This window comes from Mesoplodon mirus (genome assembly GCF_964341445.2).
Source record: "Mesoplodon mirus genome assembly, chromosome: 16".
Taxonomy (NCBI): domain Eukaryota; kingdom Metazoa; phylum Chordata; class Mammalia; order Artiodactyla; family Ziphiidae; genus Mesoplodon; species Mesoplodon mirus.
In genome coordinates, this window is record NC_138992.1 from 34,968,387 (window position 1) to 35,112,565 (window position 144,179).

Below are 144,179 nucleotides of genomic sequence, written 5' to 3' on the forward strand. Positions count from 1 at the left end.
TAGATAATAGGGTGATCTATTAGCTTTGTGAATTTGGATGTCCAAGTCTCCCCAGATTTGGGAAGTTTTCAGCTATTATTTCTTTAAGTAAACTTTCTGTCCCCTTCTCCCTCTGGATCCCCAATTCTTCTAGTATTGATATTTGCTCTCTGTCTCAAGTCCCATAGAGTGTGCATGCTTTCTTTGCTCTTTTTTATTCTGATTTATTTCAAAATTCTCATCCCCTAAGTCATTTATTCTGTCTTCCATCTGCTCTGCGCTACTGCAGAGGCTCTCCAGTGCATTCTTCATCTCATTCATTGAATTCTTCAGCTCCAGAATTTCTGTTTAGTTCTTTTTTGTGATTTTTTGGTAAGGAGTTAATTTTGTTCATGTATTTTCCTGCCTATTGTCATTAAGCTGTCTTTCTGAGTTTTCTTGTAGCTTACTTCAGAACAGCTTCTTCAGAAGACTTTCTTCAGAACAGCTATTCTGAACTCTTTATCAGCTACATCAGAGTATTCTGTCGCTTTGAGCTCGATTGTTGGAGAATTATTGGTATCTTTTGGAGGTGACATATTTTCTTGATTTTTCATGTTCCTTGTATTTTTGTGTTGCTGTGTTTGCATTTGAAGTAGCAGACACCTCCTTAAATCTTTACTGGTTGCCTTCAGTTGGGATACTAATCATTGGTGTTGCTCTATGAGGGGTTTCCTCGGTTTCTGAATGGGTAGACCTGCTCCACTCTTCTTGTTCTGCCTTGTGGCAGAATTCTTAACCTTTTATGTTTCTCCTTATTCTTAGAACTCACCAGACTGGCTGCTGGAAACCTCTCTTTTGTCTTCCAGAAGGTAGTGTTATAGCTCCAGTTGCAATTTCTCCCTTACCCACAGACTGTGGTCCATCCTTCTTAGATACTCCAACTACTGCGCCTGCTCTCACTGCTGTAGCACTCAGGAGCATGCAGAAGGATCTGGCCACAGAATGGCAGGAGGTGTGGGTTTAGCACTTGGGGTGTTGGGGATGCCCACGGACCCAGTGGGGAGATCCCTAAGTGGGGTACTCCCAGAGGCTTGGGGGAAGACTTCCTGCTGAAGTCCTGAAGCTGTCTGCAGGAACTGTGCTCCTTTAATGCCCTTGATATTCTTATCTGCTTCCTTCACTTTCTCTTCCCTTCCTTCAGTCATGGAGGTCCCCCCTCAGGACTCTGGCTGGGGAGAAACAAGTTTCTCCAGGTGTGACCGAACAGTTGGGACAGCCCAGCACTTGCTCACTGCTTCCCACCTCCTCCACGGGAGAGGCTGCCCCGTGCAGCTAGTACTGGGTATGTAACTGTCAACAAAAGAGAACGTTCCCTTTTTATGTTTCTACTGTAAAGTTACTAACACTCTCCATCATGTACTTGCACAGAAATTTAGTATCATTCAAAAGGAGAAGACTGTTTTGTTCATTTGCTTGAAGACTAGAGTTAAATAACCATCACAGCAGATTTTCATTTATGAGCTTAGGAAAGAATAGTTTTTTAAAAAAATGGCATAGTTTGAAACCATTTACCCACAATACTTTAAATATTCTTTAATTATTAAATATTAGATAACAATGGATATGGTAATAATGAATGTGAGAGTCATCTTTCCTCTGCTCTTCTAAAGAGCAAGAAAATGCTTCAGAAGAAGAAACTTGACCAAAGACTACAGGAATAAATGACAGCACACTGATTGATAGAGACCTGAAGGTTTTATCGTAAGAAACACCTTTACTCTGACCCAGTTAACAAGGGAGCTCTCAATATAGAGTTCTTCACTTTCCCTTTTGCACGAAGGGAATAAATATGATCATGCTTAAAGGAGGGGGGAGAAAAAGAAAAAAAGTGGGAGAAGTCATTTAAAATGGGGGAAGTGTGGGAGTGACAATTCAAATAGAAATGCAGGCTTAGTTGCTTTTATATAGTGGTTGTTTCATTACTGCTTATATAAGCAACACATAAGGGAAACTTGCCTTTAAAAATCTAGTAAAAAGTAGTAGAATTTCGGGCAATTTTTGTTCTTAATTATTAGGCAATGCTTCCATATTAGAAAAAAATAAGTTCCTCTTATAGCTCTAAATTAATAATCACTATTTAATAATCATTTAATATTATAGACTTAAGTGTTGCATTTTGTCTTAGAGGCCTGTAATCCACAAGTAGTAGAAAATGGGATTTATATATATCTTAGCAGGAAATAAAAGTGATGTAATAATCAGTTAATGATTTTCACTTTTAAAAATGAACTGTAAAGAAATACATTTCTATCAAACTTAACAGGACTCCTTCATAGCCCAAAGAAGTGTAATTTAACTCAAAATTTTAACAAGTAAGTTATTAAAAGAAAATGTATAATATAAATTAAAATGCATCTTAAGTTCCAGATATACTTATTATTAAATATAAAGATGTTAGCTCTGGTACATAAGAAAATATTTACAACTAATAAAAAGCAGATTGTAGAATATATGTGTTCTATGTATAAAAATAAGTAAAATATTTTATAGCCCAGACCAAGGAATCTTTTCTAAGCCAGGTTTTATCCATGCAACTCTATTACAATACCATCTCATTAGCATTACTGGAACACATACATGCATGGAAGAAATCTAACAATAATCTTTATTTAAAGCTCATACTGCCTTTTGAGGGCCTGCACGTCTTCTAAAGTAAAATGTTTGTTTGGTGTGTCTGAGAGGTCATCAAAGAGCTGTTTAATCTGCTCCTTTTGGCCCTTGCTAATCAGTGTCAACATCATCTGAAAGAAGGAGAAAAATTATATTAGCATACAAACTGGCATTTTAAAGTTGTTATAAAAACCCTAAAAAAAATCAATCTCCATGAATAACATAGTTTGCCATTTACCTTAAACCTTTCTGCTTTACTCAGATATAAAAGATGCTGATATACCAAAGAAGGATCTTTATCAATAAGATTATTTTTCAGAGACTGGATGAGAAGCAGGAATGTATCCCCTTCAAGTTTGTTACTCAACAACACTGGCAAGTCTTTCGGTTCAGTGATGGCTAACAGGTGTGCACAGGCTTCTTTATCTTTCCTAGTACTGAATGCGTTTATAACCTGGCCAAATTCGTAGGCATTGTTAGGCTTGAGGATTGGTACTTTCTCGTAGAATTCTCGTGGCCCGTTGCTTGTGTCCCCCTTCTCAGAAGAACGGGAGTCAGTGGAGACGTCCTCTGAGGTCCTTTCAGGCTCCTCTTTCTGGCCTTCATTCACCTTCAGGGGGAGACAGATTACACTGTGACACAATGGCCATTGCATACACCCCAAGTTACCTTTATTAAAACGGGAAGGGGGCTTCCCTGGTGGCGCAGTGGTTGAGAGTCCGCCTGCCGATGCAGGGGACACGGGTTTGTGAGGTCCGGGAGGATCCCACATGCTGCGGAGCGGCTAGGCCCATGAGCCATGGCCGCTGAGCCTGCACGTCCGGAGCCTGTGCTCCGCAGTGGAAGAGGCCACAACAGTGAGAGGCCCGTGTACCGCAAAACAAAAAAACAAAAAACGGAAAGGAACTGAAAAACACAAGTGGACGGTAGTTTAGTCAAGTTCTAAGTGAAAATATATAACTTGTAATAATCATAAAATCTACTTTTTTTTAGGAAGAGAACTTTTAAAGTATAAGTATCCATTCATAAAAGCATTCATTTTTAAAGTTAAAAAAATGTTGACACTGAGAATATGACAGTGAAATTTTATAATTTTCCACAAGTAAAAGCTGCTGCATAAAAGAAGACCTGTAACAACTTTATATCTCTTCTTCATGATAAATTTTACATTTACTTGTTTTGTTACATTTGATAGAGAAGTCAACTTACATTTTTCAATTCTCTTAAAACAGCTTTTTCCTTCCCTCCGTAGAGGGAAAAACTCCCTAGCTTCTTTCACATATTAGCCTCTAACTCTTAGTAGAAATGTAAGATGATAGGTAGCTGATATAGTATTCAGGAATACACAGGAATCCAAGAGCTGACATTCTTCACTAAAGGCAAAACAAAAGGCTACAGCACAAGGCATCAAGTTGTCTGAAATCACAGAGGTAGGTTTGATTCTAGGGTAGTGCAGGACCCCTGATGAGGCCAGTCTTGTTTACAAGTTTACTAAAAAAGTCTAAATCAATCATGAACCCTCTATGGGGTGTGGCGTGCAGGACCACTGAAATTGAATCAGTCCTGTAGGGTTCTCTGGGTCGACCAGGAAGCAAAGCTCAGTGGCCAGAGGCTCGCAGGGCAACCTGGAGTGGAAGCAATAAAACCACAGGCCAGGTGGTACTGGGGGAGGGGCACACAGAAAGGAAGAATGCAGACACCCAAGGGTCCTTGGACCCAAGTTGAGAAATGCAGTGGCTAATTATCACAACAAAAGAAAAATCTTATTATAATTTGTTAAAATGTCTTCATTGATCATCAGAATAAAAACACGAAAAATTTTAAAGTCATAAGAATATGACCTCAGAAATCCCATATGAGTATAGGATCTCCAAAAGAGTACTTTCAGAGATAATCAAATATACATACCTCTTGAATCTCAATTTTCCTTCTCTCCTTTTCTTTGTTGAATGATGCTGCATTATCCTGAACATTCAGGATTCTGGTTACCTCTTCCAGTTCCATTTTTGCCTCAATAATATTTGGGTCTAGTAGGAGAACTTTATGGAGATCGTTTAAACTTTTCTGATAATTCTGAAAGCAGGAACGCAGAGAAAATAATTTTCATGCATAAAATGAGAAGGGGCACAGATGAGCCCGGGTGGGAGTGAAATTGGTGAGACGAGTACACAGAGTTTGTGCAGTGGGTTCCATTAGTACCGCAGTAGTAACGTTAGGCCTATGAGATAAGTCTTGGGCTCAAATATTGTAGCCCACAACACAGTGGCCATCCTCTACAGAAGAGTGAGCACAGAATCTGGGGCTAGAAGGCAAGTTAAGTTCTGTACCGCCACAGCTTTCATAGTCCCTGGCGCACACAGGCATTTCTGGTCAGCTGAATGAATAGATGAAAGAGCGAACGGCCTACTAACATGAAAGCTTGAGCAAGATCCCACTTAACCTTCCTGAGCTCCAGTTCGCTCATCTTTAAAGTAAGGATGAGAAGAGATTCTCTAGTTGTCACGAGGTTGTGCCGAGGAATCAGCGCATTAATAAAAGAACATGGGAGTGGCTTAGCCTTAGAAAGAGCTGGGCCAGTGTTAGCTGTTACCGTGATGCCCTGTTCTGTAACACCCTTCGAGTTGCCTACTGCTCAGACAGCCTAGAGTCAACCTTTATTCCTCCATAAAGAGTCAGGCAATACACTGGAGAGGTTGAGGGGAAGGAGAAAGGATCTACGCTTAACCAGACACTGCACAGAATCTGCTGGCAGAGACGGACACCACAGAATCACAGTCTGCTGTGACAAGCCACATTCTAGAACTACAGACTAGACCCATGTTTTGATTAAGCCAAAATTAATTCTGTGAGGAGGCCAGGAATTCCAGTGACGTGTAACCTCTCAAGTATTCACGACGTATAATAACAGCACGCACTGGACGCTGAAGCAGAGGTAAAATAAGCTGGTGGTTATGTGACACTCCTGGGGGACGAGCTGTAATGCCGCGGCCCTTGCCACTCCACCCAGCAACATACTAGAGCAAGAGTGATGTGTTTAAAAGGGATAACCTTACACCTGCTCTAACTTATTTTTAAAAAGGTAAATTATTTACAAACTGTAGTACATCAGCGCTATCTATTAACAACAATCTCCACACAGCACTTTGTCACAACAGCGCAGTTGGAAAACCTGCTACAAAAAACAAATGACACTGTGTTTCCATCCTAGGTGTTCCAGGCACCGAATCATACTGAAAGGCAAGAAGGGTGGGGGGGGGCAGCGGGGCAAGTTGAGGGAGTAATAATAGCTCTTACCCGTCTCAACATTTTGCAAGTATTCTTATTTTAGTCCCACAATAGCCCTATAAATACTGTTATTGTCCCCATTTAAAGGTGAGGAAACAGGCATAGAAAGATAATCTTTGAGATGATGAAAGCAGCAATGAGCAGAAGGTGAATGATAAGACAGTTGTGGAGCTCAAGTGAGAGGCCTGAAAATGGAGACTTGTGAGCTGCAGCCTTGGAAATAGAAGGCCACCAGCAAGGAGTTGACATGACTATTTTTTCAACCATTCAAGGAAAGTCTGTGCCTAAAGACCAATCTGTCTGGTTGGAAGAAACCTAAGAAAGCAAGAAATACACTTTGATAAATGTTAAACAGGCAGGCAAGTGTGAAGAGAGGGCCCGACAGCAGAAGGTGCGGCACGGCCATGGAGCAGGGAGGCGGTGGCAGAGGAGGGGCCGGGGTGCCGGGTCAACACAGCGTCAGACCTGATCCGGCCCGTCCGTGGGCCGGGTGCTAGGACACCATGGGGGAAAGGACAGCCAGGGCCCCGGCTCTCGTGGAAGCTTACATCTTATGAGGGGAAACAATAAGAAAACAAGTGAACAAATGAATAAATAAAGTAAGCGTGCACTGCCATTTATGCAATTAAGAGAAGCAAGGATGGAGATGGATGCTAACTAGGGGAAGGAGTCTCCTTTGACACGGGTGTCAGAGAACACAAGACCTGAAAGGAAGCCAGCCACGCAGAGTGGGGGGCAGAGGAGAGCTCACACAGAGAGAAAAGTGCGGCTCCAGCAAAAAGGAGGACGTTAAAAGTTGCTAATGACCTTATTAGGCCTCAAAAAAAAAAAAAAAAGGTAAAGTATAATCACATGTGTTTGTGATAACATTTACTATTAATAAATGTGCTTAAACTACAATAACAGCAATTATTTTAGACGATATTACTCTTTTTGATACTTTTGGCCTGATAGCATCCCCAGTTGGCTGTGAATTCCCTAAGGCAGGCACTATGTCTTACCACCTCTATGCTCCCAAAGCCTAGCACGTGAGTGGCACTCAATAGAAGATATAAATTGTAAGTAAAAGCAAAATGTTCAATGATCTTTTCTTATGAAGAACAGCTGAACATTAAGGAAAGCCCTATATTTTTCAAACCTGGCACACAGAAAAAAAAAAGTAAAATAAAGCAAGCTAGAAAACAAACAAAATATCTGAGAAAGCACAGGCAGGGCCCCAGCTCCCTGTGAGCCCCTGTGCCACTTCCTCACCAGTCACACAGAGGAAGCCGATCCAGGTGTGAGTTCTGATGCATTTTATAAGCAGTGTTAGCCTTTGAAGATCCTGAAATTAAATTCACTTGGCACATAACTCAAACTACAGGGTATACAGATCAAGTTATAAGAAATCAAACCAGGAAAGCTGCCAGCCTCATTCTCTAGTGGGATAGCATTACTAAAAATTGGGATTATCTTTCTGCATCATAATACAATTTCTAGGATTCATTCCAAGGAAGTATAAAATTCTGGTCTTTCATTAGGTACAACTTCTGACTTTGAATCAAGTAAACAAGTTCAAAGAGTCAGGCAGCCAGTATGGGATAAACCTGTTCTAAGGGTCTGGACATATATAAACTCATGACTCATGCAGATCATGAGTACCTCACGGACCCAAATCCATTAAGTTCAAAAACAGTTGAGTAAATTTTCAAGAAGCCTCTTTTAATTCATGGTGCCACACACCACCTAGGAAATCTTTACGTGAGGTTTACAAATGAGTATGTTGCTAACAAAAAAAAGGGGAGGGGACTGGTCAGGTTGCCTGGGCCCTGGGAATACAGTGAACACACTGAATACAGGACACAGTGCAGCAGCTGTGGAGCTGCTGGGCTGGTGAGTGGGGCATCCACATGCTGGGAGGGTGACACACCCCAGTTCCATGGGGACAGAAGCTCCTGCGCTCAGGACATTTCTGGACCTCGCCCTACACACCTCTTCACTTGCCTGTTCATCTGTGTGCTATATAACAAACTTAGGAGGGTGGGAGAGGGGAGGAAAGGGAGGGCAGCTGCATGGCCCTGCTGGTAAGGGGTAGAGGTGTGGCTCCACTGCAGCCTGAGGGACTCTAGGATCTAGAAAAGCCTGAGCACTCAGTGCACACAGGTCGTACTCATTTGATACAGGACACAAAAACATGACCACCCTCTCTCAACAAAACCTAGGTTTTATGGAATATATTTTTAGATATTTCCCTGTCAGTGATGGGCAGGGAATTACAAGAACTCTCTCAAACTCAATAAAGTCAACACTTCTCCCTCAAATCTCTCCCTCCTGCTGTACACCCTCCCTTATCACACTGTACTGCTCAGCCACCTGAGACAGAAACCTGTATTTATCCAAAGCAAACGAAAACACTAACTTGAAAAGATACTCCCATGCTCACGGCAGCATTATTTACAATAGCAACCTAAGTGTCCATCAGTGAATGAAGAGATAAAGAAAATGTGGTATATCTACACAATGGAATATTATTCAGCCATAAAAAAGAAGGAAGTTCTGCCATTTGTGATAACATGATAGACTTTGAAGGCATCATGCTAAGTAAAGTTAGTCATACAGAGAAAGAATTACCTTATGATCTCACTTACATGGGGAATCCAAAAAAAAAAAAACCACTACCAACAAAAAAACAACCACCTGAACTTACAGAAACAGAGAACAGATTGGTGGTTGCCAGAGGCAAGGTGGGAGTTGGGGTGTGGAGGATGGGTGGGAAAGGTTGAAGACCCTCAAAAGGTACAAAATTCCAGTTATGTCTCTAAGAGAATAAATCTTAAAAGTTCTCGTCACGAAAAAAAAATTAACTGTGTGGTGAACTACACATATTGTGATCATTTCACAGTATATACAAATACCAAATCACTATGTTGTACACCTGATACGGATATAAAATGTCAATTATATCTCAATTAAAAAAAAGTCAATGACCTGTACACTGACAATGTGTGAATTTCGTTGTATTAAACCTTAATCAACTTGATTCTTTAAAAATACCATTTCAGGAAATGCCATTTCCCAGTATGTTCTGATTTTTCCTTGTCATGTTATTTTCTACAAATATGAACATTCACTCAAGTTTTCCACACAGAAGAATCATCATAAAGAAAAATGTAATTATACAATAGTTTCCTTGAAAATAATGGTGTGGTTTTCTTGGAAAAGAATGCCATCCTATAGCCTCACACTGACCACCGGCCAGTTTAAGGCCCAAATCACAACGAACTTCCCAGCCTCTGCCATGTCTCTACCAACGTCCATGGGGTGAACACACCTTCCGTTCTGATACCTCCCTCCCACCCTACAGACAACCCCAGTCCCCTGCTAGAGGAATCCAGTGGCATTGATGGTGGCCTTCAGTAATTCAGTAACAAACCTTCCTGTCCTTTAAAGTGGACCTATTATAACTAACAACACTCCTTAGAAAATCAGGAAATAAATCATCGTTTTTGAGCTGGAAGGAATCTTAGAAATTATCTAGCTCCACATTATAGTTCGGGGAAATCTGAGGCATCTGCCAAGGTTTTGGGACTGCTGAGTACAGAACTGGGATTAAATCCCAGGATAATGTCACTGCCATTCCTTGAGCCCACAATTTATGTTCATGAAAACCACATGATCTGTTCAGAGCTGACATTTATATATTAAAACGAAGATTTCCTCACCTTGAGTCCTTTGTGAGCAAGGGCTCGTCTATAGCATGCTTTCACATTCCCGAGATCTATCTGAAGCGCCTGGTCACAGTCCTGCTTTGCCTCTTCAAACTGGCCCAGCTTCAAGTAACAGAGGGCTCTGGTATGTAATGGAACTCAGCATTATGAAAGTAAAAACAACATATCTATAAACTTGGGCAACTAACAGAAATCAGAAAATAGCTAAATAAGTCCGTTTCTATACCACAGCTGCTGCAATTGAAACCTAACATTGTCCTCCAATTATGGAATTTTCTTGCAATACTTGCAATCAGGGCCCTGGGGATACAACCGCAATCAAAACAGTCCCGGCCCTCAAGGAGGCTGCAGTCTAGGGGAAGAGACAGTCAAAAGAAGCAAACACAATAAAATCCGTAGAGGATGCTCTGGTAGCACAGAGCTGAGACACTCATCACATTTGGTGGAGCTGAAGCAAGGGGAGGAATAGTCAGGGAAGACTTCCCAGAAGAAGTGACGTTTAAGTTGAAGCCGAGTATAAGGTGAGAATTATCCAATGCGAAGGCACTGGGCTGAGATTTAATGTGTAGGGAGGACACAGCACGTGCAAAGTCCTACGGTGACAGAGAACACAGTGCTCTTGATGGACTAAGAAAAGAGCGCTATGGTGGTGATGAGGCTGGGAGAGTGGGAGGCCAGATCAGAAAGGTCCCGGCAGGAGGCTGAGCTTTATCCCAGGGTTAATGGTAGTCCAGTGATGGGTTTTTAAGCAGAGGCTGATCCGTTCACCATGTTTTAGGAAGATTGCTCCAGCTGCAGCATGGAGAATCAGAGGGAACAAGACTGTGCAGGGATACCGGGGAGGGCACTGCAGACGTCTAGGGAGAGCCGGTGTCAGCCGGAGGAGGGGCTGACGGTGAGGGTGGACAGAAAGGCTCACGCCCAGAGGAATTCAGAAGGTAGGACATCTGAGCTGCTGACAGACTGGAGAGGGAGGCGTGGGTCAGGGATGATAACCCACCGTGAGTGCAGAAGTGAGGGAGGTGCTCAGGTCCGGGGCTCAGAGACAGAGATTTGGGGGACATAATTGGAAGGTGGTAAATGGAGCTGGGGAGAGGATTAAATGGCCCAGAGAACATTAGAGCAGACAAGGGATCTATGCCTTTAGAAGCCTGAGAACACCAGGGAAAGAGAAAAGAAAAGTGAGAAGGGGAGAGCCAGGTTAGTGAGCTGTCTGCACCACAGCCAAGAGGGGAGGTGGTCTCCAGGAAAAACTGAGTGGCCATTGATGCCCAAGGCCACCGAGGCTGAACAGGAGAAGGGTAGAAAAATACCTGTTGGGTTCAGTGACAGAATTTTTCACAAAAAAGGTTGCCAAAAGAGGAAAACATGTACAAAAACAAAGCAGTGCGAGATTAAGTTTAAAAGTTTTTTCTGAAATGGCTAAGAGAACCCATGCTGAGCCCCTATTCTTTAGGAACCATACCTTATTCTTCCTTGTCACTGAAGACCCTACCTACGCCCTAAAAATCCCCAAATCACCATATTCTAGGTAACTATCTTTTTTACCATAATGTGTTAAACATGGCACCTGAGCAGCATTCTGGAAAAATCTGCCCATTCCTACTACACATTAGAAGATGCTGGGCCCTTCCCTTAGCACTTCGAGAAAAGGGGCACTGAAGACACTAGTTTGAAAGGCAGCTGATTGCTGCTCCCACTCTGGAAGACCACGCCGAGGCCTCCTCACGAGCCGCGGTGAGGCCACGCACCACGGAGAGTCAAAGCAGCACCAGCCAAGGTAGCCATGGCCATGCGGGAACCTAACGCAGCCCACGTCAGACCTCCCAGCTCCAAGACACATCATGTTTTCAATCTCTCCGATAGCCCCACCTCTTGAAAAAACACTCACTTAAAACAATTTGCTATATAGAGTCTCAGAATCATGGGAATAAACTTTGGCAATTAATTTATCTATAATTTTTTCATCAAAACTATTAACATAAGAAATATAGAAAGTTACAAAGAACTTGCCTGTTTGTATAAATGGCACATTCCTTGTTGTTAATCTTTAAGCATTCACTGTATTTACTGAGGGCATCTTTATAGTTTTTGTCCTTTACACATTGATTTCCTTCTTCTTTAAGGGTTTTAAACATTTTTTCATCTATGGGACACACACAAAAAAGAGCAAGTATTCATATAAGCACCTTTACAAAACTTTAAGTATACTGTAAATTAAGTGACCACAAACCATACAGAGCTAAAGTCTAAATGGAACAAAACGTTGTATACAAATTAAGATAAATTGGCTATAAGTAAAAATGATTATACAATTATGACACTATTTTTTCAAATTAGAAAATAAAATACAAGTGATTCTATCCTTTTATCCATATTGGCACGCCTTCTTTTCTCTGCTGGAGATAGAAATATCTAGTGTTTGGTGTAGTAACTATTTCATGAAAAGTGAACAGACAAACCCATTAAAGCCTGAATTAGACATCTTCCAACAGTCCAAGTTTCCTTGGAATCACACCTCCTCCACTCTCTGCTCCTAAGATTTAAGTAAAGCAAATCCCACCCTAGCCCTACCTTTTGGAGTAATCTTTGTTTTACTAACCAGCACACTATGTTCCCTTGGCCACAATAATCTAATTGGTCAGGAATGGACCTATGAGAGCCAATGAGCTACAATAAGATTTTAGTGGCAGCTTCTGGTAAGGTAATTCTTGCTCTTTCCCATGGAACATGAGGATAAAAGGAGGAGCTATTCTGCCATCGTGCGATGCAAGGGGAGAATCTGTCTGAGAATGGGGCCAACAGAGCAAGAGAGAGGCCAAGACAGACAGCTAACGAATAACCTCTGAGTGCCCAATCCAGCCATCCCCGCAGCTCTCCTACTTGTGGCCTTTTCCACAAGGGGTGCCGATAAACAACCTCTTTTGCTTAAGACATTCATTAATGGCTGGGTTTTCTGTTATCTGCAATCAGTCCCAACTCTTACTATTGCCTATTATGTTGCAGTGAGCATGGCTGACTCCTCAACTCAGGACCCATTTCCTTCTTCCTAAGGGTACCTCAACATTCATTCAGCTATCACTCCTCTCCTACTCAGCCCATGTGTCCAGGGGAAGCTGACCCCACTGATCAGGAACTCATGGCATGGCATTTCTTCATTACAGGGAGTGGTTCAGCAATGGGCACATGACCCATTAGAATAAATACCGACAGAGCTCAGCCAACAGAATATAACAGGCTAAAAAAGCTGGGTCTTTGGGGCAACATATCTCCTCATTCTTAAATTAATGCCACCAAAAGCAATGGTGTCTCTCTCCCTTTGGACATTGATATGTGCAGACATGAAGTCTAAAACTGCTACAGTTCTGTTATTTCTGGCCAGAGCCTGAGCCCTGACAAGTTGTGCCTGATTTTAGAGCCTGTCTGGGCCCCCTTTCAGTTACTTGAGCCAAAACTATTCCTTACAGTTATAAGTCAACAGATTTTCTGTTACTTGCAACTAGAGTTTTCTAACATACATAAAATGTTAAAATTTAAAGTTTTAAATCTATGTAATAACTTTAATCTATGGAGTATCTTGATATAAAATAAAATTGCATAACAAATTTTAAAATATGCCTTTAAATTCTGTGATCTAAAAATCTTTATAGATGTACTGAATTTATAGTATAAACTTGGAATGTAAAAAAAAATCTTATTTGTGCCTCTGCACAAATGGCATGACATATTAACTTTTCATCCTTTATTTCAAATTACAGAATATTTCTGCCTAATGTTTCATGTTTCAAAAGAACTCACACTATGTGGCCGAATGACAGTCCCCATAAATCTTGGTATATCTAAGCTCTAAAGCACAATATTACAGAGGATATTTTTTCTTCCAATTTGCTGAAAAACTTTCCTCAAGCTTTTCTTCCTACATTGTTTTTAAGTCTTTGGTATCCAGTCTCACTAATAATTAGTACACAAATATGAACAGAAAGAGCTGATTATTCTTGTGCTTATGATTCACTATCACATGTCTATAGTATGGTTAGTATATGCACGTTATTAGTAATGAACAGCTACCCTTTATTGAGCAAATGCTTTGTGCCAGGCCCCATTATTAATGGATTCTAGAAGCTAGAGATCTCCATGTTTTTCCCAGGACTGCTGAACCATCTAAAAGCCTTGGCAGAAGTTCCCTGCATCTTCTTTCTAGGCAATGAAAAGGGTGAGCCATTGGGACATCACGGCTCAGCGTGTCTGCAAGATGAAGCTCGACACAGATACACATGGGGTTCCTAAGCAGGCAGGAGAAATGGAGCCTCAGCCAGCTTTCAAGCAGGAGGCAAGCGTGAAGCCACATTAAACACTCGGCACAAAGTTCTGAGGTAAGCACTGTGGGGATGTAGGTACGGATGTGAACAACTACGATACAGGCAGGAGGAGGTACTGCTAGATATATGTTGTAGGGCTTTTTTTTTTTTTTTTTTGAAAACTATAGTTTATTTTATAAGAAAATTGGGATTAAATTACAAGGATCCATGTGACCCCAACTTTTGTCAGTCATTTCATGATTTGTGAGGCTCTGGCCCCTTCCCTCGGCATGGTGGCACAGCCTGAAAAAAATGTATACTTTCTTGTTATTACTTAATAGAGATCTTCCTGGGCATGTTCCCCAAAACAAACTCCACAGGATGGGAGAAAGGTGCTACTACAGAGTAACAATCCTTGTTCCTACTCCCTCTTGGCTTTGTAAAACCAAAGTCAGATGTTATATAGCCCCATCCCCAACCTTAAATGTAAACAACCAAACGATGTTTTAAATTAAAGGCTTGCATCTTTGACATTCTAGAATTTCTGTATGGTGAGATTTATAAAATTCATATGGAAGTACATAGAAGTTCTTATAATAAATGATGGCATTCCCTAAGACTTAATCTTTAGATCTCTCCATTACACTCTGTACAACCTTGGTGATCTCATCTAACCTCACAACTTGAAATATCATTTATAACCTGCCTGCTTCCAAGTTTATATGTCAATACAACCTCCCTCCCCTCTCAAACGCTAAGTTCTTTTGAATGTCTAGTAGGTTTTCTGAACTTGATGTGTCCAAAACTGAGTTCTTGATTGTTCCAAATCTAATTTTTCTGCCGTTTTCCCATCTAATAAATGGCACTTCCATCCTTCTACTTTCTCAAGATAAAAACCCTGAAATTATCTGTAGCTCTTCTCCCACATCCAACTAGTCAGCTCTACCTTTAAATTGTAACTAGAATCTAATAATTCTCACTACCTCTTCTACTACCCTCTTTATTCAAGCCACCCTTATCTCTTGACTGGATTATTATGGTAGTTTCTTAATGCCCCTATCTCTTCCTTCCTTGGCTTTCTATAACTGCATCTCATCACAGTAGCCAGGGTGATTCTGCTCAGCTGTCAGTAGCTTTCTATTTGTTGTAGGGCTTTATTTTGCTTTATTATTTCAAAAACATCAATCTCATTAAACTAGCCTTGCCACATACATGGTGTGTAGAGAACTATATGCTACTCAATTCTTTTTTCTTATTTTTAATAATAATGCTGACTTAACGTTTGTTAAGAGACTGCTATAAGCTTACACAGTCAGCACATGTGCTAAGTATTTCATATGCATCTCTCCATTTATTCCTGAGAATAACTCCATGAGACAGTTACTCATATCTCCCCCTTTCATATACACTCAAACACTGGAGGTATGCGACAACTTCTTAAGACTCTGCAGTTAGAAAGAGGGAGAACAGGGTCTTAACTTAAACCCATAGCAGACGCCTGAGTTCACGCACTTATCCTTCTGCTTTACTGTGAAAATATATGCACAGCTCACGATAACCCTCAGAAGAAATAAGTGTAGACTTCCCCTACCTGTGATGCCCGGTTGGTGATGGCTGCAGGAATCTCCCACTTGGTCTGGGGGCGTCTCTGCCACAGGCCGCCAAGCTCTCAATTGTGCGGAAGTGGGCACAGCAGGAATGGGTGACAGCTTCTCCCGCCAGCTTGGTCCATCCAGGGCCATTAAAACTTTTGTTATCCTGAAAAGAAAAAGAAAAAAGTTTTCTCTGTTGATCATGCAATTTGCTTTCTACATTACTGGAGGTCATATCAAGAGTAAAATTTACAAATGCTATGCACTTCTGTACTTCCCTGTAGAAACCACACAATCAAGCTATTTGCTGTCCATATAAACAGTCTTAAAAAGGACTCTTAAAAATTGCCCCAAACTATGTAACTTTAGATCCTTTTTGCATCACAAGAAAAAATTAAGACATTTCTAATTAGTTTAAAAAAATTTTTAATGTATATGCAATAAAATTTTAATTTTAAAAAAAGTGAAGTATAAAACTAAAATTTAGGAGGCCTAGAAGAAATATCCCCTGCATAACCTTTCATATAATTACTAAATTGATAATGTATTACTCTTGAGAATAATCAGAAGTACTTTAGAATTTCTGTGCCCAAAGTGTATATGAAAGACAGGTGTATAACACTGGCTGCTAAAACTGATGAGGAGTAGTAGTTACATGGAATAGTGCTTCTTTTTGAAACATTTACCGATGGTTAAGATATTCTTTACCTTGTGCTTTTTTCCATCTCTAAAATTATCTACTCTTCTTGTTTTCATATGCATAAAGATGAAAGAATAGGATATTGGAGCCTACTACAAGGGCCCTTGTATTAATGACATTTGCTAATGGCTATCATAATATTGAGATAACATCCCTGATTATCACTTTCTCATCACTTTAAACTTACAAAATATCATACTTAGATTTTAAAACAAAACTGAATTATGTCAAGTATCTTTTCCAACCACAATGCTATGAGACTAGATACTAATTACAGGAAAAAATCTGTAAAAAATACAAACACATGGAGGCTAAACAATACACTTAATGACCAAGAGGGCACTGAAGAAATCAAAGAGGAAATCAAAAAATACCTAGAAACAAGTGACAATGAAAACATGATGACCCAAAACCTATGGGACGCAGCAAAAGCAGTTCTAAGAGGGAAGTTTATAGCAATACAATCCTACCTCAAGAAACAAGAAACATCTCGAGTAAACAACCTAACCTTACACCTAAAGCAATTAGAGAAAGAAGAACATAAAAACCCGCCAAGTTAGCAAAAGGAAAGAAATCATAAATATCAGATCAGAAATAAATGAAAAAGAAATGAAGGAAACAATAGCAAAGATCAATAAAACTAAAAGCTGGTTCTTTGAGAAGATAAGCAAAATTGTTAAAACCATTAGACAGACTCATCAAGAAAAAAAGGGAGAAGACTCAAATCAACAGAATTAGAAATGAAAAAGGAGAAGTAACAACTGACACTGCAGAAATACAAAGGATCATGAGAGATTACTACAAGCAACTCTATGCCAGTAAAATGGACAAACTGGAAGAAATGGACAATCTCTTAGAAAAGCACAACCTTCTGAGACTGAACCAGGAATAAACAGAAGATATAAACAGACCAATCACATGCACTGAAACTGAAACTGTGATTAAAACTCTTCCAACAAACAAAAGCGCAGGATCGGATGGCTTCATGGGCGAATTCTATCAAACATTTAGAGAAGAGCTAACACCTATCCTTCTCAAACTCTTCCAAAATATAGCAGAGGGAGGAACACTCCCAAACTCATTCTACGAGGCCACCATCACCTTGATACCAAAACCAGACAAGGATGTCACAAAGAAAGAAAACTACAGGCCAATATCACTGATGAACATAGATGCAAAAATCGTCAACAAAATACTAGCAAACAGAATCCAACAGCACATTAAAAGTATCATACACCATGATCAAGTGGGGTTTATCCCAGGAATGCAAGGATTCTTCAATATACACAAATCAAACAATGTGATAAAACATATTAACAAACTGAAGAATAAAAACCATATGATCATCTCAATAGATGCAGAGAAAGCTTTCAAGAAAATTCAACACCCATTTATGATAAAAACTCTCCGGAAAGTAGGCATAGAGGGAACTTTCCTCAACATAATAAAGGCCATATATGACAAACCCACAGCCAACATCGTCCTCAGTAGTGAAAAACTGAAACCATTTCCACTAAGATCAGGAACAAGACAAGGTTGCCCACTCTCACCACTATTATTCAACATAGTTTTGGAAGTTTTAGCCACAGCGATCAGAGAAGAACAAGAAATAAAAGGAATCCAAACCAGAAAAGAAGTAGATCTGTCACTGTTTGCAGATGACATGATACTATACATAGAGAATCCTAAAGATGCTACCAGAAAACTACTAGAGCTAATCAATGAATTTGGTAAAGTAGCAGGATACAAAATTAATGCACAGAAATCTCTTGCATTGCTATACACTAATGATGAAAATTCTGAAAGAGAAATTAAGGAAACACTCCCATTTACCACTGCAACAAAAAGAATAAAATATCTAGGAATAAACCTACCTAAGGAGACAAAAGACTTGTATGCAGAAGACTGTAAGACACTGATGAAAGAAATTAATGATACAGACGGAGAGATATACCATGTCCTTGGATTGGAAGAATCAACATTGTGAAAATGACTATACTACCCAAAGCAATCTACAGATGCAATGCAATCCCTATCAAACTACCAATGTTATTTTTCACAGAACTAGAGCAAAAAATTGCACAATTTGTATGGAAACACAGAAGACCCTGAATAGCCAAAGGAATCTTGAGAAAGAAAAACGGAGCTGGAGGAATCAGGCTCCCTGACTTCAGACTATACTACAAAGCTACAGTAATCAAAGACAGCATGGTACTGGCACAAAAACAGAAATACAGATCAATGAAACAGGATAGAAAACCCAGAGATAAAACCATGCACCTATGTGTCCTTATTTTTGATAAAGGAGGCAAGAATATACAATGGAGAAAAGACAGCCTCTTTAATAAGTGGTTCTGGGAAAACTGGACAGCTACATGTAAAAGAATGAAATTAGAACACTCCCTAACACCATACACAAAAATAAACTCAAAATGGATTAAAGAACTAAATGTAAGGCCAGGCACTATAAAACTCTTAGAGGAAAACATAGGCAGAACACTCTATGACATAAATCACAGAAAGATCCTTTTTGACCCACCTCCTAGAGAATTGGAAAAAAAAAAACAAAAATAAAAATAAAAAAACCCCAGACATTTCTCCAAAGAAGATATACAGATTGCCAACAAACACATGAAAGGATGCTCAATATCACTAATCATCAGAGAAATGCAAATCAAAACTACAATGAGGTATCACCTCACACCAGTCGGAATGGCCATCATAAAAAAATCTACAAACAATAAATGCTGGAGAGGGTTTGGAGAAAAGGGAACCCTCTTGCACTGTTGGTGGGAATGTAAATTGATAAAGCCACTATGGAGAACAGTATGGAGGTTCCTTAAAAAACTACAAATAGAGCTACCATATGACCCAGCAATCCCACTACTGGGCATATATCCTGAGAAAACCATAATTCAAAAAGAGACATGTACCACAATGTTCACTGCAGCTCTATTTACAATAGCCAGGACATGGAAGCAACCTAGGTGTCCATCGACAGATGAATGGATAAAGATGATGTGGCACGTATATACAGTGGAATATTACTCAGCCATAAAAAGAAATGAAATTGAGTTATTTGTAGTGAGGTGGATGGACCTAGAGTCTGTCATACAGAGTGAAGTAAGTCAGAAAGAGGAAAACAAATACCGTATGCTAACACACATATATGGAATCTAAATTAAAAAAAAAAAAGAAAAGGTTCTGAAGAACCTGGGGGCAGGACAGGAATAAAGACACAGACATAGAGAATGGACTTGAGGACACGGGGAGGGAGAAGGGTAAGCTGGGATGAAGTGAGAGTGTGGCATGGACATATATACACTACCATATGTAAAATAGCTAGCTAGTGGGAAGCAGCCGTATAGCACAGGGAGATCATCTCGGTGCTTTGTGACCACCTAGAGGGGTGGGATAGGAAGGGTGGTGGGAGGGAGACGCAAGAGGGAGGAGATATGGGGATATATGTATATGTATAGCTGATTCACTTTGTTACAAAGCAGAAACTAACACCATTGTAAAGCAATTATACTCCAATAAAGATGTTAAAAATAAATAAATAATTTTAAAAAGGTGGTCCCCAAGACTGAGAAAGTTACTGGTAATTAGTAGAATGCATTCAAATTAGTTAGCTCAGTAGTACTTTTTGTGTGAAAAAAATTTTATATTTATATAGAGGCAAATGTAATACATACACTTTTCCTGCAATTTCATAAACCGAAATTTCAATAGTGATCTTTGGTTATGATAACCACATCTCATATATTTTAGTGTAAAAAATAAATTTGAAAAAATAAATGTATAACCACCCACAATAGCAGAAGAAAAAGAAAGAACATTTTAGAAAAGAAGAATTTACAAGCAAAACTTGTATTACCAGCAGAGAGGTAAGGAAGAAGCAGCTGAAAAGAGATGATGTGTTGCCTGGGAATAAATAAGTATAGGCAGGGAAATGTAACACATAATATTCCTGGGCAGGGATATGGTTAATGGAAGACACGTACAAAATAAGCACAGATGTTTAAATTTAAGGGAAAAAAAGCTGCTGTGGCTTAGGTGGCAAAGCAAGCATAAATATGGGAATCATGAAAAGGAATAGTGAAATTTTCTAAATGGATATTTTATAGAAGATATATATGGCAAAACCAGACAAAGCCTCCTCATCTTCTTATAAAACGATGTATCAGCAAGAGCCATTCAATTAAAAAAAATGAATGAGTCTTAAAAGTCAATTTGTGTAAAAGAATGTTCCTGAGTACATATAAAAATTACAATACAATCCTCAAAAAGCTAAACAGAATTACCATATGACCCAGCAATTCCATGCCTAGGTGTATGCCAAAAGGAACTGAAAACAGGTATGCAAATAAAACCTTGCACGTGAATGTTCACAGCAGCACTATTCACAGCAGCCAAATGGTGGAAACAGCTGAAAGGTCCATCAACGGATGAATGGATAAACACAATGTGATACATCCATACAACAGAATATTATTCAGTCACAAAAAGAAGTGACGTCAACACACATGCCACACCGCGGACCAACCTTGAAAACATTATGCTAAGTGAAATAAGCCAGACACCAAAGGTACATATTGTATGATTCTATTTATATGAACTATCCAGAAAGGGTAAATCCATAGAGACAGCAGATCGGGTGCTTGGAAAGGGAGAATGAGGAGTGGATGCTTAAGGGGGACAGAGTTTCCCTTTGGGGATGAAATATTTTGGAACTAGTTAAAGGTGGTGGCTGCACAACACTGTGAGTGTACTAAAGGCCACTAAATTGTACACCTTAAAATAGTTAATTTAGCTGTTATGCGAATTTTACTTCAATTTTTTAACAAAGTATAATGCAGAAGGCTCAGAAATGTGAATGACCACAGTCTCTCCGACATAAATTCCTCCCTTCAGACCATTCAGCCTATCATTATGAACCAGATTTCCTAAAACACCTCCTCAACAGGCCCCTTGTCTCTCTGTCAGATACTTCTTTGTTTCACGAGAACCCCTAACCCTGGGAGAAGATCCTACTTTCCCCAACCATCTCGGAGACTCCCAGACAGAGGATGGGCAAATTAAGAGCAGAATTCCACAGTATGGGGTGAGCCACGCTCTGTCTGTTGGAGAATGCATTCATTCCACACAATTTTACTGAGGATGCCTACTGTACAAAGTACCGCAACTACAGAGACAGAGAAAACACAACCCCGACCTCCAGGAACTCCTAGAAGAATGAGAGAAAAAGAACTTTACAAAAAGAGAAGGCAGAGAATTTACAAACAATACAGAAAGAAGGCACAGGTGGTAGGAGAGGAGGCTGAAGGGCACGTGTGCTGGGGAGATGGTGGATCAGGGAAAGTCCTCTTCTTCGGGACAAGAAGGAATTAACCAGACAAAAAGGGGGAAGAAGAGCCTTCAGACACATATGAGGAGGCAGCAGGTGACGTGCAGCAAGGCAGCTGTGCAGCGGGAGAAAAGGCCTGGAGAGCTCTCAGTGACACGCCTGATTTTACAGGATGGAGACCAAGCCGTGAATGCCCACGGTTCCATCTGGTCCCACTCAGATCCAATAACCAACGTCTACCCTTTACTTCTGGACAGGCTGGGACCAGACAGGTCCTGAGCGACCACAGAGTAGAAGCACCAAGGAATGGCTACTCACTCTCCACACAGATCTTTCCAAGAGTTTTTCTCCAAAGTGCAGTGGGACCAGGTGGGGAGGTAAGGCAGTATCTGAAAAAAAGAATTAATCCAAAACCTGCCATTCTCATTTTCCATAGCTTTGTTCAAGGTCCCCTCGTGGTCTCTCAACGCCCTTCACCTCTCAAACAACTGTGGCCCACACAGACAGAGGCAGCCTGACCTCTCTGTGATCCCCACCTCACTAATGTTCACACTTGGGGAGAATCTGTCTTATGTTGAGTTGTTCCCCCTAGCTATGTTCTAGTTTGCTTAAAGACAGAGGCTATGCCATTTTTTTTTTCCCTTTCTGTCTTTTTGTGGGGAGTGGGGCATGGTACACTAGACCAACACAAGGCTCAGTGTAATATACACATACTTGGAAGAAATTATACTTTGGACAAATGGAATCAGAAAATATTCTACATAACTAGAAATGTTACCCAAGTAGTAATTTTCAAAGTTCACCTGAAAGCAATTTATGAAGTCTGGAAATTCTTACCTTCCCATTCTCACCCAGGGTGTAAATAGGTCACAATATAAATTAGAACCAAATTCTGTGCTATTTTACCATTTTAAGTTAATACTCATCCTAGATGAGTGTCTATTTAAAGGGCACATAACCCAAATATCTAGCAGGCCCATGAAGACATCCATCAAAACCATTTGGTTTTGGGCTTCCCTGGTGGCGCAGTCGTTGAGAATCTGCCTGCTAACGCAGGGGACACGGGTTCGAGCCCTGGTCTAGGAAGATCCCACATGCCGCAGAGCAACCAAGCCCGTGAGCCACAACTACTAAGCCTGCACGTCTGGAGCCTGTGCTCCGCAACAGGAGAGGCCGCAATAGTGAGAGGCCCGTGCACCACGATGAAGAGTGGCCCCCGCTTGCCACAACTAGAGAAAGCCCTCGCACAGAAACGAAGACCCAACACAGCCAAAAATAAATAAATTTTTAAAAAAACCATTTGGTTTTGAAGGAATGAAAGAAGACAATCATTCATGTAATGCCAATAACGAAGAACACGTCTACACTTTGACATCATTCTTGAAGGAGGGGAGGAAAATAAAATCTCATTCATTAGAAAACAACTAGACCTCAGGCGGCTGCCTCTGATTAGGTTACCTGTTAACACTGTCATTTGCTATCTGGATTCCGCAGTCTATTTGCAACACTGTTTTATAATCCACATAAGCTTTCTGATACTGCTCCAAAGTTTCATAGGCCTTTGCTCGTCGAAGAAGAGGCTTGATTGAGAATGGATGAAGTTCCAGAGCCCTAAAGGAGACAGAAATATTACACTGTCATTTGTTTTGAAAATTACTCCCTAACTTACACTTACTGAATGTATCCGATAGGACTGGACTCTCACATACATTCATATCTGATATTTTACCTTGGGGATCCAGCAACATACCAGAAAGGCAAACCCAGAGTAGCAGAGCAATCAAATCTGTGGTTACTTCCTTTCTTTTAAACCAGTATCGAAGCCCTTTGGCATTTACCCTTTCCCCCAGTGAGACTGAACCTGACAGCAGGCGGTGCCCTCCCTCCCACTCCCCTGTGTACTAGCAGAGCCCATCATGGCACCAAGCACAGAGTAGGCTTTCAACAGGTTCTTGTTACTGACAGATTAAAAGGAAAATTTTTATTTGCACTTAGCACAGAACCACAAAACCTACACTGCATTTTGAAAATAAGCTCTCCAAAACTTAATACAGTTGGATTATGATTTACTTGCTGCCAAAGGGCTTCAAACATAGACCCGAGGAAATCAAGGGAGTAAGTATCCAATGATTTCTTGTAAGTCATGAATTTTCACCTTGCACTTTTTAGTCTATGAAGCATTTCCAATATCACTAGAGATGTATTTCAAGGTTATGTTCCTTGGTTTTGTCTGAAGTAACTGCTTAAAGTACCTCACTACTTAAGGCACTTCATTATATTCTGAAATAAAGCATACAATCAAAAGATTGTATTTATGAATGCAAACCATTGTACTCTTAGTTTTAACAAAATCAACTGAAACTGTAAAGAAGTACTCCGTGCAGAGATCCTATGAAGAGCTAATAATCCACTAACAAATCTCTGTGCCAGACTGTCCACAGTGGGGATAAAGGTTTGCTCTTCTGGTAATTCTTATGCATGAGCAGTTTATATATCAGACATTTAACTTGCTTCAGGAAAAGCACGAGTGAGGGCTTCTTGACTTTTTCCCCAACAGTCCTGGAGATCTGCTGTCTATTCCTGTCTACAGTGATCTGGAAGGAGGAAGCTCCGACAACATCTGCCGGTGCTATTCTCTGCAGACGTTCTCATCTAATGTCACAACAAGCCTGCAAGGTAAATAGTAATATGTTCATGTTGCAGGTGAGGAAACAGAGACACACAGGGAGCAGTCTGCCCACGTGCCCGTTCTTCTGAATTTAAGCTACAGGAAAGCAAGGGCGTTGCGGGAGCTGATCACCACTGTATCCCAGTGCCTAGATCACTGCCAGGCCACTGGAGGGGCTCGGCAAACCCCTCCCAAATGAACCTGAGGGCCTACACTCTTTCTACCACGAACAGAAACAAGAGCACCACAGATAAAGGAACTCGGAGTCACCTGCCATTCAGGGGTCCCCAAGCCCTGGGCCACGGACCGGTACCAGTCCACGGCCTGTTAGGAGCCGGGCTGCACAGCAGGAGGTGAGCGAGCGAAGTTTCATCTGCCGCTCCCCATCTTCCCAGTCCCTTGCATTACCTCCTGAACCATCCCCCCAATCCGAGGAAAAATTGTCTTCTGCAAAACTGGTCCCTGGTGCCAAAAAGGTTGGGGACCGCTGCTCTACATTGTACAGATACTCAACTGCACGTGCGGGTGTGTTCCTCAGCTACATACCATAGAATTTGTTCTAGAAATGTCATTAAACCTAATTAGTTTCATTTCTTTGAAAAATAACCAATTTTGCTCTGCCTAGGTGTTAGGATTGGGGATGATTTTAATGATCTCCTTTGCATTGTACTGGGTTTTAAGATTTTTTTCTATAATAGGTATGTATTACTCTTGTAACCAGTAGAAGTTATTTTAAAAATAAAATTAAAGTCTATTAAAAACACGCAAACACTAGAAAACAGGTTTCTGGGCATCTGTACCACTGCCTTAAATCTACCTTAGTTAAATGCTTAGGGGATATTAGCTACACAGTGATTATAAATATAGGTCACAACACAAGACTACCCCCATTTTACAAAGACTTCCAACACCCAAGGTGCTATTTATCCACAAGAGAGACCTGAGGTAGGCGTGGAATCTAAAACTGAATGAGATGATGCATTTGATTTTTAGCATTGCCCAGCCAAGTAAATGCAAGGCTTTTTCTCTTTAACCGCAATCCTGAAAATGAATGCGAGCTTTTTTTTTTTTTTTTTGAATGTGAGCTTTTAAGTGGGAATTCCACTAGAAGAAAAAAAGAAAAAAAAAAGCACATCCATTCATAAAAACAAACACAGAGAACTTTTAAACCAGAGTTTACAAAAGCTTAACTATTCAAGTTAACACAGTTAAGATTCTTAAATCGTCTTCTAATTTCAAGTCCGTCTGTGAGCAACAAAGATGAGAAAAAGCAGAGAATTACTAGGCAACATTCATTCGTCTTGATTCTGTCAGAATACCATCAATGGAAAATCAGTGAAAGATTTTTGATATGGTTTAGATAACCCAAAAAGATTATCTGACAGATGGGAACAGTGTAGATTTTTCTTTTAGCTGATAAGCAATTATGAGAATGACAAGTAATTTCTAGAAATAATTCTAGAAATTCTAGAATTATTTCTAGAAATTGTTTTATTGTTTAAAATCATTTGGTTTTAAACTTTTCTTAGGTGTCATAACCCTGTTTCATGCTTCACCTGGAAGCCTAACCTAGAAACCTGGAGATGCTGAGGCGAGGAGAGGGCAGGGCTTGCAGCCACTGAGCTCCTCAAACAGCCTCATGCTCCCAGCAGCTGCTCTCCATAAGCCCCTGGGAAAGAGCTCAAGGGAAGTGCTTCAGAGTAGGCCCCAGGAGTGTAGACACTTAAAATCAAAGACTTTTCCCCCAAAATGCATACAAAGTTATTTAATAGGTTCCCCCTCTCCCTTATTTTAAACTTTGCCCTGGGGAGTTTTTCTTTTTCGCTGTTTGAATCCTGCTACCACTTGTTTTGTAATAAGCGCTCCTGCAACGGGAAACAACTCTCCAAGGAGCAAAGATAATTAACTGAAAAACTAAAAACTAGGCTCCCTTTAAAATGTATGTAATCTTTTTGAGGTGAAGAGAAAACAGTCATCCTTCTGCTAATAACTGGTTCCTAGTTTATACAGATTTAAATACAGCCATATTTCAACATGTTCACATAAGTAAATCATGGTTTCCCTGGCACTGAAATGAGTTTGAGAATCGCTGCTTTGGAGTAAAATCACCCCATGCCCCTTATGCTAAGACTCATACATCAGGTATCAAAGAAAACATCTAAGTAGGTCAGCTTCTAGAAAGGTCAGTACTGACCAGCAGAGCCAGATTCCTCGGCCTAGAACACAGCTCTTAACTAAGGACACCTTACCTAAACCACCACCTCCCTCCCTCCCTCCCTCCCCTGCAGGCAATCTCCCGCTCTCCTCCAGGGCAAACCTCCATTCTAGCGCCCACCCCCACTCCGGACCCCAGAGTCTCCTCTGTGACTTCCTCCTGGGTCTACACTGAAACACAACACATCTTAGCAAGAAAATGTCTGCCACCTTACTCTCTCTCACTTAAGGATAAAGTGAGTCCACTGTTTTTAACTAGAGTCCTGAACTCACTCACTGAAGGAAGACCTAAGACAAGTCTGAAGGGTAATATATTACCATCACACACTTGAACTGAAAGGTCCTTAGCTGCAAATCACAAAATGCCTGATAATCTGCAAATACACGTGGTCTTGTTGTTAGTTATGGGCAGCGGTAAATGTTTAACAACCGGCTCTCCTGAGAAAAAAGGCCCAGATTTGGGGCATTTGCCAATTTTCATGGTATTAGTAGTACTCCAACCATGGCAGATTTCAACTACCAACTTGACTTCAACCAACTCACAAGATCCTGAAAACGTAACAATTAGCTAGTGTGAGATAGCACAGCAGTAGGTGGGGTTTAGAGTCAGACCAAAGTGAAGATAAATATTATTGATTTTAAATATGAATATGTAAAATCGGCAAAAAATCCAGGCAGCTCACGGCCTTCTTTTTAAACTGCAGGCACAGATACCAGCAAGATTTTATCCATATCAATAAACAGATCCTATCCACTGAAAACAAATTGTTTACCTTATAATCAAGGTGTCCACATATGCTACTGTCCAAACTAGGGCTTCTGAGAGTGAAAGGGGGTGATATTAACAATTATACCAGACTACAGGCGTCAACCAAACCTGTGAAGGTTAAACCAGGACATATGACTTCTTATGTTTTAGATGCGCTACTAGTGACTCATTTCCAAAGGGCTCCTGAAGCAGGCTTGTTGTTTAATGGTAAAATGATACTTTTTATTCACGTGAGTATATTCATCCATCTCAGCATGTAACTTGTTGAGAACCATGGGTGACTAATGTGCTTGAGGGATGCAACCCTATAATACACGATTCTTGACCTCAGGAGCTTAAAATCCAATGCAGTGGATGACATAAGTACCTACAGGTGTGAGAGTGACAGTGCAAGCATTACAGCCACGCAGATGACCAGGGAGCCTGAGGTGACCAGGAAAGCAGAGAGGATGGGCAAGCTGAAGAGGAAGGATTTCTGAAAAGCAAAGATGTGCAGAGGGCATTATAGATATGGACCAAATGGGAGCAGAAAGCTTTTTGGGGGGGCAGTGTGGTGACAGAGGAGGTTATAATTATCTAGAAGACCATACTGAGCCACTGAACACCCGCTGAAACAGTCTGCACAAAATAATGCTTCAGGAAAAGCTATTCTGATGCCACAGTGGATTGGAGGAAGCAGAGAGACTAGTTAGAAGGCTTGTCCAGTACTCTGGGGTTGATGTGAAAAAGAGTATGAATTAAGGTGACAGAAGTGGAAGTGAAAAAAGTTTGCACAATCTTCTATAATTGTCTTCATATATGTGAAAGGATTTACGAGTTTTATGTATTAACCAATTAACACATCTTAAATGTCTTAAGAAATTAGACTCTTATGCACAAAATTCAGTATATTAAATACTGCATTCATCACAGTGAAATGATAATCTCTTGACAAAGCTGAAAACGGGCAGTTTACCTGTTACAATCTTGAATGCAGCCACTGCAATTTCCGTCTTTTAGGTAACATGCTGCTCTATTTGAATATAAGATACTTAGATCATCTGCACTTCCACTTCCTAAAATCACATTTAATTAAATAGTTAAAATCCATTAGCGAAATCACAGTTCACCAGACGACTGAGGTCTCCCGCGGCACTGCAGTCCTACATACACCCCGCTGCTAATGCAGCTCCGAGGACCTCCCTGTGCCCGCAGTGGCCACAGAGGCCAAGCCCGTAAGGGACCGCTGCAACCCTGCCCCGCCCGGGCGGGCACACGCTGTTCCAAGGTACAGCTCCCGGAGGTGGAGTCGCTCCCGCCCGGCCCTCAGTCACTGGGAAGGAACCTACAGGGAGAGCGCCTGTCAATCGGGAGGTGGCCCGCGCCTCTCCCGCGGTGGCCCCTTTAGGTCCCGCGAGCCGCAGCCCGAGGGGCCAGGGGCCCCGCGGGCGCAGCTCACTCACCTGCAGGCTCCAGCTGCGCGATCGCCGCCGAGTACCTGAGAGCCGCCTCGGCGAACTGTCCGTTTTTAAAGAGCTCGTTGCCCTCGCTCTTCAGGCCGTTGGGGCCGACTGGGGTGGCGGGCGCCGGCGCCGGCGGCGCGCCAGGTCCGGGGGACGCGCCGGCCGCGGGGTCCCCGGCGCCCCGCCCGCCGCCCGGGTGCCCATTGGCGCCGCCCGCCGTCGCCGGGGCCCGCGGCCGGTTCCGCTTGTCCGCGCCGGCCTCCAGCGCCCGGCCCCGCCGCGGCGCGCCCCTCTCCGGCCGCTGGCCGCCCTCGCTCTTGCCAGTCAGTTTCTTCTGTATGTTGCCCATGGCGCGCGGCTCGGCGGCGCGCTCGGCAGGCGCCGGCTCCGCGGCCTCTGTGGGGAGTGGATGCGGGAAGTGAGTGTTTGCATCATCGCGAGCAACTACCAGGGAGGCCGCGGCTGTGCCGGCGCAGGGGCGGGGTCGCGGGAGAAGCCGGGCAGAGTGGGCCCGCCCCTCGGGCGGAATCCGGCGGTTCCGGCGCCTTTGGGGGGCCGCTCGGCCCAGACGGTTAACAGCGGAGGCCGCGCTCCGAGCCCTAGTGGCTTCCCGGGCTAGGGACGGAAGCCAACCCCGGATTTAACTCTTCAAACGCTGAAGAGCTTGGGACGTGAAAACCGGCATTTCAAAATCATTCCCTTCATCAAAGCATACTTACCGAGGTAGGTCTTACAAAATATGTACTTTTCTTCCATTTACAGTTTAGAAATGAATGAATGAAGCTACTAAAACTTGAATACAATAATTGAACCCAAAGTTAGGGCACCCTTTCCTTATATTAAGGGACTGGGAGAAGATAATTTGAAGAAAAAAAAAAAAGTCCAAGTGATTTTTAAGCCATTTAAAAATGATTTTAGCAAAGAACTCACATAAAACAGGCACCTAGTTTTTAAAGTGAACCTTAAAAAGACAGTAAAATTTCCAGTACAATACCTTATTCAAACTTTAAAATTCCTTTGATCTTGATTGAAATTTTCAGGTACTTATCAGAGCTTTAATAATTGATTATTGAATTGGTATTTAAATAGGCAAATGATGCATAAATATTTCATTGATGGGTGTCTTAATGTTTAAAACAAAGCAATTCATCATTTCAAAGCACTAAATGCAGAGACTTCCCAGCTTTCTCTTGTAACAAATTCTAATCTGATTTTTTTTTAAACTTATGTCCACAGAAACCTGCACACAGATGTTTATTGCAGCTTGATGTCTAATCTGATTTTTAATGAATCTATTTCCCATTCTGTTTCATGAATGGTAAAGCCAGAATTTGAAGCACAAAGACAGAGGAAGTAGAAAATCAGTAGTACTTAAATAAAAATCAGTGGATGGATGATCACCTTAAGGCAAGCAATGAGTATAAAAACACACTAATTAATAAATACAGTTTTCTATACAGCAGAATAACATCCAGTTTTGGATCACTAACCAAAAGGGGCTTAACAATAAAAAGATGATCTTATTATAGAGATAAATCCCCAAATTGGACCCAGAGCAAGGCTCCAGTACTCTTCATCTGGTTCTGCTGCTCAAGTCCCACCCACCATAAAAATGGATGGAAGCTTAAGTCAGTGTCAGTAGAAACGATGGACAGCTAGTATTATTTTCTATTCCCTTGTATGTCTGACCAATACTATTACTAAATAGCTGCCATTTATTTAGAACTTAACATGAGTCAAGACCTTTACATACGTTATCATTGTTCATTATCATTAATCTTCATACCAAGTATTGTCCCCACATTACAAATGAAGCAAGAGAAACACAAGGAAGAAGCTAAGGAATTCTCTCAAGCATGAAGAGCTAGAAACCAACATAACTGAGATTCAAATGAAATGAATGCTGTACCTCTTTCCTTAAGACTGAAATGACCCTTAACATTTTCCTGCAAAGGTAAACAGAGGTCTGAACATGAAAGACCTGTGAGTCCTGTTGGGTATTTAACTACCTGTGGGACATTCCAGAGGAGCTGTTCAGGAGGTAGCTCCAAATGTAGATCAGAGGCCTTATCTAGAGACATTGACTTGGGAGTTGCTGGCATAAAAAGGATCACTGAAGTTTGAGTGTGAATGGAGTCACCGAGATCTTCCAAAGGATCCCTAAGAAATAAACACTTAAAGGGGGGCTTCCCTGGTGGCACAGTGGTTGAGAATCCGCCTGCCGATGCAGGGGACACAGGTTCGTGTCCCGGTCCGGGAAGATCCCACATGCCGCAGAGCGGCTGGGCCCATGAGCCATGGCCACTGAGCCTGCGCGTCCGGAGCCTGTGCTCCGCAACGGGAGAGGCCACAACAGTGAGAGGCCCACGTACCGCAAAAAAACCCCCAGAAAAACACTTAAAGGATGATCAGAATCTCCCGTGGAGATGGAGGAGTACTTAGAAATGAGAGAGAAAACAGGAGGGTGTACTGCCTCAGAAACCAAGAAATAAGAGTATTTCAGGGAGAAAGGAGTCAACAGTGACAAATATCAAAGGAAGGAATGGCCAAGAGTTTTGACTGCATAAGAACTAAAGAAAATCATTAGATCTGAAGACCACAAAGACTTCAGTACCCTGGGGTGGGGTGGTTTGGGTAGCGGGTGGATACAAAAATCCTCAATGAAATACTAGCAAACTGTTAAAAGGATTATACATCATGACCAAGTGGGATTTATCTCAGGAATGGAAGAGTAGTTCAACAGTAGAAAATCAATCTATGCAACACATGACATTAAAGGACAAGGGGAAAAACTGACACCATCATAACTGACATTGAAAAGGAACTTGACAAAATCCAACACCCTTTCATGATAAAAACACTCAGAAAACTAAGAAGTAAAATTTCTCAACATGATAAAGTACTTTTATGAAAAATAGCTAACATCATACTCAATAGTGAAATCCTGAAAGCTTTCCCCTGAAGCTCAGGAACAAGACAAAGATGCTGTTTTCACTGCAGCTACTCAACATTGTACTGGAAGTTGTAGCCTGATCAATTAGACAGGAAAAAGAAATAAAAGACATACATATTGGAAAGGAAAAAGTAAAACTATCTCTATTCATAGATGACATGATTATCTACAGATTATCTATCTATATATACCTATATATATATAAAGGTACATATATTCCCAAAGAATACACACACACACAAACCACTACTAGAGCTAAAAAGCAAATTCAGCGATTTCAGGGTACAAGATCTACAAAAATCAGTTGTTTCTATAAATTAGCAATGAAAAATCCTGAAAGGAAATTACGAAAATAATTCCATTTACAATAGCATCCAAAGGAATAAAATACTTAGGAATAAATTTAACCAAGGCAGTGAAAGACTTGTATAATAAATATTGCTGAAAGAAATTAAATAAATGGAAAAACATCTCTTGATCATGGATAGGAAGAGTTAATGTTGTTAAAATATTAATACTATATAAAGCAGTCTACAGATTCAACATAATCCCTATCAAAACTCCACAGCTTTTTGGGCAGAAATGGAAAAGCTGATCCTCAAATTCATGTGGAATTTCAAGGGGCCTAGAATAGCCAAAACAATCTTGAAAAAGAGAACAAAATCAAAGGACTTACACTTCAGATTTCAAAACTTATGGAAAGCTACAGTACTCAAAACAGTGTGGTACGACATAAGGAGAGACATATAAACCAATGAAATAGAGAGTCCAGAAATAAACCCATGCATCTATAGCCACGTGATTGTTTTTTTAGGGTAAAATATGTTTGAATTTTTATCAAATGCAAATCAATGAAACATCTAAAAACCACAGCTTTGGACCATGTCAGTCAGTCAGGTGGCTTTTTTGTTTGTTTTTTTCAATACATCTTTATTATTATTTTTTTGAGGTATAGTTGATTTATAAGTTTTAGGTGTACAAGATAGTGATTCTCAATTTTTAAAGGTTATATTACATTTATAGTTATTATAAAATATTGGCTATATTCCCTGTGCTGTATAATATACCCTTGTAGCCTATTTATTTTATACATGGTAATTTGTACCACTTAATCCAATACCCCTACCTTGTCCCTCCCCGCTTTCCTCTCCCTTCTGGTTTGTTCTCTATGTCTGTAAGTCTGTTTCTTTTTTGTTATATCCACTATTTTATTTTAGTTTTTAAATTCCACATATAAGTTTTATCATATAGTATTTCTCTTGCTCTGACTTATTTCACTAAGCATAATACCCTCCAACTCCATCCATGTTGTTGCAAATGGCAAAATTTCACTCTTTTTTTAAGACTGAGTAGTAGTCCAGTGTGTGTGTGTGTGTGTGTGTGTGTTGTGTGTGTGTGTCACATTTTCTTTATCCATTCATCTGTTGATGGACACAAGTTACTTCCATATCCTAGCTATTGTAAATAATGCTGCTATGAACACTGGGGTGCATATATCTTTTCGAATTAGTGGGTTTTTTTTAACATCTTTATTGGAGTATAATTGCTTTAAAATAGTGTGTTAGTTTCTGCTTTATAACAAAGTGAATCAGCTATACATATACATATATCCCCATATCCCCTCCCTCTTGTGTCTCCCTCCCACCCTCCCTATCCCACCCCTCTAGGTGGTCACAAAGCACCGAGCTGATCTCCCTGTGCTATGCAGCTGCTTCCCACTAGCTATCTATTTTACATTTGGTAGTATATATATGTCCATGCCACTCTCTCACTTCATCCCAGCTTACCCTTCTCCCTCCCCGTGTCCTCAAGTCCATTCTCTACATCTGCATCTTTATTCCTGTCCTGCCCCTAGGTTCTTCATAACCATTATTTTTTTTAGATTCCATATATATGTGTTAGCATACGGTATTTGTTTTCATTTTATTTGAATATATACCCTGGAATGGAATTGCTGGATCATATGGTAGTTCTATTTTTAGTTTTTTTGAGAAACCCGCATACCGTTTTCCACAATGGCTATACCAATTTACATTCCCGCCAACAGTGCACAAGGGTTACATTTTCTCCACATCCTTGCTGACATTTGCTCTTTGCGGTCTTTTTGGTGATAGCCATTCTGACAGATGTGAGGTGATATCTCCTTGTGGTTTTGATTTGCATTTCTCTGATGATTAATGATGTTGGTTATCTTTTCATGTGCCTGTTGGCCATTTGTATATCTCCTTTGGAAAAATGTCTATTCAGGTCTTCTGCCCATTTTTTAATCGAGTCTTTTTTTGACATGGGTTGTTGGAGCTGTTTATATATGTTGGATATTAACCCCTTATTGATCTTATCATTTGCAAATATCTTCTCCCATTCAGTAGGTTGTCTTTTTGTTTTGTTGGTGGTTTCCTCTGCTGTGCAAAAGCTTTTTAGTTTAATTAGGTCCCATTTGTTTATTTTCGCTTTTGTTTCCTTTGCCTTAGGAGACAGATCCAAAAATATATTGCTACAACTTATGTCAAAGGATGTTTTGCCTATATTTTCTTCAGGAGTTTTATGGTTCCTGGTCTTACATTTAGGTCTTTAACCCATTTTGAGTTTATTTTTGTATATGGTGTTAAAAATGTTCTAATTTCATTCTTTTACATGGAGCTGTCCAGTTTTCCCAGTACCACTTATTGAAGAGACTGTCTTTTCTCCATTATATATTCTTGCCTCCTTTGTTGTAGATTAATTGACCATAAGTGTGTGGATATGGCCAACTGATTTTTGACAAACGTGCCAAGTCCATTCAATGAGGAAAGAATAGTTTCTTTAACAAATGGTGTTAGGACAACTAGATTTCTACATGTCAGAAGACAACAACAAGGGCTTCCCTGGTGTCGCAGTGGTTGAGAGTCCGCCTGCTGATGCAGGGGACACGGGTTTGTGCCCTGGTCCGGGAAGATCCCACATGCCATGGAGCGGCTGGGCCCGTGAGCCATGGCAGCTGAGCCTGCGCGTCCGGAGCCTGTGCTCCACAACGGGAGAGGCCACAACAGTGAGGGGCCCGCGTACCGCAAAAAAAAAAAACAACAAAAAAACCAAAAACAAAAAAATCAAAGCTAAGTTGGACTCCTTCCTACCTCAACTAATCAAAATAAATCAATGACCTAAATATAAGAGCCAAAACCATAGCACTCTTAGAAGAAGACATAGGAGTAAATCTACATGACCTTGGATTTAACAGTGGATTTTTTTTTTTTTTTTTTGGCCACACCACGTGGCATGCGGGATCTTAGTTCACTGACTAGGGATCAAACCCATGCCCCCTGCATTGGGAGCAGGGAGTCTTAACCACTGGACTGCCAGGGAAGTCCTAATAGTGGATTTTTACATATGACACCAAAGGTATAAGTAACAAAAGTAGATAAATGGGACTTCATCAAAATTAAAAACTTTTGTGCATCAGAGGATATTATCAAGAAAGTTAAAAAAACCCACAGAATGGGAGAAATTATGTGCAAATCAAGTATCTGATAAGGGTCTAATATCCAGAATACATAAATAACGGTTACAATGCAACAATAAAAAGACAACCTAATTTTAAAATGGGCAAAGGACTTGAATAAACATTTCTCCAAAGAAGATATACAAATGGCTAATAAGCACATGGAAAGCGGTCAACATAATAAGTCATTAGGGAAATCCAAATCAAAACCATAAGGAGTTACCACTTTATAACCATTAGGATGGTTATACTCAAAGAGGCAAACCATAACAAGTGTTTGCAAGCATGTGGAGGAACTGGAATCCTTATATATTGCTGGTAAGAATATAAAATGGTATAAACACTTTGGAAAACAGTCTTGCAGTTCTTCTGGAAGTTAAACATAGAGTTACCATATAACCCAGTATTCTGCTCTTAAGTATATACCCCCCAAAATTAAAAACATATGTACACGCATAAACACAAACCAAAAATACTTGTACTTGAATGTTCACAAAAGCATTATTCATAATAGCCAAAAAGTGGAAACAACCCAAATGTCCATCAACTGATTAATGAATAAAGAAAATGTGATATTATCAATGTAAGAAAATTATTTTTCCGTAAAAAGGAGTGAAGTACTAAGACATTGTTCTTAGTAATATTTTTTTGGATATGTCTCCTCAGACAAGGGAAACAAAAGTAAAAACAAACAAATGGGACTACATCAAACTAAAGAGCTTTTGCACAGCAAAGGAAACTATGAAAAAATGAAATGGCCACCTACTGAATGGGAGAAGATATTTGTAAACAATATATCTGATGAGTTAGTATTCAAAATATACAAACAACTCATATAACTCATAGCAAAAAACCCCAAACAACCCAGTTAAAAAATGGGCATAGGATCTGAATAAACATTTTTCCGAAGAAGACACACAGATGGCCAACAGGCACATGAAAAGATGCTCAAAATCGTTAATCATCAGAGATTAAAACGACAATGAGCTATCACCTCACACCTGTCAGAATGGCTGTTATCAAAAAGACAACAAATAGGGGGCTTCCCTGGTGGCGCAGTGGTTGAGAGTCTGCCTGCCGATGCAGGGGACACGGGTTCGTGCCCCGGTCCGGGAGGACCCCACGTGCCGCGGAGCGGCTGGGCCCGTGAGCCATGGCTGCTGAGCCTGCACGTCCGGAGCCTGTGCTCCGCAACGGGAGAGGCCACAGCAGTGAGAGGCCCGAGTACCGCAAAAAAAAAAGACAACAAATAATAAGTGTTAGTGAGGATGTGGAGAAAGTGTAACCCTTGTACACTCTTGGTGGGAATGTGAGTTGGTACAGCCAGTATGGAAAACAGTATGGAGATTCCTCAAAAAATTAAAAACAGAACTACCATACAATCCAACAATTCCACTCCTGGGTGTTTATCTGAAGAAAACAAAAACACTAATTAGAAAAGATATACAGACCTCTATGTTCATTGCAGCATTATTTACAATAGCCAAAATATGGAAGCAACCTAAGTGCCCACTAATAGATGAATGGATAAAGAAGATGTAGCATACATATATAAATAAATGTACATAAAATATATAATAGAATATTACTCAGCCATAAAAAAGAATGAAATCTTGCCATTTGTGACAACATGGATAGATGTAGAGGGTATTATGCTTAGTGAAATAAGTCAGACAGAGAATAACAAATACTGTATGATTTCACTTATATGTGGAATGTAAAAACAAAACAAATGAACAAACATAAAACAGAAACAGAGTCATAGATACAGAGAACAAACAAACAGATGGTTGCTGGAGGGGAAGGGGCTGAGGGAAAGAGAGAAGAGGTGAGGGACATTAAGAAGTAAAAACTTCCACTTGCAGAAATAAATGAGTCACAGGTATGAAATGTACAGTATGGAGAATATAGTCAGTAATTATGTAATATCTTCATATGGTGACAGATCATAGCTAGACTTACTGTGGTGATCATTTTGAAATGTATAGAAATACAAAATCACTAAGTTGTGTAGCAGGAACTAACATGTTATCAGTCAATTATACTTTGAAACCAAATAAACAAGCTCATAGAAAAAAAAGATCAGATTTGTGGTTACTAGAGGTGGGGAATGAGGGGAGGGGGAAATGGATGAAGGCAGTCAAAAGGTACAAATTTCCAGTTATAAGGTAAATAAGTACTAGGGATGTAGTGTACAACATGATAAACATAATTAACACTTTTATATATGAAAGTTGTTACAAGAATACATCCTGAGTTCTCATCATAAGGAAATTTTTTTTTTCTGTTTTAAAAATGTTGCATCTATATGAGATGATGGATGCTTTCTAAACTTACTGTGATAATCATTTCATGATGTATGTAAGGAAAATCACTATGCTGTATGCCTTAAACTTTATACAGTGCTAATGTCAATTATATATTAATAAAACTGGAAGAAGAAAAAAAAAAGGAACGAAGTACTGATACATACTTCAACACTTCAACATGGATAATCCTTGAAAACATTATGCTGAGTGAGAGAAGCCAGACACAAAAGGCCACATATTGTATGATTCCATGTACATGAGATATTCAGAATAAGCAAATCCGTAGAGACAGAAAGTGGATTAGTAGTTGCCAGGGGAAAGGGAGATAGGAGTGACTGCTAATGGGAATGGGATTTCTTTTTGTGATGATAAAAATGTTCTGGAATTAGACAGTTGTGATGATTGTACAACCTTGTAAGTATACTAAAATCTACTGAATTTGTAAAGGATGAATTTTATGATATATGAATTATATCTCAAGTTTTTAAAAAGAATGCTTATTTTACCTTACCCTTGACAACAAAGAATATTTTTTTTCCATCTCAGTCAATTTGATGGGAGAAAAAAAATCTATATTTAACTTTCATCTTTTTATTAGCAATACAAAAATGTATTGATCATTTAATTTCTTCATTAGTGATTTCTCTGTTCCTACGCTTTGTTCATTTTGGTACTAGGCTCTTTAACTTGGTCTTATTGTTTTGTAAAAGCTCTTCATATTTAAGGTCATAAACCCTTTGCCATTTTACTAACTTGTCATTTGCCTTTTATTTTTTTATGGCATCTGTCTTATACAAGTTTTTAATTTTTACATAATCAAAATAATTCATCTTTCTCTTTATGATTTTGTCTGTTGTTTTAACTCTTTGAAATCCCCACCCTTCCACCCTCCTGATCCCACCAATACTAGGACAAGAGAAATATTTACATTTTATTCTTCTGTTTGTCAATGACTGTTTAATTTTCTTATATTTCATTTTTAAGTGGAGAATAAGCAACAACACTACAAGGGAGTCTAGAGGCTTACTTTCCTCTGACGGCCACTTCTAAATATTCTCTACTAGGGAAGGAAAACACAAATAGGGAAGTTTCCGAGCAAGCCCATGAACTCAAATCCCAGATCCAATCAGCCTGGCGAGGACAGGTATTTCTTCATAGCAGTCCTCAAAAGGACAGGTGAAGAAAGCCTATCAATTGTCTTATCTCAGTACCTGACACAGAGTAGGTGCTCAGTAACTGTCAGCTGTTAAATTAAACCCGTTGGTTATGTTGTACCTCAGTCTGGGTGAACTGGGCCTGGCCAACCCAGGTGGAGCCCGCAGGGGAGCAGCATTATCAGCCGAGGATAGAACACACTAATTGCTGCATTTTCCCATGGTCTTCAGGGCTCCCTGCATCATACCCCATAATGACTAAGAATTCTTTCTTGGAATGTGGTGGGAGCGGAACCACAGACAAAGATTCCAGTTTGATAACCTCCCTCTGGGCTTTCACATTATTTCCTAAAAGTGACTTGGATTTCTCCTGTCTTGTCCAAGGCTCCAGGACCTCTTGTTACATATTACCTAACCTAATGGAACTTGGTAAAAATGAACATAATATAGTCCCATTGTTCTTACTTCATCTTAAAAGCACTACTTCTGGGCTCAGCCGTTTAACCTACCTAATCTTGACTTGCTTCTGATAAAAGGGAACTAACTGGTCTTAAAATTTATATCCTTCCTAATCAAGACATTTTTGTTTTCTGAATCTTGCATACTTTTATATATTCCCTAATCTACAAAATAATTATGGGGGAGCGGGCATGAATGACAGGATCAGAAATGGTTCTCTTAAAGCTCTGCCTGCTTGGAAATCTGAATGGGAATATTGCTTCCCTATGGGACTTACCTTAGGGATAACCACCTAATTCAGAAAGAAACATATCAATCTGTTAAGTGACATTACACTACAGTAATCCTAACCCAGATTTTTAATCATGGAACCATATGTATTACTAATTTTTGATTAGCCCTTTACTGTTTATCTCTATTTGTGAAGAGGGCATTTTAGTATGTTTATTGAGATGCAGTTGACACATAACATTGTTTAAGTTGTACAACATGGTGATGTGATACACATATATACTGCAGAATGATTACCACAATAAGGTTACTTAATACATCCATCACAGAACTACTATTATTTTTGTAATAAAAATATTTAAGATCTACTCTCTTAGCACCTTTCAAGTATATAATACAGTATTGTTAACTATAGTCATCATGCTATACTGAATCCCCAGAACTTATTCATCTTATAACTGGAAGTTTATACCCCTTGACCAACTTCTCCCCAATACCTCCAACCCCTCAGCCCCTGGAAACCACCATTCTACTCTCTATTATTATGAATTTGGCTTTTTTAAGATTCCACACCATAAGTGGGATCATAGAGTATTTGTATTTCTCTGTCTGACTTATTTCACTTAGTACAATACCCTCAAGTTCCCTCCATGTTGTCACAAATGGCAGGATTTTCTTCTTTATGATGGCTGAATAATGTTCGTGTGTGTGTGTGTGTTGTGTGTGTTTGTATCACAGTTTCTTTACTTATTCATCCTTTGGTGGACACTTAGATTGTTTCCATATTTTGGTTATTGGGGATAATGCTGCAATGAACAATGGATATCTCTTTGAGATAGTGATTTCATTTCTTTTGGACATATACCCAGAAGTGGGATTGCTAGATCATATAGTAGTTCTATTTTTTAATTTTTTGAGGAACCTCCATACTGTTTTCCATAGTGGTTATATTCCCACCAACAGTGTACAACAGTTCCCTTTTCTCCATATCCTTGCTGACACTTGTGATCTCTTGTCTTCTTGTTGATGGCCATTCAAATAGGTGTGAGGTGATATCTCATTGTGGTTTTGCTTTGCATTTCCCTGATGATTAGTGATGTTGAACACCTTTTCATGTACCTGTTGGCCATATAAATGTCTTCACTGGAAAAATGTCTATTGAGTTCCTCTGCCCATTCTTTAATCAAAAATGATCGTATTAGTCATTAACCCACTTGTTTCTCAACATATGTTCAACATCTGATAAGAGTTCTTAGTACAGAGTCAGCACAAGAGTGGATAAACACCAAATTATATCTGTTTCTTTGACAATGCAGCCCGGTGATATTCGGCTTGGGTTTTATAGAACCTGTACTTCCTTAGTTGGTATCTAATAACCATGTTTAAGAGATAGACTTTGGAATCTCACAGATTTGGGGCCATATCCTAACCATATGACTTATAACCTGTGCAAATGTGGCAAATAACCTTTCTAAGCTTCTGTTTCCTAATCTATAAAAGTTGGATATTATAGCTTCCTTGAGGATTAAGTGAAATAATATAAGTAAAGCACTTTCACAGTTCTTCAAGTGTGCTAATTGTTCAAAAAAAAAAAAGTAATGAGAAGAGCAATTCCTGTCAAGATGGAGTAAACATAATCCACCCTGTCTCTCACACTGAATACAACTAAAAACCTGGGACAGAATTCATGTAGCAGTTATATGAGGACACTGAAAAGTAAATGGTAGCAGGCTGATTGGGGAAAGGAACTAGAATTGGAAATACCCCCCAAACAGCAGTGAGTTTCTCATTTTCCTTTCCTCTGATATCTCCTAGCCTCTGTCAAAGTCAGTTTAAAACCCAAAACGGGCTTCCCTGGCAGCGCAGTGGTTGAGAGTCCGCCTGCTGATGCAGGGGACGCGGGTTCATGCCCCGGTCCAGGAGGATCCCACATGCCACGGAGTGGCTGGGCCCATGAGCCATGGCTGCTGAGCCTGTGCGTCCGGAGCCTGTGCTCCGCAACGGGAGAGGCCACAGCAGTGAGAGGCCTGCGTACCTCAAAAAAAAAAAAAAAAAAAAAACCCAAAACAGTGCACTGGTTATGGATAAAAAGAGCTTTAGGAGATCCCCTTTATTATTTATCTTAAGAAAAAAAAAAAAAGTTGGCCGCTATGGGGAAATTCCCTATTTCTGTTTGTTTGTTTGTTTGTTTTGTTTTTCCTTTCTCTCCAATCCCAGCTCCCAGGCAATCCTTCAGCAGCTGCAGTAGCAGTAGCAGCCAAGTAGATAGCTAAAACTTTGAGGGAGAGGAACTCTTATCTCTGGTCAGAGAAACTGTGGTCCCAAGGATATTCTCATTGCTTTTTTTTTTTCTCTTTCCTCTTGCTGCTCAGTACTGGAGGCACATAGTCATGGGAAGTGTACAGTAGAATTAAAGTGTGCTTTCTAGCCAAAGGAAGAGGAAGGAAAACCTCTGGGATCCAGAAAGAGTAGGGAAGAATCACAGAGAGGAGGGAACTTAAGAAAACAATTGCATAAAATTGTAACTGAAATGAGCTTACCCACCAGGTGATCCATATGCATAAATTTGACCTTAAACATCCTACCAAAAATTTTGAGAAGTGAATTCCGGGGGAAACCACTACCCACGCCCCAGTTGGTCATGGGGTGGTGCACAAGTGGGACAGATCCAAATAGTGCTGCAAAGGTTTTGAAACTAAACTGACATTAGAACCATAGTCCATGGAAGTCAGGTAGGAGAACTGTTACCCAAAACTAAGCAGATTGATTAACTGCTTTAAAATAAAAGTTCCCCATCAGATTTAAACAAAACTAAAAATCACATATAATAATATTAAAAATTGCTAATATACAGTACAAAATTCCTTACAAGTGAAGAAGAAAGAAAATCTCAACATGTGGCAAAGAAAAAGGCAATTAAGTAATACTAAACCCTGAATAACCAGATGTTATGAATTCTCAAACAAAGACTTTAAAGTGGCAATACTAACCATGCTCCAAGAAATATAGGCAAACACTCTTAAAACGAATAGAAAGATTAAAAAGTTTTGCTGAAAAATAGAAGATTTAAAAAGAAAACAAGAACCAAATGGAAACATTACAATGGAAAAATACAATAACCAAGATAAAAAAATTCACCAAATGGCTACAATAATACAATTGAGAGGAAAAGGTCAGTGAACTTGAATATATAGATCAAGAGAAATTTCTCAATCTTAACAAGAGAGAGGAAAAGTAACTGAGGGAAAAAAAGAACAGAGCCTCAAAGTCTTGTAGGACAATACCAAATGGTCTAACAATTGTGTCATAATAGTCCCAGTAGGAAAGGAAAAATAGTGTTGTCCAGAAAAAAATTTGAAGAAATTAGGGCTGACAACTTCACAAATGTGGCAATGACATGAACTTATAGATTCAAGAATCTCAGCATGCCCCAAAAGGATAAATTCAAAGAAATGCACATCAAGACATATCATAATTAAACTGCTAAAAAACAAACAAACAAACAAAGGAAAAAGTCTTGAAAGCATCCAGAGGAAAACAATGCATCAAGTATAGGGGAAAAACAATTTGAATAACAATGGAATTCTCATCAGAATCATGAAGGATAGAAGGCAGCAGGGCAAAATGTTTTAAACGCTGAAAGAAAGAACTGTCAAACCATAATTCTATATCCCTCAAAAATATCCTTCAGAAATGAAGGTGAAATAAAGACATCCTCAGTGAAGAAAAACTAAGAGAATTCATCTCTAGCAGACATTCGTTAAAAGAAACGCTAAGGGAAATACTTCATATGTAAAGGAAATGATAGCAGGAAGAAACTTGTACCATTAGGAACGAAGGAAGAACAATAGAAATGATAAATATCTGAGTAAAGAAAAGACTGTTTTTTTCTCCTCTTAAATTCTTTAAAAAAATGTAGAGAGGTTGAAAGCAGAAAGCATAACATTGTCTAATGAGATTTCCAATGAACGTAGATATAACATATGATAACTACAACATAAAGACAGTGGATAAAGGGACTGATTTGGTGGTAAGATTTGGTTTTTTTTTTACATTCCACTGGAAGTGGTAAAATATTAATTCTAAGTAAAATGTGGAAAGTTAAGTATGTATATATAAATTCCTAGTGGGACCATTAAAAGAATGTACAAAGAAATACAGTAAAAAACACAATCAATATATTAAAATGTAAAACTAAACAATATTTAAATAACCCAAAAGAAGGTATAAAAGAAAAAAAGTTGAACAAAAAACAGAGGGAAGAAACAGAAAAACAAATAATACAATGTTAGACCTACTACAAACATCAATAATTAATTGTAACTGGTGTACATATACCAGTTATAAGACAAGAGTTAGTAAGATTAAAAACAAGACCCAACTATTTACTGTCTAATAGAAAACCACCTTAATTATATAGGTAGGTTAAAGTAAAAGCCTAGGAAAATATATACTGTGAAAATATTAATCTAAAGAGAGCTGAAATAGCTATATTACTGTCAGAAAAAGCAGACTTAAAAGCAAGTAAAATTATCAAAGATAAATATTATATAATGATAAAAGGATCAACTGACCAACAAGTCACAGAAATCCTAAACGTGAATATTTCTAACAACGGAGCCTCAAGACACATGAAGCAAAAACTGGTAGAACTAAAAAGAGAAATGGACAAATCCACAACTGTAGACAACAATACTCCTCAATAAGGAATATAAAAGTAAGGAATATAACAAGTAAACAAAATCAGCAAGGATAAAGAACTAAGCAGCACCATCAACCAACTTAATTTAAATGACATTTATAAAACACTCCACCAAAAAACAGCAGAATAACATTCTTTTCAAGTGCACATGGAATATTCATCAAGAAATAATATATCCTGTATCATAAAAAAAAGCCTCAACAAATTTGAAAATAATAATGTAACACAGAGTGTATTCTCTGACCTTAACGGAGGTAAACTTTATGTTTATTTATTTATTTATTTTATTTCCATTCTTTAAAAAATATTTTTATTTAAAAAAAAATTTAACATCTTTATTGGAGTATAACTGCCTTACAATGGTGTGTTAATTTCTACTGTATAACACTGAGGTAAACTTTAAATCAATAACAGAAAGATTACTGATGTCTCAAAAATTTGGAAATTAAATATGCCATATGGGTCAAAGAGGGAGCCTTGAAGGAAATTAGAAAGTATTTCCAATTGAATGACAATGAAAATACAACATGTCAAAATGTATGGGATGCAGCTAATGCCATACTTAGAAGAAAGCATAGCATCAAATGCTTATGTTAGGGAAAAAAGGTTCAAATCAACATTCTAAGCTTCCATTTGAGAAACTATCTTAGAGAAAGAGGAGAAAAATAAACCCATAACAAACAAAAAGAAGGAAATAATAAAGAGCAGAAATTAATGAAACTGAAAAAGATTAAAAAGCAGAGAAGTGAGGAGAGCTTCAAGATGGTGAAAGACTAAGACGTGGAGATCACCTTCCTCGCAACAAATACATCAGAAATACATCTACATGTGGAACAACTCCTACAGAACAACTAATGAACGCTGGCAGAAGAGCTTAGACCTCCCAAAAGGCAAGAAACTTCCCACATACCTGGGTAGGGCAAAAGAAAAAAGAAAAAACAGAGACAAAAAATAGGGATGGGACCTGCACCAGTGGGAGGGAGCTGTGAAGGAGGAAAGGTTTCCACACACTAGGAAGCTCCTTCACAGGCAAAGACAGGGGTGGCGAGGGGGAAGCTTCAGAGCCATGGAGCAGAGCGCAGGAACAGGGGTTCAGAGGGCAAAGCAGACAGATTACCGCACACAGGATCAGTGCCAACCAGCTCTCACCAGCCCGAGAGGCTTGTCTCCTCACCCAATGGGACGGGTGGGGGCTGGGAGCTGAGGATCCTCCTTCAGAGATCAGATCCCAGGGAGAGGACTGGGGTTGGCAGCGTGAACACAGCCGGAAGGGGGCTAGTGTGCCACAGCTAGCCGGGAAGGAGTCTTGGGGGAAAAGTCTGGAACTGCCGAAGAGGCAAGAGACTTCTTCTTGCCTTGTTGTTTCACAGTGCGCAAGGAGAGGGGATTCAGAGCACCGCTGAAACAAGCTCCAGAGATGGGCATGAGCCATGGCTATCAGTGCAGACCCCAGAGATGGGCATGAGACACTAAGGCTGCTGCTGCAGCCACCAAGAAGCCTGTGTGCAAGCACAGGTCACTATCCACACCTGCCCTCCCAGGAGCCTGTGCAGCCCGCCACTGCCAGGGTCCCATGATCCAGGGACAACTTCCCTGGGGGAACACACGGCATGACTCAGGCTGTTGCAACATCACGCCGGCCTCTGCTGCCACAGGATCGCCCCACATTCTGTACCCCTCTATTCCTCTGGCCTGAGTGAGCCAGAGCCTCTGAATCAGCTGCTCCTTTAACCCCGTCTGGTCTGAGCGAAGAACAGATGCCCTCAGGCAACTTACACGCAGAGGCGGGGCCAAATCGAAAGCTGAACCCCAGGGGCTCTGCAAACAAAGAAGAGAAAGGGAAATCTCTCCCAGCAGCCTCAGGAGCAGCGGATTAAATTTCCACAATCAACCTGATGTACCCTGCATCTGTGGAATACCTGAAAAGACAACAGATCATCCCAAATTGAGGCAGTGGATTTTGGGAGCAATGATGTATATATATATAGATATATTTCCTTTTTCTCTTTTTGTGAGTGTGTATGTGTATGCTTCTTTGTGTGATTTTGTCTATACAGGTTTGCTTTTACCATTTGTCCTAGGGTTCCGTCTGCCCCTTTTTTTCTTCAGCATGGTTTTTAGTGCTTCTTATCATTGTTGGATTTGTTTTCTGGCTTGGTTGCTCTCTTTTCTTTCTTTGCTTTTTTTTTTTTTTTTTACTTTTTACTTTTTTTATTTTTAATAATTATTTTTTATTTTAACAACTTTACTTTATTTTACTTTAATTCTTTATTTCCTTTATTCTCCCTTTTATTCTGAGTCGTTTGGATGACAGGATCATGGTGCTCCGGCTGTGTGTCAGGCCTGTGCCTCTGAGGTGGGAGAGCCGAGTTTAGGACATTGGTCCACCAGAGACCTTGCAGTTCCATGTAATATCAAATGGCAAAAATCACCCAGAGATCTCCATCTCAGCACCAAGACCCAGCTCCACTCAACGACCAGCAAGCTCCAGTGCTGGACACCCTATGCCAAGAAACTAGAAAGATGTAACACAACCACACCCACTAGCAAAAAGGCAGCCTAAAATCATAATAAGGTCACAGACACCCCAAAACACACCACTAGATGCGGAGCTGCCCACTAGAAAGACAAGATCCAGCCTCATCCACCAGAACAAAGGAACCAGTCCCCTCCACCACGAAGCCTACACAACCCACTGAACCAACCTTAGCCACTGAGGGCAGACACCAAAAACAATGGGAATTATGAACCAGCAGCCTGTGAAAAGGAGACCACAAACACAGTAAGTTAAGCAAAATGAAAAGACAGAGAAACACACAGCACATGAAGGAGCAAGGTAAAAATCCCACCAGACCAAACAAATGAAGAAGAAATAGGCAGTCTACCTGAAAAAGAATTCAGAGTAATGATACTAAAGATGATCCAAAATATTGGAAATGGAATGGAGAAAATACAAGAAATGTTTAACAAGGACCTAGAAGAACTAAAGAGCAAACAATGATGAACAACACAATAAATGAAATTAAAAATTCTCTAGAAGGAATCAATAGCAGAATAACTGAGGAAGAAGAATGGATAAGTAACATGGAAGATAACATAGTGGAAATAACTACTTCAGAGCAGAATAAAGAAAAAGAAAAGAAAACAATTGAGGACAGTCTCAGAGGCCTGTGGGACAACATTAAACACACAAACATTCGAATTATAGGGGTCCCAGAAGAACAAGAGAAAAAGAAAGGGACTGAGAAAATACCTAAAGAGATTATAGTTGAAAACTTCCCTAACATGGGAAAGGAAATAGTTCAGAGAGCACAGAGAGTCCCATACAGGATAAATCCAAGGAGAAACATGCCAAGACACATATTAATCAAACTATCAAAAATTAAATTCAAAGCAAAATATTAAAAGCAGCAAGGGAAAAGCAACAAATAACATACAAGGGAATCCCCATAAGGTTAACAGCTGATCTTTCAGCAGAAACTGTGCAAGCCAGAAGGGAGTGACCGGACGTATTTAAAGTGATGAAAGGAAAAACCTACAATCAAGATTACTCTACCCAGCAAGGATGTCATTTAGATTTGATGAAGAAATTAAAACCTTTACAGACAAACAAAAGCTAAGAGAATTCACCACCACCAAAGGACCTTTAAAACAAATGCCCAAGGAACTTCTCTAGGCAGGAAACACAGGAGAAGGGAAAGACCTACAATAACAAACGCAAAATTTAGAAAATGGTAATAGGAACATACATATCGCTACTTACCTTAAATGTAAATGGATTAAATGCTCCAACCAAAAGACATAGACTGGCTGAATGGATAAAAAAAGAAAACCCATATATATGCTGTCTACAAGAGACCCACTTCAGACCTAGGGACACATACAGACTGAAAGTGAGGGGATGGAAAAATATCTTCCATGCAAATGGAAATCAAAAGTAAGCTGGAGTAGCAATTTTCATATCAGACAAAATAGACTTTAAAATAAAGACTATTACAAGAGACAAAGAAGGACACTACATAATGATCAAAGGCTCAATCCAAGAAGAAGATATAACAATTGTAAATATTTATGCACCCAACATAGGAGCACCTCAATATATAAGGCAAATGCTAACAGCCATATAAGGGGAAATCAACAGTAACACAATCATAGTAGGGGACTTTAACACCCCACTTTCACCAACGGACAGATCATCCAAAATGAAAATAAATAAGGAAACACAAGCTTTAAATGATACATTAAACAAGATGGACTTAATTGATATTTATAGGACATTCCATTCAAAAACAAGAGAATAAACTTTCTTCTCAAGTGCTCATGGAACATTCTCCAGGATAGATCATATCTTGGGTCACAAATCAAGCCTTGGTAAATTTAAGAAAATTGAAATCATATCAAGTAACTTTTCCGACCAAAACGCTATGAGACTAGGTATCAATTACAGGAAAAAATCTGTAAAAAAATACAAACACATGGAGGCTAAACAATACACTGCTTAATAACCAAGAGATCACTGAAGAAATCAAAGTGGAAATCAAAAAATACCTAGAAACAAATGACAATGAAAACACGATGACACTAAACCTATGGGATGCAGCAAAATCAGTACTAAGAGGGAAGTTTATAGTAATACAATACTACCTTAAGAAACAAGAAACATCTCAAATAAACAACATAACTTTACACCTAAAGCTGTTACAGAAAGAAGAACAAAAAAACCCCAAAGTTAGCAGAAGGAAATAAATCATAAAGATCAGATCAGAAATAAATGAAAAAAATGAAACTATAGCAAAGATCAATAAAACTAAAAGCTGGTTCTTTGAGAAGATAAACAAAATTGATAAACCATTAGTCACACTCATCAAGAAAAAAAGGAAGAAGACTCAAATCGATAGAATTAGAAATGAAAAAGGAGAAGTAACAACTGACACTGCAGAAATACAAAGGATCATGAGAGATTACCACAGGGAAATATATGCCAATAAAATGGAGAACCTGGAAGAAATGGACAAATTCTTAGAAAAGCACAACCTTCTGGGACTGAACCAGGTAGAAATAGAAAATATAAACAGACCAATCACAAGCACTGAAATTGAAACTGTGATTAAAAATCTTCCAACAAACAAAAGCCCAGGAGCAGATGGCTTCACAAGAAAACTCTATCAAACATTTATAGAAGAGGTAACACCAATCCTTCTCAAACTCTTCCAAAATATAGCAGAGGGAGGAACACTCCCAAACTCATTCTATGAGGCCACCATCACCCTGATACCAAAACCAGACAAAGATGTCACAAAGAAAGAAAACTATAGGCCAATATCACTGATGAACATAGATGCAAAATCCTCAACAAAATACTAGCAAACAGAATCCAACAGCACATTAAAAGGATAATACAACATGATCAAGTGGAGTTATCTCAGGAATGCAAGGATTCTTCAATATATGCAAATCAATCAATGTGATACACCATATTAACAAATTGAAGGAGAAAAACCATAGGACCATCTCAACAAATGCAGAAAAAGCTATCGACAAAATTCAACAACCATTTGTGATAAAAACCCTCCAGAAAGTAGGAACAGAGGGAACTTATCTCAACATAATAAAGGCCATACATGACAAACCCACAGCCAATGTTGTCCTCAATGGTGAAAAACTGAATCCATTTCCACCAAGATCCGGAACAAGACATGGTTGCCCACCCTCATGACTATTATTCAACATAGTTTTGGAAGTTTTAGCCACAGCAATCAGAGAAGAAAAAGAAATAAAAGGAATCCATATCGGAAAAGAAGAAGTAAAGCTGTCACTGTTTGCAGATGACATGATACTATACATAGAGAATCCTAAAGATGCTACCAGAAAACTGCTAGAGCTAATCGATGAATTTGGTAAGGTAGCAGGATATAAAATTAATGCACAGAAATCTCTTGCATTCCCATACACTAATGATGAAAAATCTAAGGAAACACTCCCATTTACCATGGCAACAAAAGAATAAAATACCTAGGGATAAACCTACTTAAGGAAACAAAAGACCTGTGTGCAGAAAACTATAAGACACTGATGAAAGAAATTAGATGATACAAATAGATGGAGAGATATACCATGTTCTTGGATTGGAAGAATCAACATTGTGAAAGTGACTATGCTATGAAAGCAATCTACAGATTCAATGCAATCCCTATCAAACTACCACTGGCAGTTTTCACAGAACTTGAACAAAAAATTGCACAATTTGTATGGAAACACAAAAGACCCCGAATAGCCAAAGCAATTTTGAGAAAGAAAAACGGAGCTGGAGGAATCAGGCTCCCTGACTTCAGACTATACTACAAAGCTACAGTAATCAAGACAGTATGGTAGTGGCACAAAAACAGAAATATAGATCAATGGAACAGGACAGAAGCCCAGAGATAAACCCATGCACATATGGTGACCTTATCTTTCATAAAGGAGGCAAGAATATATGATGGAGAAAAGACAGCCTCTTCAATAAGTGGTGCTGGGAAACTGGACAGCTACATGTAAAAATAAACGAAATTAGAACACTCCCTAACACCATACACAAAAATAAACTCGAAATGGATTAAAGACCTAAATGTAAGGCTCCACACTATCAAACTCTTAGAGGAAAACATAGGCAGAACACTCTATGATATAAATCACAGCAAGATCCTTTTTGACCCACCTCCTAAAGAAATGGAAATAAAAACAAAAATAAACAAATGGGACCTAATGAAACTTAAAAGCTTCTGCACAGCAAAGGAAGCCATAAACAAGACGAAAAGACAACCCTCAGAATGGGAGAAAATATTTGCTAATGAAGCAAATGACAAAGGATTAATCTCTAAAATTTATAAGCAGCTCATGCAGCTGAATATGAGAAATCAAACAACCCAATCCAAAAATGGGCAGGACCTAAATAGACATTTCTCCAGAGAAGATATACAGATTGCCAACAAACACATGAAAGAATGCTCAACATCAGTAATCATCAGAGAAATGCAAATCAAAACTACCATGAGGTATCACCTCCCACCAGTCAGAATGGCCATCATTAAAAAATCTACAAACAATAAATGCTGGAGAGGGTGTGGAGAAAAGGGACCCCTCTTGCACTGTTGGTGGGAATGTAAATTGATACAGCCACTATGGAGAACAGTATAGAGGTTCCTTAAAAAACTAAAAATAGAACTACCATACAACCCAGCAATCCCACTACTGGGCATATACCCTGAGAAAACCATAATTCAAAAAGAGTCATGTACCAAAATGTTCATTGCAGCTCTATTTACAATAGCCAGGACATGGAAGCAACCTAAGTGTCCATCGACAGATGAATGGATAAAGAAGATGTGGCACATATATACAATGGAATATTACTCAGCCATAAAAAGAAACAAAATTGAGTTACTTGTAGTGAGGTGGATGGACCTAGAGTCTGTCATACAGAGTGAAGTAAATCAGAAAGAGAAAAACAAATACCGTATGCTAACACATATATATGGAATCTTAAAAAAAAAAAAAGGTTATGAAGAACCTCGTGGCAGGACAGGAATAAAGATGTAGCCCTACTAGAGAATGCATTTGAGGACATGGGGAGGGGGAAGGGTAAGCTGGGACAAAGTGAGAGAGTGGCATGGACATATATACACTACCAAATATAAAATCAATAGCTAGTGGGAAGCAGCTGCATAGCACAGGGAGATCAACTCGGTGCTTTGTGACCACCTAGAGGGGTGGGATAGGGAGGGTGTGAGGGAGATGCAAGAGGGAAGAGATATGGGGATATATGTATATGTATAGCTGATTCACTTTGTTATAAAGCAGAGACTAACACAGTATTGTAAAGCAACTATACTCCAATAACGATATTAAAAAAAAAGTAAAGAAAAATCAATGAAACACTTGAAAAAATCAGTAACATTGATAAACCTTGAACCAGACTGACAAAAAAAAAAGAGAAAAAACACAAATCGCCACTCTCAGGAAGAGAGGATACCACTACAGATCAATCAGACATTAAAGCTATAATAAGGGAGTACTATGAACTGTGCTTATAAATTCAACATCTTGGATGAAATGGACCAATTTCTTGAAACTACTAAACTCAGGATTCACCCAAGAAAAAAACAGATAACCTAAACAGTTGTATGTCTATTAAAGAAATTAAATTTGTAATTTTAAATCTTTCACAAAAGAACCTCCAGGCCCAGATGATTTCACTGGCAAATTCTACCAAATTTTTAAAGAAGTAATATCAATTCTACACAATCTCTTCCAGAAAATAGAAGTGGTGGAAGCACATTCCAGCTCCCAACTTTTCTGACGTTGCCATTATCATGATACCAAAACCAGACATGGACAGTACAAAAAAAAAGAAAAACTATAGTCCAATTTCTCTCATGAACATAGACGCAAAAATCCTCAACAAGATAATAACAGACAAAATACAGTAATATATGAAAAGAATAATACATGATGATTGATGGGGTTTATCCCAAGAATTCAAGGCTAGCTCAACTTTTGAAAATCAATCAACATAATCCAATATACTAACAGATTATAGAAGAAAAACCACATGATCAAATCAATTTCTGCAGAAAAAGTATTTGAAAAGTTCACATCAATTTGAGATAAAAAGTCACAGTCATGTAGAAATAGAAAGTTACTTCCTTAATTTGATGAAGCCCATCTCTCAGAAACCCACAGTTAACAGAAAGCTTAATGATGGAAGACTGAATGCTTGCCCTCTAAGATTAAGAACAAAGCTCATGGATGTTCACTCTCACCATGTTTATTCAACACTGTAGCCCTTAGCCAGTTCAATAAAGTACGAAAAAGAAAGAAAAGAGGTATAGATTGGAAATAAAAAAATAAAACTGTTCTTATCTGCAGACCATGTAATTTATGAAAAAAATTCCAAGGAGTCTACAAAAACAATCCTGGAACTTATCAGTGAGTTAGCAAGACTGCAAGATACAAGGTCAACATATTTTTTTAAATAAATGATATTTTCATATTCTAGCAATGAACAATTCAATTTTCAATTTTCTGAAATTAAAAAAAATATTCTTTACAATAGCTCCAAAAAATTTAAATACTTAAGTATAAATTGGTCAAAGTATGTGCAGTATCTGTGTGCTGAAAATGTAAAAAACACTAATGAAACAAATCAAAGAAAACCTAAATAAGTGGAGAGATATACCATGTTCATGGATTGGAAAAATCCATATAGTTACAATGTCATTTCTTCCCTAAATTGATCTATAAATTCAATGCAGTTCCAATGAAATTCCCAGCATGACTTTTTTTTAGGTACAAAAGAATTGATTTAACTACCTCATATTTGCTGTCCAATTATACTCTACTATATACTATAGTGATATACAGTGGGAAATTCCTTGTGTTTTGCAGTGAGTAGAAATATAGATTTTGGTAATATAACAAACAGGCTTGTGGTAAAACAGTCATCAAATATATGTGACTATTAAGTGATTTTAATAAAGGAATATACTTGAATATTAAGAGAAGTTGGAGGAATGCAAACTGTGAAAAATAAAATATAATTGAAAAAAACCTGATTTTAAAACTATGTGAAAGGCAAAGACTAGAATAGCCAAACTATTTTGAAAAAGAAAAATAAAGCTGAAGGAATCAGACTACCTGATTTTAAGACTTACTATAAAACTACAGCACTCGAGACAGTGTGGTATTGACAAAGGGACAGACACATAGGTCAGTGGAAAAGAACTGAACCAGAGTTAGATTCTATTGGCTACACAAATATGGCCAATTGATTTTCTTTTTACAAAGGTGCAAAGGCAGTTCAAAGGAGTAAGGATAGTTTTCATCAAATGGTTTTGGAACAATTGGACATCCATATGCAAAAAAGTGAAACTCAATCTAATCCTCACACTTCATAGAAAAATTAACTCAGTATGGCTAAGTGAAATAAGTCAGACAGAGAAAGACAAACACCACATGATCTCATTTATATGTGGAATCTAAAAAGAAAAACCAAACTGAGCTCATAGAGAACAGACTGATAGTTGCCAGAGACGTATCTGTGTGTGTGTGTTTCTGTGTGTGTGTGTTTCTGTGTGTGTGTGTACATGTGCACACATGTGCAATGGGTGAAGGGAGTCAAAAGGCACAAACTTCCAGTTATAAAATAAGTAAGTTATGGGGATATAATGTACAGCATAGTGACTAGAGTTAATAATACTCTATTGTATATTTGAAAGTTGCTAAAAGAGATCTTAAAAGTTCTCATCACAAGAAAAAAATTTTTGTAACTATGTATGCTGATGGTTGTTAACTAGACTTATTGTGGCGATTACTTCACAATATATACAACTATTGAATCATGTTGTTCACCTGAAACTAATAGAATATTATATGTCAATTATATCTCAATTAAAAAATTAACTCAGAATGGTACATAAGTGTAAAACATAAAACTATGGAACTTTTAAAGGAAAACACAGGAGAAAATCCTCATGATTTTAGCTTAGTCAAAGCATTAAAATATGACACCAAATCACCAGCCCATTAAAAATTTTGATAAACTGGACTCTAACCAAACTAATACCCTTTTTTTCTGTGAAAGACACTGATAAAAGAATGAGAAAAAACAAGCTACAAATAGGGAAAAAATATTTGTAGATCTCATATCTAACAAAGGACTTGTATCAAAAATATGAAAAGAACTCTCAAAATTCAACAGTAAGAAAGCAACAACCCAACTTTAAAAACTGGTGGAATAATTTCAACAGATATTTTACCAAAAGTGATATAGGCCTGGCAAATAAGCACATGAAAAAATGTTCAACACCACTAGCCATTAGTAAAATGCAAATTAAAACCACAGTGAGAAACCACTATACACCTAATAAAATGGCTAAAACATTTTTTTAAATAAATTACCAAATGCTGGCAAGAATGTGAAACAGCTAGAACTCTCATGTGTTGCTAATGGGAATGAAAAATGGTACCACCATTCTGGAAAAACAGTCTGGAGATTTTTTATATAGTTAAACATACACTTGCTATATGACCCAGCAGTCCCACTCTTGGTATTTACCCCAGAGAAATGAAAACGTACGTTCACCCAAAAACCTGTGCATGAATATTAATAGCAGCTCTATTCATAAATACCAAATACTGGAAAAAACCCAAATGTCCTTGAACAAATGAAAGGATAAACAAGCTGCAGTATATCCATATAATGGTGTATTACTCAGTAATAAAAAAGAATAAATCAAAGATACATGCAACTACATGAAGGAATCTCAGTGACATTACACTAAGTGAAGGAAGCTAGTCTCAAAAGGTAATATACTCTCTGATTCCATTTATATGACATTCTGGAAAAGGTGAAACTACAGGAACAGAGAATAGATCAATGGCTATCAAGACTTGAGGTGATGGAAGGGTTTGGCTAAAGGGAAAGCAAAAAGGAGGTGTTCTTTTTTGCTTTCCTTTTAGCCAACAATTTGTGATAAAATTGTTCTGGATCCTGACGGTGGTGGCTGTTACATGAAATTATACACGTGTTAGAACTGTATACCAAAAAGTCCATTTTTACTATATGTAAATTAAAAAAAATAATTTAAAAATAGTGGCAATTGATACAGTTTATATTATATCTTGTTCCAGGTAAGATTTTAAATGATTTCCTTTAATTGTAAGATGCTTGGCTAATTATCTTAAGTTAAATATAAACATAAGAAAAACATTTGCTCCCAGAACTTGCTTAAAGGTGAGCCTCAATCGGGACTTCCCTGGGTGGCGCAGGTGGTTAAGAATCCACCTGCCAATGCAGGGGACACAGGCTCAATCCCTGGTCCGGGAAGATCCCACGTGCCATGGAGCAGCTAAACCTGTGCGCGGCAACTACTGAGCCTGCGCTCTGGAGCCCGCAAGCCACAATTACTGAGCCCATGTGGCACAACTACTGAAGCCCGCGTGCCTAGAGCCCATGCTCGGCAACAAGAGAAGCCGCCGCAATGAGAAGCCTGCGCACCGCAATGAAGAGGAGCCCACACTCGCCGCAACTAAAGAAAGCCCGCGTGCATCAACGAAGACCCAACACAGCCAAAAATAAATAAATAAATAAATAAATTTAAGATAAAAAAGGTGAGCCTAAATCCTTGAAAAGCTGCTTACCTTAAATTCTCCTTTTTATCCCTTTGATGCTTTCACTTTCTTTTCCATCTTTCTTGGGTGCTCTACTCTGCCTCCTCATCTCTCTCCCCCTTCTTTTCTGTGCTTTTGTCTTTATCCGAGCTTAACTGATCATATTTTAAGCTGATGTATACATTTTACACTATATATTTTGCCACGAAAAAATAAAAACTTATACTCCTTGTTCTTTCTTTAAAGTTGAATGACTTGAACCTTTTATATTTCTCTAAAATAAAATATTCTGTCTAATTACTTAAAGTTGATTTTTACCTGTGAATGATTTTCAGAGCTGACATTTCCCCCTCAGTTGCTCAGGGACTCTCAAGAAAAAAGAAAAGCTTTTCCCCCCTGGTCAAATGAAAAGGCAGATTTTTTTCCCCTTAAAATTGATGTAATTTTCATTGTCTTATATTATGAATATTAAGCTTTATATAGTCTAGATTCTTTTTTTTAAATTACATCAAAAGTGAAATTGCATATTTTAAAAAAATTTGAGAGGCACACATAGCTACAGGGCATTCCAACAGTGCATTCATTTTTAGGCAAACAACCCCTTTGAAGCCAACATATTTGTTTGCAACCAAGTAGCTATATATAAAACAATCATCTAAGAGATGGACATAAGGTTAACTTGCAAATGGTTGGTGTCACAGAGGGAGCCATTTGTATTTAAAGGTGATAATCAGGAATTAAATTGAGCACAAGAAAAGATGTCAGATTATGAAAAAAAATGGGTTTGGGAGATTGTATTAAGAAAAAGATTTTAACTAGACTTATCGTGGTGATAATTTCACAATATATACAAATAGTGAATCATTATGTTATACAGCTGAAACTAACATAATGTTATAAGTCAATTATACCGCAATAAGAAAAGAAAAGAAAAAGAAATGAGTTGTATTAAGAAAAAGATGAAGGAAAAACCTGCTTGTGGACATACAAGGTAAAGGCCAGAAAAATCTGGTAGACTAAGAATTTCTGTACAAATAGAAAATTTGAGCTAGCTCATCATATAACAAGATAGGGTTTTTTTGCATAAACCAAAGAGAAAAGATGTCTTACTCTTATCTTCAATGCCATCTTCATGTTTTCTTCTACTGTCTTTTTCATTTTCATCTTCTGAGTTTTCTACTTCCTGAATAACCATCCTTTTCCCTTTGGTTTGAGTCTCAGATGCAGGTTCAGAATTTTTCAGATCTCTTTCAACCTCTAACAAGGTTTTCTGAAACATAATCGCCACATTAAAGAAAAATTTTTCCTTTAGTAAAAAATATAATCATTCTTGCAGGTAAGAATATGAAGATTTAAAAAGTGAATAAAGATAACTAAGATAAAGCTTCTTATGGTGGTCTTTATTTTTCCTTTCAAACAACTTGACTGCTTTGTCTGATTAGAACTATACATGTCCACTGTAAAAAACTTAAAGCATAACAAGTATAAAAGAAGAAAAAAATCATCTGAAATCCTGCCACTCAGATAAACTATTGATATTCTGACGATCATCTTCCTAGATGTACTTGTATGCATATACACACACAGAGATGTCCAGTTTTATACAAATTAAACCATACTATACATGTTTTTTAAGAGTCATGTTGAAAGTTCTTTAATATTTTATGCCAACTAGAAATTTTAAAAAATATATCAAACCATTTTGCTTCATTCCTCATGTTTAACACCTTACTGAGGCATAATTGACATAAACTGCACATACTTAAGGAGCACGTTTTAATAGATTTTGATGTAATAATAAACATATCCATCATTCACAAAACGTTTCTTCCTATCTTTTTGTTATGCTTCCCTTTTGCTCATCCCTGCAACCACTGTTCTTTCTGTTACTATAGATTAGTTTGCATTTTCTAGTTTTTTATGTAAGTAGAATCATAATACACGTACTCTTTTTGTCTGGCTTCTTTCACTTAGCATAATTATTTTGAAATTTATCCATGTCATCTTAGGAACCTATTAGTTCATTCCCTTTTATTGTTCAGTATTATTCTATTATATGCTTATAAAACGATTTGTTTATCCATTCACCTATTGATGGACATTTTAGGCTGTTATCAGTTTTTGGCAATTACAAATGAAGCCAAAGATTCGTGCTTAAATCTTTGTATGGACATATGCTTGTATTTTTCTTGGTGAATACTCAGAGTGGTATGACTGGGTCATGAAGTAGGTATATGATTGTTTTGTTTAACTTTTTACCTGTATTCCAAAGCAGTGGGATCATTTTATATTCCCCAAAGTTTCAGTTCTCCCACATGCCCACCAACACTTGGTATGGTCAGTCATTTTCATTTTAGCTGTCTAACAGGTTTATAGTGGTATCTCTTGTGGTTTTATGTTTCTCTAGTGACTAATGACATTGAGCATCTCTTCATGTGCTTATTTTCCATTCACATAACTTTTGGTGACGTGTCTGATCAAATACCTTATTTTTCATCAACCTGTGTTTTCTTATTATTGAGTTTTTAGAGTGCTGTATATATTCAGGATACAAGCCCTTTGTTGGATACATGATTTGCAAATATTTTCCCCCAGTCTATGGCTTGTCTTTTTATTCTTCTGATAGAATAAATAAAAACTTTTTAATTTTGATGAAGCCCAATTATCAACTTTTTATAGATTATGCCTCTGTGTCATACCTAAGGAATATTTGTCTCATCCAAGGTCATGAAGATTTTCTCGTTTTCTTCTAGAACTTTCATACTTCAAGTTTTATATTAAGGTATATGATCCACTTTGAGTTAATCTTTACATATGGTTAAGGTAAAAATGCATTTGGTTAAGGCCCAGTTAATATGTAAACATGAACTTATGTTGGATAGTAAAATTAAAGGTGGTCTTCCTTGTTTCAATTTTTTTCTTTTAAATATTAAAATGCTAACTTTTTAAAGAACATACCATTATAAAAAGGAAATACTATGGGGTCAAGATGTGTTCCTAAGCTGCACCCTAAACCTAATCCACTGAAATGCTGACTTGATAAATGCAGCTGATACAGTAGGGACATCAGCTGCCTCTCAGAGAGAGTTAGATAACCTGAAAGGTATGTGGAAACAGTGACAACTTATTGGTGGAAGACAGTTCTCCATGGGTTTCCCATATTTCTGAATATATTGTAAGCAGAGTAACTAAACCACCTTTGTTCTAGACTTTTTTTTTTCTTTGATTTATAACAACAGTAATTTATTTCTCAGTTCTGAAGGCTGGGAAGTCCAAGTTTAAGGTGCTAGCAGATTTGGTTTCTGGTGAGGGCCTGCTTTCTGGTTCACAGAGAGCTGCCTTCCTGCTGTGTCTGCACTTGGTGAAAGGGACTAGATTATCTTTTTAAGGATGTTTGTACTGAGAACAGCCCTGGGAAATAGAGAATGTCCTATCTGGGCATTCTGATGCCCACATGGAACTTGGGGGCCAGGGTAACAGACATGAGCTTCAATCTCATCGACTTGCCATGCCATGAGTAGCAAAGTCTTTTGTGCCTGACCCAGGAGTCTTGTATATTCTTCTAGGCCACCTTGCTAATTTTCATGTAGGGTAACTCTCAAGCCCTTCACAGCTCTTGACACTTACCTCTACTTTTTAGGCTTGAATACAGATCCCCTAAGTGCATATCTGAGTCAGTTTACTGTTAGGGATGCTATGCTTACCACGCAAATTAAGAAGTAAACACTCTTATGGCCATCAAGCTCATGCTTAACCCTACCTAGGAAAGTTCTACACTATTTGCATAATAAATTGAACTTGGCTCAAAGAAAAGAATTGCCTACAAAGCTTCAGGAAAGAAAATTATTTGTCCTTCAGGAATAGGTTTATGATTTTGGACAATTTAAGAGCCTGCTTTCTTCCACTTCAAATACATGTTAACATTGGGAATGTCTGAGATGTACATCTTTTTAAAAAAAAATCTTTATTGGAGTATAATTGCTTTACAATGGTGTGTTAGTTGCTGCTTTAAAACAAAGTGAATCAGCTATACATATAAATATATCCACATACCTCTTCCCTCTTGCGAATCCCTCCCACCCTCCCTATCCCACTTCTCTAGGTGGTCACAAAGCACTGAGCTGATCTGCCTGTGCTATGCAGCTGCTTCCCACAAGCGGTTTTACATTTGGTAGTGTGTATATGTCCATGCCACTCTCTCACTTTGTCCCAGCTTACCCTTCCCGTGTCCTCAAGTCCATTCTCCAGTAGGTCTGGGTCTTTATTCCCGTCCTGCCACGAGGTTCTTCATGACTTTTTTTTTTTTTAGATTCCATATATGTGTTAGCATACGGTATTTGTTTTTCTCTTTCTGATTTACTTCACTCTGTATGACAGACTCAAGGTGCATCCACCTCACTACAAATAACTCAATTTCGTTTCTTTTTATGGCTGGGTAATATTCCATTGTATATATGTGCCACATCTTCTTTATCCATTCATCTGTCAATGGACACTTAGGTTGCTTCCATGTCCTAGCTATTGTAAATAGAGCTGCAATGAACATTGTGGTGCATGACTGTTTTTTGAATTATGGTTTTCTCAGGATATATGCCCAGTAGTGGGATTGCTGGGTTGTATGGTAGTTCTATTTTTAGTTTTTTAAGGAACCTCCTTACTGTTCTCCATAGTGGCTGTATCAGTTTCCATTCCCACCAACAGTGCAAGAGGGTTCCCTTTTCTCCACAGCCACTCCAGTATTTGTTGTTTGTAGAGTTTTTGATGAAGCCCATTCTAACTGGTGTGAGGTGATACCTCACTGTAGTTTTGATTTCCATTTCTCTAATAATTAGTGATGTTGAGCAGCTTCTCATGTGCTTCTTGGCCATCTGTATGTCTTCTTAGGAGAAATGTCTATTTAGGTCTTCTGCCCATTTTTGGATTGGGTTGTACGTTTTTTTGATATTGAGCTGCATGAGCTGCTTGTAAATTTTGGAGATTAATCCTTTGTCAGTTGCTTCTTTTGCAAATATTTTCTCCCATTCTGAGAGCTGTCTTTTCGTCCTGTTTATGTTTTCCTTTGCTGTGCAAAAGCTTTTAAGTTTCATTAGGTCCCATTTGTTTATTTTTGTTTTTATTTCCATTTCTCTAGGAGATGGGTCAAAAAGGATCTTGCTGTGATTTATGTCATAGAGTGTTCTGCCTATGTTTTCCTCTAGGAGTTTTATAGTGTCTGGCCTTACATTTAGGTCTTTAATCCATTTTGAGTTTATTTTTGTGGTGTTAGGGAGTGTCCTAATTTCATCCTTTTACATGTAGCTGTCCCGTTTTCCCAGCACCACTTATTGAAGAGGCTGTCTTTTCTCCACTGTATATTCTTGCCTCCTTTATCAAAAATAAGGTGACCATATGTGCTTGGGTTTATCTCTGGGCTTTCCATCCTGTTCCATCGATCTATATTTCTGTTTTTGTGCCAGTACCATACTGTCTTGATTACTGTAGTGTTGTAGTATAGTCTGAAGTCAGGGAGCCTGATTCCTCCAGCTCCATTTTTCTTTCTCAAGATTGCTTTAGCTATACGGGATCTTTTGTGTTTCCATACAAATTGTGCAATCTTTTGTTCCAGTTCTGTGAAAAATGCCAGTGGTAGTGTATAGAGATTGCACTGAATCCATAGATTGCTTTGGGTAGTATAGTCATTTTCACAATGTTGATTCTTCCAATCCAACAACATGGTATAGCTCTCCACCTATTTGTATCATCTTTAATTTCATCAGTGTCTTATAGTTTTCTGCATACAGGTCTTTTGTCTTCTTAGGTAGGTTTATTCCTAGGTGTGTTATTCTTTTTGTTGCAATGGTAAGTGGGAGTGTTTCCATAATTTCACTTTCAAATTTTTCATCATTAGTGTAAAGGAATGCAAGAGATTTCTGTGCATTAATCTTATATCCTGCTACTTTACCATATTCATTGATTAGCTCTAGTAGTTTTCTGGTAGCTTCTTTAGGATTCTCTATGTATAGAATCATATCATCTGCAAATAGTGACAGCTTTACTTCTTTTCCGATATGGATTCCTTGTATTTCATTTTCTTCTCTGATTGCTGTGGCTAAAACTTCCAAAACTATGTTGAATAATAGTGGTGAGAGTGGGCATCCTTGTCTTGTTCCTGATCTTAGTGGAAATGGTTACAGTTTTTCACCATTGAGTACGATGTTGGCTGTGGGTTTGTCATATATGGCCTTTATTATGCTAAGTTCCATCTATGCCTACTTTCTGGAGGGTTTTTATCATAAATTGGTGTTGAATTTTGTTGAAAGCTTTTTCTACATCTATTGAGATGATCATATGGTTTTTATTCAATTTGTTAATATGGTGGATCACATTGATTAATTTGAATATATTGAAGGATCCTTGCATTCCTGAGATAAACCCCACTTGATCATGGTGTATGACACTTTTAATGTGCTGTTGGATTCTGTTTGCTAGTATTTTGTTGATCATTTTTGAATCTATGTTCATCAGTGATATTGGCCTGTAGTTTTCTTTGTGACATCTTTGTCTGGTTTTGGTATCAGGGTGATGGTGGCCTCATAGAATGAGTTTGGGAGTGTTCCTCCCTCTGCTGTATTTTGGAAGAGTTTGAGAAGGATAGGAGTTAGCTCTTCTATAAATATTTGATAGAATTTTCTTGTGAAGCCATGTGGTCCTGGGCTTTTGTTTGTTGGAAGATTTTTAATCACAGTTTCAATTTCAGTGCTTGTGATTGGTCTGTTTATATTTTCTATTTCTTCCTGTTTCAGTCTCAGAAGGTTGTGCTTTTCTAAGAATTTGTCCATTTCTTCCAGGTTGTCCATTTTATTGGCATACAGTTTCTTGAAGTAATCTCCCATGATCCTTTGTATTTCTGCAGCGTCAGTTGTTACTTCTTTTTCATTTCTAATTCTATTGAGTCCTTTGCCTTTTTTTCTTGATGAGTCTGCCTAATGGTTTATCAATTTTGTTTATCTTCTCAAAGAACCAGCTTTTAGTTTTATTGATCTTTGCTATTTTTTCCTTCATTTATTTCTGATTTATTTCTGATATGATCTTTATGATTTCTTTCCTTCTGCTATCTTTGGGGGTTTTTGGTTTTTCTTTCTCTAATTGCTTTAGGTGTAAAGTTAGGTTGTTCCTTTGAGATGTTTCTTGTTTCTTAAGGTAGTACTGTATTGTTATAAACTTCCCTCTTAGTACTGATTTTGCAGCATCCCATTGGTTTAGTGTCATTGTGTTTTCATCGTCATTTGTTTCTAGGTATTTTTTGATTTCCACTTTGATTTCTTCAGTGATCCCTTGGTTAAGAAGTGTATTGTTTAGGCTCTATGTGTTTGTATTTTTTACAGATCTTTTCCTGTAATTGATATCTAGTCTCATAGCGTTGTGGTCAGAAAAGTTACTTGATACGATTTCAATTTTCTTAAATTTACCAAGGCTTGATTTGTGACCCAAGATATGATCTATCCTGGAGAATGTTCCATGAGCACTTGACAAGAAAGTGTAATCTGTTGTTTTTGAATAGAATGTACTATAAATATCAATTAAGTCCATCTTGTTTAATTTATCATTTAAATAGTTTCTTTATTTTCATTTTGGACGATCTGTCCATTGGTGAAAGTGGGGTGTCAAAGTCCCCTACTATGATCTGTTACTGTCAATTTCCCCTTTTATGGCTGTTATCATTTGCCTTATGTATTGAGGTGCTCCTATGTTGGGTGTATAAATATTTACAATTGTTATATCTTCTTGGATTGAGCCTTTGATCATTATGTAGTGTCCTTCTTTGTCTCTGGTAATAGTCTTTATTTTAAATTATATTTTGTCTGATATGAGAATTGCTACTCCAGCTTTCTTTTGATTTCCATTTTCATGGAAGATGTTTTTCCATCTCCCTTCAGTCTGTATGCGTCCCTAGGTCTGAAGTGCATCTCCTGTAGACAGCATATGTACAGGTCTTGTTTTTGTATGCATTCAGCCTATGTCTTTTGGTTGGAGCTTTTAATCCGTTTACATTTAAGGTAATTATTGATATGTACATTCCTATTACCATTTTCTAAGTTTTTGTTGTTTGTTATTGTAGGTCTTTTCCTTCTCCTGTGTTTCCTGCCTAGAGAAGTTCCTTGAGCATTTGTAGTAAAGCTGGTTTGGTGGTGCTGTATTCTCTTAGGTCCTGCTTGTCTGTAAAGGTTTTAATTTCTCCGTCGAATCTGAATGAGATCCTTGCTGGGTAATCTTGGGTGTAGGTTTTTCCCTTTCATCACTTTAAATATGTCCTGCCACTCCCTTCTGGTTTGCACAGTTTCTGCTGAAAGATCAGCTGTTAACCTTATGGGGAGTCCCTTGTATGTTATTTGTTGTTTTTCCTTTGATGCTTTTAATATCTTTTCTCTGTATTTAATTTTTGATAGTTTGATTAATATGTGTCTTGGCATGTTTCTCCTTGGATTTATCCTGTATGGGACTCTCTGCACTTCCTGGAGTTGACTATTTCCTTTCCCATTTTAGGGAAGTTTTCAACTATAATCTCTTCAAATATTTTCTCAGACCCTTTCTTTTTCTCTTCCTCTTCAGAGACCCGTATAATTCGAATGTTGGTGCATTTAATGTTGTCCCAGAGGTCTCTGAGACTGTCCTCAATTCTTTCCATTCTTTTTTTCTTTATTCTGCTCTGCAGTAGTTATTTCCACTATTTTATTTTCCAGGTCACTTGTCTGTTCTTTTTCCTCAGTTATTCTGCTATTGATTCCTTCTAGAGAATTTTAATTTCATTGTGTTGTTCATCGTTTGCTCTTTAGTTCTTCTAGTTCCTTGTTAAACGTTTGTTGTGTTTTCTCCATTCTATTTCCAAGATTTTGGATCACGTTTACTGTCATCATTCTGAATTCTTTTTCAGGTAGACTGCCTATTTCCTCTTCATTTGTTTGGTCTGGTGGGTTTTTACCTTGCTCCTTCATCTGCTGTGTGTTTCTCTGTCTTCTCATTTTGCTTAACTTACTGTGTTTGGGGTCTTCAATTTGCAGGCTGCAGGTTCATAGTTTCCATTGTTTTTGGTTTCTACCCTCACTGGCTATGTTTGGCTCAGTGGGTTGTGTAGGCTTCCTGGTGGAGGGGACTGGTTCCTGTGTTTTGGTGGATGAGGCTGGCTCTTGTCTTTCTGGTGGGCAGGTCTGCATCTGGTGATGTGTTTTGGAGTGTCTGTGATCCGATTATGATTTTAGGCAGCCTTTCTGCTAATGGGTGGGGTTGTGTTCCTGCCTTGCTAGTTGTTTGGCATAGGGTGTACTGCACTGTTGCTTGCTGGTCGTTGAGTGGAGCTGGGTCTTGGCGTTGAGATGGAGATCTCTGGGAGATTTTCGCTGTTTGATATTACATGGAGCTGGGAGGTCTGTGGTGGACCAATGTCCTGAATTCAGCTCTCGCACCTCAGAGGCACAGGACTGACTCCCGGCCGGATCACCAAGACCCTGTCATCCACACGGCTCAGAATAAAAAGGGAGTAAAAAAGAAGGGAAGAAAAAATAAAATAAAATAAAATAAAGTTATTAAAATAAAGATTTTTTTTTTTTTTTTTTTTTTTTTTGGCTGTACGCGGGCCTCTGCACTATTGTGGCCTCTCCCGTTGTGGAGCACAGGCTCCAGACGCGCAGGCTCAGCGGCCATGGCTCACGGGCCTAGCCGCTCCGTGGCATGTGGGATCTTCCCAGACCAGGGCATGAACCCGTGTCCCGTGCACCGGCAGGCGGACTCTCAACCACTGCGCCACCAGGGAAGCCCAATAAAGAATAATTTTTAAAAATAAAAACAAAATTTAAAAATAATAAAAAAAAAGAAAGAAGAGAGCAATCAAACCAAAAAAACAATTCCACCAATCATAACAGGTGCTAAAAACTATACTAAAAAAAAAAAACAAAAACGGACAGACATAACACTAGGACAAATGGTAAAAGCAAAGCTATACAGACAAAATCACAGAAGCATACACATACACACTCACAAAAAGAGAAAAAGGAAAAAAATATATATATATATCATTGCTTCCAAAGTCCACCTCCTCAATTTGGGATGATTCGTTGTCTATTCAGGTATTCCAGAGATGCAAGGTACATCAAATTGATTGTGGAGATTTAATCCACTGCTCCTGAGGCTGCTGGGTGAGATTTTCTTTTCTCTTCTTTTTTCGTACAGCTCCTGGGGTTCAGCTTCGGATTTGGCCCTGCCTGTGTATGTCGCCTGAGGGCATCTGTTCCTGCTCAGACAGGATGGGGTTAAAGGAGCATCTGATTAGGGGGCTCTGGCTCACTAAGGCTGGGGGCGGGCCAGGTACAGAATGTGGGGAGAGCCTGCGGTGGCAGAGGCCGGCGTGATGTTCCAACAGTCTGAGGCATGGTGTGTGTTCTCCCAGGGAAGTTGTCCCTGGATCACGGGACCCTGGCAGTGGCGGGCTGCACAGGCTCCTGGGAGGGGAAGTGTGGATAGTGACCTGTGCTTGCACACAGGCTTCTTGGTGGCTGCAGTGGCAGCCTTAGCGTCTCATGCCCGTCTCTGCAGTCCACGCTGATAGCCGCGGCTCATGCCCGTCTCTGGAGCTTGTTTCGGTGGTGCTCTGAACCCCCTCTCCTTGCGCACCACAGAACAACGAGGCAAGAAAAAGTCTCTTGCCTCTTCGGCAGTTCCAGACATTTCCCCCCGGACTCCCTCCCAGCCTGCTCTGGCGCACTAGCCCCCTTCAGGCTGTGTTCACACAGCCAACCCCAGTCCTCTCCCTGGGGTCTGACCTCCGAAGCCAGAGCCTCAGTTCCCAGCCCCCTCCCGCCCCAGCAGGTGAGCAGACAAGCCTCTCAGGCTGGTGAATGCTGGTCAGCACCGAACCTGTGTGGGAATCTCTGCTTTGCCCTCTGCACCCCTGTTGCTGTGCTCTCCTCCATGGCCCCGAAGCTTCCCCCCTCCGCCACCTGCAGTCTCTGCCCACGAAGGGGCTTCCTAGTGTGTGGAAAGCTTTTCTACTTCACAGCTCCCTCCTACTGGTGCAGGTCCCTTCCCTATTCTTTTGTCTCTGCTTTTTTTTTTCTCTTTTGCCCTACCCAGGTTATGTGGGGAGTTTCTTGCCTTTTGGGAGGTCTGGGTTCTTCTGCCAGCATTCAGTAGGTGTTCTGTAGGAGTTGTGCCACACGTAGATGTATTTCTGATATATTTGTGGGAAGGAAGGTGATCTCCGCGTCTTACTCTTCCGCCATCTTGAAGCTCCTCATACCTACTTCTTAAAGCTGTGTTCTAATCCTCAACATCATTTTTCCAGCAAGACTGTTATGATTTTAACATAAATACAGAAATAGAAAACTATAGAGTTAGGTGAGGTATCACTTTCTGTACTTACTTTGGCCAACTCATTATCAGGTTCAACAGCCAGTACTTTATTCAAATCTTTTATAGCTTCCTGGAGCTTGTTTTGATGTTTATACGTAGTGGCACGGCGCAGAAGAGCTGAAAATTTACCAAAATAAAAGACATACTTTAACATATGGCATTATTGTTATAACACACTTTTCAAGTGTAAGAATATATGTAGCATAGAACAGTTTAGAATGCAATTGTGCAAACTACACCAACTTCCAACGACCTGGCCCTCTGGGCGCTCCAGTCCCTACCAGCTCCTCCAAGGGCTGAGAGACTTGGTACCTCACCCCTCAGAGGCACGATATGCTTTGCTACAATACTGGGAAGGTCTTCACTAAACAGTAACATGTTCCTCCTTATAATCATCACTAGTATTATTTCCACTTTATGAAAATTTAGAAAACCCTTCCTTTAAATTTAGTACATTACTGACCAGCACCTGACTGAGAATCTGGGTTGTTAGTGAAATCTCTATAGCACAGGGAACTGAAGGAATCCTGGTGATTAAGTTAACTAGGTTCAGAAATTGAATACTTTAGCAATTTGTATCAAGGTTTTTTTTTTTTTTTGGTAGGTTACAATATCCAATTTGATCATTTTTTAATACTGAGATGAATGCCTTCCTAGTCCGATTGTTATTAATTATATAATGAGAGAATTTTGTGTAGTTAGACATGACTTTGAAAAGAATCAGTCTTGGTAATTCTGAAAAGTGAGATATTTATATCTGATTTAATCCACTATTTTATTTGTTTTAGATTTTTTTTGATGTGGACCATTTTTAAAGTCTTTATTGAATTTGTTACAATATTACTTCTGTTTTATGTTTTGGTTTTTTGGCCACAGGCATGTAGGATCTTACCTTCCCAACCAGGCATTGAACCCACACCCCCTGCATTGGAAGGTGAAGTCTTAACCACTGCACTGCCAGGGAAGTCCCAATATGCTATTTTAAAACATAAATTTCACTAGTTTGATTTTAGTCCTAGAATGAGCCATGAAAATCTAGAGGATAAATCATTTTATCATAAGTGTAATCAAAATTGTAGCATAAGTACAAGTTTAGCTTTTACTATTACTACTCAGATTTCAGAAGGGACTGTCCATAAAGAAATATTCATGATATAACAATTACCATTTTTAAAGACTTTTTACTTTGGAAAATACTTTAGATTTACAGAAAGTTGCAAAGCTAATACAGATAGTTCTCATATACCTTCACCCAGCTTTCACTAATGCTAACATCTTATAGAACTATGGTATTTTTGCCAAAACTAAGAAAATAACATTGGTACAATACTGTTAACTAAACTACAGGCTCTCTTTGGATTTCACCAATTTCTCCACTAATGTCCCTTTTCTGTTCCAGGATATAATCAAATACCACATTGCATTCAGAGCAATTATTTTTTGAGTAAAAAATAAAGTTTTGAATAGGAAGATATTTATCCACTTAAGAAAACCTAAGACTTTTCAATGCTTTATGGACATAGTGATGGCCATAGTGGCTCTGTCAAATTTTTTTTTAAATAGTGAAGATTCTGGTGCTTAAGGAATTATTCAATCCAGGAAGAATGAAAACAGAAGGCCGTTCTACTGGCAGAAGAGTAGCACAGTGGTTGAATGTGGGATCCTGATGTCTCATCCAGTGTTGAGTCCTGGCTCTGTCACTTACTAGCAGTGTGATTTTAGGTGAGTTGTTCAATCTCTCTATGCCTCAGTGTCCTTTTGTAAAATGAGTGTGCTAATAATAGTACCTGCACATTTACTGAGCTGTTGTGAAAATTAATGGAGTTAATACATGTAATACATGGCACAGGGCCTGGCACAGTGAAGGTGTGGGCCCATCAGGAGGTCGTAAAACCTTTACCAGGCACCTGCCTAAAGCTGGGAGCCCACTGGTACTCTGTGATAGAGACAACATACAGGCACGGGAGAACTCTACTGGGGAAAGGAGAGCAATCCATTATGATGACAGTCAGTCTGATGCACCGGGATCCACCCTCAGCACAACCATGGTTTCTGCCCACCCATGTTTGTAGGCATGTGAAGAAAAATTAAGTGGTTATATTTATCTGAATTCGTAAGTGTTTAAAGAAATAGAATGAGTCTGTTATAATTTATGCCACTTCCTTTTGGAATGACTCCCTGATAACAGAAAAGGAGAGTGGAGTCTGACTTGCATACTTCAGGCTTGGACCACAGCAAGGTGGTGCAGTCACTGAGACAGGAAATCAGAACAGAGGACAGGTGTTGGTGGAAAGATGTAGTCAGTTTTAGACACATTTAATTTAAAATGTCTATGGACATCTAGGTGGAAAAGCCCACAAAGCAGCTGGTAGAAAGTTCTAGAGCTCTGGTGTGGACTTATTGTATTATATTAATAAATATTTTTAAATCTATATTAAATTATAGTTAAATTTATTTTTGAATAAAAGGATACAATTCAATAAGCCAGTCACAAAAAGATAAATACTGTATGATTTCATTCATATGATGTACCTAAAATAATAAAATCATAGAGACAGAAAGTAGACTGGTGGTTGCCAGAGGCTGGGGTGGGTGGAGAGAATAGAGAGTTGCTGTTTAATGGGTGCACTTTCAGATTTAAAAAGTTCTGGAGATGGATGGTAGTGATGAGTGCACAACAGTATGAATGTATTTAATACCACCGAACTATTCACTTAAAAATGATTAAGGTGGTAAATTTTATGTTATGTCAATTTTACCACAATAAAAAAAAATTGAAAGAAAAAAACAGAAACCACAATTCAAATGCAAGCGTGAGATATTTCTTTTAAAACACATGTACACTTTATTCAATCAATCATCTGGGATTATTAGCTACTTCAATGCAAATAATTAGGAACTTATATTCCGACTTAAACTTGAAATTAAAAGTAACTTGAGGAAGGTAATGATTCACATATAGAAATTTGAGTTTATTTGAAATATTTTTAGTGTAAATATAAGTGTCTACAAATGGACTTTAACAGATCCTGTTGAAAATTTAAAGGTACTCTATGAACACTTTTACCCTTTAAGTTCCCAGGTTCTAACTCCAAGACCTTTTCACAATCCTGAAAAGCACTGTTCCAGTTCTGTAATTTGAGTTCTGCTTGAGCGCGATTGTTATAGGCTGCTACCGTGGGAAGCACTGATATGCTCCTGTAAAAGAGACACTTAATGGCAACAAGCAGATGACAGGAAAACATAAGATAGAGAAACTCATCTAAAGTTGTAAGTAAAACAATCACAGCTCGTGTTATGGGTGCAATTGTGTCCCCGCAAATGCATATGTTGAAGTCCTAACCCCCAGCACCTCAGAATGTAACTATGCTTGGAGATAGTCCTTAAAGAGATAAGTAAGTTAAAGTGAGGTCATGAGGGTGTTCCCTAATCCAATACGACTGCTGTCATTATAAGAAGATGAGATTAGGACACAGACATGCACAGAGGAAAGCTCACTTGAAGACACAGAGAGAAGATGGCCATCTACAAGCCAAGGAGAGAGGCATCAGAAGAAACCAACCCTACAGACACCTTGATCTCAGACTTCTAACCTCCAGAGCTGTGAGAAAATACATTTCTGTTGTTTAAGCCACTCAGTCTGTGACAGTTTGTATGGCAGCTCTAGCAAACGAATATGGCTTGCATCATCAAAAATAATAACATATAATTCTATAAACATATTAAATCAATGTTTGGACAGATGCTTAAATATCCAGTTAAGAGATTTAAAGTTGACTCTGGCTTTAGAAGTGACATGATCACTTAAATACCCACAGACCTCTTAAAAACCCAGTTTAGTTAACATCAAATATCAAATACATTTTTTTTTTTACTCTTTAGGGACAAGTTTCTAGCACAAAATAAAAGGAGCAATCAACTACAACTAATATCCTTTATCAAGCTGTTATTGTGTTAACAGATACAAATTAGTCTGTAATCTAAAAGTAAATTTAAATCTAAGGAAATGATCATAATTTTATCACAGGAATATAATTGAAGGAAACAAGAGTAGTAGTAATTGAGGAATACAGACCTTAAGAGAGTAAATTTTGCTACATTAAGGGTATGAATGCAAAATAATTAATGAAAAGAAGAATTTAAAACCTACCTGGCTGTTGCTTAAAAAACTGATTTGGAATGCTGTAAAATAATGTATTCCTAGATATAGGAAACATAAGGGTATCGGTGCACTAAATTTTCTAAATCCAGAAAAAAAAAATGGGAAAGTCACAAAAAGTGTCCATTTAGTAAGACCATTAAAGATGAATATAAAGAAATTACACAGTTGGGTAGCGACCAAACATGGAAAATATATGTAAGAATAAATAACACGAGTACCTGACACTGAGTACTTCCCACATGCCAGGCACTAAACAGTCAACTCATTTAATCCTCATTATAATCCACAGAGGAGGCATTACTGCTCTTAAGATTTTACAGATGAGAAAATAGATGTAATGGAAAGGTTAAGTAACATGGCCAAGGCCACAAGCTTGGAAATGGTAGAGTCAGGATTTAAATCCCAACTGTCTACTCCAGCACCTGTTCTCTTTACCATCATGTAACCCTGCTTTTCAGCATGTTGTTTTATTTAATCCTCACAGCTGCTCTGAGGTAGGCACTGTTATAGTCTCATCGCAGTGAGAAGACTGAGGTAAGAGAGGTGAAGAATCTACCCAAGGCCAGAAAAGTGGTTATTTGAGTTCCCTTAACCATTGCAATATGCTGCTTTAATTCTGCACCTCTATGATTTCTTCAAAGAGGAAGAGAAGAAAAAGTTTGTTCCCTGTAATAGGCAAGAGATTCTCCACTGGTGGAAATCTACAAAAAGACAAATAACAATACCAGAGCTGACATCCACCTGCCTGAACAGGGGAGGCTGTACTGAATGAACGATACCTCAATATCCTCTTTACTTTGTATGTTCACTTAAAAACAGTTGAGCAAACTTCTTTATAGACACCAACATGAAAAAAAAATTTTCTTTCCAAAGGTGGAAGCAAGATTGTACAGAGTTTAGCTCTAAGATAGCATTAGTGGTTGTATAAGCACAGTTTGTCTCTAACAATATTTTAGGAAATTAGTTTACTTTTCACAGACTGTAAGAGCTTCATAAGTTCATGCAAGCGTACAATGAACATCTACTATGAACCAGGTACTCTGCTGGGTATTAGGGATACAATGATATTTAAAAAATGACAAGTGGGCTTTGCTCTTACAGAGCTTACAGTCCAGTTAGTGCCAAATCACACACACTTGAATTGTACTTCCAACAAAGTAGAGTTAAGATTACTATATGGGTATGTAAATTGGGGGAGGTGGTTAAACTGAGTAGGGTGGAGGTTTAACCTAGTCTGAAAAGTAAAGGCAGACTTCCCCAAAGAAGTGAGACATGGGCTGAGGTCTGAAGAATAGGTCAGAATTAACTAAATCATGAGAAGAGGGGAGAGTATTCTAGATGGAGGACCCATCATATGCAAAGGCCCTGCGGTGGAAAGTAGCACCATAAGTTCTAGGATCCAGGCAGTCTGACTACAGAACCTGAGTTCTTAACCTCTATGCTGTAAGAACTTTCTGTCGAGTTCCATTCAGACAGCTTCTATTTTCTCTGTAAAACAGTAAAGTTAGAACCTCTGTCAAAAGTGGGGATGAAGTGGGAGCTTGGAGGTTTAAGGAAATTATTGAAAAAACAAGGCAAACGCAAGTGAATTTATGATAAATCACAAGTACAATATCTTAAGTGGTTCTGACACTGATTATTTAGCTTATTTACATCATTTCAACAATTAAATTTAAACATTATCACTTTTTTAAATGGCAAGTTTTGGGCTTTCCTGATGGCGCAGTGGTTAAGACTCCGCCTGCCAATGCAGGGGACATGGGTTTGAGCCCTGGTCCGGGAAGATCCCACATGCCGCGGAGCAACTAAACCTGTGCGCCACAACTACTGAGCCTGCTCTCAAGAGCCTGCAAGCCACAACTACTGAGCCCATGTGCCACAACTACTGAAGCCCGTGTGCCTAGAACCCGTACTCCACAACAAGAGAAGCCACTGCAATGAGAAGCCCGTGCACCGCAACAAAGAGTAGGCCCCACTTGCCACAACTAGAGAAAGCCCACGCACAGCAATTAAGACCCAACACAGCCAAAAAAAATAAAATAAATAAATTAAAACATAAATAAATAAATAAATGGAAGTTTAAACCACAACGAAAATCTGCTCACCGAGTATAATACATCACAGCCTCTTCATAATCTCCTGCGTTAAAAGCTTCATTACCTTTCTCCTTTTCATGAGTAGCAAGAAAATCCTTTTCCTTCTCAGTTAGACCTAGAAATAAATGTTATCTGCTATAAGTAAAAATATAACTTAGTATAACTTTAACAAATTTAAATCCAAGAATGCTTATTTTAAAAGAAGCAGAAAATTATAAAATAAATAAAAGATAAAAGTTTCCTAAGTTCAGAGATATTTCTTTTCTTTTTTTTAATTTATCAGAATTTTTGAAGGTTAAGATTTTTTGAATAATTGTTTTGTTTTACTTTAATGGTACTATACACCTGTGGACTTCAAGTGAAAACAACCTGCTCCATCTTTTTGTTTTGAGGCAAAAAGAAAAAAATTTGAGGGATTTGGAGGAAAAAGAAGATTTGAAAAAGGGAATGAAAAATGAATTACAGTAAAAAAAAAAAATAGGTTTATATATATATTTTTAAGTCTTACTAAATTTAAATATCGTAACTCTTACTCATAAAATTAAGAAGTTAAAGGATAGAATGGAATTTGTTAGAGGTGGTAAGCTCTAGGAGAAAATCCATAAACTTTTCATGGAAATCTGCAGCACTTAAAGAGAATGTCTTTGGGTCAACAGCTTTTATTATATTTCAAAAAATTTAGAGACTACTAAATTATTCTTATTTTCCCCCAATTACCTGCTGTATCTAGTCTTGTCTCAATTTTAGACAAATGCAACTTGTTGTTTACTACAGTTTTTTCTTTGTAATCTTCATCAATTTTCGCACATTCCTTTTCCACGTCAAATCTTAAATGAAAGAATAATAAAACTAGAAAAAAAAAGCTCAATACAAACAAGAGAGTAAAATTTATTACTGATATTCTTTTACTTGTATCACTGTGCCTTTAGAAATAATATTCCAAAAATATATGATAGGTTTGTATTAGAAGTCATCTCTATTCGTTCCTAGAAAACATGGAATTTAGTGAGGACTTAAATATTAATCAGACCTAAACTGTGTGGAACTTTGGTATTAAAATTGTGACCAATTTCTCTTAATTTAAAAATGTGTTATTTTTTATTTTGGATGGGTATAAGTATTACATTAGTTATTTTTGGTTACTCTTATAAATAAAAGGATGCAGTAGTTTTCTATTTAATGAAAAAACAAAATCAAGAGTGCTTAATCCAAATACTCTTAGTACTCTACTGACATAACTTGATATTTGATATGTTCAGGTTTAAAACAATAAAGAATTTATTACAGTATTTTATGGTAGAGAATTTTTATATACAGAAATATAAAACATACTTATCCCACTCTGCATAATCCCTCGGAATTTTCTTTTTAGCTGGTCTACTTTTAGAATTTTTTTCCTGAAAGAAAAAATTATATTTTATGAGATATTTAATATAAGATTAACAGAGTTTCCTATAAATACGTAGTACTGGATTAAGGTACACAAATTGAATGGGTAAGAAAAATAGGTACCCTTGAAGTTACAACAACTCCAGTATTATAATTTTTTAACATAATAATATACAGCAGGCTAAAAAGTAATTTTAAATTTGTAGTTAATTATGAGTGATGGGCAGGACTTTAAGTACACATAAAATTTTAAAACATATGTGTGAAATGTGATTATTATTGATTTTTCTTATAATAGAAAAGTACTAAACTATCATTCATTCTTTTAAAACCTAGGCATTGAAGAAATAAGAATAACTACTTTGCTGTGTTAGACAGAGCTGTTTTGCTTGCAATGACAGACACCCAACTTGAACTAATTTTAGTTAAAAAGAATAAATTATTGGTTTATGTAACCAAACTGATGAAAGGGCAGGGGTATTGCTGGATAAAGGATTCATATACCCTCTTTCTACAGCTCTCCCTCTCTCCCCTTTTCTCCTTCTCTCCCCAAGAAGTCTCTGCTTCTCTCTCCCTGATTTTGTTTTCCCTGCTGTCTGCTTGCTTTTTCTATGTAGTTGGAAATGTGGCCACACACAGTCTGGGATTATAACCTCACAGGCCTCCCAATCAGAAAGGAAAAGGAGAGTGACTCTTCTCTCCATCTTTAGTTAGAGAAATCCCAGGGAAGGACTCTGATTGGCTAGCTTGGGTTATGGGCCCATCACTGACCAAGCACTAGCTTGGTGCTATTAAGTGGCTCAACCCAGGTCACATGTCCACTGCAAGCACCTTGAAGGGAATGGGAGGAAAGCAAACAACAGCTCACAAATAGTTTCTTAAATGGTTTCTTAAAAGTCATAATTTGAAGCCATTTGAATGGATCATTTATACAAGCACGATTTTGTATCACTGGTCATTAGGAGTTACACAGATCTTCCAAATATTCCTACATTTCATTATACAATTAAAAAATCATATCTGTTAAAATCCTCATGGAGTTCACCGACAGGCACATGCAAAGATGCTCAACATCACTAATCATCAGGGAAATGCAAATTAAAACCACGAGATATCACCTCACACCTGTCAGAATGGCTATCATCAAAAAGACCATAAATAACAAATATTAGAGAGGATGTGAAGAAAAGGGAACCCTTGTACACTGTTGGTGCATCCACTGTGGAAAACAGTATAGCGGTTTCTCAAAAAAACTAAAAATAGAACTACCCTACAATCCAGCAATTCCACTCCAGGGTATATATTTGAATAAAATGCAAACACTAATTCAAAGAGATGCATGCACCCTGATGTATACAGCAGCATTATTTACAATTGCCAAGATCTGGAAGCAAATTAAGTGTCTATCAACAGATGAATGGATAAAGAAGAAGTAGTGTATACAAACATAAAAAAGAATGAAATTTTGCCATTTGCAACAACATGGATAGACTTGGAGGGTATTATGCTAGGTGAAATAAGTCAGACAGAGAAAGACAAATACTATATGATATCACTTATATGTGGAATCTAAAAAATAAAACAAACTAGTGAATATAACAAAAAGGAAACAGACTCACAGATACAGAGAACAAACTAGTGGTTATCAATGGGGAGAGGGGAGGGGGAGGGGCAAAACCAGAGTAGGAGATGAAGAAGTACAAAGTATTATGTATAAAATAAATTAGCTACAAGGATATACTGTACAACACAGTGAATATGGCCAATATTTTATAATAACTATAGATGGAGTATAACCTTTAAAAACTGTGAATCACTGTTATAACACCTGTAACTTGTATAATATTGTACATCAACTATATCTCCATTGTTTAAAAGTAAAAAAAAAAAATCCTCATGGAGCTCATCATAAAAGTCATTAAGCGTCTCCCTTAAGGGGAAATTTTTTTGTCACAAGTAGGTATTTGAGAGCCCCTAATAATATGAAATACTCTGAATTCTAACTGAAAGCTCAGGTTTTAGCACTGGCAACAAATACTGCTCATTGATTTCTTTGAAGTGATAGACCATTTCACTATTTCCAAGAAAATGTCTGCCAAAAACTCAACTCTGAATAACTATACTTGTCTGTCAGTCATTTCTTCAAGTAAAAATTGTTCCAGGAAAAAGTTGCTAATTCGGCTGGCAGTCAATCACACAAGTGCTTTTTCTTATGATAACCATCATATTTCATTTCACAGTGAAGTGCCTTCTGTGTACTCCTCATTTAGTCACACAGAATATTTTTTTAACATCTTTATTGGAGTATAGTTGCTTTACAATGGTGTGTTAGTTTCTGCTGTATAACAAAGTGAAGCAGCTATACACATACATATATCCCCGTATCTCCTCCCTCTTGCGTCTCCCTCCCCCCCTCCCTATCCCACCCCTCTAGGTGGACACAAAGCACGGAGCTGATCTCCCTGTGCTATGTGGCTGCTTCCCACTAGCTATCTATTTTACATTTGGCACACACAGAATGTTAAAAAGATATGTCCTCAAGCTTCAAGATTTAATGACAAAAAAAGTTTTGTTTCATCAAAGACACTTTTAAGTTAAATTGGAATTTTTTACTATGAGTGCACAGCAGTGGAGAAAACAATGACCGCTAGTCGAGTTGGTGCCACTGCCTTGATTCATGGTAAGGCACCAGCAGTTTTACCCTCAGTGCAAATGTCAACCCAGTGAAAGAGACAAAAGCATCAGCATTATTTTTTAAAATAACATTGACTTTCTGGATCCCCTAGAAGAATCTCTGGGACAATCAGCATCCACAGGCCATACTTTGAGAACCACTGTACCACTATTCTGTCTATCAATAATGGACTATAAGCTCTTTGAGGACAGAGACCAAATGTTTTTTGTTGTTATAGTTTCAGGACACAGACTTAACACATAATGAGTGTCAATAAATACAAATTCACTGATTACAGATGGTGGTATCCTTCCTATACTTACTTACTTTGTACCTCAGTTACTGAGTAATTCCTAATGAGGAGTAAAAAGACCCAAGAAGGTAAACTACCAAGGAGCAGAGTGATGAAAATTTTCAAATAAAACTGGGGACTCAAAGAAGAGACGAGAAAAACAAGAATGATTCAACCCAAAATGAAGAGACTTAGGTAAACATCCTCTTAAAGATGACAGGAATAAAAGGAAAAAAAAAAAAAGGAGGGCAGAGGGAATGGAATGTGTGATCCAAGTGAAAGCCCACTGGAGACAAGGGCTGGGTTCTATAATATCAGGGTCAGGTGGATGCCAAGAAGCTCAATTTTAACTTGAAGTTAAGTGAACCTGGAACTCCAACAGGCCCCTTCTCTATAGAAGCCATGCGTTACCAAGGAGAGATCTGCATGGCAAAATAGGGACCAATCTCAGAGAAATAAAAATGAGGGGCTGGAGATGGGGGGAGAAATGCACTAAACAGAGAAATGACATCTATAACTGCTTGAAATCCATGTTTAATGGGTTAAACAGATTAATCCATCTGTTTAATGCTTTAAATCCATACTTAATTTGTGTAATAAACTACTTCCTCTATACCTCTACTGGATACATGAAATTACTTCCTGAAACTCTTACACACTGAATTGGATCTTAAGTACTCATCAAAACTTGTCAGAGTAGAAGAGACAGAACAGCAAAAGAAAAAAGGAGGAAGGTGGTAAACCCAAGATGCAAGTCTTCAAATGAAAATACTGTTTGATTTTGATCTCCGGGTGAGGCCTACTCAGAAGGTGGTAACACACGATCACCTGAAAAAAATCCCCAGCTGCCTACAGGACATCACACTTCAACTACATTGATTAAACAAAGATAATGTTCTTAATAAACAACAACTTTCTCCCCCTACCACCCACACCCCACACCAAAAAGGCTTACCTTGGCAACATGAAGATGGCTGTTTGAACCACGAACTGGAGGCAAATTATCTTGCATTGCTGGCAGTGTTTCAGTTTCTTGAAAGTGTATTTTATCATCTTCTTTTTTAATTTCTGATACCCAACTCTGAGAAGAGGAGAGGAAAAAAGAAGATAAATATACAGTTTGAAATAACTAACCAGGCATTAGAAAGGACTGTACATCATCATAGTTTACTGTGGGTCAATTTTTAGGTGACAATTTGATCATGCCATTTTCCCTACCTGAAATGCCCTTCTTACTCTCTTGTTTTTTTTTTTCAATTGTAGGAAAATACACAATAACATAAAATGTATCATCTTAACTTTTTAAGTATACAGTTCAGTATTGTTCAGTATATTCAATGGTGCCCTTCCTACATTCATTGGTGCCCTTCCTACTTTATTTATCTTACAAGATCTTTTTCATCATCCCTTCCAGCAAGCTTTCTCTGAACTCCCTGGTTGGGCTAAAAGTGTTCCTCCTTTGTGTTTAGCATAGAGATTTCAAATCCTCTATTTATTGTTTGTCCCTCTTACCACACTGTAAGTTCCTTGAGGGCAGAGCCTATGTCTTAATCTCAAGAACCTTAGCACATCAGCTTCAACTTAACATACTGATTAGATTGACCCAGTCTCCAACTCTAGCAGTTTGACAGAAGGAACATGCTCCTTTCTGTAGGTAAATATTAATTACTTCAGATTCCACTGTTTTTTTTAATATACAGTGGTCAGTATAAAATATACAAATAACAAGAAAGACAAAGAAGCAGAAAAAACATTACCCACAGTCAATAGAAGCAGACACATAGAGTGGATGGATGTTGGAAGTAACAAATAAGGACTTAAAAACAGCTACAGTAAATATGTGAGGAGGGTGGACAACATGCATGAACAATTGAGAACTTTGGGAGAAGAAAGGAAACTTTAAAAAGATTTAATGGAAATCCTGAAAATGAAAAACTCAGTATCCAAAATGAATCTATTTGATTAACAGTAGAATGGACACAGGGAAAACGTGACAAAAAGAGAATCAGTAATGTTATAGCAGATGTGAACATTAACCAACTTGACCTAATCAATATTAAAGACTTCTATGTTATTTTCAAGAGCACAGGGAACATAGGCCAAAAAGTCTCAGTAGATTTGATAGGGGTGAAATTATACAAAGTATGGTATCTGACCACAACAGACCTAAACTAGAATTCAGTAATAAGTATTTAGATTATCCCCAAGTAATTGGAAATTAAACAATACACTTATAAAGAGATCATGGGTTAAAAAAGGAAATCAGATGGGAAATTGGAAAATAATTTGAACTAAGTGATAATGAAGACATATAATTTGTAGGATTCAGATAAATTATTAGAGGGAAATATACAGCTTTAAACAAGAAGAAAGGCTTAAGATCCAATTATTTAAGCTTCTATCTTAAAAAACTAATGAAGAGAGAGAAAACACATTAAAGCCAAAGTAGGTAGAAGGAAATAAAAATATTAAAAAATAAAAGTAGGAATCTGTAAAACAGATAATAGAAAAATAAAGAAAATCAACATTCAAAACTAGTTTTTTTGGAAATAAGTTAATACAACTGACAAACACTTAGCAAGACTAGTCAAAAGAAAGTGAAAGGAAAAAATACAAATTACCAGTATCAGGGATAAAAGAGGTACATCACTAATAATTCTACAGATATTAAAAAAATGATAAGGGGATGTTTTAGACAAATTTATACCAATAACTTTGTAAGTTAGATAAAATAAACAAATTCCCTGAAAAACTTAACTTAGATACAAGAGAAGGTGAAGTACTTAAAACAAACAAACAAAAAAACCTAGCACAGTGTCTGGCATATACTAGGTTCACAATAATGTTTATTAAACTGAATCGTCACAGAGGCCAGAAAAATTGAGTAAGATATTTCCTTATTATATGTGAAATTCTATTATTTATTATTCAGCAGATATATAGTGAGGGTCTAATATTTGTCAGTCACTCTTCAAATAGGGGCTAGGATAAACTATATTAACTGTCCTACCCACATAGGAGGCGGGGAGGATGAAAAGGAGGCAAACAGGAGAAACAGGAAGAGAAAAAGAAAAACAGGGGAAGAAAGGTAAAAGGAGAGAGGAAGGATTATAGAGAAGGAAAGGGAGAGAGAGAACTGGGAACGAGGGAGAAGTGGCAAGAAAAGTATGAAGGAAGGGAGATGAGAAGGAAACTAACTTAAGAATTGACCGAGAAAGAACACAGCTGGGGGAAAAGCAGGCCCTGCAATTAAAACGGCTGTTTACCCCTCAGAAAAGAAAGCCAAAGAATGCTGGACAAGAACAGCTATTTTAACCTGTAGATTAATTACCAAATTTTCAAACTCAAGTCAATATAATGACAAAATGAGAAAGCTGAAAGTTTTTAAAAATTAGCATTCTGAGTTAGAGAATACACATACCTCAAAATTGTTTTCAAGTGTATGATTTACCTCAGAAAAAATACACTGAATAAAATACAGTAAAACCAAAAAAATTTGTTTTTCCAGAGTCTGTTTAAAAAAAATATATTTCTTAAGCAAAATGAAACCACAAAGGAACTATGAGATGATATAGGTAAATATATATCTGGTGGAGACAGAGTTTTCCTAAGTATAAAACAAATGTAAAGATCATAAAGGATAAAATCAAGAGGTGTGGTTACATAAAAATAAATAAATGAATAAACATCACACACAAAACTTACAAGGCAAATTAACAAATTGAGGGAAAAATTAAAGTATGTAGGAAAGAACTCTTACAAATAAATAAGAAACATATCAATAGAAAAGTCAATAAAGGGGCTTCTGGCTCTGACAAAGTAACAGGGACTAGATTTACCCTCCTGCCTAAACTTTAGAAAACCTGATAAAATATATGAAACAATAGTTTTCAGACACTGGGCAACAGGTAGCACAGGACAATAATTCTTGAAAGAAGGAAAACAAATGAGGTAAACCCTACATTTGCTCCAAAATGAGTGCCTAGTGTTTCCAGGCTACAGCATAGGGAAAGGAAACAGTCTTAGGTCTCAATGAATTTAGAAGGATGGAGGTCAGACTTTGGGGAGACCAAGATTGCAAGAATTGAGGAGGCAAGATTTCTGAGAGGAGAGAGCTGGACAGAAAGAAAGCTCTGAAGATAACCTGAATAGCCCTGAGTCTACTAAAGAAATTGAATTAATAGTTAAAACCTTATCAATAAAGAAAACTTGAGGCCCAGATGGCATCAATGGTAAATTCTAGAAAACATTTAAGGAAGAAATAATATCAATTATACATAAGCTTTTCTAGGAAACAGAAGAAGAGAGAATACTTTCCAACTCACTCTGAGGTCAACAGTACCCTGCTACAAAAACCAGACAATGACATTACAAGAAAACTACAGACCAATATCTCTCATGATCCATAGACACAAAAAGTCCTTAACAAAATTTTAGCAATCCAATCCATATAAAAAAGATACATCATGATGAGTAGAGTTTATCCTGGAATGCAAGGTTACTATAACACTCAAAAACAGTGTACCTAAATTACCTTATTAACAGACTACTAAGAAAACCATATGTTCATCTCAATAAATGCAGGAAAAGCATTTCACAAAATTCAATATGCATTCATGATAAAAATTCTCCATCCATCAAACATGGAACAGAAGGGAGCTTCCTCAACCTGATACAGGACATCTATACAAATCTAAAAGTAACATAATGAAAGGCTGAATGATTTCCCCTAAGATTGGGAAGAAGACAAAGATATCTGCTCTCATTTCAACATTGTACTAGAGGTCCAAGCCAATGGAATAAGGCAAGTAAAAGGAATAAAAGGCAGCCAGTCTGGAAAAGAAGAAAATCTTTCAATATTCACAGATGCCATAATCTTCCATAAAGAAAATCCAAGGAATCTACAAAAAAAGCTACTAGAACGAATGTGTTAGTTTGAATTAAACAAGACACAGGATACACAGTCAATATAAAAAGGCCAATTTTAGATAACTATAAGCTTGCAACATACAAGTAGAAATTGAAATTAAAATTCTACTGATATGAGGTATCTAGATTAGCCAAACTCAAAGAAACAAAGTAGAATGGTCAATAGATGCAGAAAAAGCTTTTGATAAAATTCAACATCCATTTATGATAAAAACTCTCTGGAAAGTGGGCAAAGAGGGAACATACCTCCACATAACAAAGGCCATAAATGACAAACTCACAGCTAACATCATACTCAACGGTGAACAACTGAAAGCATTTCCTCTAAGATTAGGAACAAGACAAGGATATCCAATCTCACCGCTTTTATTCAACAAAGTTTTGGAAGTCCTGGCCACAGCAATCAGAGAAGAAAAAGAAATAAAAGGCATCCAAACTGGAAAAGATGTTGTTAAACTGTCACAATTTGCAGATGACATGATACTTATTATACACAGAAGATCCTAAAGATGCTACCAAAAAACTATTAAAGCTCATCGATGAATCTGGTAAAGTCGCAGGATACAAAATTAATACATAGAATTCTGTTGCATTTCTATACATTAACAACAAAAGATCAGAAAGAAAAATTAAGGAAACAATCCCATTTATCATCACATAAAAAAGAATAAAATATCTAGGAATAAACCTACCCAAGGAGGCAAAAGCTCTGTACTCCAAAATCTATAAGATGCTGATGAAAGAAATCAATGATGACACAAAGAGATGGAAAGATATACCATGTTCTTGGATTAGAAGAATCAATATTGTCAAAATGACTATATTACCCAAGGCAATTTACAGATTCAATGCAATCCCTATCAAATTACCAATGGCATTTTTCACAGAACTAGAACAAAAAATTTTACATTTGTATGGAAACACAAAAGACCCCAAAGAGCCAAAAGCAATCTTGAGAAAGAAAAATGAAGCTGGAGGAATCAGGCTTCCTGACTTCAGACTATACTATAAAGCTACAATAATCAAAACAATATTGTACTGGCACAAAAAAACAGAAATATAGATCAATGGAACAGGATAGAGAGCTGAGAAATAAACCCACACACCTATGGTCATTAATCTATGACAAAGGAGGCAAGAATATACAATGGAGAAAAGACAGACTCTTCAATAAGTGGTGCTGGGAAAACTGGACAGCTACATGTAAAAGAATGAAATTAGAACATTCTCTACCACCACATACAAAAATAAACTGAAAACGGATTAAAGACCTAAATGTAAGACTGGATACTTTAAAACTCCTAGAGGAAAACATAGGCAGAACACTCTTTGACATAAATTGCAGCAGTTATCTTTTAAGATCCATCTCCTAGAATAATGGAAATAAAGACAAAAATAAACAAATGGTACTTAATTAAACTTAAAAGCCTTTGCACAGCAAAGGAAACCACAAACAAACGAAAAGACAACCTACAGAATAGGAGAAAATATTTGCAAATGATGCAAATGACAAAAGATTAATCTCCAAAATATACAAACAGCTAATACAGTTATATATATATATATATATATATATATATATACACCAATCAAAAAAATGGGCAGAAGATCTAAAGAGACATTTCTCCAAAGAAGACATACAGATGGCCAAAAGGCACATGAAAAGATGCTCAACATCACTAATTATTAGAGAAATGCAAATCAAAACTACAATGAAATATCACCTCACATTGGTCAGAATGGCCATCGTCAAAAAGTCTACAAATAATAAATGTTGGAGAGGGTGTGGAGAAAAAGGAACTCTCCTATACTGTTGGTGGGAATGTAAATTGGTGCAGTCATTATGGAGAACAGTATAGAGGTTCCTTATAACACTAAAACTAGAGTTACCATATGATACTGCAATCTCACTCCTGAGCATACATCTGGATAAAACCATAATTGGAAAAGATACATGCACCCCAATGTTCATTGCAGCACTGTTTACAATAGCCAAGACATGCAAGCAACCTAAATGTCTATCAACAGGTGAATGGATAAGGAAGATGTGGTATATTTATTCAGTAGAATATTACTCAGCCATAAAACAGAATGAAATGATGCCATCTGCAGCAACATGGATGGACTAGAGATGTTCATACTAAGTGAAAAGCCAGACAGAGAAAGACAAACATCATATGATACTGTTTATATATGGAATCCAAAAACAAATGATATAACTGAACTTATAAACAAAACAGAAACAGGCCCACAGACATAGAAAACAAACTTATGGTTACCAAAAGGGAAAGGTGGGGGGGGGGATAAATTAGGAGTTTGGGATTAATATATATACACTACTATATATAAAATAATCAACAAGGACCTACTGTGTAGCACAGGGAACTATACTCAATATTTTGTAATAACCTATAAGGGAAAAGAATCTGAAAAAAAATAGATATATATGTATGTATAACTGAATCACTGTGCTGTACACCTGATACTGACACAACATTGTAAATCAACTATACTTCAATAAAAAGATAAAAATAAAAAAGAATATAAACAGATCAGATAATAAATAAAAAAGAAAGTAGAATGGTGGTTGCCAGAGGCTGGTGGTAGGGGTGGGATTGGAGAGTTGTTATTTAATGGGTAGAGAACTTCAGTTTTGGAAGATGAAAAAGTTTTTGAGATTGGTTGCACAACAATATGAATATACTTAACACTAATGAACTGTACACTTAAAAATGGTTAAGATAGGGGCTTCCCTGGTGGTGCAGTGGTTGAGAGTCCGCCTGCCGATGCAGGGGACACGGGTTCGTGCCCCGGTCCGGGAAGATCCCACATGCTGCGGAGCGGCTGGGCCCGTGAGCCATGGCCGCTGAGCCTGCATGTCCGGAGTCTGTGCTCCACAACGGGAGAGGCCACAACAGTGAGACGCCCGCGTACCACAAAAAAAAAAAAAAAAAAAAAAAGGTTAAGATGATAAATTTTATATAAACCAACAAAATTTCATAACTGAAGTGACTTAGAATGAGCAAAAAAAAATTAAATTAAAAATATTAACTTTTACAGTAGCATAAAATATATTGGATACTTAGAAATAAATTTCATTAAAAATAAGCAAGTATACACTGAAAACTATGAGCCACTGCTTCACTAAAGACCTATATGAACAGAAAAAATACATGTTCATGGATTAGAAATCTCAATATTGTTAAGATGTCAGTTCTTCCAAAATTGATCCACAAATTCAACACAATCCCAACTCAAATACAAGCAAGCTATTTTGTAGAAATTGGCAAACAAAGGACCTGGAACACCCAAAACAACTCTGAAAATGAAGAACAGAGTTCGAGGACTTGCACTATCTGATTTCAAGACTTAGTGCACATATGGGAAAAGAATCTGAAAAAGAATAGATATATATAAAAATGTATAACTGAATCACTTTGCTGTACACCTGATACTAACACAACACTGTAAATCTACTATACTCCAATATATTGATAAAATTAAAATTAAAAAATAGACTTACTGTAATCAAGACAATGAAGTACTGGTGTAAAGACAGACATTTAGATTGATGAACAGAATAGAGAGAGTTCAGAAATAGACTTACACATACATGGTCAGTTGATTTTTGACAATGGTACCAAGAATTTCAATGAGGAAAGGATAATCTTTCATTAAATGACACTTGAACTTTTGGATATCCATATTAGTATGTACAAATATATGTATGTGTGTGTATGTATATATTTGTGTGTGTGTCTAAAAAATGAAACAGATCTTAGACATATATATAAGAGCTAAAACTATAAACTTTCTAGAAGAATCATAGGAGAAAATTTAGGGATCTTGAATTAGACAAAGATTTCTTAATAGGACACAAAAGCACAAACTATAAAAAGAAAAATCGGTTTCATCAAAAGTAAAAACTTTTGCTCTTTCAAAGGTACTGTTAAAAAAATGAAAAGGCAAGGCACACAGTATCAGAAAATATTTGCAAAGATGTATCTTTGTGTGTAAAATACATGAAAGACATGTATTTTACAACTCAATAAGAACACAAAAAATCTAATTTTTTTAATGGGCAAAGGATTTAAAGACACTCTACAAAAGAAGATATATGGATAACAAGTACATGAAAAGACATTCAACATCATTAGTTATTAGAGAAATGCAAATGAAAGCCACAATGAGATACCACTATATACCTAATAGAATAGCTAAAATTAACAAAATTGACGATACTAAGTATGGACCACAATATAGAGCAGCTGGAACTTTTATCCATTATTGGCAGGATTGATTGCCACTTTGGAAAACATTTTGGCATTTGTTCATCAATGGGTAAATGGTTAAACTGTGAGATATCCATACAATTCACTACTACTCAGCAATTAAAAGGAATGAACTGTGAACACATGCAACAACATAGATGAATCTCAAAAGCATCATGCTAAGTGAAAGAAGCCAGATATGAAAGAAGATATACTATATAATTATATTTATATGAAAGTCTAGAAAAGGCAAATGTATAATGATAGAAGCAGTTCAGCGGTTGCCAGGAGCCAGGGTGTGGGGTCAGCACTGACTGCAAAGGGGCAAAACAAAACTTTTAGGGATAATGGAAATATTCCACAGCAAATGTAGTTTGTCAAAACTCAGTGAAACTACCATAAAATCGCTGATTTTTAAAAAATTGAAGTATAGTTAATATACAATATTATGTTAGTTTCAGGTATATAACATAGTGATTAAATATTTTTATAGATTATACTCCATTTAAAGTTATTACAAAAGAATGGCTTTGTTTCCCTGTGCTGTACACCCTTGTTGCTTATTTATTGTATACACAGTAGTTTGTATCTCTTAATCCCTTACCCCTGTCCTGCCCCTCCTTCCTCCCTCTCCCCACTGGTAGCCACTATTTTGTTCTCTATGTCTGTGAGTCTGTTTCTGCTTTGTTGCATACATTTGTTTGTTTTGTAAAATAGCTAATTTTTATTGAATGTAAATAATAACAATAAAGCTGATTAAAAGAAATCAGTAAAGACACAAACAGGTCATTAACAAAAGAAGAACTTCAAGTGACAGATTTTTAAAAATTTAACGTTACTAGTAAACAAAGAATACACTACGTACTATCATTTTTTAACTGTTTAATTGACTTTAAAATGTAAAAAATGATTATGGTTTCCAGTGAAGAGTACCTGAAGTGAGCATTCTTACACACTGCTGCTGGGAGAGTACAAAGGTACAACTTCCTGAGAACACAGAAATGTGTTTCAACAGCCTTAAAAATATTTAGATCCTTTGATCAAGTAATCTGAATTCTAATAATTTATCCTTAGTAAACAACCAGGATGGTACAAAAAAATTATGAACAAACATAACACTATTTATAGATGCTGACTGAATTATGTTCCTTTCATAGGATGGGATATTATTCAGTCATTTAAAATACATGTGCAGGGCTTCCCTGGTGGCGCAGTGGTTAAGGATCCGCCTGCCAATGCAGGGGACTTGGGTTCAAGCCCTGGTCCGGGAAGATCCCACATGCCGCGGAGCAACTAAGCCCGTGCCGCACAACTACTAAGCCTGCACTCTAGAGCCCGTGAGCCACAACTACTGAGCCCATGTGCCACAACTACTAAAGCCTGCACGCCTAGAGTCCCCGCACCGCAACAAGAGAAGCCACTGCAATAAGAAGCTCACTCATCGCAACGAAGAGTAGCCCCAGCTCGCTGCAACTAGAGGAAGCCCGCGCGCAGAAACAAAGATCCAACTCAGCCAAAAACAAACATATAAATAAATAAATTTATTTTAAAAATAAATAAAAAACAAAAAATAAAATACATGAGCATGCCCTCCCCACCCCCCACCAACAAATCCAGACACACACACAGACACACACACACACACACACATTCACAATATTCTCCTGGGTGTAAGAAGCAACCAGTACCACCTAAGTAATTACCACTAAAAGCCCTTTACTGACAAAAAAGGAAACCTAGGATTTCAGATAAGTAAAGTAGATATATATCCACGACAATATCACAAAAAGTGATGTTACTCTATACCTTTATATCACCGTCAATTTTTTCCCATTCTTCTGCTGTGAAACTGGCTGCTGTCGCCGCAGGTTTCTCTCTCCTCAAAGCTCTGCTTCCAGAAGCCAAGCCTGAAAGGCGCTTTTCACAAAATTCAGTAAGTTCAGGATAATATCCTTCCTCACCAGACCTTTTAAAAAATTCAGAATTTTAGAGTTACCACTTCTTTCAGAGATCATATAGACCAGTGTTTTGCAAGCTGCGTTCCATGGAGCCCAGGGGTTCCACAGAGATCTCACGGTCTGCCCCGAACGAGCATGAAGGCTGAGCTGCTGCCTTCCCCTCACCGTCCTCAATTAGAGCAACCTCCACTTTCACATGCTAATCTATGGAGTGCTGCGATGAAGGGGGAAAAAAAGGAGTTCCAAAGATATCAATTTCCATCACACACTTTAAAAGTTGAATAGATAACATTTACTCTCCTCTTTAACACACATATGTTCATTTTGTACATAAGGTAATTTTAAACTTATAAATGAAAATTCATTATTAGAGACAGGCAAAGAGTGAGACTTTGGACTTATTTTCTAACGAGGAGTTACTGTTCTAGCTCATTTTTCCCCCCAAAGGGATAGGAAGAAAATGGCAGAGGAACAGTTTAGAACAACACACCTCTAAATTCAACCACTCAAGGAACAGAATTCCTTCCTTAGAGAGTTAAACAGAGACATGTGTTCTTTTTTGCTTTTTTTTTTTTTAAGGAAAATCAACCTTTTCCCCGTTTCTTGTAAATCTGTTTACTTCTAAATTTTTAGAAAAATAAAAATAAATCCCATTTTCAAATTAAATAAAAAAAATAATCCCAAGTCAATACAATACAATTTAATTAGGCTATTCATAAAATGTCTTTCAAACTCTTTCATCCCATAAACTTCGCATTTTCTTTTAGTCTTTAATCAAATAAAAATGATTCTTATATGCTGAGAAAAACAAGAGGGAAAACAATGATATGATGAGGCTATTACATCAACACTGGCTGGGGACAAGCAGGGATGCTTAGGAAGGACAGGAGGCTAAAGGTGATAAGGAAGAAAAAGGAAAAAAAAGAGGAAGAAAAAGGAAAGGACACAGCAGTAAGGAAGGGCATCAGAGGAAAGAAGAGAGAGAACAACTGCTGAGCAAATGGAATACTACTGATGTCCCGGAAATGGGCAGTTTGTGCTCACAAGTGTTTCTGCAGTAATGAGGCTACCCTCCAAATGAAAAACCCTCAAGAAACCCGAAACAGGTGGCACAGGTTGGTAGGCCACAGGGCAATGTTTCTTGTAGAGTTCCCTTGACCACCCGCATGCTGATCAGCCAGTGTGCTTGTTAAAAACACATGTTCCTGGGCTCCACTCCTGATTTCCTGAAGCAGAATCTCTAGGTGTGGTGCCCTCAAATTTGCAGTTTCTAACCATCGTGTTTGCCAAATATTAAAGTTTGACAATCACACCCACAGGGCTCTTACCCAGAAAAGGCCTTGATTCCCTGACTTCTGGTCCTACTTCCTCCCCCACCACCCCATCCCCCATGCGACGGCTCCCAGTGAGTCACCCACCTTTGCTGGCAGATAGTGTGAAGTGGGAGAGTGCCAAAGCACTTTATCAGCATAAGCAGGTGCCTCCTAATGGCTGCTTTACTGGTTCCTAGAAAGTGCCAGGAAGCAAGAAAAATGCCCTCTTGGATACTAATTAGCCTAAGTCTCGTGATGGAAGTAGATCTAGCCAGAACCCACCAAACTAACCACAGGATCAAAACCACTATTTTGGAACCTAACACGGACAAAAACGACAATTTCAATATTAGAAAATCTGCTCCAAAATTTCTAACGTAGCTTTGAATTTTAGAAGTCAATAATATAATTAAAATTGGCAAACTGAAACATGATTTTTAAACGCTTACCTGAGCACACAAAGAATTTTTTCCAAGTGTTTAATGTCTGAACATTTTTCAATATACTTGAAATCCAAATGTTCAACAGGTATTTTAAATGTTTTTGTTGTTCCAAAGCCCCACAATGATGGATAATCTTTGGCAGTCATGGCTGAAATATAGTGTAGGAAAATAGTTATGAATCTAATATATACATTAATAGTCAATTTGGATAGTAGTAACCATCTAGGTACTTCTGTAATATTTATTTTTCATTTCTATAGAAAAGGAGATGGAGTATTTCTTCTAAGGAGGAAGCTACTCATTGTAAATTCTCTCTCCCTGATAAGAACAGTTAACATTCATGGGGCTAATTACTATATACCGACTTCCCTGGTGGTGTGGTGGTTAAGAATCCGCCTGCCAATGCAGGGGACATGGGTTCGAGCCCTGGTCCAGGAAGACCCCACATGCCACAGACCAACTAAAGCCCATGAGCCACAACTGCTGAGCTTCTGCTCTAGAGCCCATGAGCCACAACTACTGAGTCTGCGTGCTACAACTACTGAAGCCCATGCACCTACGCCTGTGCTCTGCAACAAAGAGAAGCCACTGCGATGAGAAGCCTGTGCACCACAACGAAGAGTAGCCCCCGCTCGCTGCAACTAGAGAAAGCCCGTGCACAGCAACGAAGACCCAACGCAGCCAAAAATAACTAAATAAATAGATAAAAATAAATAAATTACTATATACCACAGATGGGTTATTTTACTTAATCTTCACTTAAGCAAAACTGAAACAAAACTGAAACAACAAAGCAGGTTTTGGTGCTGTAGAGGAAAAAAATTTTTTCTTGTATCCATTTGGGTTCAGTACCTGAGGCCTGTAAATTAAACTGACAAAAGATATCAATGGGAGAAAAGGTTCATTTTATATACGCCTGGGGCTTCACAGAAAAGTGAAAACTCAAAGAAACTGTTAGGCCTGGGGAACTATATACCATTTTAACAAAGGGTGATAAACTGTGTAGAAATGATTAGACAAAGGAAAAGGGGTTTTGGCTTCTAGAAGGTAAATCTATGGAAGAAACTAATGGAAGATAAGGGTTATTTTAATAAGGTTTGTTTATGCAGACTCACCTCACTGCTGATTGTCCATCTACTGTGATAAAGGTTGTTTTCTTCATCTTGGTATGAGAAAGGAGAGGAGGGAACACCTTCATAAAGGGAAATTTATGCCCTGCTTTTAGGCAGAAAAGGGGAAGGCCAAGAGTTCTTCCTGTGTCTGCTGTTTCTTAATTGCCTTCAGCTCAAAATAATCTTCATGTCAAAGTGGTCTACTTGGAGTGGAATATTCTGATCCTCTTCAGTGCTCAAACTGCTTTTTAAGATATCTTTTAATGTTGATTTTGGTATCTTCTACTTTAGCTGTTTGTTAATATCCCAACCATCCTTTCGTGATTCAGCACAAACATAAATAACATCTTTTCTGTAACTCTCCTTAATATCACCCTCTTCCCCATTCCTTGTCTCCTTACATTCTCAGTTGCCCACTCCCATAATGAACAGCTGCCAAAGCTGTGTTCTAAAGGCACTCTGTACATACCTCTCTCATATCACATAGCATATATCCAAATTCTGTTTCTTTATCTTCCCTTCTAGATCATGAGAGATCTTACTTCATTCATCTCAAGAGCTTCAGGTCTAACATAGTAAATACTGTCTTATACCCCTTAAAAAATACATGCTAAATTCAACTGAATTGGGAATAAGACAGCCCTGGATAGTTTCACTCTATTGATATGCTGCTAATGATGGTGACAATAACAGCAACAAATACGTAGTTCTTAATGTACTTTACTTATATTATTACTTCATTTAATCCTTCAACTATATCAAGTAGGTTTTATTTTAAGTAGAGAACAGTAATAACAGTTAACATTTATGGAGCTAAATTTCTATATGCCATGAATTATTTCAATCTTCAAAACCACTTTCATGAAAGATATTAATAATTACTCCCTTTTTACAGATGAGAAAGGTGACGTTTCAAGTATATAAATTGCTGAAGGTCATATAACTCTTAAGTAGTGAACTGAAGAGTTGAATCTCAGTAGGCCACTACAGAGCTCACATACTTAACCATCATATTTAATCGTGCTTTTCAAATTGCAGGTGGCAACCGAAGAAATCAATTTAGTGAGCTGCAATCAGCATTGTTTTATGAGATAGAATAGCAATAAAATCAGACTACCTGACACATACCATTAAATACTGTTTTATAGAAAATTTTATTTCATGTCTATATAAAAAAATTATGTGTATATAAATGCACACACGAATGTTGTGTAAATAAATGTTGCAAAGAAAAATATATTTATTATGAATTATTGTCAAAGTATTTTAAAAAAGACACTGCACTAAAACACACTGGGTGATAAATTTTAAAACAAGTAGCAATGGGTCTAATTCATTAGCAGTATTCCCTTCAGCATGCCTGCCCTCTGGGAGTCTGGTCATATATCAGATCTCTGCAGAAAAAGAAGATGCTCTGTCAGTTTCTCCGTATTCCTGCTGGCTTTGGCTTGGGTATAGAATATAGATGACAGTGTGCCAGCTTTCAAATGAGATCCAGCTAAGAAGTGAGAATATGGCTTTCACACCATGCTAGCGGGGCCCAGTATGATGAATGTCTCCCATCACAAGGATAGCCTTGGGGTGGAAGTCACATGAAAGCCAGTGAAGAACTTTAAAATTATTGATGCTGCCCAGAATAGAATGAGTTGTCTTTAAGAGAATTTTTCCAAAGAGCTGGAGGATCTTTGATGGGAGTGACTTAAGCATCTAATGGGATTAAAATAGATGCGCTCGAATTAAAGGAATCTTGAAACCCCTGAGATTTTATGATTTGACTAAAGTATGGTGAAAAACATTTGAAATGATAAAGACACCTCTTACCTAATCAAGCGAATTTTATTCTGAACACTGTTTCAACGTTTCTGAGAATCCTTTTTGAAAACTCCCACTTGGGGGGTGGGGTGGGTAGGAGAGACATTCTCAAGACCACTAAACGTTAACTCAAACTCCAAAAAAACAACTCATACAATACTTTGTTTGCTCTATTTAGAACTCTTCCACTTCTGTTTGCAATTTGTCTCTGATTAGAAAAAACTTTGGTCCTAATTGGCGTTAATTTCTTCTCCACCATCCTAATCCACATCCATTTCCCATATTTCCTAATCAGTTTATCAGTAATACCTCCAGCACAAACTGCAACGGGCTAGTAACACGAAAAATGGTTTTCTTCCACCTAGGCACGTTCTTTCCAGCATCCACAGGGCTGGGCGCCACCTGCAGCCGGAGACGGAAAGGAAACGGCATCCTCCAGCCGTAGCAATGGTTTCTATGTACAGCGCGGGTCAGGGACTGCCTGAGATCCGGGAGCTCTACAGCCAACCCGCAACGGTCAACGGGCACTTTAGGACTCTACGAAACTGCTCCCCATTCCCCTGCTTTGTTCACAAGGACCGGTGGCCGCCGCCAGAGCCCGGGAACCTCTCCGCCGCACCACCCCCTCCGCGTTGCTGCTCTGCCCCAACATCCGCCACCGTCAGCCCCGAGAAACAGAAGGCCCCCAGGTTGCTGGCCCGGCCTACAAGGTTGTTCAACCCTCCAACTGCAGCCCGACGGTGCATTTGCTCCTCCGGGTCCGTCTTTCACCCCGGCTCCCGGAGGAAGGGATTGCGATGGAGAGACGTAGTTTACTCCTGGCCGGCAGATACTCACCTGGTTCAGACCCCAAGCCTTGGGGAGGCCGCAGCCACACACTTCACCAGCCGCGCGTCTCGTACCCAGGGAGGGGCGTGTCGCCCCGCCCCACTCCCCCCACTCCCCCCACTCCGGCACCCGAGGGCTTCCGGCTGACCGCCGGGGGCGGGGATTAGGGCCTCTGCGTGATGACTGGCTAGTCTCCGGTTTGCCATCCGGCTGATTGGCCTTGCAGACCCAGCTTCACCCGGACAGAAGGTTAGCCGAGAAATAAGAAGAGTTGCAATTCCACGTGCCCTGTAATTTTCTCTTCACACACACTTTATGTTTTTTTTCTGGTTACAATTATGTACATATACAATTATGCTGAATAAACAAGCAGGATAAAAACTAACTCAAAGGAAATGGACTATGCAGGCAAATGAAAATTACCACTTCATAAAGACATTGCGTCCAATAATTAATAGATGGATTAGAAAGTAAAGTTGAAGAAATCTTTCACAGAGCAGATAAAGAAAAAAAAGGAAATCGAAAAAGATGATAAAGTTAGGTCTAATATTAGATTTAAAAGATCTAGAGAGAAGAGAATACTGAGGGTAGGAAGTTATCAATTCAAGAAAATTTTCCAGAATTGAAGAGCTTGAGTTTTCAGACTGAAAGCACCCACCAAGTGACCAAAACAGAGAAGGAAAACAGACCCATACCAAGGCACAAACTGCAAAATTTCAGGACATTAGCAAAGAAAATTCTAAGTTTCTAGAGCGAAAACAGGTCACATACAAAGCATTAGGAAGAAGAATAATTTTGGACTTCTCCACAATACAGAAAACTAATGACATTCTGACACTGGGGAAGAACACAAGACAGGTCATGTCAGGCAGAGAGAAAAGCAGGAGCACAGGCAAAAAGGTCTGTTATCTGCTTAAGGAACTGCAAACATCTCCTTAGAACCAAGACTGAGCGGTGGGTTGAAGTGGTGACAGAGGCAGGAAAGGAGTCTATACTATTCCCAAATATACTATTCCCAAGAGTTTTCATTTTATCAAAATGGGAAGCTACTAAGAATTTTCAGCAAGACAGTGCTGTGCAATTCCTATTTTACAATGAGCAAGCTGGGAAATCCCTGGTGGTCCAGTGGTTAGGACTCTACAATGAGCAAGCTAAAGAGTATGGAAAACAGCAAGACCGGTAACTGAGACTAATCCTAAGGCTGATACAAGCACCTGTGCAGAAAATGCTAATACTTCCTGTAATGGTGTTAACAGTTAACATTTATTAGATTAAGAGTTTTCATGGAGTATTTAATTTTATCTTGCAGCAAACCTTTGACATAGGTGCTATTATTTCATGCCCATTTTACAAATAAGGAAAGTGAATCTTGGTAGTCACTGGCATCGAACAAAGGACACTCTGGGAATACGGACCCAAAGCCTTTTGCCAAAGTCCATACAGTTTATTGTGCTCCTAAGTACTAACCAATTCACAAGTAAGTCCTACTCAACTTCAAAACATATCTCACAACCAGCTACTTCTCACTCCCTCTACGCCTAACCTGGCCCAGCCACCATTACTCTTAGCCTGAACTTTTACAGGTGGTCCCTAACTGGCTTCCCACCATCCCGTCCCTATATTGTCCGTTTCCACATAACAGACCCAGTAATCTTTTAAGTCTGGGCAGAGGGTAGAGGGTAGAGGGTGGAGGGTGGAGGGTGGAGGGTGGAGGGATGTGCGTGTATTTGTACATGTAAGGAGGCAACTTGTTTTTACGTGTTCTCAGTTTACACTTTCTCACTTTATGTGATATTTTAATCTTCTTAAAATTGGTCATTTATGATTTCATCTACTAGTTTTGAATGTCATCAACTTCAATCTCTGAAGATAGCTTCAGAGTCTAAAAGCACTGAACTATCATTAATTCCTTGACTTTGACAAACTGAAGTTAAAAGAAATAAACTGGCCAGTAATTGAGTAGCAGTGCTGGATTTGAACCAATTTCCATGTATTGATATTTTTGATGGACCTGCATGTCTACAGTCATTGGTAAGCAGTTTAGTAGGGGACAAGTTATGTATTAGCTTCAAGCTCAGATTTACTGATTTTTATATTTATAGAGCACTTTTCAAAAGGATCTTTTAAAAGCAATTTTATATCTATTTTACCTTTTCTTAAAACTGTCCAGGTAGGCAAGAGGTAAAATTACTTCCATTTTATAGATGATGGGGATACGAAGAGGTAACTGACTGAAACGATGGTCTTGAGTTCCAGTGGTTAATACTTTTCCCATTAAACCACTGTCTAGTTAACCAAATAACAGTATTCAATTAAACTACTGATACACAAAGGACCTATGATGAAATTAGAATAGTTAAGAGCAACATTACCCAATGAGTTGTGGTTTAGGAGGCTGTCATAAAGAGAGATTTATTGGGACTCTTGTACAAAAAGGACAAGCTCAAGAAGGAACGTGGCAGAATTACAAAATTATGAAAGCCACAGTCCAGGAAAACCTGGACCAAGGAAGCACTCTTTAAAAATCTTGAGTATGGTAGTACTTTGTATAGCACATAATAAATTTACAGAACTTAATATGTGAGGATGGTAGTAGAAACAATGCTTTGTTTTCTTTTTTAAGTGGCACAGTTGCACAGTTAATACTTTGAATGTGCGAGACACACAAAACTATTAAAAAGTTGAAATATATCTAATCGAATCCTGGAACAGATGCAGTATCTGAGCATCCATATCCCTAAGATCAAGGCAAAAGCTTTAAACATTCATCCAATTTAGTGTAAACCAACTCCTATTTTTTCTATATCCTGAAAGCAGAGTTTTTTACCTTAATGAATGATTACACCTGGGAAACTACACCTGCCTTAATAGTCTGCTTCATCCACTTTACTTGGGGTTGATTTTGCCTTAGATAAAGCAACCATTAAAGTTTCTTTTCCCTTGCCGAAGATTTAAAAAACAGTCAAGGGCTTCCTTGGTGGCGCAGTGGTTGAGAGTCCGCCTGCCGTTGCAGGGGACACGGGTTCGTGCCCCGGTCTGGGAAGATCCCACATGCCGCGAAGCGGCTGGGCCTGTGAGCCATGGCTGCTGAGCCTGTGCTCCGCAACGGGAGAGGCCACAACAGTGAGAGGCCCGCGTACAGCAAAAAAAAAAAAAAAAAAAAAAAAAAAAAAACCAAAAAAAAACAGTCAAGCATTATATACAAATACAGAAAGGCCTAGGCCAAGTTAACAAATAAATTATAACTCAAAATGAGGTACGCACACTGACAGTAAGTGCATTGGTATACTCTATACAAAATGAGGCTGGAGAGTTTACAAACAATTGGTGATGTAAAACAGTGGTTTCCTAGGAACTTACTTAATCAGACCTTTAAAGGGCCCTAGCAAACCTCATTTTTAACAAGGGCCCCAGATGATTCTAGGTTTTGATTAAAGTGTAGTTTGGGGAAGCACTTTTAACCTTCATTGTGTGTCAGATTACATATACGATAAAATTAAATTACAAACCATGTAACTGAACAAAAATATCTTTATATAAGCTATTGATACCTAAATACAATATGGTTTTTAAAACGAAATCATTTGTATATGGTTGTATTCATAAAGTACACTAATCAAAAGCTATACGACAACATTAATAGCAAATCCAAATGAAGACATTCCTCTGAATTTCATCTTTCATCGAGCATCAAAAACCACCACTATCAAAAACTGAGTTAAGGACAAAAAAAGTACTGCAAAATTATATTAAAAATGTAATACTTCCAAGTCACTTTCTCTTTGCAATAGGCTAGTTATTTAATCTAAAATGCACAAAAGAATGAAGTTCACTATTTACTATGATAATTAGAAATGAACTAAAAAAATAAACTATTTTATTAGCCCCCCCCATGATACAAAAGACCAACGCACCAAGAAACACTAAAGCAGTGTTAAAAGTGATAATTTAGTGATCTAAAAAACACTGGTAGTTATTACATAACAATTTACTCTCAGTCTTTCAGCTAATTTGTAAGCCTCACTTATTCCATTAGGTAGCATACAAACTCAATATTTGTATTTCTCCTTGTATCATTTAGTTTGCCCATAAACTGAAGCTCAAGAATGAGTACTTATATACAGAATCCCTGAAAAAATACACTTATGAAAGCCAAAATCAACTAGTATTTAGATTATTTAGTATATGTCTATACACTGGAGTACTGGTCCATGAAAATGCTAATCATGCTTTTTGTTTTTTTGGTAAGTAATCCAAGTTGTTACCATTTTTACCAGAAATTAGCCTTTGACTATCAAACCATGCATTATTTTTCACTTCCTCTTATCTCATATGCAGAAAGCTTAGTTAGAAGGATACATCTTTTAGTCCTTTTCTTGTACATTATTCTGTATCCACATTCTCTGCAACGGATTGGATCCCTTGATTTTATTTCATTTTCTGTGTGACATTCTAGAAACAAAACACGTTTATTCAATGCCTAAAAGGGAAATATTACAGACGAGCAAATTATCTTAACCATACTTTTCACCCAAAGCAGTAAAATACAGTATACTCAATCTCAAGGGTATGTTGCCATTACCAACATATTAAGGGAGAAAGAAAAAAAGAGTGGAGGGCAATGCATTTTTCCTAGGAAAGAAAATGAAATCTTAATAAGAGGATTTTTTTTAAGATTGTTAAAGTTGTTCTGCTTTCTAACTTTAAAGATGAATGACTCATTTAAGCCAAAGATAAATGCAATAAATGCAAAACTGAGGTGAAATACTCTTACTTTTGTAAATGTTACTCTTACCTCCACAGATATATATCATTGGCTGCTGCTTTGGGGGTTGAACGTCCTTCTGGGTGTCCATTGTTGTCCCTGAAATCACAGACAAATATTTAATATCTCAGATGGGGTCCTCACAAATCTAACCAGGCCTCATTTTTCTCGGAGAAAGCTAAAAAGGTCCCAATTCCTAATCTGTGCTTTTTTCAAATCCTATAGGTGGGTCTAAAGAACGAAACAAAAAAACAACGTATTGTGCATTTACCCCCACACTGGACACAATAATAAACACTTTACATATGTCATTTCAATTATGCATGCTATTTCATTATAATTTTTACAACAATTCTAGGAGGTATTACTTTTATTTTACAGATGAAGGAACTGGGGTTTTAAGGAAGTTAATTTGGGCAGGATTATTCATGTGTTACGAGTCAGAGATTTAGATCTGACTGCAAAGCTTGCGTCTTCATTTAACACAAGTTCCATTTTTCCGAACTTTAGCAAGAGATTGCCAAAAAACTGTATCCCTCAACAGGAGAACATGCGAACCGAAGATAAGGGAAGAACAAAGACATAACTCCCAACGTCTAAAAAGCCAACAGCTAAACAGGCAAACAACCCAACAGCTAAACAGGCAAAGGCCTAACAGCATCGACTCTATCCCCAGCCTCTCCCGACTGTAACCCCACACCAGACCTGTTTAGCCCCTAGCGTCTTTCCAGTTTTGGCCCAAATACCCACCCGCCAATCCCCCAATTCCTTACCCACGTAACACGGAGAAACTTCTCTTCTTTTCCGAACAGATTCCGCCTCGCCGCTGTACTGCAGCCAACTTCCGGCGCTGGCTTATGACGTAAGCGGAGTCTCCGCCCCTTCCGGCCCAGGTGCGGCAGAGAAAGCCGGATTGAGCGCAGCTGGTGAAACTGGTTCTATTTTTGTGTTTCAGACCCTGGACAAAAGTGCTTGTTTCGGTCTCACCTGTTTTCATTTTTCAGGGAAGTAAAGCGTTTTAGAAGCTCCTCAAGTCGAAGGAGGTTTGTTTTTATGACATATGAAGTCGGTAGAAAGTAACACTTTTCCAGGAGGGCAGAGGGTTAGAAGAGAAACCCAAGTGAAGTGCTCGTGGAATCCTAGGCTGACCGTTACTACGAGGAACGTAGAAGAATCGGCTCCACCGCTGATTTCCACGTAGAAAAGCACTTTTCAGATTATGCATTTCAAGTCGTTTGATACCTGTGCCGGGGCAGTGGAGCAGCCGCCCCTATCCTTAGTATAATTTCGTTTTTGCTTTTCGCCCCTTTCTCTCCTAGGCTCCCGTCATCCCTGTAAACCCCTCATTTTACTCGTTTTAAAGCACAGGTGAGCTTGCGGGCAGCTACGTCAATTACTCCCACTTAAAGCTAAGGGATTTAGGTAGTGGTAGCTGTCCATTGACCCTCCTTTCATCCCATGAATTCATTCCTCCCCAGAAAAACAAAACGACTTGCCCAGTGGAGGCGTGTTCTTTCAAAGATCAAAATTTTAGTGAGACTAGTAACAGTTGGGTTCACAACATTTGCATTCGTTTGCTTCTTTCACAGCAGGTATTTATATCACGAGGGAGAAGAAAATGAAGTTACTAAAATTTAGAAAATAACCAGTTGTTAATAACTATTTTAGTTAATCTGAGAAGCAGGTTTCTTTCTCCCCAACATGCACTACTCTGGTTTTTATTAAGCAGGCTATACTGCTTTTCGGTCTTCCATCCAGCAACTTGGGAACCTTGAGCCTCACCTTTCACTTCCAGAAGGACACTGGTTGCACCTCCACAGACCAGCCTGAGAGATTTAACTCGATTTTCTCAGTCTTCCTAGCTGCCGAGTTTTAAATTTCCAGGAAACACAGTGGACTGTCCTGCTTCTTTCTCCATAGATAGGCTAAGATAGAACATAAATATTTTGATCATCAGCTCTCCTATGAAATACCCCTCCTCTTAGCCAAAGGGAAGAGGTAATCCAATAGAACAGTCAAAATTAGCTTCACTCAAGAAATATTAGGTAAAACCATTGTCATGATAAGAGAGAGATTATGGAGTGATCCAGAAAATGTAACTTTAATCATTGCAAACTGACCTGGGTTCTGACTATGCAGCTTGAGGTTATCAAGATGATGCTGGCACATAACACAGTTTGTGGAGATCAGAATGGATCAACACGTGTAGAATACAGATGGGTCCTGGAACCCTACAGAGGGTTAGGGTAAAGACAAGTTATAGCAAGGAGATCCAGAATTTCAACAGGAGTTCATGTCGAGGCTAGTTCCCAATGCAACATTCTTTTTCCTATCAGCAGGAACCAGTAACTTCAGGATCATTTTGGAGCAGGTCAGTGGAAGCTGTTATCAATGGTGACAGCTAACTTTTCTTGAGCATTTGCTATGTGCCAGACGTCATCGCATTGCTCTCTCTTAATGAGGGCATTTGTTTTGCCAACTTGGATATTAGTGTTTTTAAATGCTTACATTGCAGTAATATGGTTATAGAGATGCAAGTTGCTATTTTTTCCCCTGAGTATCTGTTTTCCTTTTTCTTGATCATACTCATTTAAGCATACCTGCATAGCTTGACTATCATGGTGATGGAAAACCCTTTCATTATGTTTTCCTGGATGGTCTCCAAAAGAAGCGTTAGATCTGTGGAAAACAAATGGGTTTTAGAATTCTGAGGTCAGTAATGAGATTACACCCAATCCAGAAAGGGAAGGGAAAAGGCCAAAGACTGTGATGTGTAAAGAATAGGAAAATATAGCTCAGTGGCTTAAATTTGCAGTATATGAGTAAAGCTAGGGCAAGCTACATGTAACTAGGTGTCTTTTTGCCATTTTTTGGGTGGGGAGAGGTGTAAAATTATTCTTCGAGTGAATAGAAGGGAGTTATGATACATTCTTTTACTCTTTAGTCGTAACAAAATATCTAAAGAAAAATTACTAGAGAAAGAGAAAAGGGCAATGTTTAATGGTGTTTTGGGGTCGTGTGGCTTTTATTTAATCATAGGAAAAATCCCCTGTCCTGTTTACAGTGGAGTGGGGAGCAGACCTTAACAAAGTAAGTAAATAATACGGTATTTTATAAGGTGATAAATTATATGGAGAAAATTCAGGAGAGGAGGATTGCAAGTGATGGGCAGGGAGTGGCAAAATAGAGGCTTGATTGTAATAGAGACTGGTTTGAGGACCTAGAAAGGACACTACTCACTCTATCCGACCGACCGTGTGAGGGAGGCTTCAGGGAGGTGCCATCTTGAAGAATGTGTAGTTCACCAATTCCTTACCTTAAGTCCTACGGGTACCACAAACGTAACAACCTCGCACTAAATTCATCTTATTTTCTCCCAAACCTGTACTCTTCGCTCCTCACCCCCTGCTGCATGCAGTTGATTCTGCCAACTGAATCAGGTGTAGGTTCTTCTCCACCCCCATTATCTTCCAGAGTAATGCAGTAGCTTCCTAAGCCACCCTCACCTCTCTTCCTTCTGTCTTCCATTCTGTCACCAGAGTGGTCCTGCTAAAATGTCCTACATTGCCTGGGACTTCCTTGGGGGGGGGCGCAGAGGTTAAGAATCCGCCTGCCAGTGGGGGACAGGGGTTCAAGCCCTGGTCCGGGAAGATCCCACATGTTGTGGAGCAATGAAGCCCATGCGCCACAACTACTGAGTCTGCGCTCTAGAGCCCAGGAGCCACAACTACTGAGCCCGCGTGCCACAACTACTGAAGCCCCCGTGTCTAGAGCCTGTGCTCTGCAACAAGAGAAGCCACTGCAATGAGAAGCCTGAGCACTGCAACGAAAAGTAGCCCCCGCTCACCGTAACTAGAGAAAGCTCGCACGTAGGATAAACTTCAGACTCTTAACGTGCATCCAAAACTCTCCACGGCTTGGCTTCTTCCCCTCGTCAAGAATTTTCTTTGCCCTTTCCTCAAACCAGTCTTAGTTTCCAGTTGTAACAAATTATTTGTAGTTCCTCTAACGTGCCCAACTGTTTCAATTTTCCTGCCGGTACATTTTGTTTCAAGTTTAGAATCACCTGTTATCTGTCTTTAAAGATGCTACCCTTCCTTCAAAATCCACCTCATATCACAGTCTATATAAAGGTAGCTCTGCCCACTCTTCTGCTGTAGATTTAGTTGATCCCTTTTCTTTTGTGTCACAGCCATTCCTCTACTAAAGCACTTACACCAGTGAGCCCTTCAGGGCAGTAACTGCGCCATTCCATCTTTGTATTCCCAGTACCTAGCCCAATAACTGGCACATAGTCAGAGCTTAATCATTGTTAGTGAGTTTGATTTTGGATATATGGCATTTAGGATAACTGTGGGGCATCCAGATGGAGAAATGTTCTGTCGGAGGAGAGTGGTAGCAGTGGCTGTTACTGGCTTTAAAGTAATGCTTTTAACTCTGAATGAGAATTATGTAAGCACAGAATGGTAAAGTAAGAAAAATGTTGGGTAGGACGCCCATTTAGGGAGTAAGCAGAGGAAAAGAAGCCAGAAAAAAGAGATTAGGAAGAAGTTGCCAAGAGCAGAAGGATGGGCCTGACACATAAAACATCCCTTTTTAGATGCCTAAAAAAACAAGCATAATGATGTCTAGAGATGCTGTAACCAAGTTAGTCAAACCTTTCAGACCTTATCCTGTGTATAGCTGTACTTCTAACCTAAACTGTGTCATTCGGTTTGTAACCTGCTTTTCACGCTTGATTTCATCTCCGGAAACATTTTCAAGTGAATGTTTTCCTACATTATTTTTAATAGTATCCCACTGTAGGACCTATTAACCCTTCTATACAGTGTTCCCCAAAGTTAAAATGGGGAGGGGAAGAGCCTATCAAATTAGGAAGCCCTCACGGAGCCTCGTAGGGGTGTGGGCATGGAAGGATGGGAAAGCGAGTACAGACTTCCTCGGGCGGAGGCTGGGCCGGGGGCCTGCGGGTTGCGGGGCCGCCGGCGGGGGCGCCGCGGAGCGAGAGGAAGGGGCGGCGCGGGGCGGCGCGCGGCGGTTACTCTGGGCGGGCCGTTCAAACTGAAGGAGGGAAACGCGGCGGCCCCACGCGAAGCTGGCGTGGGGGTTGCCATAGCCTGGCGTCGCTGGAGGCGAGGCCGCGGCTCTCCCCTGCGCTCCAGCGGCAGCCGTCTCGGTCCTCGCCCGCCCGTCGACCCCGTGGGTGCGGCCGCCCCGCGTCTCCAGGTGGGCGGGAGCGGGGGACGCCAGGTGTGTGCGGGGTGGCCGGCCTCCGGGCGTCCGCGGCCCCGCGCCCGCTCTCGTTCTGCTTCCCGGGTGCCGGGACTAAAGAGGCGCCCCGACGCCGTTCACTTTCCCCTCGCTCTGCTCCAGGAGACGCCCACCCACCCTCAGCCCGTGGGTGGCTTCCTGGGCCCTGGGGCCAGGCCGGGCCTCCCTCCGACAGCCTGGCCTGGGGAGGGTCCGCGGAGGGATGAGAGGCCCAATTGACGCCTTGCGGAGACCGTTAACCACCCACCCGCCAACTGCTCGTGGGGGAGGAGATGACCGCGCTGCAGCTTACACTGCGTCTCAGAAACCCCAATTTGGGAAGTTTCCTCCGTTCCAAGGCTAGCTGGAGAAAACAAAGATATTAAAATTACTGTTGTCCGGAAAGCTGGAGGAAATTCAAAATGATTTAGGCCTTTTCAAGTGTTAGAACTAATCCCTGTAGCATGTACTTCACGTCTCCAAATTTTAGCCGGTATCGTGCTACTGCACGTTTCAATGAATTGTTCAAATTAAAATTTTCTCTTTAAGTGGTATTACTTTGGCACGAATTTTAAAGGCAAAGTGAGAAATTTCCTTTTTTGGAAGCCTATACATAACGTTGACGTCTAAGAACTCAAGCTTTACTGATGGTAAGATTTTACACTTTAACAAATGAAGGAAATTTGGTTCTAATTTGTTATCATATTGTAAGTACTTCATTGAGTTAATCAGTGCTTTCTTTTTTTTTTTTAAGAGCGCTATAGAGATGTGTTCTCAGTCCTTATCAGTAGTCTGGTTTTAAAAAACGAATATTGAAGAGGCTTGTTTGATTCATCAGTGAACTGTTGAATCAGTAAAATTGAACAAGTCAACAGGCGTTCCACGATTTTACATAAATAATTTTAAATTTAAAGTTTGAATAACCACATTTTGTTTGAGACCAATGTCTTGGGTTGAAAATGATGAAAGATGAAAAAAATGATGACATTAGAGAAAGCACGGTGGAAGCAACTTCAAATGTGTAGATGGAACAGAAAAAACTAGGAAGTTTTTGTATGTTTAAAGCAACCGGTTTATGGTTTTTAGCAGGGAGAGGATGATCTCTGCACCCCTACTTTTGTTTCTAACAATTTGCCTCTCAGATTCCCAAATTCTAGCATGGTGAGACACCTAGTGGTGAAGTAGCAGAATAGTTACATTTGTTGTAACTAAAAAAAAGGCTGGGACCTAACTTTACCAAATGATATGAGTGAAAACTGTCACTTAATAGAGTGATTCTCAGACAGGGGGAAATATTCGTGGATGGAGGTGTAATTTGAAAGCACATTATATCTTATTAACTTAATATTTTGAAAACAAAAACTTTTAAAATATAATATGAATCCCAGGATCTTCTTAATAGAGAAGAATCGTGTACTTGGCCTGGAGAAAACTTCGAAAGAATGACAATTTTTTTAGTGTCCCTTGAATAGTCTGCAGAAATATATGCTATGATAACTTTCTTATCTTTTCTTCTTATACTTTGAGCTAAGATGTAATTCAACTTTCCATAAAGAAGGAATGCAATGATAGCGTTGAAAAGGTGAAAGAGTAAAGTATTTCCTAGTGTTATTCCTTACAAATATAATTACTGAATCACATTTCTTCTTTAAGGAACGTACCTGAATTCTTTATTTGAAATTTCAGGAATATTACAGGGCTTCCCTGGTGGCGCAGTGGTTGAGAGTCCGCCTGCCGATGCAGGGGACATGGGTTCGTGCCCCGGTCCGGGAAGATCCCACATGCCGCGGAGTGGCTAGGCCCATGAGCCATGGCTGCTGAGCCTGAGCATCTGGAGCCTGTGCTCCGCAACGGGAGAGGCCACAACAGTGAGAGGCCCGCGTACCGCAAAAAAAAAAAAAAGAATATTATAAAGGGTGGGTTTCCCCCAAATAGAAACTACTTAGAAGATGAGGCATGAATGAGTATAACTTGCCAGGTTTGAGATGGCCATGTATCTGTGGGGCAGGGGTTCATTTTAGCTAACTCAAGAATGTGTTAGTAATTTATTAGTGAGCCAAAGAGTCTTTGCAAAAGTGAAGGTGTGGCAATTTAGACCTTGTGAATGGTCAGGAGGACTGAGTTTCTGAGACAGGCCCGTGTTACAAGTATAAATGACATTATCCTAGAGTTCTTTAGCCATATTGCAGTTTAGTCTAGTGGCAGCACTTACTTGACACATTTCCCAAAGACATATTTAAAAATCAGCGTATAGGGCTTCCCTGGTGGCGCAGTGGTTGAGAGTCCGCCTGCCAACACAGGGGACACGGGTTCGTGCCCCGGTCTGGGAAGATCCCACATGCCGCAAAGCGGCTGGGCCCGTGAGCCATGGCAGCTGAGCCTGCGCGTCCTGAGCCTGTGCTCCGCAACGGGAGAGGCCACAACAGTAAGGGGCCCGTGTACCGCAAAAAAAAAAATAAATAAAAATCAGCATATAGTTTTTTTTTTTAAGCAACTTTATTTACATTGCAAAACCTCGAAAGGAAATATCCGACTGATGAAACATAGGTCAGCACAAATAAGCTAGAATATTAAAACTACAGTAATGTACTTTCGTGCTGTAAAAGTCATAAAGTAATAACATCATCTAAAAATGATGCCATGATATATTTTTTTTCTCAAGTGTAGTTCAAGAAAATATTTGTGTATGGTGCCTAGACTATGCTTAGTCAGGTAATCTGTGAATATTTCCTGGAAATTTTGGCCTTCATGATGTTAAAACATTGTTTTAAATAAGAGACACATGAGTATAGTGTAGAGTGGATTTGTTTTTTAAAGTAACTTTTTTATTGCCATGCAATTTTCCATTATTATTTGTGCTCATAACAAGTAATGTATTTTGGTGTAAGCTGCCAGACTGTTCATTTCTAAGGAAGAATAAAATTTGTTTTCACTTTGTAGAAACAGAGATTTTGAAGATGTCAGAAAGGCATTCAGGTCCACCTGGCACTGGAACAGGAAATGAAGTGTACTCTCCTATTGTCAATGTCAAGTCGTCCAGCTTTGGAGACTTTTGTTCCACATCATCATTTCAAGATAGTGGCTACAGTGAGCTGTTAAAATCGTGCAGCTTTGATAATACAGATAAAGAATCATTTGGAAAGAAAGAAAGAGGCTCAACATTAATCCATGAACATCCTGAAACTTCAAGTCTGGCCTTAACACATAGTTTAGAGTCTCCCACTCAAGGAAAGAGATTTGTCTTCCCCAGGAAGGAAAAGGATAAAACCCCAGACCTTTGTGAAACTCCTAAAGTCAGTGGAAAAAAATTTTTACTGCGCAGAAGATTGGACGTATCTTTCTCTCTTCTAAAGGGGGACTTTGAATCACAAAGTAGTTCTCTCGAAAGTAGTACAAGCCAAGTTCCCAATTTAGAAAAAAATATTCCAAGCAGTGCTTCAGGTTCCCCAAGGCAAAATAATTTTAGTTCTTTAGTTACTAGCACTTTGAAAACAGAAGAAGCGACTTCCAGCAGTCAAAAATTGAGACTTAATTTTTCTCAACAGAAGACATCCACAGTTGATGATTCCAAAGATAACTGTAGCCTATTTGAAGTTGAATGTATATCTCCAATTCAAGGCAATAGTTTTAAAGACTCTATCACACATGACTTTAGCGACAGCAGTCTATGTATTAATGATGAGAATACATATCCTGAACTTCTGGGCTCTTCGGTCAGTGGAACAACTTGCGGAGCAGATGAGGACATATTTGTGACTCCGATAAGTAATCTTGTAGCAAATGTTAAATTTAATGCAAGTCAAAGGCTTTCTCCTTTAGGTGAAGTGAGACGCAATATTTCAACACCTGAAGACAGTGGTTTTAACTCACTTTGCTTGGATAAATCCGAAGATTCCCTCACTGACCAAGAGGGCTCTTTCCAAGAACTGCTTCAGAAACATAAGGGAACTCTCAAAGTCAGGGACACGGTAAAAAGGTCAAGGCGTCTTGGAAGATTAAGAAGACTGTCCACCCTTAGGGAGCAAGGCTCACAATCTGAGACAGAAGAAGAAAAGCAGCCCAACCTCTCTGGCTCTGAATCAACACCAGTGGCCACTTCAGACACCTCAGAGAGTCAGCCAAGCAGTGACAATAAGAGTGGGGATTTGAGTTTAAGCTTTAAGAATTTATCAAAGACCCCAGCCTTGCAGTTAGTGCATGAGCTCTTTATGAAGAGCAAAAGGAAAAGATTCCAGCAAAGCGGTGCACGTGAATTGTTAGAAGAAGGGGACGGGGGGAAGATAGCTGTACTACAGCGTGTACTTGCAGGACTGATTGGCAAGAAAATGGGTATAGAAAAACTGGACATCTTAACAGAATTAAAATACAGAAATTTAAAGCATGTTCTTGCTATGGTTTTAGATTCCTTGGCTGCAGAAAGCCTATGCAGGTAAGAAATTTTTTTTTCTGAAATAAAACTGCCTTTTATCACTTGTTTTTTAAGTTGGAAAGCTTTTCTGTTAGTTGAGTACTTTTTTTGAAATTTTGTTTTATTATCTCTATCTTGGTTACTTTATATTTTATCAAAGGTGGTTTAGTGAAATTCTTCAGTGTCTCAGAAATTTCAGTATATTGAATGTTGCTTCATAAGTAAAGAGAAACTAAGTCACATATATAGGAGTATTGAGGGTAGGAACTAGAGTTACAAGACTAAAGAGAGACTATGTTTATACTGGCAATTTTGCAAAGTGCAGGACTATCAGAAGACAAGCCCCTTGGGAATGCTGTGACCAGGAAGGAGGGAAGCCATGTGGAACAGGATTTTTGCAAGGTCATGGTTGGGGGAGGACATGCAAGAGAGTTAGTGAGCCTCTTTTTCCATAGGTATATGTGAAGAGTTGGGTTCATAGAATCCTTACTCTTTTATGGCCCCTGCTTCTATTAAAAACCCTTCTTCACCTTTTCCCCATAAATTAAGTGTAGGCTATTGTAGAGAATTGTAGAATCTCATAGCTGGAAGTCTTCTGAAATGTCTAGTCCTATCATGTATTTCGCAGATGAGAAAACTGAGCTCCAGAGAAGTGATCTGCCAGTAGTCACTCAAGGAGACAGAAACAGATCCAGGTCTACAGCTGAGCCCTCTGACTTCTAAGCCCATATTTTCCCAAAACTCTTATTAAGGTTTAAGTCCTTTCAGAATAGCCTTGATCAGGAATGTCTTTGGTGTAACCCAAGTAGGATGATAAGTAGATTAATGGCCTACATACATGTGCCTTTAAAAAAATGTTCAAATGAGATAAATTATTTGTTTTTTAAAAAAAGGAGATGGCTGTGATAGAGGAATTTTATTTTTATATGCTGGAGTATTTGGATACAGACCAGTTAAAATTAAAACTTGGGTGACCCTTTTGGGTGCTCGCTTGTAGGAACAAATGATATTCAGTCGTATTTCAATAATTGCCTTTGCTGCCATCCCTCTAGATTTATAGTATTTGTATTGCAGAGTGCATGTATAATCTTGGCAGTGCTTATTCTTGGTAATATGAGAAATTATGGTCAGTTGAAATAGCTGAGGCAAATACCCAAACGTGTATTTCATTTCTTCCCCATTAATGAGTAACTTTCTGCCTATATCTCTCCATCTATCTGATATAAGGCACATGTATCGGCTTAAGGAGAGGCAATGGCAATTGAAGTGGCCATGGTAACTGGAAGAATAGTAGTGTTGACAACTCAGCTATAACCTGGGGCCCTCCATAACCTTCTCCTGACCTCATTCACTTTGAGTGATTTGTTAAGTTAAAGTAATAAAAAAGGCCATATTAACAGTTGCAGGATTAGCTTTTCTTTAATAATTAATATAGTCAAAGTTATTGATAAATAAGCAATCACTAGACATAAATTGTGTTTTTCTTTAGCTGCTTTAGTCTCATAAACTTTGGTTTATAAAATAGGAACTTTGTAGTGCTACCCATAATAATGTTTATTACAGCTGACCCTTGAACAGCTAGAGATTAGGGGCACTGACCCTCTGCCATGCAGTCTAAAATCTTTGTATAATTTATAGTCAGCTCTCCATATCCGAGTTTCCTCCGTATCCGCGGTTCGGCATCCCTGGATTCAACCAACCAGTCTGTGTAGTATTTACTATTGAAAAAATCCACCTGTAAGTGGATCCACAGAATTCAAACCCATGTTGTTCAGGGATCAACTGTATTTGGCACTTAGTACTTCCAATAAAGGATTGATTGCTTTTGTGTTTATTTAATCAAAGTGACAGAAATTTGTTAAATACAATAATAGGAGAAATTTATAGACTCTCTTGCACTACAGGTGATAATCATTTGCTGCATGTCATATTCCAAATATTTAATCTTAGTGCCATGTTTAAGTTAAATCCTCTTAATTAGCCTCGCAGTGGACTCATTTGGGTTTATATGAAACTTTGTTTTTTCCTTAACCATTTATGAGATAGTAATCTGTCAATATGATGCTGGCATATTTTAATAGGTATTCTTTCACAACTATGCAGATCAAGTCATATTTTTAATGTAAAATTTTAGCTTTAAATAAACTATCCAAAATCTTTAAAATGAATTTTTCTTATTGTCATGTGTGAAAAATATTAATTCTGTGGAACATATACAATGTAAGGACTGATCTTCTTGTTACAGTATTTGGAAAGTGAGCAGAAATTGGCGTGAAATTATTATTCAAGATAAAAAAGCAAATCAGAGGAGGAAATTTCATATCACACAACTGAAAACAGATTCTGAGGTAATGTATATACTACTATTCTAAAATGGATTTGTATAAATATCTAATAATCCCATATGGCTGGACAACCTCATTTGGTTTCCTGCTATCTTGCTATCTTTTAACCTTTCCATTTACCAACATTGACTCATAAACTCTTAGTTTTGTTGTTTTTGGCCGTGCCGTGTGGCTTGTGGAATCTCAGGGATTGAGCCTGGGCCACGGCAGTGAAAGCCTGGAATCCTAACCACTAGGCCACCAGGGAACTCATGCACTCATAAACTCTTTATTTTTCCCAAACTCCATCTCTGCCCAGTGCATCAGTGGAGTAGACTAACTGACATCAAGAACATCTTATTGGGTTTTGTTGTTAAGTGTGTATGCTGTTAGCAGTATTTGAATACCATTTGAATAGGATATGCTGGATCCTGTTCATAGTTAGACATCCTTATAGCATTTTCCCATCCAGTCTTTTGAGTAGATACTACATGCAGTTGCTCAGATTACAATGTGAACATCTGTGACATGATCCCTTGCTTTCTTGGTGCTCATACCCTGTGGGTGATACTGCTATAAACAGGTGATTACAGTACAGCTGTGTTAGAGGAAGCCCAGAGTTCTCTCTATTGAACATTTAAAAGGAGTGGGGATCAAGAGGAGGAAAAAATGCATCTCAGCTGAGAGCTGAATAATGAGTTAGGGAAGGTGTTTCAGCAGAGGGAGTAGCATATATGGAGGCCTGGAGGTGAGTGAGCATGGCAGATTAGTACTTGTGAAACATCATAAACTTGTGCTCTCTTGAAGATTTGAGGTCCAGCTTTGAAGTAACAAGAAAAGTTTTACAGAAGCTGATTAATTCTTTCTGGGAATACTACTTTGTAAAACAGGCACCTGATGACTCTGGCACCCATATTTACTGTATATTCAACTTTTAGACCTTTCTTAGGCACCAAAAGAAACTCTGAGAATTAACTTTCTTATTCTTGTTCTAGTAAAAAGTGTTTAATAACATAAGTAAATTTATAATTTGGTGAAATATAATAACTGAGATGAAGCATGGCATAAACTAATATGAACACCTAGATACAGATTGGGGGGTTTTGCATTCCAAGGAAATATTAGGGACTGCTATTAACTAAAGTATTGACTTTCTATTTTATTTGAAGAAACGTTTTACCTTCTCACCTATTATAATCCTTCACGACTGACTCACGGCTCTTGGCTACTGCTGCAGCTGCTGGCTCTGGGAGCTTATAATACTGAAGATATAAATTTCCTTCTTAACGTATCTTTTTAGAGTGGCTCCCTACATGCTAAAGACAGACCAAAAACACATTTTTAAGCAAGTACCCATTAATATTAAACTTTTAGCTCCATGTACTCTTTACATCCTATGTGGAAGAAACATGTTGTATTGGTAAGCCTTCGGGTAGTTCTAGATAAAGCATTCTACCCTCATATCCTAGCCACCATTTTTTTTTTAACTTGGTTTGTTAAAGGACTGTACTTTTTTCCTTACTTGAGTATTTTCCTTTGCTTTGGTGCTCACGAATGCATGCCTTTGTTGACTGCTTACTGTTCAGAGATAGTAGCACACATTTCAAGCTCCAAGAGGGCAGGGATTAGACTGTTTTATTCACTTGACACCTAGTAGATGTTTTATGAATATTTGTTAAATGAATGAATGTTTCTTCTGTGGATGCAGTTTGCTTCAACAACATATCTCTATTCATTTTTTGGTGCATGCAGCATCACTGTGTTTGCCAACTGCATCGAAATCCAATGGGTGTCTTCTTTTAGTATGCTCTTGTGTCATACGCTTCTAGCTTAGGCTGCAAATCATTTATAAAGTGTAACATAAAGAGATGTATTGAGTCCTTGAATAAGTTCAACTATATTCATTCTAATTTCTGAAAACCAATATTCATCCATTACACTTATGCATATGTTGTTAAGCTGTTAATGGCATAATTTTTCATGGCCAGCTAACTTCATTCCTATACTTATTCTACTGTCATTTCTCATGTTTTTAACTCTCCCCATTTAGGAGCCAACTCTGGCAAAAGGAGACTATCAAGGGAGAGGAAACACAATTATAGTTGGACACTTGAGGAAATTCACCTGTAGTACATTTTATTTTGATAATTGGTTACGAATGCCAATTTGTTAAAAAAAAAAAAAACTTACTATTTTTTCTCATTCCCAGCCTTAACAAACTAGAAGGCTATAAGGATTATTCATTGAAAATATTTCTTGGCTAAATATTTGAGTAATGTGGAAATCCAGTTCAAATAAGAGACATTTTTTCTCCTTTTAAAATATCAAAGCTGTTTAAAACTCAAGTGTAGGGGCCTCCCTGGTGGCGCAGTGGTTGGGAGTCCGCCTGCCGATGCAGGGGATACGGGTTCGTGCCCCGGTCTGGGAGGATCCCATATGCCGCGGAGCGGCTGGGCCCGTGAGCCATGGCCGCTGGGCCTGCGCGTCCGGAGCCTGTGCTCTGCGACGGGAGAGGCCACAACAGTGAGAGGCCCGCATACCGCAAAAAGAAAAAAAAAAAAAAAAAAAAAAAAAAAAACTCAAGTGTAAAAATTAATCAAGTATTGCAAGTTATCTGGTATTTGTAAAAACCAGCCAAACAAATTGGGTTTCATGGTCTAACCAGGCCCATTATTTTTCTGACATGTGGCTAAGGTAAGAAACCTTCCAAGAATTCCATGATGTCCCATAGTAAGCTTTGATTCACCTCCTCTTACACCTTGGCCTAAAAGGGGACTTGGTAAACTCTGATCTGTGGGCCAAATCCTGTCCATCACCTGTGTTTTTAAAGTAAGTTTTAGTGGAACACAGCCCTGCTCTTTCATTTACATATCTCCATAGCTGTGTTTGCTAAAACAACAATCAAGTAGCTTGCAACTATCTGGTCCTTTTCAGGAAAAGTTTGCAAACGCATGCTCTAAACAGAAAAATACCCAAGCATGCAAACTTAAAGCTAGCATTTATTGTCTTAATTTTTTCTTTTTCTTTTTCTTTGACTTTTAAATGATAGATGAGAGGTTTTGTTTTGTTTTGTTTTGTTTCCTTTTTTCTAAAACAGAAACTAGTTTAGGGAGAAAATTCCAGTAGTGTACAACCACTTCCAAACGTTTAAATACCTGTGCATCAGAACGCTGTCCTGGAACTTTTGATATGACAGTGTTGACCCCTCTCGTCTTTTACCACAGGGGGCGACGTTACATGTTGATGACGCTGCCACTCGGCTCCATCTCTTAAATCGATCGGCTTTAAGATCTGTGCAAGCACAGGCTAAGACCCCAGCTTTTCAGAAAGAACAAGTTTCAACATTTTCTCCTTGGGGAGAAGTTTTGACACCTATAGCGAGTTCTTCTGTTACTCACTTAAGTAGTAAACAGGAAGAATATGTTAAGGTGAGTATTTATCGTAAGTTATTAGAAGTAAATATTTATAGAGTTTGAAATAAAGCAATTCTGTATGCGAAAATGGAAGATTTAGTTTGTGTGCTTTTACTACAGGTTGCCAAAACACTTTTTATTGATGAAGCATTAAAACCTTGCCCAAGGTGCCAATCCCCTGCTAAGTACCAGCCTTATAAGAAAAGGGGACTATGTAGCAGCACAGCCTGTGGTTTTGACTTTTGTGTGTTATGTTTGTGTGCTTATCATGGGTCTGAAGAATGTAGTAGAGGAGCAGCAAAGCCAAGAAATAGAAAAGATGCTCTTCCAGGAAGTGCCCAGAGTAAGCGGAATTTAAAACGCCTCTAAAGAGACTTCACATATAAAAGAAGCATTCCCTCTAAAGAACATTTTGTTTGGTTTACAATTATGAATATTTTGAAAGCATGCAAGTCTTCCCATCAATGACAGATGATGATTTATTTCCTACTTTGTATATATTGTGATCCATGTCATTGTATGTTTTCTTTAAAGTAGTGAGTTTTGAAAAAATCTTATTTTACAATGTCATTTTTACTCATTTTAATAATTTAGTGTTTTTAAATAAAGAATTTTCAGTGTTATATATATGTATTTAACTGTTTCATGTAACATTTAAAAAATGTTCATTTCATCACTATGTGTTGAAATGTTCTTCAATTACTTTTCAAAAGTAGTTTTCCAAATAGTATTAAAAATGCTGAACTTGAGATAGATGGCCTTATAGATTTCAAAATCTTTGAATATTTGACTGAAATGAAATATAAATAAAATGTTTTCAGAAGTTCTGTTGAATTTACTCTATAATCTCAATCTTTCTCTTAATTTAGTTTATGTCATATTTGGGCAGACTTCTGGTTAAATAAAATTTACTTAATATTGATAACTAAGAAGATGTAAAAAGTAAATTATTAGATATATGTGGTTATTCACCATGAGAGTCTTAGGTAATAAACACCCATAAGTCACACGTAAGTTTCCTTTACCTTGTTACACATGAAATTGTCAGTAGTGCAATGCAGAAATCTGGAATCCTATCTCGTCCATGAGGAGGCACTTTGTTATTGTTTTATGTATTGCAATCACATTGCCCTCTCAGTGTGTCACATTTGTCATCTTGTGGTTACTCAGTCCATTAAGAATGTAGCATTTTATTTCACTCTGGTGGTGAAAAAGAAGAATTTACCACATTTAGTTTTAGAAATCAGTAATCTACATGTGTTCCTCTCTACTGAAGGACCTGTTAAACAATGGAAGTTCAATTTAAAAAAAACAATTTCTGGCTTTAAATTGGGATGAGAATTGTAATAAAGTCAATATGAGTGAAATAGTGTAAGGACTTAATACCACATATTTAAATGAGTTTATAATAAAAATAAAACTTTCTGAAGACAAAAGATCGGAGTAGAAATTCAAAAGTTAATGAGTGAAGCTAATTACAAGCTTCTTACTGGTAGGTTTTACATTTGCGATGAGGTCAAGAGGTAGGTAGGTTAACTGGAAGAAAATCATATGGTATTCATGAATAACTTTATTAAAGTCCCCAGATATCCAGAAAATCATCATCATTATTCTAATTGTTGTAAACATTATGTATTATAGTACCTGGCTGGTGCAGCTACCCTAGCCATATGTTCCAATAGCGTCCTGTGCTTCCTCTGTTGTGGTACTTAGTTCACTTTGCTTAGCTTGTTGCTTTAATTTTCTTTCCCCATGAGACTGTAAGCTCTGTGAAGGGCTGTCATATTTGACTTAAATACCGTTGTATCCCTGACACCTAGCCTGGTACCAGGCAAGTAGCAGGTGCTCAGTAACTATTTATTGAATGCGTGGATTTTTTTTTAGTGCTACCAGTGTTAACTGTTTATCCAAGTAAACCATTATAACGCTGTCCTAATAATTCGTTAATTTTTAATGCTTGATTTCATTGATTAATGCTTGATTACATGAAAAAGCAGAATCTAAATGATTTCTTAAATTGATTTTAAACATGTAATCTAATCAATAGATTTGTTTGCTCTACTCATTCTTTTAGCTGATTTTTCTATAACTAGTTAGGGTGTAATGCAAGGAGTACTAGGCCAGGAATCAAAAAGCCTGGTTGGTATCCTGAACTACTTACTAGCTGTGCCCTTATGCAAGTCACTTATTGATTCTGAGTATATTTCTTTAACTATAAATAAGGGAAGTTAAAAGAAATGATGTATTGTGAAATTACCCTGTTAACACCAATCAGTGTTACTACACGTTTGGCTGTATGTGAATATAATAAAGTGAAATAACATTTGTGGGGATCAGCATATGATCTTGATATCATTAACGCTATGCTGAATGAAACTGTAGTCAACCTCTAACGTGCTTGTGAAAATTGTCTGGTTGGAAAAAAAATTCAACAAACAATTAATTGAGCATTTGCTATGTCCAGGCACTGTTCTAAGTCCTTTACATGAGTTAACTCATTTATTCCTCAAAGCGACTCTATAATGCAGGTATTATCATTCTTTTTTTATATCAGAAAACCAAGAATCAGGTTAAATAATCTAAAATCACACAGATAGCAAGTGTGGGGAGCCAGGATTCTAGCAGAGGTAGTCTGCCACTTGTATGTGACAAAACTCTTTGCAGAACCCTTGTTGATAAATTCAAGATGCATATAATTACCATGTCTTTAATGGAAGATTGTTTTGCCATTTAAGAAAAATCTTTTGGTATACCAGGGAAAAAAATTCTAAGTTAGAACAATTCTGCCTGAATAGAGTAGTTCCTTAGCTCATGAGTGGCTTAAACAACTATCTCATTTGATAAACTAAATGAATTGCATGAATACAATTATCTTGAAAACTCAGTTCCAGAGGAAGGCCACTGCTTCCATCCCAAGGTCTGTGTAATCTAAAGATACAAGGCGTGAAGACAAAAATAAGTATTACCACATTCCAGTAATGACTACGTTCTTATAGGTTCTGATTATTGGGTGAGAGTAAGTAATAAGAAGAAGCTCACCGATCATTTCTTGATGGGAGTACTCAGTTCCCAAGAAGATTCCAAAACAAGAGGGATGATTAAATTTGGCACTTTATTCTTCTGTTTCACTTCCTAATGAAGACATTGGGAAAAGAATTAGTATTAATTCTGGGGAAAACCAATAAATTCTTTACCTTCTACTGATTTAGGATTACAGTCTCTCTGTCGTTTCCCCCTATTGTGTGCCCCCCTTGCAGCCTTGCTAGCAAGTGGGCAAGAATATTCTTTCTATTTGGCTTCTACTTGATTCCAGGAATGACGGATATTTTTTTATTTTGACCCCCTAGTTTGGAAAAAAATGGTGATAAACTTGTGATAAGTCGTATAAAGTGAACAACACTTTAAGAGCTATCTGATCATTTTATTATAGCATTTCTATGGGCGAAAATAATAGATTTTAAAATCTATTCCAGCTATTTAAAAGGCTTAATAAGGTCTTATGGAATTCTTAGCAATAATTTAATGGTAGAAGTACTACTGAGAAAACATTTTTGATACTTATGTAGCACTGCGTAAAGCTAAGTTTTTTGATTACCTTTCCTTAATTTATGACACAAAGCAAAACCGTCAAAAATTTATGACTCAAAAAATTACTGAACATTTCTACATTTGATCTCTTATGTTCCTGGTTTGCATTGAGTTACTTATATGGATTTATTTTAAATTGTGTCTCTTAAAAATAGTATAATATATTAAAAGATGGAAATACCCATTATTGTTTCTGTGTGGAGGAGGGTAAATATTTCAAAGCTCACACTAAACGTTCCACAAGGGGGCACCAAAGACTCATTTATGGTGATTTTGGCTACCCTTCAAAAAAAGTAAATTTAGCTTTTATATATTTGATATTGATGTGGTGTGACATTGCCAGATAGGGGAAATGTTCCTTGACTTAATTTTTAAAGGGTATATAGAATAAATTTTGGTAATAGTTATTACTAAGAGTTGGTAATTAAAATACTTTAGCTGACTTGCAAGAGTGTACTGTTTTCCGGGATGACTTTTAGCAGAACACCTTGTTGGCGGCTGGGTCCGTAACTTGGCCATCTATGTTCCCTTGCCCAATGGCGCTGCCATGCTGGCTCCTTCATCACAGACTGTGGAGCCAGAGGAGTGGAAGGAGCAGTAGAAACATGGAGGTGAGTGCTGATTATGAATGGTGATGGCATGCTACCAATTTTTTCCCTCTGGAATTCTCATTTCTGCAGAAAGATGGTGCTGGTTCAGGTCCTAATCACATCCTGCCTAGATTCTGCTCAATGCCTCCTAACAGGTTTCTTTGCTTCTACTTTCTCCCCATCTGACTCTGTCCTAGTGTCCATTGCCAGGTTATTTGTACTAAAACATGGCTCCAATTATGTTGCTTCCTATTAAAGATGTGGCAGAATTTAGGATCTCCTAATGGTCCTAACTTTCTAGCAATCTCTCCCACCATTCCACACTGTACACTTTGTTCCAGCCAAACCAGACTCCCTTACTGTTTTCTAAACTTCCCCTGTGCTTTCTCCTGCTTCTTCTCTCTCTTGCCACTCTAAATCCCATCAAATCCATCTAATCCTTAGTTTCTTTCCATGAATCATTTTCTTTTTCTTTTTTTTTTAACATCTTTACTGGAGAATAAATGCTTTACAATGGTGTGTTAGTTTCTGCTTTATAAAAAAGTGAATCAGCTATACATATACATATATCCCCATATCTCTTAAACCACACAAGTAAGAAACCCACTCATCGTGGGTGGTGACATTGGTCTGCACCTTGCTTTTTCCTTATCTATCTCTTTTCCTTATCTATCACTGATACAGAGCTGCCTCATGCTTTTCACTAGCTGCCTGTGGTTGTACCATAATAGAACCCAAACCCGTCCCGATGGACAACTAGGTTGTTACTGAGATTTTAGTTTTTGTTTTGCCTCTCACTGTTGTGGCCTCTCCTGTTGCAGAGCACAGGCTCCGGACGCGCAGGCTCAGCGGCCATGGCTCACGGGCCTAGCCGCTCCATGGCATGTGGGATCTTCCCGGACCGGGGCACGAATCCATGTCCCCTGCATCGGCAGGTGGACTCTCAACCACTGCGCCACCAGGGGACCTTTTTAATTTAATTTAATTTAAATTTTTATACACCAGGTTCTTATTAGTCATCAATTTTATACACACCAGTGTATACATGTCAGTCCCAATCGTCCAATTCATCACACCACCACCACCCCGCCCCCCCCCAGGTTCCACATATATGCGTTAATATACAATATTTGTTTTTCTCTTTCTGACTTACTTCACTCTGTATCGCAGTCTCTAGATCCATCCACATCTCAACAAATGACCCAATTTCATTCCTTTTTATGGCTGAGTAATATTCCATTGTATATATGTAACACATCTTCTTTATCCATTCGTCTGTCGATGGGCATTTAGGTTGCTTCCATGACCTGCCTATTGTAAATAGTGCTGCAATGAACACTGGGGTGTATGTGTCTTCTGGAATTATGGTTTTCTCTGGGTATACGCCCACTAGTGGGATGGCTGGATCATATGATAATTCTATTTTTAGTTTTTTAAGGAACCTCCATACTGTTCACCATAGTGACTCTATCAATTTACATTCCCACCAACAGTGCAAGAGGGTTCCCTGTTCCCCACACCCTCTCCAGCATTTGTTGTTTGTAGATTTTCTGATGATGCCCATTCTAACTGGTGTGAGGTGATACCTCATTGTAGTTTTCATTTGCATTTCTCTAATAATTAGTGATGTTGAGCAGCTTTTCATGTGCTCCTTGGCCATCTGTATGTCTTCTTTGGAGAAATCTCTATTTAGGTCTTCTGCCCATTTTTGGATTGGGTTTTTTTTTTTTTATATCAAGCTGCATGAGCTGTTTATATATTTTGGAGATTAATCCTTTGTCTGTTGATTCGTTTGCAAACATTTTCTCCCATTCTGAGGGTTGTCTTTTGGTCTTGTTTATGGTTTCCTTTGCTGTGCAAAAGCTTTGAAGTTTCATTAGGTCCCATTTGTTTATTTTTGTTTTTATTTCCATTACTCTAGGTGGCGGATCAAAAAAGATCTTGCTGTGATTTATGTCAAAGGGTGTTCTCCCATGTTTTCCTCTAAGAGTTTTATAGTGTCCAGTTTTACACTTAGGTCTCTAAACCATTTTGAGTTTATTTTTATGTATGGTGTTAGGGAGTGTTCTAATTTCATTCTTTTACATGTAGTGGTCCAGTTTTCCCAGCACCACTTATTGAAGAGACTGTCTTTTCTCCATTGTATATCCTTGCCTCCTTTATCATAGATTAGTTGACCATAGGTGCATGGGTTTACCTCTGGGCTTTCTATCTTGTTCCATTGATCTATATTTCTGTTTTTGTGCCAGTTCCATATTGTCTTGATTACTGTAGCTTTGTGGTATAGTCTGAAGTCAGGGAGTCTGATTCCTCCAGCTCCGTTTTTTTTCCCTCAAGACTGCTTTGGTTATTTGGGGTCTTTTGTGTCTCCATACAAATTTTAAGATCTTTTGTTCTAGTTCTGTTAAAAATGCTATTGGTAATTTGATAGGGATTGCATTCAATCTGTAGATTGCTTTGGGTAGTATAGTCATTTTCACAATATTGATTCTTCCAATCCAAGAACATGGTATATCTCTCCATCTGTTTGTATCATCTTTAATTTCTTTCATCAGTGTCTTATAGTTTTCTGCATACAGGTCTTTTGTCTCCCTAGGTAGGTTTATTCCTAGGTATTTTATTCTTTTTCCTGCCATGGTAAATGGGAGTGTTTCCTTAATTTCTCTTTCAGATTTTTCATTAGTGTATAGGAATGCAAAAGATTTCTATGCATTAATTTTGTATCCTGCAACATTACCAAATTAATTGATTAGCTCTAGTAGTTTTCTGGTAGCATCTTTAGGATTCTCTATGTATAGTATCATGTCATCTGCAAACAGTGACAGTTGCACTCATTCTTTTCCAATTTGTATTCCTTTTATTTCTTTTTCTTCTCTGATGGCTGTGGCTAGGCCTTCCAAAACTATGTTGAATAATAGTGGTGAGAGTGGACATCCTTGTCGTGTTCCTGATCTTAGAGAAATGCTTTCAGTTTTTCACCATTGAGAATGATGTTTGCTGTGGGTTTGTTGTATATGGCCTTTATTATGTTGAGGTAGGTTCTCTCTATGCCCACTTTCTGGAGAGTTTTTGTCATAAATGGGTGTTGAATTTTGTCAAAAGCTTTTTCTGCAAGTATTGAGATGATCATATGGTTTTTATTCTTCAATTTGTTAATATGGTGTATCACATTGATTGATTTGCATATATTGAAGAATCCTCACATCCCTGGGATAAATCCCACTTGAACATGGTATATGATCCTTTTAATGTGTTGTTGGATTCTGTTTGCTAGTATTTTGTTGTGGATTTTTGCAACTATATTCATCAGTGGTATTGGTCTATAATTTTCTTTTTTGTAGTAGCTTTGTATGGTTTTGGTATCAGGATGATGGTGGCCTCATATAATGAGTTTGGGAGTGTTCCTTCCTCTGCAATATTTTGGAAGACTTCGAGAAGGATGGGTGTTAGCTGTTCTCTAAATGTTTGATAGAATTCACCTGTGAAGCCATCTGGTTCTGGACTTCTGTTTGTTGGAAGATTTTTAATCACAGTTTCAATTTCAATACTTGTGATTGGTCTGTTCATATTTTCTATTTCTTCCTGGTTCAGTCTTGGAAGGTTATACCTTTCTAAGAATCTGTCCATTTCTTCTGGGTTGTCCATTTTATTCGCATAGAGTTGCTTGTAGTAGTCTCTTAGGATGCTTTGTATTTCTGCCATGTCTCTTGTAACTTCTCCCTTTTCATTTCTGATTTTATTGATTTGAATCCTCTCCCTTTTTTTCTTGATGAGTCTGGCTAATGGTTTATCAATTTTGTTTATCTCCTCAAAGAACCAGCTTTTAGTTTTATTGATCTTTGCTATTTTTCTCTTTGTTTCTATTTCATTTATTTCTGCTCTGATCTTTATGATTTCTTTCCTTCTGTTAACTTTGGGTTTCATTTGTTCTTCCTTCTCTAGTTCCTTTAGGTGTAAAGTTAGATTGTTTGAGATTTTTCTTGTTTCTTGAAGTAGGCTTTGTATAGCTATAAACTTCCCTCTTAGAACTGCTTTTGCTGCATCCCATAGGTTTTGGATCATTGTGTTTTCATTGTCATTTGTCTCTAGGTATTTTTTGATTTTCTCCTTGATTTCTTCAGTGATCTCTTGGTTATTTAGTAACATATTGTGTAGCCTCCATGTGTTTGTGTTTTTTTACGTTTTTTTCCCCTGTAATTGATTTCGAATCTCATAGCGTTGTGGTCAGAAAAGATGCTTGATATGATTTCAGTTTTCTTAAATTTACTGAGGCTTGATTTGTGATGCAAGATGTGATCTGTCCTGGAGAATGTTCTGTGCGCACTTGAGAAGAAAGTGTAATCTGCTGTTTTTGGATGGAATGTCTTATAAATATCAATTAAATCTATCTGGCCTATTGTGTCATTTAAAGCTTCTGTTTCCGTATCTATTTTCATTTTGGATGATTTGTCCATTGGTGTAAGTGAGGTTTAAAAGTCCCCCACTATTATTGTGTTACTGTCGATTTCCTCTTTTATAGCTGTTAGCAGTTGCCTTATGTATTGAGGTGCTCTATGTTGGGTGCATATATATTTATAGTTGTTACATCTTCTTCTTGCATTGATCCCTTTATCATTATGTAGTGTCCTTCCTTGTCTCTTGTAACATTCTTTATTTTAAAGTCTATTTTATCTGATACGAGTATTGCTACTTCAGCTTTCTTTTGATTTCCATTTGCATGGAATATGTTTTTCCATCCCCTCACTTTCAATCTGTATGTGTCCCTAGGTCTGAAGTGGGTCTCTTGTAGACAGCCTATATATGGGTCTTGTTTTTGTATCCATTCAGCAAGCCTGTGTCTTTTGGTTGGAGCATTTAATAGATTCACGTTTAAGGTAATTATCGATATGTATGTTCCTATGACCATTTTCTTAATTGCTTTGGGTTTGTTTTTGTAAGTCCTTTCCTTCCCTTGTTTCCCACTTAGAGAAGTTCCTTTAGCATTTGTTGTAGAGCTGGTTTGGTGGTGCTGAATTCTCTTATGTTTTGCTTGTCTGTAAAGCTTTTTATTTCTCCATTGAATCTGAATGAGATCCTTGCTGGGTAGAGTAATCTTGGTTGTAGGTTCTTCCCTTTCATCACTTTAAGTATATCATGCCTCTCCCTTCTGGCTTGTAGAGTTTCTGCTGAGAAATCAGCTGTTAACCTTATGGGAGTTCCTTTGTATGTTATTTGTCATTTTTCCCTTGCTGCTTTCAATAATTTTTCTTTGTGTTTCATTTTTGCCAGTTTGATTACTATGTGTCTTGGCATGTTTCTCCTTGGGTTTATCCTTTATGGGACTTGCTGTGCTTCCTGCACTTGGGTGGCTATTTCCTTTCCCATGTTAGGGAAGTTTTCGACTATAATGTCTTCAAATATTTTCTCTGGTCCTTTCTCTCTCTCTTCTCCTTCTGGGACCCCTATAATGCGAATGTTGTTGTGTTTAATGTTGTCCCAGAGGTCTCTCAGGCTTTCTTCATTTCTTTTCATTCTTTCTTCTTTATTCTGTTCCACAGCAGTGAATTCCACCATTCTGTCTTCCAGGTCACTTATCCATTCTTCTGCCTCAGTTATTCTGCTATTGATTCCTTCTAGTGTAGTTTTCATTTCAGTTATTTTATTGTTCATCTCTGTTTGTTTGTTCTTTAATTCTTCTAGGTCTTTGTTAAACATTTCTTGTATCTTCTCGATCTTTGCCGCTATTGTTTTTCCGAGGTCCTGGATCACCTTCACTATCATTATTCTGAATTCTTTTTCTGGAAGGTTGCCTATCTCTACTTCATTTAGTTGTTTTTCTGAGGTTTTTTTCTTGTTCCTTCATCTGGTACATAGCCCACTGCCTTTTCATCTTGTGTATGTTTCTGTGAATGTGGTTTTTGTTCCACAGGCTGCAGGATTGTAGTTCTTGCTTCTGCTCTCTGCCCTCTGGTGGATGAGGCTATCTAAGAGGCTTGTGCAAGTTTCCTGATTGGGGGGACTGGTGATGGGTAGAGCTGGGTGTTGCTCTGGTGGGCAGAGCTCAGTACAACTTTAATCTGCTTGACTGCTGATGGGTGGGGCTGGGTTCCCTGCCTGTTGGTTGTTTGGCCTGAGGCAACCCAACACTGGAACCTACCTGGGCTCTTTGGTGGGGCTAATGGCAGACTCTGGGAGGGCTTACGCCAAGGAGTACTTCCCAGAACTTCTGCTGCCAGTGTCCTTGTCCCCACGGTGAGCCACAACCACCCCCCGCCTCTGCAGGAGACCCTCCAATACTAGCAGGTAGGTCTGGTTCAGTCTCTCCTGGGGTCACTTCTCCTTTCCCTGGGTCCCTATGCGCACACTACTTTGTGTGTGCCCTCCAAGAGTGGAATCTCTGTTTCCCCCAGTCCTGTCGAAGTCCTGCAATCAAATCCCACTAGCCTTCAAAGTCTGATTCTCTATGAATTCCTCCTCCCGTTGCCAGATCCCCAGGTTGGGAAGCCTGATGTGGGGCTCAGAACCTTCACTCCAGTGGGTGGACTTCTGTGGTATAAGTGTTCTGCAGTCTGTGAGTCACACACCAGCAGTTATGGGATTTGATTTTACTGTGATTGCGGCCCTCCTACCATCTCATTGTGGCCTCTCCTTTGTCTTTGGATGTGGGGTATCTTTTTTGGTGAGTTCCAGTGTCTTCCTTTCAACGATTGTGCAGCAGCTAGTTGTGATTCTGATGTTCTCACAAGAGGGAGTGAGAGCACGTCTTTCTACTCCACCATCTAGGTTCAGGGCTCCCATGAATCATTTTCTGATCTCTCCAACAAGACAAAATTCTTACCTTCGTTGAACCTAGTGTTTATTCATACCTTTCTTATGGTATTTGTGGCATGTTTTATTTGTATTAAATTCTTGTTTTCCACCATTAGCAAGTTCCTTAAAAGCAGAATTGTTTTATTCCCCTCTCTGCCCCTTTTAGCAGAATGTCTTGCGAATGATAGATGATGCAGCAAGTATTAATTGAATTGCTGAATTAATAATGATTATCACATGATATGATAATGAATCATATGATAATGATATATAATATAATAGTTATGATGAATGAGAATTAAGATATGCATGCATTTATGTGTATATACATATACATATGTTAGGTGTTTAAGGGCAGAGGATTTTGTCCTTTAGAGTTGAAATATACATCACTTTATGATTAAGTGGTATATTACTACATGCAGAAAGTAAATACATTCCAATTTTTATGTGCTAGGGTGGCAAAGATATTTAATTTTTTTGTGTGTTGGTATTCAAGAGAGGGAAATATATGTTCAAAACATAGTACTGGGCCTCCCTGGTGGCGCAGTGGTTGAGAGTCCGCCTGCCGATGCAGGGGATGCGGGTTCGTGCCCCGGTCTGGGAGGATCCCATATGCCGCGGAGCGGCTGGGCCCGTGAGCCATGGCCGCTGGGCCTGTGCGTCCGGAGCCTGTGCTCCGCGACGGGAGAGGCCACAACAGTGAGAGGCCCACGTACAGCAAAAAAAAAAAAAAAAAAAAAAACAAAAAAAAAACATAGTACTTTAAAAAAAGTATTTATTTATTTATTTTTGGCTGCATTGGGTCTTCATTGCTGCATGCAGGCTTTCTTTACTTTTTATTTATTTTATTTTTTTCAGGCTTTCTTTAGTTGCAACGAGCGGGGGCTACTCTTCATTGTGGTGCATGGGCTTGTCATTGCCGTGGCTTCTCTAGTTGCAGAGCACGGGCTCTAGGCACACAGGTTTCAGTAGTTGTGGCACATGGGCTTAGTTGCTCCGCGGCATGTGGGATCTTCCCAGACCGGGGCTTGAACCCGTGTCCCCTGCCTTGTCAGGCGGGTTCTTAACCACTGTGCCACCAGGGAAGCCCTATAGTACTTATTTTAAAGGAAAAAAGTATTTTATTTCTTTTTTTTTCCAGCTTTATTGGGATAGAATTGACATATAACATCATGTAAGTTTAAGTTGTACAACATGTTATTTTGGTACACTTATATATTGCAAAATGATTACCACCATACTATTAGCCAACATCTCCATCCCATTACATAATTACTACTTCCTTTTTTTGTTGGTGAGAACATTTAAGATTTACTTTCTTAGCAACTTTCTTTTTTTTAAAATTAATTAATTAATTTATGTTTTATTTTTGGCTGTGTTGGGTCTTTGTTGCTGCACGCAGGCTTTCTCTAGTTGCGGTGAGAGGAGGCTACTCTTTGTTGCCGTGCGTGGGCTTCTCATTGTGGTGGCTTCTCTTGTTGTGGAGCACGGGCTCCCGGCGCATGGGCTTCAGAAGTTGTGGCACGCAGGCTCAGTAGTTGTGGCTCGCAAGCTCTAGAGCGCAGGCTCAGTAGTTGTGGTGCACGGGCTCAGTTGCTCCGTGGCATGTGGGATCTTCCCGGACCAGAGCTCGAACCCGTTCCCCCTGCATTGGCAGGTGGATTTTTAACCACTGAGCCACCAGGGAAGTCCCTCTTAGCAACTTTCAAGTATATAATACAGTATTATTATTATTATTTTTTTTTTTAAACCCACATTTGTTTATTTATTTTTTGGCTGTGTTGGGTCTTCGTTTCTGTGTGAGGGCTTTTCTCTAGTTGTGGCAAGCGGGGGCCACTCTTCATCGCAGTGCGCGGGCCTCTCGCTATCGCGGCCTCTTTTGTTGCGGAGCACAGGCTCCAGACGCGCAGGATCAGTAGTTGTGGCTCACGGGCCTAGATGCTCCATGGCATGTGGGATCCTCCCAGACCAGGGCTCGAACCCGTGTCCCCTGCATTAGCAGGCAGATTCTCAACCACTGCGCCACCAGGGAAGCCCTATAATACAGTATTATTAGCTATAGTCACCATGCTGTACATTAGATCCCCAGAACTTGTTAATCTTAGATTAACTAAATGTAATTTTATTTCTTGAATGTTTTCATGTGTTTTGGTAAATATTAATGACTTGACGCTTATTTGGGTGTCACCTGAGAAAAGCTGAATGATCTTATATGTTTAAAATAAATATTTTAATAATAATAAAGTCATGGGTTAAGAACAAAACAATTATGATCTGGGTAATCTTATTGAAGTACATATCTTGAGTGTGTCTCTCATTTGTTTAAAATCTTAATTGAATTGATGAATTAATAATAATTGGTTACCATATAAGACAAATTTTATCCAAATCTGTTTTCTTTTTCAGCTGATATCAAATAAGTTTATCCAAATCTCAGTTTACTCTTTAAGCTGATATGCTAGAATACTTTGAATATAGTTGTTTGCTTTTGAGAGGGTTAAACCTGAGCCACTGCCCCTTTCATACTCCCTTTGCTCCAGCCCTCTAACCAGTATCCCTCTCCCATGGCAATGCCGCTTTCTCCTTCAGATTGTCATTCTCTCTCTTCCCCTCTGCCTCACTCCTGTTTGCCTTTTAAAACTCTGCTCAGTGGACACCAGGGCTGATCACCTTCCCCCCACTCCCTGGCTGGTTATGTCACTCTCCGGAGACCCTTTGTATCTGTGTTCTCATAGCATTTATCAGAACTTTTATGCTTTCCTTGTTAGCCAGTGAAGTCCTCTGACCTGTGTCTGAGTCCCCAGTACTTAGTTTAGTCCCTAAGCACCGAATAAAAGTTCACTGTTTGCCAAAAGTCTTCCCTGCCACCTCTCCTATGCCTAGCCTGGGTTAGGTATACATGGGGTGCCCTGGGGCGCAGAGAGCGGGAGCTCTGTGTCGTTGTTGAAAACGAGGCGTTGTCAAGACTGCTGTCATGAAAGGCCTCTTTTTCCCTTATTCTCTGCTGCCAGGAAAATGTACACTGCTGCCTCTCTCCTTTTGTACTGATACAGAGGATAATCTGCACTCATTTTCAAGTTACTCTGTAAGTGCTTTTGAATTGTTTCATGAGGAGTGTAAATGTGCCAAGGGCAGGGCCTGTTCTTTCTTACCACTCTCTAGTGCTCTAGAGTCTACTAGTGTAATCAGAGGCACAGTAAATGTTGACTAAATGGGTTGTGGAATCCTTAGACAGTGACCTCAGTTTAAAATATTTATAGATCTTTATTGTTGGTGGCTAATTTTTAATTTGGCCAGTAAGTGAACCATGTACATTACAGACATTATCTGATTATATTAAGAGCCATGCTATGAGAGTGGTACCATTATTATTTGCTTTTTTTCCCCCTTTCAGATAAGGCTTAGAAGAGTTTAAAATTGTGTTCATTCCCACTAGTGAATTTAGGGCTGAGGTTAAAATGATGGCTGTTTGACTCCAGATATTTAGACCTGGCTTTCTGCCTGCTCATACTAACCTGAGTAGTATTCCTCTCCTATGGCAGCAAAACTTTGGTTCTCCTGCTCCCTGATTACTAGAGAATCGCTTGCTGTTGGTTTGGCTTCAGGTAAGGAGATAGGAAATTCAAGCTAATGGACATTTTATTTTTCCTGGTCACTGATGCCTGACTGGCAGATCAAAAATTAAGATCTTCCAGCAATCCCACTCCTGGGCATATATCCAGAAAAGAGGAAAGCTCTAATTTGAAAAGATAATGCACCTCAATGTTCATAGTGGCACTATTTACAATAGCCAAAACATGGAATGTATAAAGAATATGTAGTATACACACACACACACACACACACACACAATGGAATATTACTCAGCCATAAAAAAAGAATGAAATAATGCCATTTGCAGCAACATGGATGGACCTAGAGATGATCATACTAAGTGAAGTAAGTCAGACAAAGACAAGTATTATATGATATGTGGAATCTAAAAAATAGTACAAATGAACTTATTTACAAAACAGAAACAGACTCACAGACATAGAAAAGAAACTTTTGGTTACCAAAGGGGAAGAGGGGGAGGGATAACTTGGGAGTATGGGATGCACACTACCATATATAAAGTAGATAAACAGCAAGGATTTACTGTATAGCACAGGGAGCTATATTCAGTGTCTTGTAATAAACTATAATGGAAAAGAATAAAATATATGTATATACACATGTGTATAACCGAATCACTTTGCTGTACACCTGAAACTAATACAATACTGTAAATTAACTATACTTCAATTTTTAAAAATTAAGAGATCTTTTATTTTGACCAATCTACTAATGTTCTTTTTAACTTTTTTAAAAAGACTTTTTTAGAGCAGTTTTAGGTTCACAGCAAAATTAAGAGGAAGTTACAGAGATTTCCCATAGATTCCCTGTCCCCACACTTGCATAGCCACCCCATTATCAACATCCCCACCAGAGCGGTACATTTGCTGTAACTGATGAATCTACATATACCATTATAATCACCCAAAGTCCATAGTTTACCTTAGGTAGGGTTCACTCTTGGTGTTGTACATTCTATGGGTCTGGACAAATGTATACTGACTTGTATCCACCATTATAACATCACACAGAGTAGAGCCACTGCCCTAAAAATCCTTGGTGCTCTGCCTATTCACCTCTCTTTCCACTAACCTCTGGCAACCACCAATCTTTTTACCGTCTCCATAGTTTTCCCGTTTCCAGAATGTCATGTAGTTGGAATCATATGGTGTGTAACCTTTTTCAGGTTGGCTTTTTACTTAGTAATATGCATTTAAGGTACTTCCATGTCTTTTTGTGGCTTGATAGCTCATTTCTTTTTAGCACTGAATAATATTCCATTGTCTGCATGTACCAGAGTTTATCTATCTACCGAAGGGCATCTTAATTGCTTCCAAGTTTTGCCAATTATGAATAAAGCTGCTATAAACACCCATGTGAAGGTTTTTGTGTGGACCTAAGTTTTCAACTCCTTTGGGTAAATACCAAGGAGCACAATTGTTGGATCAGATGGCAAGAGTATGTTCAGTTTTATAAGAAAACACCAAACTGTCTTCCAAGTGGCTATAACATTTTGCCATCTCACCAGCAATGTTGTGGTTAGTTCCTGTTGGTCCACATCCTCACCAGCATTTGGTGTTGTCAGTGTTTGGATTTTGACCTTTGAAAAGGTCTGTAGTGGTATCTTATTGTTGTTTTATTTTATAACTTCCAATAATAAAATCTTTATTTCTTCATTAAATATAAATCACTAATTTAACAGATATTTATTGAGCATTTACTATATCATGGCAGGTTTTGTTCTAGGTGCTGGGCCTGCAGGAGAGCCCCACACAGGTCAAAAAATCCCTTAGAGCTCAAATTCATTTTTTAAAAAAAGTAGAGGAGGGGAGAAAAAAAAGGAGGAGAAAAAGAAAAAAATAATGTATTCTCTATTTGTAAAAATTACAAAACCCTAGAGCAATATTAGATTTTTAAAACTTTAGGGAAGCATTAAAAAATTGAATTATCTCATCAGTTTGTGAAAGAAACAAAGTAATGTAATGGAATATATTGACAATTAGAATAAATCTAAACCAGCAGGTCCAGAGGGTAGTTATCTTGAATAAGTTAAGAAATTGCCTAATGAATGTATTAAATTAATTATGTTCCTTCTTCAAAAAATTATGAACTGTTAAATGAGAAAATTAAAAAAAGAATGCTGTTTTCTAGTTAAATGTGATACGGAGTGTATGTAGTTGTTATCCAGTATTGATATGTAATTTCACAAAAAGGAAAGAATCAGTGATTATCAAAAAGAAAATGTAAAGAAACAATATGTAAATGTTATAACTGCCACAACTGCAGTTATTTTAAGGATTGGGAATGGGGGGTGGTATTGTATATCATCAGATGTTGAGTTGCCATCCAGCTCCTAGGAAAAACATTCTACTGCATTATCCTGTCATTTTGATTCATTTATTCATGAATAAAAATGATTCATGTAAAAATTAAGGATATAGTTTAGCTATGTGGAAATAAGTGAAAACAACCCAAATGAGAACAAGCAAAGGCTATTTATTCAGAGCTTGTTTTAGCAAAGGAGTCAGCCACCATCATTTGCATGTGGCAGTGGCTCAAAGGCAGGCAAGAGAGTGGGAAAGCTGTATAGTGAAAAAAAGGGAGAACTTCAGGTATGCTCTGATTGGAGTTTGTTAACAGGGGAACCTGGAAGTGGGCTATCTAGAATCCAACAGGCATCCTATGTTACTAGTTAGGGAAGCATATTTGGTTTTCTCTGATTGGTCCTGAGTTGGAAGTGAGGGCAAAAATGAGAGAAACTGGCAGTTATTGATGAAGTCCTGACCATTTGGGGCTTATTGCTGCAGAAGTTGTGGCTTGGCTTCCCAGGCTGGTTGCTACAGAGGTTATTAAAGTTCTGTTGTCATATATGGTCTGGACATTGTCCATTTGTACAGTCAGACTTTCTATTAAATATCCCATTACTATCAAAAATTAAAATCACAATGGTAATATGAATTTCATCCCATTGATGCTATTCCTGTTCACATTTAGAAAGGTTTGGAACTAGTCTTAAGTTTGACCCTACCACACCAAACCCAAGGAAGGACCAATATGTTTAAATCACTAAACAGGTAGGATGCCTGAAAAATCTGCTCTTGATTGTTAAGGAGATATATACACATACACTCCAGTCTCTCCAGCAGTACCTGTGAGAATCGTTGGATAAATCCCTGTAGATTCTCACCCTAAGCAGGCTACAAAGAGTAGCCCTAATGCAAATTAATCCTTGCAATTCAGATCAGCCCTTGTGACTTTTGGTTTAGGATTCATATTTGGAGACCTGATCATTTTTCTTTGTCTACAGCACCTTTACATGATATCACTTCTGTCCTGTTCCGCAGTTGCATCACAGTTTTAGCTATTTTGCAGGGGGACTGTCTGAGATGCTCTCCAAGATTCCCCCCAATTGACTTTAGGTGTACTACAAAGTCTATGTTTTAGTAAGTCTATCCCAAATACATCCTTCAAATTCTCTAATAATATGTCCAGAATCAGAAGAGAATAAACAAAAACTTAATTCCATTTATGTAGATATAGGTCTTATTACAAACTTGTGGTTTTGAACTGCCTAGGTTTTCAACAATGGTATAGACTAGTAGTAAAAAAAAAAGGCCTTTTTGGAAATACTAGCTAGTCTGGGGAGCAGAAACATAATAAAATGTGTTAAAAGTAAGTAAAACACAGTCATCAGGGAAATACAAATCAAAACCACAAAAAGATACCACTTCACACCCAGTAGGATGGCTAGAATCAAAAAGACAGATGATAACAAGTGTGAGTGAAGCTGTGGTAAAATCAGAACCCTCATCCACTGCTGGTGGTAATATAAGATGGTACAGCCAATTTGGAAAATAGTCTTGTAGTTCCTTAAAAATTAAACAGGGTTGCCAAACAAACATAGAATTACCACATTACCTAGCAATTCCACTCCTAGGTATATATACATCCAAGAGAAATGAAAACATGTCCACACAAAAACCTGTACACAAACGCTCATAGCAGCATTATTCTTAATAGCTAAAAAGTAGAATAATCCAAATGACTATCAACTGATGAATGGACAAACTATGGCATAGCCATACAATTGCATATTATTTAGCAACAAAAAGGAATGAAGAACTGATTCATGCCGCAACATGGATGAATCTTAAAAACATTATGCTAAGTGAAAGAAACCAGTCACAAAGACCAACATGTGGTGTGATTCCATTTATATGAAATGTCCAGAATAGGCAAATATATAGAGACAGAAGGTAGATTAGTGGGTGCACAGGGTTTGGGTGGGGACGGGATAATAGGGGTGACAGCTAAGAGTATGAGGTTTCTTTGAGGTGATGAAAATGTTCTAAAATTGATTGTGGTGATGGTTGCACAACTCTGAATATAGTAAAAACCACTGAATCATACAGTTTAAATAGGTGAATTTTATGATGTGTAAATTCCATCTCAATAAAACTGTTACCAAAAAAAATCATCAAAACATTAGAATAGCTTCTTATCTAAGCATTTGGGCTCAAGTAACTGCCTTTATGATTCTTATGCTGTTTTTCTAAATCTCTAATGAGATTATTTTTAGCGAGCAAAGCTGCCTAGCCTGGTTGTTAGAGCAAAGGCTTTGGATGAGACGGGCCTGGATCAGTTGGTGGTTTCAACACTTTCGGGCTTTGCTTGTCTTTGAGCAAATTTTATAAGTCCAAGTCTCAGTTTCTCAAATCGTTGAGGATAATATCAATCTCCCATGGTTATGGTTATTGTTAGAGGCCCACAGCATGTGCAATAAGCGTTAGCCACACTTAATGTGAAAACAAATTATTGACTTCTCATCAGTATGGCTACCCAAGACAGGAATTAACATATCTTGTCTGTGAGCAGGGCAGAATGACTGCAATGGAGAGATGTTTCAACAAATATGTACTGAGCAGTGGCACTCAGTAGTGGGTGCTGGGTGGGGGATTGTTAAAAGAACATGAATCTCCTTCACCCCCAGGAGTTTACTGTCTGGTGAGTGGCACTGAGAGTAGAGGGTATCCCTTTAAGACATGAGTTTGTACTAACTACATAGGAGCAAGAGGGAGAGGTCAATGAAAGGAGCTCACATGAAGGTATTCTGGAGATGACACCCAAGCTGAGTATTGAAGAATGAGAAAATTTAGCCTAATAAAGACCAGAGGGGCTTCCCTGTTGACAGAAAAACGGTGCAAGCAAATGCCTGAAAAGCCCATTTGTATGTCAACTCTCAAATTTATATCTCCCAAATTCCAGGCTTCTATATCAACTGCAAACTCAAAATCTTTGCTTTGGATGGCTAATAGGCTTCTTAACCTCTTTCCTACCTGTGTTCCTCTCACAGCTTTCTCCATCTCCAATGATTGCAACTCCATCCTCCCGGCTGCTCATGGCAAAAACCTTGGAATTATTCTCAACTACTTTCATTCCAACATCCACTTTGTCAGGGAATCATCTTGGCCCTACCTTTAAATATATGCAGAATTTGAGTCCATCTCAAACCTGTTACTCAAACCTGCTACTACCCTGCTCTGAGCCACCTGCTCTTGCCTGCTACTACCTGGCCCATCTGCATTCGCTATACAGCACCCAGAGTGATCATTGTCAAATAAAGGTAAAATCGTGGTACTTCTTTGTTCAAACTCCTATAGTTCGTGTTTCACTCAGCACGAAAGCCAGAGTCCTTACGAGGGCCGACAAAGCCATTGTTGATTAGTTCCCTTACGCATCCCTTCCTGTTCTCCTCACTAGTCTCCCTTGACTTCATTTGGCCCGCTGATTCTGTTTGGCCAAGGTAGTGGTTTATTGCTTTATTTTTTTGTCTTTGCCTATGTACTGCTGAAGAGGAAATAAATATAACTAAGCAGGTGTTACGGTTTCTTTCAGTACCAGCACCCCTTGTCTTACTCCTTGTTTGCTTAAGCACTCACACACCTGCAGGCCCTAGGAGGCAAATGTGGAGCCACTGAGGGTTTCAAGTAGGTCAGATCTGCATTTGGATAATTTTGCTTTCAGCATAGAGAATGGACTTAAGGGGAACTTCACTGGAAGCAACGGCCGAGAGACAAGTTAGGAAGTTTTTTACAACAGTCCAAATGGCAGCCTGTGCTAGGACTCTGGTTGTTAGTGGGAAAGGAGAGAAGATTCCAGATGCCAGAAATACTTTAAGGTAGAATTGGCAGGACCTAGTGCTTGAGTGAATATGGTGTTTCTGGCTTGAGTCACTTGGTGGAAGAAGGTATCGCTTACTGAATATGGGATTTATGTAAGAAGACGAAATTCGAAAATAAGAAATGGGAAAAAATGTGAATGTCCCTTTGGACATTTTGATTTGGAAGCATCCAGGAAGAGCTACCACGGGTAGAAATTGGATTTAGGGTTCTCAGGTTCAGGGGGAGAGGTCTGGGCTGGAACTCTGAGTTAGCCACGACGTTGCTAGAAACGCTCACTTTTTTCTAATTAGAGGTATTTTTCTTTTTTCAAATTTCACTCTTCACTTAAACTCCTCTATCATAACTTTTCCGGGAACATACACTATGGGCAACCTCAGTATATTATCCCCTCTTCATGATTCCTTCGGTAATTTAAAAATCTTAGCTATCTTGAGAATTTGGCTGCCCTAACCGATTGGAGGAAAAGTGTGAGGAAAATCTGGTTCCTAAAGCACGTGAATATTTAACTTTTTATACAGGCATTCATAGAACTGAACGCGCTCAAGAGCTGTGTGTGGCGAGTACTCGCCCTCCTTCGGTATCTAGAAAACTCTTCCCTTCCTTCCTTGTCTTCCCAGGACTAGCCAGAGAGCCCTCCGTCCCCGCACCCGCTCGGAGCCGGTCTTTCCTTACTGTGGACGGTGTGGGCGGAGCTTGTGCGGGAGCTTGTGCGGGGAGCACAGGCCTGAGCCGCAGTCACCACAGGAACGAGACCCCAGCTAGTTCGGGCTCTAAGGGCGACGCGTCTCCAGGGCCCTAGCGGTGGCCGCGCCGGGGTTTGGGCGCGCGTCGTCCCGCAGCCGTTGGCGGCGGAGCCGGCCTCTGGCCCGAAGGAGGACGGGCTGGGACAGACGGCGTACCTTCCTCGGTCCGGGAGGGCCCGAAAAGCGCGTGACTGCCCGCTGCTCGGCGCCCGCGTTGTCTCAGCTCCATAGCAACACGGGCCGGGCGGGGCCACAGCGGCCGGCGCAGTCCGGGGCCGCGCGCCGTCCCGCGTTGGCATCGGTTACTGGGGCCTGACGGCCCGCACGCGTGCCGGGGGCGCGGGCAGCGGCGGCGGCATGACCGAGAGGCGGCTCACCGCCGGTAGGTGGGGCGGCCGGGGTCGGAGTCGGGGCCGAGGCGCGCGGGCCGCTGCTCTCGCCCGCGGGGCGGCCCCACTGCGCACCGCCTCTGGGTTTCCTTTTCTGCCCGCGCGTCCCGTAGCACTGGCTCCAGAGTTCTCTCACCGCATTTTGTAAGGAATTTAACCCCTCACCCTTTTCCCTGTGCTTCGTTGGCCCCGTCCTATTTTATCTTGCTTAATTCTCCGTTTTGCAGCGGGAGTAATGGAGGCCTCCGTCTATTAAGGTTAACTCCAGGGTCACAGTCAATTAGTGACCAAGCTGAATTCCAGAGGCCTTTCCTCCCCACTTCCACCTTGAATTCCAACTTAAAATTCAGTCCATGTGCAGAAAATGAACAGAGGGCCAAGATTTTACTGAGCTTGCCCACGTTTAAAGCAGGGCTAAGTGCTATCTCAAATTATTTCATTTACTTTAAAAGGAAATCAGATTTGAGTGAGATAATGTAATATTTTATCTTGTTTCAGAGCCACCAACTATTACAGAAGAAGGATTTGTAAGTACAATTTAGAGGGCTACTTTTTCTTTTCTTGGCTTTTTTTTTTTTAAATAGCAAACCATAGATCATTAAAAAAAAAGCTGTTTCTTTTCTTCTTTTGCCAAATGAGTATATTAGAGGCTTCCGTTTCATAACAAGGGCGCTGAGTACAAGAATTGCTTATTTTTTACAGGTACATTTTTAAGAAGGGGCCAACCGATGTTTATGGTGGATGCTATTCATTGTTAAAGTTCTTTTATATAAATGGCCTCATTTAATTTTGCTGCATTTGTTAATGACTCCATGAGAGGTAGACTTCATCTCCATGGTTTTATTGTGATGGGGCTGTGCAGTTCCTGGTTACAGTAAACATTAGTAGGTGGCATTCATTGATAATAAGTGGTCTATTTACAGTTATAATTCCTTTAAAAATGTGCCAAATATGTTCTCAGGTCAGACTTCTGGAGAGTTGAGTAATAATAAGTACTTGGCCAAGTACATTGTAATTGTTGTCATTTAAGTGAGTGCTATATCTAGGGTGGTGGGCTCTGCTGTGGTTCCCGCAGTGTGTTTAAGGAACTTGCCCAAGGTTATACATTAGCTAGAAGGCAGCAGAGCCTCATTCCTACTAAGGCTTGATTCCAGCAGTTCTAACCACTTCTCTAGATTATTTGCTTATGTCCTACAGCACTTATTTCTCTTGTTGGTCAATTATCTTATTTGCTTTTGACTTTTTATTCAACAAACGTGAGTGCCTCTATATTCACAGTGCAGTGCTAGATGCTGAGGATAAGTCTCCAAAAGTTCACAGTCTAGTAGGGGCTATGACAATGGAGGCTCTCTGCTAGCTTCATTTGCTAGTACTTTCCACTTTCACCCTTCCAGACCTTTGGTCCACCACTGAGAGAGGGAGACCAAAATAGAGGCACAAAGAGTGTGTCAGAAACTCCAACCATCTTCCTGTTGCCTTGACATCACTCTGTGTAGTGGCATATTTATTTATTTATTTATTTATTTATTTGCGGTACTCGGGCCTCTCACTGTTGTGGCCTCTCCCGTTGCGGAGCACAGGCTCCGGACGCGCAGGCTCAGCGGCCATGGCTCACGTGGGCCCAGCCGCTCTGCGGCATGTGGGATCTTCCCGGACCGGGGCACGAACCCGTGTCCCCTGCATCGGCAGGCGGACTCTCAACCACTGTGCCACCAGGGAAGCCCGTGGCATATTTCTTTAATCTGCTTCCTGAACTGTTCTTCACATCAGCAGGAGGTAGGTAAGCATTTCTGGAGATAACCCTTTCCCATACAACTCCAGCACAAACCCTCTGACAAGCACCCAGTGACATTACCCTTTGAGCTGTCTGCTAACCTCTCCAGGTCTTTTCCCAGCTTATGGGAACTCATAACATCTTGAAGATTCTATTAGCCACTACACTTTCTCTTGGTTTCTTTGTACCATTGTCTCCCAGTTCTCCCATCTCTCATTTTTATGTCCCTCTTTCTGGCTTCTCTTTCTTCCGTACCCATGAAAGTGTTGACCTTCTTCAGGATTCTCTGGGAGGACTCCTTTTCGCCTCTGGCTTCAGCTACTCTTATTTCACAGGACTCCCAAATCTACACATCTCCAGCCCACACACCTCTTATGATGCTAGAACTCTGTATCTATTGGGTTATTGGACACCTATATCATCTGGATGTTCCTGCATCACTTCAGTAGTCTAAACTGAATTAATCACCCCACCCCATTCTATCTTTCTTCCTCTTTTTCTTATTTTGGTTAATGATGCCACTGACCATTCAGTCACCCACATCAGAACCTTTCTTCCCTTTTCTTCACCTCCCACCTTCAGTCATTTAGCAGGTTCCTTTCATAGCCAGATCTTTTTCTCCATCCTCAGCGCTGTCTGATGCAGGCCCTCATCCCTGAGCATGGACTTTGGCAGTAGTCCTCCCAGATATCACTGCCTCCAGTATTCCCTCTGCTAGCTTCAATTTTCCTTTGCCTAAGGCTTAAAGAGCAGACTCCTGTGCGTCAGCTATGCTGGATTACTTGCTATGGCTTTGCTCTGCCTTTATATTTTTCCTTCTCTCATCAGTCCTACCTTGGCTATCAGATTGCTGTTAACTCTTTAAAAAATTACCATGTTACTCAATTACTCAGAGCTTTATTAATCCTACTATTTACTGAATGCTGGCTGCATGTTAATATTTAACCTCAAAACAACTCTATTAGGTGGTTATTAACACCCACATTTCACAGATGAGGAAGTCAGTGTTCACAGAGGCTAAGTAACTTGGCTTGGGGCCACACATCTAGTAACTGGCAGAGCCACAATGTCAGAAGCCTCCCTTTAGCATTCAAAATCTTTTCTACAACGTTTCAGCCTTCTTTAAACCTTACCTTCCAATACTTTCTATGTGATCATACCATTTTAGGTTTATAAAGTACTTCCGCATGCCCTCTGCTCCAGCCAAACGGCCCTGCTTGCTTCGTTGCCTTTGCTGTTGAGCTTTGTCTCAGTTGCCCTTCCCCATCCATTTCACAGTCTTGCACATGCTTCAAGGTTCAGTTCATCTCCTCCATGAAACCTTTCCAACCTAAAATCATCCAGATTGCCTTTGAGCCCTGTGCAGCTTTCAGTTGTGACCAGTTTGTGACCAGATCCTCAAATTCATATGCTCACCAAGCATTATCTATAGATTAATTAATTCATATGTCTTGCATATAATATTTATCTCTGTTTTTCAAAAGTATAAAAGTATTTTTTTCTCATTAATATTTTTAGAAGAAATTGTGTGGCAGAGATCTCTGGTTTCCCAAAATCCATTCTACCATATTCCATAATACATACCAGACATATTACTCTCCAAAATAATTACAACATTTTCTAGCCTCCCTTGCAGCTAAATGTAACCAAATTCTGCTTACAATGGAATGTAAGCAGAAGTGTTGTGTCATACTTCTGAAAAGCTGATGTTTACAGAGATTAAATAACTAACCCTTGGGTCACACAGCTAGTAACTGGTCAGGCCACAATTAGAACCTGTGTCATTCTAACTGTAATACTCAGATAAATGTAAAGGGAGAGAACATGCCCTTCGTCTTGTTTCCTGCTGGCTGAAATGAGGATGTGATCCTGGAGCTGAAGCAATCATCTTGGATCCTGAGATAGAAGTGGCATCTTGAGGATGGCAGAGTCACAAGATCAAAGGAGCCTGGGTTCCTGATACGTTGGGAAGCCAGTATTGCCAGTTCTGAACTGCTTATAATTATATGAGAGAAATAAACTTTTGTGTTATTTAAATAGTGTTATCTTGGTTTTCCATTACTGGCAGCAGAGTCCTATTCTAATATAAAGTGCTTCCATAGTCATAGGCACTTTTTGCTTATTTCATTTTCTCAACCAGTGATCTAAAAATTACAGTGCTATTAAGTATGTCTGCAAAATATTTTAACCCTACGTCTTCAAATGAGAGAATAACTTTAGAATAAATCATTTGTTGTCAGGGACACATTGCCTTGTATACCTTTTTGTTTGTAAATTTTGCAATTTCTTAACAAAATTGTGAACTCCTGGAGGGCTAGTGTTGTGACTCAGTACATCTTAATATTCCCTATAGTTAATAGCACAATTCCCAGAATATGCTATTAGATGCTTGATAAATTAGTGTAATTGCTTCACTTATCAATTTTTTGCAAAGCTTCATTTGATATATATTCTATAGTTTCTACTTTAGCATTTTTAAGTAACATTTTTTCTATTTTAGTGTCTTTATTAACTTTGGTCTTTGACAATTTTCTCAGGGAAAATACATACAAAAAAACTTACATATTCAGTTTTCTCATTAGTTCCTTTGGGGGTATATTTTTAATTACATAAGCAATGTATAAATACATTCCTGTAAATAATTCAAATAATAAAAGTGATGAAGTGAATGCTTCTCTTCATTACTTCCCTCAGTCCCATACTCTTCATATTCCATAAAAATTGAAATATAAATGTCATAGCAAGAATAGTAGAGTTCAGACCGCTTTATGATACATTGAGATTTGATTATGTGTTAGGTATACATTGAGAAAAGTTTAAATTTTAGAGTGACCCCTAAAATTCTTTTTCACTTTAAAATAGAAAATAAATTAGTGTTAAAGACTTAAGTACTTGACTCTTTAAATTCAAAATGATATTTTTTTTATTGTGCCTTAAAAATTGAAATTATGCAGATAGATATGTCATGCTTCAAAATTAGTCTTTGTAGGGCTTCCCTGGTGGTGCAGTGGTTGAGAGTCCGCCTGCCGGTGCACGGGACACGGGTTCATGCCCCGGTCCGGGAAGATCCCACATGCCGCGGAGCGGCTAGGCCCGTGAGCCATGGCCGCTGAGCCTACGCGTCCAGAGCCTGTGCTCCGCAGCGGGAGAGGCCACAACAGTGAGAGGCCCGCGTACCGCAAAACAAAACAAAAAAAAAGTCTTTGTAGAGTAAAAATTTTGTAGTATAATGATCTATTTTGTTGAAGGATTTCTGATATATGAAACTCACAGTTTCAACTTTAAAAGCAGATGCCATTTAAAAAAAGAGTTTTTTGGGCCTCCCTGGTGGCGCGGTGGTTGGGAGTCCGCCTGCCGATGCAGGGGATACGGGTTCGTGCCCCGGTCTGGGAGGATCCCATATGCCGCGGAGCGGCTGAGCCCGTGAGCCATGGCCGCTGGGCCTGCGCGTCCGGAGCCTGTGCTCCGCAACGGGAGAGACCACAACAGTGAGAGGCCCGCATACCGCAAAAAGAAAAAAAAAAAAAGAGTTTTTTTTTAAAAACAGATGCTCTTTATTTATACCATAAAATTGAGACTGTAGTTTCAAGCAGTATTTTCTGTATTTTACTTGTTAAAAATAGTATTTATTTTTAGTTAATCTTTAGTCTGTTTAAATTCATATTCTGTTATTTGTATAGGGTGAATGAATTTATTATAAACGCAGAGCATTTCCCAAGCATGAGGATATTCTCATTATTCTAATGTAATATGCAAAAAAATCCATATGTTCCAGTCCTCATGAGCAAGACTGTCCAATTATATGAACATTAATGACCAATTGGTATTTGTCTTTTCAGATTGTAAATACGGCTGACTGCACATCAGTTGGTTGAATGAACTGTGAGGGCACACTCGGTTGACACGCTAGGTGGCGTTATGTGGAAGTGGTGGAGGGCAGGGGCAGGTGGATGGAGGTACCATCCTGCTTCCCTGCTCACTTTCTTCTAAGAGGGGGCAGAGCGAGGTGCGAGAAGTGTTTCCAACAAGTCATTTAGAAACTGAGACTGGTCCTAGAGGTCCTTTGGAAAGTGTAGGCAGTTTGGAATCCTTCCATCTCTGTGGAGTCCAGTTCTGTGGTTGGAATCAAATTCTCTAATGCTTTTTGGAACTGCAGACAGTGTGTTAGAAGTTCCATCAATATGATAGTCAGCAAGTATATTTTTAAGCAACAACTTGCACTTCTCATTTTTTATTTATTTATTTTTTTTTGCGGTACGCGGGCCTCTCACTGTTGTGGCCTCTCCCGTTGTGGAGCACAGGCTCCAAGACACGCTGGCTCAGCGGCCACGGCTCATGGGCCCAGCTGCTCCGCGGCATGTGGGATCTTCCCGGACCAGAGCATGAACCCATGTCCCCTGCATCGGCAGGTGGACTCTCAACCACTGTGCCACCAGGGAAGCCCTGCACTTCTCATTGTATTAGGCACTACTGGGGACACACACTGTCTGTCACTATTCCCGAAAGTTGTATACCTTCTGATTGGCGAGGTGGCCTTTAATGAGGACACACAGTTTATATTTAAGTGTGAATTTTGAGGTTTGAACCAAAAGCACATTTAGAGAAGCTTTCTATCTGTAGGTAAGGTGTGGCATGGGAGAAAAGGTGATAAAGAGTGTGAGATACTCTTTTAAATTAGGATATCAGATTGTGAGAACTTTTGTACAGGGAGAAAGCCTTAGGGTATTTCGCCAAATGAATTGACTGAAGCCAAGTAGGTATAATTAGACAGTGTGATTGGATAAAAAGGGAATTGAGAGCTTCCTTTACCTTCTCCAGGCCTTTGAGAATTTCCTCCAGGAGAGAGCGTGAGAACAGAAACCAAATGGAAAAGTACCGCTGGGTAGATGCTGATTGCAATATGTGATGATAACCCTTGGTATAAAAGGAGATCCATACTTTTGTTCTTCATTGCTTGAGCCACTCTTATTTTCTCCTTCCTTCATAAACTATATTCATAATACAATATACAATTTTGTGATCCCATGCGGATCTGATAAATGGACTTTTGGCTCTTAAGTTTCCAGAGTGCCTTGGATCTATGCAAGATATACTTTGAAGAAGCCACTTTGTGAAGTTTGTTTCCCCTTGTATTCTCTTTTTGTTTTTCTTTTTTGGCAACATCTCTGCTTTTTATTTTATTGATGTTGCTTTATTAGAGTCTTTCTTAGGTTTTCAGTCTCTTTAGGTTTCATGTCCTCAGTATAATCATTCAAGCGTTCACTCAACAAGAGTGTAAGCATCTATCTGAAACATTGGGATTTTTTTTATTGAAGTATAGTTTATTTACAATGACATGTCAGTTTCAGGAGTACAGCAAAGTGATTCAGTTGTACATATATATTCTTTTTCAGATTCTTTTAGCATTGGGAATTTTCAAAGTGAGTAAGAAACAGTCTTTTTCCTCCAGAAATTCACAGTCCAGAGAGTGAGATATCTAAACACACAATTATAGTCTGAAGTATTAAAAGTTATGATAGGAGAAACATATCATATGGGAAACATCACATTTCTTCTCTTCTTTTGGAGAAGAAAAAAGGATAGATGGGTAAATAAGAGGAGAAAAGATTTTCCAAGT

At 38.7% G+C, this 144,179-nt stretch overlaps 5 protein-coding genes across 8 annotated transcripts in view; 3 read left to right on the top strand and 2 right to left on the bottom strand.

Annotated features, from left to right (window-relative positions):
* Positions 1 to 2,525: 2,525 nt before the first annotated feature.
* SPAG1 (sperm associated antigen 1) lies at positions 2,526 to 94,843 on the bottom strand. The gene is made up of 19 exons (XM_082601834.1): positions 94,760 to 94,843; positions 91,005 to 91,146; positions 89,091 to 89,250; positions 79,040 to 79,165; positions 75,062 to 75,126; positions 74,447 to 74,556; positions 73,739 to 73,844; positions 70,539 to 70,669; positions 67,482 to 67,588; positions 57,200 to 57,359; positions 28,654 to 29,049; positions 28,167 to 28,266; positions 23,019 to 23,171; positions 15,513 to 15,679; positions 11,637 to 11,769; positions 9,618 to 9,744; positions 4,540 to 4,704; positions 2,870 to 3,241; positions 2,526 to 2,762 (listed from the first exon to the last, which is right to left on the bottom strand). The coding sequence occupies exons 2-19, from the start codon at positions 91,142 to 91,144 to the stop codon at positions 2,631 to 2,633; spliced, it is 2,850 nt and encodes a 949-aa protein (XP_082457960.1). The 5' UTR covers positions 91,145 to 91,146; positions 94,760 to 94,843; the 3' UTR covers positions 2,526 to 2,630.
* Positions 29,000 to 94,897, top strand: LOC309792289 (uncharacterized protein; the record flags this gene model as incomplete). Of its 4 annotated transcripts, XM_082601836.1 has the most annotated exons (4): positions 29,000 to 29,376; positions 66,190 to 66,258; positions 68,871 to 69,193; positions 94,288 to 94,897. In XM_082601836.1, exon 4 carries the CDS (start codon positions 94,370 to 94,372, stop codon positions 94,895 to 94,897), a length of 528 nt encoding a protein of 175 aa, XP_082457962.1. In that variant the 5' UTR covers positions 29,000 to 29,376; positions 66,190 to 66,258; positions 68,871 to 69,193; positions 94,288 to 94,369. The 4 variants fall into 4 exon arrangements, with proteins under 4 accessions (XP_082457962.1, XP_082457963.1, XP_082457964.1 ...); XM_082601837.1 differs by lacking the exon at positions 66,190 to 66,258; XM_082601838.1 differs by lacking the exons at positions 29,000 to 29,376; positions 66,190 to 66,258 and adding an exon at positions 68,354 to 68,405.
* Positions 94,898 to 98,263: 3,366 nt separating this feature from the next.
* Positions 98,264 to 100,422, bottom strand: POLR2K (RNA polymerase II, I and III subunit K). Its single transcript, XM_082601840.1, has 4 exons — positions 100,289 to 100,422; positions 99,546 to 99,614; positions 99,110 to 99,202; positions 98,264 to 98,453 (listed from the first exon to the last, which is right to left on the bottom strand). The coding sequence occupies exons 2-4, from the start codon at positions 99,604 to 99,606 to the stop codon at positions 98,431 to 98,433; spliced, it is 177 nt and encodes a 58-aa protein (XP_082457966.1). The 5' UTR covers positions 99,607 to 99,614; positions 100,289 to 100,422; the 3' UTR covers positions 98,264 to 98,430.
* A 6,878-nt stretch (positions 100,423 to 107,300) lies between these two features.
* FBXO43 (F-box protein 43) lies at positions 107,301 to 115,279 on the top strand (the record flags this gene model as incomplete). Its single annotated transcript, XM_082601373.1, has 4 exons — positions 107,301 to 109,194; positions 111,419 to 111,521; positions 114,722 to 114,925; positions 115,031 to 115,279. Exons 1-4 carry the CDS (start codon positions 107,723 to 107,725, stop codon positions 115,277 to 115,279), a joined length of 2,028 nt encoding a protein of 675 aa, XP_082457499.1. The 5' UTR covers positions 107,301 to 107,722.
* A 21,416-nt stretch (positions 115,280 to 136,695) lies between these two features.
* Positions 136,696 to 144,179, top strand: part of RGS22 (regulator of G protein signaling 22) — a 161,174-nt gene continuing 153,690 nt past the window's right edge. The window contains exons 1-2 of the mRNA XM_082600786.1: positions 136,696 to 136,781; positions 137,287 to 137,315. Coding sequence (XP_082456912.1) covers positions 136,757 to 136,781; positions 137,287 to 137,315 — 54 coding nt within the window. The 5' untranslated portion in view covers positions 136,696 to 136,756. The remainder of the gene's footprint in view (positions 136,782 to 137,286; positions 137,316 to 144,179) is intronic.

Coding starts and splice junctions, on each gene's coding strand:
- SPAG1 (XM_082601834.1), bottom strand. CDS start 91,144: ATGACTGCCAAAGATTATCCATCATTGTGGGGCTTTGGAACAACAAAA. Junction 57,360..67,481: donor CTGATAATGAGTTGGCCAAA/GTAAGTACAGAA, acceptor ATTATGTTTCAG/AAAACCTTGTTAGAGGTTGA. Junction 9,745..11,636: donor TGTGCCATTTATACAAACAG/GCAAGTTCTTTG, acceptor ATTACATACCAG/AGCCCTCTGTTACTTGAAGC.
- POLR2K (XM_082601840.1), bottom strand. CDS start 99,606: ATGGACACCCAGAAGGACGTTCAACCCCCAAAGCAGCAGCCAATGATA. Junction 99,203..99,545: donor AATGATATATATCTGTGGAG/GTAAGAGTAACA, acceptor TTTTGTTTCTAG/AATGTCACACAGAAAATGAA. Junction 98,454..99,109: donor CAAGAAAAGGACTAAAAGAT/GTATCCTTCTAA, acceptor AGTTTTTGATAG/TGGTGGTTTTTGATGCTCGA.